The sequence below is a fragment of the Thunnus maccoyii genome, chromosome 24 (genome assembly GCF_910596095.1).
Source record: "Thunnus maccoyii chromosome 24, fThuMac1.1, whole genome shotgun sequence".
NCBI lineage: Eukaryota > Metazoa > Chordata > Actinopteri > Scombriformes > Scombridae > Thunnus > Thunnus maccoyii.
The window spans coordinates 15,011,949-15,138,394 of NC_056556.1; the positions used below are offsets into that span (position 1 = coordinate 15,011,949).

Genomic DNA, 126,446 nt, shown 5'->3' on the forward strand with positions numbered 1-126,446 from the left:
TCTGGGCGTCATGTCACGCCGGCAGAAGGAGCACCAGCGACGCTGGTACTGGGCCATGATGTTTGAATACGCAGACGTCAACATGCTGCGGCTGCTGGAGACTTTCCTGGAGTCTGCACCTCAGCTGGTCCTGCAGCTCTGCATCATGATCCAGGAGAACCGAGCCGAGACGCTGCAGTGTAGGTGGAGCGCCAATTACACTGGCTTCAGTTCCCAAGATCACTGCACAGGGTGTCTGAAAAGCCGGGGAAACCAGTTCCTCATGAACACTACCAACTTCCTGACACACTGACAAACACACCATGATTTCATGTAGAGCACAAAGCACATACAAATCAACAGCTGCATAAACAGTAATTAGCAATTTGCACACATCATGCTCAGTAATTTGTGACTGCAGATGGTGCTGCTTTTGGATTTTCACACAATGGTTTTTTTGTTCACGTTGTCCCAGAGAGCACTATCATAAGTGTCCGGGGGATGTGCTAGCCAAAGTCCATCAGCCTCCTCTTCCTTATTCATCCAGGAAATGTATCATCTAGGAGGCCACCCACTGGTGTTATTCATTCCTATCACGCTGGAGTTTTGTGACACCTTCTACTTTAATGCAAATATGTGACTAGCACAGGGGGTGGATCCACACAGCAGCAGGAACATTAAAAATAACTTTGTAGTTGAGACTCATACTTTTAATTGTCTTTACCAAATGTTTCTTTCCTGTCACACACTACCTCTTACCTAAGGATGTGCTCACATTATTACACAGATCGCCCCCACTGACTCAACATAATTTTGTGCCAACTCAACTTTTGTTTCTGAAACCTTAAAACTCTGATTCAACTTTATTCTGATTGAGTCACTCAAACAAAAAAAAGCATCCATATCAACCACCTCTCTTCTCTTTTTCTCCTCTTGTAACCCTGCTCTGTCTCTCCCTGTAGGCATCTCCTCCCTCGCCTCCCTCCTGTCACTCGCCTGGGTTCTGGCCTCCTACCACAAACTGCTGCGGGACTCGCGTGATGACCAGCGCAGCATGAGTTATCGCGGGGCGCTGCTACACCTCTTTTGGCGCCTCTTCACCATCTCATCCCGCGTCCTCTCACTCGCCCTCTTCGCCTCGCTCTTTCACATCTACTTCGGCATCTTCGTGGTGGTCCACTGGTGCGCCATGGCCTTCTGGGTGGTGCACGGTGGCACCGACTTCTGTATGTCCAAGTGGGAAGAGGTGCTCTTCAATATGGTGGTCGGCATTGTCTACATCTTCTGCTGGTTTAACGTGAAGGAGGGCCGGACGCGCTACAGAATGGTAGCGTACTACATCGTGGTGTTGGCAGAGAACACCATCCTCACTGGACTGTGGTGAGTTAATCCAAGTGGCATTTTCTTACATCTTGAACCTAGATGCAACAAATGCAATATCATGAAGGAAATCTTGACACGTAAAAGATGTCAAATTTATTTGTTGCATGCAATGTACTAAGATAAGGAAGAAAAAACCTCAGTACCTTAGGAATAAAAACAGAAGAAATCCCAAGAGAGGCAATTCAAACAAGGTTCCCCCCTCCTTCGGCGACTTGGTATGCAGCAGAAGCTGTAGATGGGAAAAAGGCATTTACAAAAACAATAACAGAAATACAATCTAACAGTAGAGTTACAGTAAGTTTGATTTAGATATAAGAAGACCAACAAAATGAGCTGTATAAAATAGATCTCAAGAGATGAGTGCCAGGAAGTAAGTCCATGAAAATGTCTAGTAGGGGTTCCTCATATCAAGTCCAAGGAAGGCCAGGAAGGGAATGGGATTTCATGTGGATGGGACAGCTCTAAAAATTTGTGTGGGGAGCATTAACAGAGCAGCAGTAAAACACTCTGATGGCTTTGGTGTTTTACTGTGATTTGTTTAAAACTTTAAAACTGGATTATCAAATGTGTGTAGGTGTGAAGGGCAATCTTTTGTTACACTTTTAAAGCAGGAAGAAGAAACGTAAGAAGTTAGAAGGTAAGTATGAGGAGCAAAGTGATTTACTATTATATTCATAAAACTGCAGGTACGCCTACAGGGACCCAGTTCTGACCGACTCCTACGCTGTCCCAGCACTGTGCAGCGTCTACCTGACGTTCGCCGGTGGGGTCCTGGTCATGCTGCTGTACTATGGCTTTCTGCACCCTGCCATTGCCCACCTCCAGCCAAGCCCCGCCTCGTCTTGTTGCGCCCAGCTGCTATGGGGTCTACCCCTGCCCCCGTCGGCCCCGCCTACAGCCCCGCCCACCCCAGCCCACATGACCAAGTCACTGACAGAGGAGGATGTGGCCGAGACGTGTCTTCCTGTCTTCCAAGTGAGGTCAGTACCTCCCACCGCCAAGCCTGAGGGCCCGCTTATAAAGATCGACATGCCCAGGAAGCGTTATCCGGCGTGGGACGCTCACTACGTAGACAGGCGCCTGCGGAGGACTATAAACATCCTGCAGTACATAACGCCGGCCGCTGTGGGCATCCGCTACCGAGATGGACCCCTGCTGTATGAACTGCTGCAGTATGAGTCCTCACTCTGACACACACACTTGTCAGCTTACACACACATCAGTACGCAAAAGCACATACACACTATAGAAAGACATGTCTGCATACATGTATACTCAGATTCAGAGAAGATTGAGAAACACATTCACACACACAGTGGCGCACTTGATAAAAGCACACAGACACAAAAGCAATCTGTCACACTTTTATGCACCCACACACACACACACACACTTACACACACACATACCTTGTGGGTACCTACGACCTGCAAGTCCCATGGCCATGACTCAACAAGCTGCTTCAGCGCGAGTCCATCTCTTTCTCTCTTTATCCCTCTGTGTCTCTATTTCCGACTCCTTTGATCGCCCCTCATCTGTTATCATTTATTTAGTTTCACGCGTCCGAGCTCCGCTGTGAAGAAAAAACTAAAAAATCAAAAAACAAGCGCAGTTTCACACCGGAGTCTTTGACCACCGCATGCCGTTTACGTTGCGCACACTTTCACGGGTTTCAGAAGAATAAAAAGACGTGACACAAAGAAAGAACAAACGTCACTTTTAATAAAAGGAGTTTCTGAACACATTGTCGTTAGTCTAGTCAAAAGGTAGTGTATATATTTTCTATGTACAGAAGGGATGTTTTTTATGTACCGTTACGTTGTTGTCAACTGGGGATAGAGCAGTTGGACATGTAGGTTTTGAGGGGTGGTTGTTGAGGTTACCAGGGAGAGTAGACGAGCATGATGGGAAAAATGGAGACGTAGAAGGTTTTGGCATCTAATGCGCACTGAAACAAATTTCACTCAACGTTTGAGCTACAGTCTATTAACGGAATAGTTTGATATTTTGGGAAATATGCTAATTCCACATTCTTGCTGAGAGTTAGGTGAGAAGATTAGCTTAGCTTAGCATAAAGAATGAAAGCAGGGGGAAACAGCTAGCCTGGCTCTTTCCAAAGTAAAAAAAAAAAACCCTACCAGAACTTCTTAAGCTCATTAAGTTGTAACTGGTTTGTTCAATCTGTATACAAACAGAAACGTAAAAACGAGTAGTTGTGGTTTTATGGAGTTATGTGCTTTAAATAGTTCACAGTGACTTCCTGGAGTCTTGTCTGACCAAGAAATAGTTACAATAAATAAGTAGGTAGATTTTTAAAGTACAGAGCCAGGCCAGAGGTTTCCCTCTAATTTCAGTATTTCTACTAAGCTATGCTAATCGTCTCCTGGTTCTTGCATCATACTTAACGGAGAGATAAAAGAGTATCTATCTTCTCATCTAACTCTCATCAAGAAAGCAAATAAGCATATTTCTAAAAATGCCAAACTGTTCCTTTAGCAAAACTTTAGCATACACTATGTTAAACAACAGTTAGCAACATTAGCTCTAAAGTGAGAATATGAGAAGTAGTACATGCTCAAAGCAAAACTTAATACTAAAATAATATAATGTTCTTGCTCCTGAATGCCTGGCAATTTGAAAATATTTCAAAAGTCAAAACTTACTGTGGCAAAAATGTCTGCGTAGATAAAGAACAGGTGGTTTACGCCTGAAATCAGCTGGGTTAGCTAGCCGGATATTTAAGTTTTACATTTTATGATTCTACATGCTATGCGCTAAAAAAGAAAACATTTTATTAACAAAAGGTAATTTTACTTACTGATATAGTCTCTGTCTCTCACTCAACACATTGTATGCTAAAGTGTTAGCATGGAGCTTGAGCCAAAGATCTACTGAGGACAGATGATTGATATTAATATTGAAATTATTATTGCTAAACATGTACATTAGTCAGTATGCCAATCTCCCCAAATTTCTGTAATGCTAATTCCTTAACATTTATAAGACCAGTGTAGACAAATCCATGTTTTTTTGAATTGCAAATGCAAGCTCAATTAAAAAATACCATCAAAAGCAGACAAAAGGTGAGGATCTCCAATATTGTTACATTTTAAATTCCGAAAAACAGAGAAAAATCTGAAATCCTTTAAGAATTCTGAAAGAAAATTGAAGGGACAAGTTCTCCATCATTTCCTGTTATGCTTAGAGGGGATTCTGGGTGGTGAAATTTTCTTTAACTATTCCGTCCACAGTTGCCAATGCAAAAAAAAAACCTGGCTGGTTTACCTTGCTAGACAGTGACAAAAATGAGAAATCATTTCCAAATTTTCAACAGAAAGAGCAAATGCATGACTATTAATATTTGATCTATGTCTACTACATTTTTCTGTGTGTGATGTCTTAATCATGTTGGTCCCACGCTAACAGGGTGCTGCCACTGAAGCTGATATAAAACAGTTTTGGACTTCAATCGTCACAACCCTCTCGATGATTTCTCTTCTCCTGTAACACGTCCAATATCAACTCCTACAAAGCCACCCACGGCTGAGCTGTGATGTATGGCTCATTATTTATTTTTTTGTTTGTTTATCCCTGTAATCCAAGCTGTTACATTGGCAGGCGACAACAAATGAGCCAAGATATCAGTCATCAGGCCGTCGACAGGAACGCTGAAACTCCTGAAATCACATGCCGTCAGAAGGCCGCCTTAACACCGTGTGGTGGCCAGTTTTCTGCGGTCCCATGTTAGTGGTAGAGCTGAGCGCAAAAAGCGTGTGAAAAGGGGTACTTTAACATATTTTGGAGTTTTATTCTCGTCTTTTAGTAAGTGCTGAAACGATGAGTCGATTGGCTCGTTAATTGACATCAGTTTTGATAATTAAGTCAGTAATCATGCAAAAATGCCCTGTCTCCAACTTCTCAAATATGAGGATCTGATACTTCTCTCTGTTTTATATCATAATAAATTGAATACTTGTGAATTTTGGACTGTTGCTCGGACAAAACAAGGAATTTGGAGATGTCAACTTGGGCACTAAGAACTTGTAATGCATATTTTTCTCTTTCTCCTGCCATTTTATAGACCCGTGATCTGAAATCTTTTTGGCTTGTGACCCCTTAAAACGAAGCAATGTCTGCTTGTGACCCCTCATCAATGGTTACATAGGTCCACTGGTTGTTACCAGTATAACCAGTGGACATGTCTGAATTATCTTTAGAGGCTTGAAGAAATAAAATTATTCAATAATTCATGTGAGAATAAAGCAAACATTGCAATAAAGTATAAAGAAGTAAACTGAATTTTGTGCAGCAACTTTCCTATCCTGTTCATCATCTTGTAAGATTTATCTTACGACCCTTGAAAGGGTCCCAACCCCCATGTTGGGAACCGTTGTTATAGACTAAACAATTAATTGATTAATCTAAAAAATGCTCAACGGGCGATTGATTATTTTAAGTCCTATCAGTTTTCATCACAATGCGGCAGATAAAAAAAAAGGAGGCTAACACAAAAAATGTTGAAGTATCCCTTTAAGTTTGAACAATGTGAACAAGGAGTGAGCTTACATTACTTTTCCGTGGTGCTACAGTAGTCAAATAAAAAATAAATCAGTTCATTTGCTGCAAAATGACAAGCAGATTTAGTAGATGCGAACGTGCAACAGAAGCAGCAGCATCGGTGTTCATATGGTGCAACACACTCAAGCTACAGAGTCAATTGGCTGCTAATCCCACTTCATATGGTGCAAATATGAAACACACATGTACTTATGGTGCAATAAGGGCAGATTGTCTCTTTGAATTCTATGGTGCAACTTCAGTACTGCCTTCAGTTATCGGCCGAGGCTGTGCCAAAGGCTCCGTCCAAATGGACAACTGCTCTTCCTGTCCTGCAGAAGCTATGCAAGTCTCTGATGCAGGGAGATGTGCTTAGTTCACACACATACACTCACAACACACACACATACATATACACACACACACGCACACACACACAGACAGGGTTTTCCTCCGCAACAGGGAGATGTGCTTAGTACACACATGCAACCACAAAGTGAAAAGTAGTGTAAAAACATGGGATATATCCCTACCTCACCGCTTGAACACATACTTACACACACACTCACACACTAATATCCAATGATCCCTTACCCCTTTATAATTTGGGAACAATATTCATATGGTGCTATTGAGTAAAGCTGGATGGTTTTTGTATAGTCGTGGTTACAGTGATATGATATGAAGAATTTAGCCAAATATGTTTAGAAAATTTGAGTGTTTCACATTCAGATTGATTGAATAGTAGTGTAATTCAATCAATCTCCTCATGTAGAGAGTGTACATAAAAACAGCAACACCTTCTGTCTTTGTGAAACTAGGTGACACATACAGTAAAAAGCTACAATGCCTTATCCACTCAACAGAAGTGGAGGTTTTTTTTTTCCAAGATAACTGAGTTGTGCAAAAAGATGAAAATTAGGAGGGTGGTGCTACTTTTTTTGGTACACTCTGATTTGGACATGCACAGCACATTAATGTCAAAGCACAGCGCTTTAAAGCAAAGGAAAACAGCATACTGTGTTAGCACGTCGTCCGACAAACCGTATATGTGCCATCTAGAGAGCACAGTCAGGCATTTTGTGTTAGTCTCACAGATCGTGCTTGTGAATTTCTTGCATGAATGTTCTAGATTTGAGCTCCCAGGAAAATAATAACGGTCACTGCAGAGGCTTAAAGGTTTGAAGAGTCACAGCTTCGTATGTGCTTCAGGGTTGTTTAAGGGAGACTTATGTTGAGATCCAGAGCAGCTGTCCCACTAGCTTCCCCCCCCCCACCACCCAGCACTGACCTCTGACCTTTTCTGACCCAAACCATAACCCCTCGCACCCTCAACTCCAGCCAATCAGAGATCAGGTGTAACATAGCCAAATCAGGTCTGACACAACCAAAAAAAAACAAAAAAACAAAAAAAAACAGTATTTCTTGTTACGGAAACATTCTTGCTTCTTATGTGCAGCGTTCAGACTCAGTTGTAGCCTCTGTTTTCAATTCAAATCACGCTTCATATCACTCAGCAGTCACAAAATGCCTGGATCCACATTCTGGTCTACAATCGAGTCTGCACCGCTACAAATGAGAAGTTTGTAACCAGAGCCTTAGCCAGGCCTGCTCTGCAGGAAATTGAAATCCAGTGTTTTGTCACTATTGTATGGCTACATATCCACAGCTATGCAAGGTTACAGACAGAAAGGTTCTGGGCTTGGATAATCTTTACAAAAAAAAAAAAAAACCACATCACTGTTCTCATGTATTGCTTGTTTTGTTATTATTTATTTGCCTTTTTTATTAGTTTGCAATGAGGAGGTGAAGGAAGCAGAAACTATAATGTATTAATTAATTTCTAGTATTAATGTGCAACAGTGCAAACGTGACGTACACCGATCTGTACCATCTGTTTACATTTTTTGAGAGTTTTTGCATTTGTTTATAATAATTTGGTGCAAAATCATTTTTATGGACTTCATTAAGAATTTGTCTCTTGATATATAAAAACGGTCGGGAGGGGGGAAAAAAACAGTGTAACGTACCTTTAACTTGAGAACAACTGAGATGGATGCAACCTCCCGACTGAGGAATGTGCATCCGATTGTGAAAATTAAAACCGGAGTTATTTTTGTCCTTTGGATTAACACATAAATGTTCCACTATCAGGGTCTGCAAAGCATATGAGGCCTGTGGTTAGGCTGTGTGTGTGTGTGAGTGTGCGTGCGCGTGTGTGTGTGAATGTGTGTGTGTGTGTCAGTAAAGCTTCATATGCTTTTTTTTAGCCAAAGTTTCACTCGCTTGATCCAGAGCTGTGAAAGTATCATTACTCATCATAGTTTTGTAGAACTCGAGGCCAGACGCTAAGCTGTTTCTGATCTCAGACCAGTTTCTACCAGATCTGAGTACAACTACGATAGAAATCCTCTCCTTTTAGAACTGAAGAGGTTCGGTTGTTTTGGCACAAATACTCACATTCAATCATGGAAAAAGAGCAGGAAGGATTTCAGTGATTTGACTCAGGTCTGGCTACTATAAGCACAGGGCAGGGTCAAACTAAACCTTAATGTGGATGTATCTATATGATGTACAATGAGCTATTATTTTGTTGCCGTCATGCTTTTCTACTGTGTTCTTCAGCTTGGAAAAAAAAAGTAGATTTAGAGATTTCAATGTGCAAAAGTAGCTTTTATTTTCTCGTGGTTGGCATTTTGATTGTAAATACCTTTTTCTGGTAATCCTCCTCAGTTTGATCTATGTTCGATGAGTTTGCTTAGATGGCTCTTTCAAATGTACCGATAGTAAATGTTCTTTATAAATATCCAGAATGTAAGACGAAAGAGAAAAATATGGCTTGACTGGAAACTGTGTTTTCGTAGGAGTCTGTGCCATCGTGTTGTCCTGAGTATAAGCACACTGATATTAGATCTGTAGGCAGGATGAAGTTTTTGGAGATGATTTGCCAGACAGCCGTTAGCAAGATCTGGTTCAGTTAACATCTGACTCACATTGCTGCTAAAGACTAAAGATAGTTTTTAATTATTCAGTGAAGAAAAGCCATCTCAATCTCTGATATTTTGCATTCAAACAAGTGAAAAATAAACCAATTGGATGAGATTTGTTTTCAAAAAATGTTTTAGAAACAAAATATGACATTTTGGGGAATACGCTTATTTGCTTTTTTGCCAAGAGTTAGATGGAAAGATTGATTCAACTCCCATATCTGTACACTAAATATGAAGCACAACAAATGAAATTCCATTACGGATACGGAAAGAAATTTGGGTGAAACAACCCTTTAAGGAAAATTAGGCAACTTAGGAGTCACATATTTGTTCAAATGGACATTTTGGACTCTATATGTGATTAAAAAGCTTGATAAGATGGTTGAATCTGCGATGTGCAGCTCAAAAGTATTATACATAAGCACATATTTCAAACTTTGGGCTGAAAATGGCCACAGAGGAACAAAACCAGCCGTCCTGCAGTTTTATTTTCTACTGAGAGCAGGCAGGGGCTGTCTGGCGAACATCTCACAACTTCACCGTTAAGAATGATGGCTGCTGTCATCAACCGTGTTCAAACCGCTCCTGCGTCAGCTCATAAAACATCATTCAGGAACCTGGTCTTTGGGGGCATTCCCAAATTCACACCGAATGTCTGACCAACCACAAACTAAACGGGAGAGAAACGAGACCACACGTTTGTGTATCTCCGGTTTGTGTTGTGTTCTGTGTCTACGATAGTGTAAAAACATTCTGGGGAAGAGTTGAATGATATTTTCAATGGCTCTAGGTGGCCAACATTAGGAAATGTGTTATTTTTGTTACAATACCTCCTGAAAATAAAGTCTATTTATCTGTGAAGAGACAAAGATTTACAATAATACAGATGACTACATAGAAATTATGACAGATTTTAAAAATATAAAACAGATATAAATGAAAACATGTACAGTTCATTTGGTTTTGAACACGATACAGAAATGTATATGTGTCAGTACTGAGTTTGATTTTATATATTTACCATTTTATTACATTGTAATGTTGTGACTGCGATGGAGAAAAAAAAAATATAAAGGAATATAAATTAATTTTTCCAAATGTGTGTCGCTCTTCCTTTCCATTTAATCACTTGTGATGTGAGGGGATGTCACATGAACCACAATACAAAAGTTTTTCACAATTTCCAAGCAGCTTTATTCATTTTGGAAAATCTCATTAAACCACTGAAATCTCTGGACAGGCCAAGCAGGATTTGCATAGTACCAAAAGGACTTTTTACACTTCTCAAAACTAGAAAAACTAAAAACAGTACCTTTAAGGCTCAAACAGAAATAGAGTGCAAAAAAACGCAGCTTGCATGTAGCATTTTAACATCACAAACACACATAAATATGATAAATATGATCACCATAAAAGTGAGACCATCTTGTCAAGACTATACTACGTTTTTACCCCTGGTCACTGGATCAAATGTGTCACTTAATTTGCTGCAACACCAAACAGCAAACAACAGTGTTTATGGGATATATGGTCTGAATTAGAAAACATACCAGCAATGACATTACTGCTGGAGTGAGTCATTGCAAATTGTCTCATTTGTTTATGGTGATTATATCAAGGCAGCGTAAGTAATTTTACATTTTGATGTTGAAGAAAATGCTACGTGCAGAACAAAGAACAGAACATGGCATGAGTGTGGATGGAAGTTTCCTCGTGATTCGTTTCAGCAGCCAGAGGCACGTTACAAACACAAACACATGAATAAATACATGAACAGTGTATACATGTGCACTGCATTAAAAGATAAGGTGATATTGGTGATATTCTGCAGTTTTACTGTCAACGAATTCCATGAAAATACCAAAATCAACCACTCAACCCCAACGTTTCATTAAAAAAAAAAAAAAAAAAAAAAAAGGCTCAGTCATTACCTAAAGCTGCTTGGCACTTTAGTTTTTAGCAAACATGACTCAAACAGGAGTAAACTGAATTTGTTGGGGACTATCTTCAGCTGCGGATTAGTACATATTTGGGTGTTCTAGTGAATATTTTGCAGCAGGACAGTGCATGTTAACTTGAGTCAGAATAATCTAGTGTATGTGTTTATGGTCATGAAGGAACATGTCATCAAGAGCAGCGGTGTGACAGATCGATGTGTTTTAATGGTTATAAATAGACAACTGAGCTCTATGGCACAGAGGTGTAAGATATTTTCACTACACCGACAATAACTGTTAGTAGATTCTTTCATTGTTAGTTTTGCCTGTTTCATGGGATTCGTTGACAGTAAGAAACATATAGAATATAACCAGACGTATCCTTTACACTCTCACAGTCAACTACTCACTACTTCAGCAGCACATCAACAGACCTGATCCCTGAAAAACACCCGGCTGTCATATCAATATAACCTTGAGCAAAACCTGTAGCATAAAAAAAGCCCAAATTTCAGTGAATAAAAATGGACTCCGAAATGCTTTTTCCAAGTTTGGAACATTAAAAATCACGACCTGAATCTGATCTTGTAATATTTCTAAAATTTAGGTGTTCCAGTGTGTAACTATCCTACCTGATACTGATAATAACTATTATTTTGCTTTAGTTCCCTTTCATTGAGAGACAAAATCCCACTTTAAGAATGTCTCTTTTTCAGATGGTGAATACGTCTTTGGACAAATGAACTGTCTTTGGTATAATTCATATACATACTATGAGAACAGAATGAACACCTGGGACAACTACATTTAGTGAACAATTTGCATAGAAATCTCCAAAACACCATTTCCTCTTACTGTAACATTTATAGTCTTTATTACCTTTTATGATATAATTTAATATTAAAAATGTATAAATTCCAATTTCAAATGTAAATTTTTATGGATGAATATAATATGAATATGAATATGGATAAAATGGGGAAATTAAAGCATTATTTAGATGATGTCAGACTCAGGTATCAGTGCAACAAATAAACCTAAACAGTAACAGTACACAGAGTAGATATAGTAATCTGAACAATAAAGTTCATTAAAGCTAAAAAACATAAAAGCTTTCCTCTTCATGAAACAGGATCTCAGTGAGATGCAATATAAATCTTAAATAAGCTATTGGCGCCCTCTGCTGGCAAAAAGTAACACAACAAATACAAAAAATACAAACACATCTAGAAACAAAATTCCTAAAGCGACATAAAATAAATCTCTTAAATCAGTATATTAAACAAAAGTCTCTTTTTTAATCTCCCAGAATAAAATTATAATCTCAATGTGATCATCTTTTCACCAAAAAAGTCTTCAATATCTCCTCAGAAACTAATTTTATTGTGCAACAAAACTTCACTGGCTTCTTGTTTTATGTTCAAGTCATCTCTGGTAACAGGATTTTTAACAACAGTAACATTATGGAGAGTTAATGAAAACTATAGTATTTACCATTTCTTACATCTGTTTTTTATACCAGTGTACAAATCCACAGCAGAAGAATCATGTGTCAGTAGACCTAAAGGCTTTTAAAACAGCATGTGTGTGTGCACATGAACACACACATACAGACATGCCGGAGTGAAAGCTTGGCCAACGGCCTCAGTGAGTAAAGTGCAATATGTCAAGTACCTATTGGAGTATGAACAGGTGACACAGATTAGTGTGTGATGACCGGCTCTGACTGATTTACTCCAACAAAGGGTCGTCGTCATCGTCGTCATAGTCAACCTGCAGCCTCTGAAAGGGCCGGGGGCCTGACGGGCGGCGCTGGCTCAGGTACCTGAATAGAACTGTAGAAAAACAAGTCTTTCTAGTTTGTTGATGAGCTGGAGACACGCAGTACATTTACGCTGAAACATCAGGGATTAAGGGTTACCTTTCAAAACCTCAAACTCAACCTCAGCCCTGGAGCTTACTGTTGCACTATCACAATCGTGCACCTGCTCGACTGCATTCCCACTTGGTTTTTAAAAGCAGTACTTCAAGAGTTTGTAACTTGCTCTCTGTCTACCAGCATTTTCCCTCCAATTTTAAAAATGCAGTTGTTTATCTTCTTAAAAGTCCTCTCTGGATGCCACTTCCAAGATTTTTGGAAAAAATCCAATCTGGCTTTAATCCTCTTCACAGGATGGAAACTGCTCCGGTATAAGTCACTAATGGCCTACAGCTTGTATCTTAACTCTCCTTGTTCTCAGCTCAGCCTTTGACACAGAAGAACACAATGTCTTCATCAGTGTTGGCATCAGTGATGTAGCTCTAGACTGGTTTCTTTCTTATCTGTCCAACAGATCCTTCTCTGTTGTGGTTGGAAATGCTTCCTCTTCTTTTATGGGGTACCTCAGGGGTCCATCCTAGGTCCCCTTTTATTCTCTATCTACATGCTATCCCTCAAGAATATTATGCATAGACATAACATCGACTTCCATTGTAATGTGCATGATATGCAACTGTATGTCCTGATAAAGTGTGAGGCCACCGATTTACCGATGTTATGTCCTGCCTTGCTGAAGTTTAAAAAACAATTCAAACTTGCAGTTTCACATCTAGTCTATGTGCCTCATCTAATAATGTTAGAAATGAAGCCCACAATCTAAGTTTTTTTGTTTGTTTTTTTAACCGTGAGCTGTCATTCCATGCTTAGGTGACTAAAGGTGACTGGGACATCCAAGCAAGACTGGGTCATTTATCTCTGACTTGATTATTGTGTAGGACTTAATTCTAGTCTCAGCACGCGAAACATCCAAAGATGTTTTACACAAAAAAAAAATGCTGCTGCCAGCTTTTAACATTTGTTCAGAGAAGCAATCACATAACACCAATCCTGGCTGCTCTTCACTGGTCACCTGTCAGTTTAAGAACTGATTTGAGGATTTAACGGCACATTGTTAAAGTCCTACTAGTGGTTGCAAAATCTCACCTTGTCACAAAGGGTGACTGTATTTTTAATGACACTGTGATTACCCATTTTATTATTTCATCTCCTTTTTATAGCTTACTTTTATGTTTCTTGCTCTCATTTCACTGCTTCTGCTCTCGTACTATTCCTTGAGAAGTAATAAACAGTAAGTAATATACTGTTGCAATCATTCGCACTTACCAGTAATTGTAGTGAGTACCAGTAGGACGCCCACCACCAGGCCAACCACCAGTGGGACATCCCAGCAGGTCTCAGCAGCCAGCAGGCATCGAGCCTTGGTAAGGGTACCGTTGTTGGGCTGCTGGGGTACCGACAACAGGTGGCACATTAGCGGGTAAATGTCCACGCTCTGTAAACTGCTCATTCGATAGCCCTGACGGAAGCTGGGCCCCACCGCTGCCAGGAAGGGGTGCATGCTGGGTAAGGAGTTGTCATAGCCGTGATCACCCACTGAGAGAGGGAAGGAAAGAGAGAGAGAGCTGTTTATTTAATAAAACAAAAGCCAGCCTGTGAAGAGTGGAAGAAAAACAAAAATCACAGCTGACTTTTTTATTGAAAAGATTTCCAACTATTCCAGTTTAGGAGCACAACAGACAGAAATGAATTAAGATACGTACATCTCGGCAGCTTGTTTCCTTGCCGCACTATGGTCCAGCCCTCGTCAGCAATCAGAATGATTGGCTGGATGCGCTGGTTGTTCCGGTAGTGCAGCCTATCAGGAATGGCCTTCTTCAAATATGCCGTCATGTGGGCGTGGCACTTTTTCAGCAGGGCAAAGACGGTATCTGGGTCTGTAACAGGAAAAGGCATTACTAAAGAAAGAAGATGCAAATTTGGACTTCTTATACAAATTGTTTCTAATTCACCCTGATAATCATAAATTAATCAAGCTTTATCTATGTTTTTATACAGGAAATAAAAGTTCCACTATTTTTCTTTAGGATAACGACAACAGATGTATGATTAGGTACATCGAAGAAAGCCTGTTTGTATGCTAGCTCATCTCACATTAGCTGATGTGAGCCTGGTTACCTTTCTTTGGGATGAGGGCTGTGACGGGTGAGAGGTCCACCAGTGTGTAGTTGTCGGGGTGGAGGCAGGTGTCCAGCTGTATAAGACGCTCTGCCGAGCACTGAGCCATGCCGTGGTCACTGGTTACCAAGACGTTAATGTGACCCCAGAGGCCTGTCCGCTTCAGCTCAGACACCAGCAGGCCGATGTTGTCATCAACCTGATCACATGCAACCAGACATAGCCATCAATAACTGTTTCCATCAAGCAAATTCTGAGTGAAAGGTGTTATACCCAAATGAGATTAACCTTCAAGTGAGCTGACTCAGTAAATCATGCCAAACCTAAGCTACGTTTCCATTTTTATTACACATTTATCAATATAAACATGTCTGCCAAGCAAAAGCACAGACTTAATTGCACTGAGGAAATGCTACTAAAACCTGCTGCTTTAATTTAGCTTTTCTAATTCAATAATATAATTCATATAAAAATTCACAGATGGAACCTCTGCTGCAGAGAGATACATAAACATCACATGACCAAACAGTCTGACAGGTAATAAGACCAGATCAAGACAAAATTCAAACAAGACAAGGTCAAAACCTTGGAGGACTGTGTATGGTCAATGTGAAACTGTGGCTAATTTGTTACAGGGATAGTCAGCGGTAGTGTCTATAATGTGAATTCCTGGATATTAAAGGTTCATCTGCTATTTTCTGTAGTGGCCCCAGTAATATTTGTTGTTAAAGTGTACTCAAATAGTACATGACATGGCTAAGTAAGTTGAGTAAAAAAAAAGGTTATAAATGCAGTTGCAAGAACAATACTTTCCACTCATATCTTGGGATGTTTGCTTTGAAAGAGAACTTATTTTTAATTCTAATTATAACTATTCTAATTATCTGTTAACTCCCCCTGCTCTTTCATCTGTTTCACTCTACATTTTGGGTGCAAATTCAGAAGGCTTATCTCCGCCCAGTTACCACAATTACAGTCAAATTGAGCGCACCTGCAGAGCAGCCGCCCCACCCTTAACTGACATTATAAGGCTGGTCCAGCCAACGATGCTGAAAGTTACTGCAGAGCATGAAAATTGCATGTGCATAATTTCACAACTTGTTACTCCAGTTTCACTGGCAGAGTGGCAATACCTACCAAAAACACATACGTGTGTGTGTGTGTGTTAATGTAAAATGTGCTAGTATGAATATTTTACTACCAAAAGTCTGATTCCTGTCTGAGCCAAAAATTGCTTAATTTGATTATTTATTAAAAGTTGGAGATTCTATTTTTCAAAAATAACAATCCCTAAAACGTACAATGATTAATTAATACAACAATACTATACAACATCCCAAAGGTATTCTCAGAAAACAAAACCTAACCTTTGGTTAAACTGACTAAAACCATATTTTAACACCTGGACAGATCTTTTTTTTTTTTCCCCCATCTCTGTCTCCCCTCATTCCCTATCTTCATCTACTTTCAGCCATCAATACATAAAATGCCAAAAAATTACTAAAAAACAACAATTGGAGATTTCGAGGTGACCTGAGACTTCTATAAAAAACTCCACTTCACATTGTGAGCTGTTCTTTACCTCAAGCTCCTTACTTCATATAGCAACCCGATGGCTTACTTACATACTATAGTTTCAACTGTGTTTGACAAGTCAGAATGTCCACTGGGAGAAAGATCTCTATTAGAGTTGTGTATGACATATACTTGCAAACTTTTCCTTTAGAACAGTGTCTTTTGGACATTTAGTTTTGTAAACCAGGCTCAAGCAAACTCCTCTGAGGTTCTGAGTTAAAAAAAAAAAAACAAAACTTCCACAGTCTGTACCTCCTTCAGAACTTTGGCCATAGCAGTGGTGTTGTCAGGGCCGAATATGTGACCTGACCGGTCAGGTTCCTCCCAGTAGAGAGCTGCAAACATCACTCCTTGCTCCTGGGGGAATGAGACATAGCATACAGAATGTCAGACAAGAGCTGTTCACCCTTCCAGACTTCAAGCATTGCAATGTCAACCAAAGTCCTGTCAGCTAAGTTTTAGAGCAGCGAACAAAGTAGAAATGGAAACCTTGGAAGACATTAATGGGAAAACAAAAAGGAGTGGAAATACAGTGAAATATATTTGTAACTAATACATTAAATGTAACGGTAAGCTTAGTAAAGTAACTTTTCTACCGTCCCGTTTCCCAACATCCAGCTTGTCACGTTCCCCAATCGTTGCTCGAACGTCACATTCGGGTTGTAGTGAAAGAAGTGTGTCGCCGTGTGGTTGCTGATGGTCACTTCGGAGCCGGGCCACATCATGGCTGCTGTCTTGTAGCCGGAGTCCAGGGCCGAGACCCAGAGGGGCCGCGCCTCGTTCCACCACATCGGGTCGGTGTCGTTGCCAGCGTGGAAGCTCTTGCGGCTGATGGGGTCGTACATGTTACTGGCCAGGATACCATGAGACTCAGCGTACAGCCCTGTCACCTGGAGACCACAACAAACGTTACTGCTTTTCTTATGATAGCTATAACTCATTGTTATGCTAATATTGTGTATTTGAATTTATTCTACCTTTTTATTCAAATGTTAAAACGCCTCATTAACTTCAGATATGACTTATCATTTCTTATTTGCCTTTGTATTATTATCCTCATGGCTTCTATAATCAAAGCTTCTACATTTTATTATAATGGTTGAATTATTAGGGGTCTAAGCACCAGCTGTGTTGGAAACCTATTGTTTTTGTTCAGATTTTTATTAGGGGTTCCCTAGGGAACCTGCTAAATTAAGATAAAAGTATAAAATATATTGCTGATACAAACAGATACATATTTACCACATATGCTAGTATGCATTTTAATCTCTTCACACTATCAGATAAACAGCTGGAAGGAAATGTTTTCAGACAAGCATCTCATCGGCAGTCTATCACGCTAAGAACAGCACATGCTGCTGGTTACCAGGCTGTAGTGGTTAGGGAACGTCTTGGTGATGAAGACGTTTGTGAGCTGCTCCACCAGGACCCCTTGGCTATACAGGAGCTTCAGGTTTGGCATGGGAAACCTCTGCAGGTAGTCGGCTCGGAAACCGTCGAATGATACCAGCAACAGCGGCAGAGGAGCCTGCTCAGCCGTGTTGTTCTCTGTCACCACAGAGTGCACACCACACAGGAAGCCCAGCAGTATTTTAAGTAACATCCTGTAGAGATACAAAGAGAAACACAAGTTAATGCTCATTTCTCTTTCAATTTGAGCCATCTAACTTTAACTATAACATCATGTACATATTTTCAAATAATACCTGAGGAGTTAGTATTGATGAAAGAGTTATATATCTTTGAGGGATTAATGCAGAGAGGTGCAAATTCAATCTAATAATGTACTGCCGTCTAAAGGGAACCAGAGAACAGTGAATCTGAAGTTAACAATCCATATAAGGATCTAACAAAGAACAAAGTGATGACACCAGAAACAGAAAAAAAAAGAAATTCCTCAAGAAAGACTAAAAGCTCTAAAGCTAAATCAGCTCTTTTAAGTAATCGCTAACCTAAACAGTCGAGTTTGAGTTTCACATCGCTAAACTGGATTCTAAACTCTCAGTTTATCTTCAAGCCAAAAGCATTCTTCGGTGTCCAACTTTTGCTTACAAAGAAATGAAACTGAGAACTGTCCCTAAATGCTGGTAACATGTCAGTTTCAACAGCTCTGTTACTACTGATGTGGTTACAACGGCTGCTCATGGTGATACCATCTAGTGTGAGGTGGGGGATGGTGGGTCAATGTTTACTGGTAAAGGCTGTGGTCCTTTTTTTTATTGAAATGGAAAGTTTGTTTTGTTCCTTCACACATTCTGTCATGAAAGAGAATCCTCCGTCCCTCCTCTCCTTCAAAACATTTGCTTTATGTTGTTATCAAAGATGACTTTTTAAATCAAGTGCATTAGAAACACGCCTCAGAAGCATATGCAATCTTAAATTATCTAATAAACTCAATCTGTTCACTGCCTTGATACTGAAATTATTGGATTCCTGCTCATGTTGTATGTCCCACATCAAAGTCCTGTTTCATATGCATCAAATTACAAGACATGAAGACACTACTGCACATTTCAAGCTTGGTTTGACACAGTTAAATGTGCATTTTCATAACAGCTACACAAGACTGTGAGACTGAAAAGAGTTTATTTCACAAACAAACACCCACAGTTTTTTACACAGTGTGATCACTGTCCTAATTGGAGCTTCCTATTCCCCTCGCTTCTATCAAATATCATTTTCTTATTTGCTTTTTAAAATGAGAGAGTTAAGCCGCTCCAAAAGCAAAGATCACAAGCTGTGATCTCCGAGATGCGTGAAATTGGGAGTAAATCTAAAGAAATTAGATTGACTACAAGCACAGCTGGGAAACGAATGGAAGACAGAGAGACATTGAATCCCTCTCTCGCCTCTCGATTTGATTTAATTCGCTTTCAATAAAGTCTTTAAGGCTTTTAGTCTGCCACATCTGCCATAGAAGAACCTCATAAAGTTACCTAAGTAAAATCTAATTTGTGAATATCACAACTAAAGTGGTGCAAGCTTAGGATGACAGAAATTGAATAAGACACCAAAAGTGAACATTTTTCTAAGATCCAACAACACGGCCTTATTCTGAACATTGAATAACCTGCGACATATACACTAAAGCTGCAACGATTAGTTGATTAATTGATTAGTTGTCGACTATTAAATTAATCACCAACTATTTTGATAATCAATTAATCATTTTGAGTCATTTTTTTAAGAAAAAATTTCCAAATTCTGTGATTTTAGCTTCTTAAATGTGAATATTTCCTGGTTTCTTTAGTCTTCTATGACAGTAAACTGAATATCTTTGGGTTTTGGATAGAACAAGACATGTTCTTGGATGTCATCTTGGGCTTTAGGAAACAGTGAACAATATTTTTCACCATTTTCTGACATTTTATGGACAAAATAACTAATCGATTCATGGAGAAATGATGGGCAGATTAATCGATAATAAAAATAATAGTTAGTTGCAGCCCTAATAAATTCATGTTAGAGGCATAAATATTACAATATTAATTCTGCATCTGTCTCAACCACATCACAGTTTTAACACAGTTTCAAAGACATTATTATTACATACATTATGTGTTTTTATATTTCCCTAATTGTTGATTCATTTCTAAGTAAACAAGGCAACTGACTTCCAACTGAAACCTGAAACCTGTTCAACAGCCAACGGACAGGTCAAATAAATAGCAGGAAGCCTCTATTATTTGACGAAGAATAACGAGGAAATGTCATTAATTATTGCATAAATAGCCACTAAAGACAAAGCAGAAGTAAAACGAAAAACGGATGATATCAACTGAGTGAGAAACATGTTATTTTCACTATCAGCAGGGCAGCTTGTTAGCAGCCTGCAAGTAGAAGCAGCGGTTAGCTTGCTAATGACAGCGTCCACATAAAAACTGTCAATTTCGTAATGTTACCTGTAACAGGGCAGGTGTCCTCCAACACAGTAGCGCTCAATAACTTTTCCCTGTAATCTATTTACGCAACAACATCGTAAATGAACTTCCTCAAAATGACGAGAGACGTTGTCGAGCTAGCAAAGATAATTTGTAGCAAATTCCGGTGAGAAATTTCTCAATAAATCCCTCATTGAAATATGACGCACCGTAATACAAAATACGGATGTGTAGTTATCTATAATTTGGTTTTATATATCCACAGATATTCACTGTCTTATTCTCTTTTAAGAGAAACACAGCAATACGCATTAACGGTTTCGTTTATACGTTTAAAAAATATATCATGCTCTAATTTTGACGTCACGTCACCTTTCACTTCCTCTCTTATTGCGTTTACCTTAACGTAGTGACGCCTTGACTAAATTGGCAGTTCAAGCAGCGAATCAGCGTTCAGACTTTCGGGGGCGGGACAAGTATTAGTGGTTCTTTGGTTGCATGGATGTAGTTAAATACAAGAAACACAATAGCTTTTGCACCTTTGTTAAAAATGACGAAATATTCTCATTTTGTACATGATACTAATTTTAGCTTGACATACGAGTAGAATAGCACACTATTGTTAATCCAGTTATTTAGTAAAGTCACTTAAACATACCTCTGTGAGATACTATTGTGGTAAATGAGGCTAGATTAGAAGTGCATGACCAACTCCACCACAATGCCTCTCACTTTTTACATTGCAGCATTGCATTGCAACTCCACACTTGCATGCAACTCTTCATACAAACTGATCTCAAGTTTAAGGTACTACACTACACAAGATAAATCAAAAAGGGCTTTGGCAGAGGCATAAGCCTTCACACACCAGCAGGAAATTTCATGAATCCTCCTCATATGCGATCTTACATGACTCTTAAATTGATTTATCCACAATCTTCAATCACTATCAGCATGATGAGAAAACTACAAGAATATATAGTTATACTGACCTTTGGTGGGTGTTACATTCTGCCATATCCATCTTATGGTCCTCCTACACCGTAGAAGGCTCACAGTTAACCAGCAACTAAGTGATATCAAGGCCTGAGTTTCACTTTCGTATTGCACACAGAATGCACATGGTGCTTCAACATGTGATCTTATGAAGCCTCAAAATGCAGGAAAACTGTACTGTTGGTTTTGCATGTATTAGCCCATCACAAAGCATACCAATTTCAAAAGCCTGTTTTCAAAAGAATCAATCATTACTTTCTGTACACACAGACCTGAAACTTGCATGAGATAATCCATCACAGTTTTTATCTTATGGTGAAGCAGTGTGGTAATAGAGGCAGTGTCTTGAACATGTTATCTTTTTGGTGTAATACTTGTAAAAAAAAAACAAAAAAAAACCCTCAAAAGTTCACTTCAAAACAACAAACTAAATGCAAGAACTTTATGTTGTATTGCTTATTATTTCTCATTCAACAACCTTGCTCATGAGTCTTTTGTTTCCTTAAATGTAGAATTGCATTGTCCCTGCTTTCATGTTCTGTTTTTTGGTAGTTGGTTAAAAATATTGAAGATGGTCCTTTAAAAGATGGCTATGTGCCCATAGCCATTGAGTAATTGACATTTTTGAGCTGCAGTATTGTCTCACTAGACTATCTAAGTTGTACTCTCCTTTAAAGATCACCGCTGTCTTTTCTTGGCATTGCCTTACTGCCTGCCCTGTCCAAAGTCCTGGGTTTCTCCTTGATAAGGTTGGTGCTGTTGGCATCACAGTCACTCTGTTTCACACCTTGACTCGCTCCACTGTCTCGAGACAACCTCCATTTGACCTCTTCACCCAGGATGGATTCTTCTGACGAGCACGTTTACGAGACCCCAGACGACTTCAAGGAGAGGCGAAGCAGTTCCTCTTCCTCCTCATCCTCCTCGTCTTCTTCACATTCTGAAGATGAAGAGAAAGGGGAGATGGAGGACTTGAGTAGGAAGGAGGAGAAAGAGGACGAGAAAGAAGAGAAGACAGAGGTAAAGGTGAACAGCAAAGAGCTGAATATGGGGAGGAGGTCGCCAGAGAAGGAGGAGGAGGAGAACAGCAGGAACTCATCACGCAGATCCTCATCTTCATCATCATCTTCTTCATCAGCCTCTGAGAAAGAGGAGCCAAAGTCTGAAAAGGATGAAATGGAAGTCACACTTTACGTTAAGGTAGGGAAGAAATGCCATGTTAGTTGATTTTAAACTATGTAAGATGATTGATTTCAGTTTAGTTACATTCTGTGGTGTTTCTGTGTGTACGCACATATATTACACACACAAAGACACACACACACACACACACACACACACACACACACAGTTGCATGCTCAAATTACAAACTCTACATCTTTGAACTATCTTGCAGGCCTCATAAAACTCACTCACAATCACTTTCATATCAGTTGATCAAGAACAAGTGTGCAAGGTCAGTGAGTATCTCCTAGTGTGTGTGTGTGTGCGTGTGCGTGTGCGTGTGTGTTTGGAATGTATGATCCATCCAGAGTTGGATTTTATGTCCTATTGTTGCACCCACTATACACTCACTGTGCTGTTCACACACACACGTCTATTTGTAGGTGTACATGTCAAGTTGTGTGTGCGTGTGTGTGTGTGTGTGTGTGTGTGTGAGTGTGTTAGCAGGAGTTACTCTGATTCTAAATATAAGTTGAACTGACAAGAATGTTCTGAGTCAGTGTTGGAATAGTTGGGGATGGTTCCTGTCACATGGACATGTGATTTCCCAGTGAGTGTGTGTGTGCGTGTGTGTGTGTGTGTGTCAGTGCGTATCAGTGTGTGTTTGCATTATACCATGTGTGTTGATTAGTCGACTTCCTGGAAAATCTATCCATCTATTCATCTATCTATCTATCTATCTATCTATAACATTAAACCTCCACACACAAAAACACATTAACTCAATGTATTACATAATCTGCACGTTCCACACTAAAGTCCAGTTGCGCAGGAGTATATAAGGATCATAAATCTGACACTTTGAAACTGCAGCAACATAAATTATATCAATATAACACTGAGGTCATTGGAGAGTGCCCACACACCTCATAAAAGAAATCCCTGAGTTTGTGAAATGTTTTCTTGAAGTAGCAGCCTCTGCCATCGGTGTATGAATAAGTGTTTGAATGGGTGAGTGTTGACATGTATTGTAAAGCGCTTCGAGTGGTTGCAAGACTAGAAAGGCGCTTTATATATGAAGCCCATTCACCATTTACAATAGCATTGCAGTAGCTCACTTTTTCAATATTATTAGCACTAAAATTTCCCCCAGCAAATGTTTCCATCTATCAAAATATGTCAAAGTCTTTTCTACTAAAGAGTAGGCAGATGACTGAAATTGTCATCTGTGACACTATACTGTATATTATTATTAATTTTAACGCTTCCAAATTAATCTAAAGTTGCATTCCACTATATAAGTTGATAAAGGATACATCTGGTGATATTCAAATATTTTTTATTGTTAACATATCCAAATGAAAAGACACTGTGTTAGTCTGTCTCTCTGTACTCTGAGTTCCCCAGCCTGCGTGGCTCACAGCCCCAAGCCCATCTGTGCCTACTGAAGATGTAAAATGCCTATCACTGAAGTGTTTTTAATAGTTTCTAGACAAATTATAAGCATGAAGACTCATGAAATAGAGTACATGAAACAAACTGAGTCTGCACGCCATGACTTATGCTAAAAATATTGTTTAATGCACCTCCTCATTCCTCAGTGGGCTAATTGTCAGACATAAGACCACATGCAGGTGGCGTATAGACATATAGGCTTTAGACTAATCAGTCAACAAGATACACCTGGTGTAACAATCAACAGGACCAGGAACTGCCCCCCAAAAACACATAATAGTAACATAGCAACAATACAAGGTTTACCAGTGAATCTTTAAAAGAAAAATGTCACAAAAAACCTTTACAAGGAACATGCCAAAGAAAAAATCCTCATTATACCATTAGGTGTAAGAGTATGAAAAAAAAAAAAAATTCAAAAAGCTTCTCTCTGGAGAAGCAGTCTGTCTCTATTCCCTCCACGTTTGCCTAGATGACACCCACCTGCGTGTGGGCTTATGTCTGACAATAAGCACGTTGAGGAAGGGCTCGGCACGAAACATCTGCGCATTAATAATATTTTTAGCATAAATCACGGTATGCAGACTTTTTTGTTTGTTTCATGTATTTATGTAGAAGTTCTAGCACCCATGTGTTGTCATAGAAGAAGTAGAGAGTTGAATACATTTTCAGCATTAATCAGGTTGTTTTCAATAGTTATTGGACAACAATGAAGCTTTATGATACAGAGGAATAAGACAGATCAGATCAATCAGATTTATCATTTAACCAGTTGAGGATACAGTATGTACACTACATATAGTATGCTGGACAATTTGTGTTTTACAGTAAAAGTTTTTTTTTAGAAAATATCAAAATTTGTGGTAACCAGAGTAGGGATGCTATAACTGCATAGATGCATAGCAGCAGAGGACTATAAAACTACCTGACTTCAATTTACGGTTCTTTTTATGTTCAAAAACTTTATGTCTCTTTTTCCCTCTTTTATGGGGACTTTAAAAGTTTACTACAGTATGTTTATCCAAGCTGCCAGTAAACTCCATCATATTTGACTCTGACGAGAAGCTGAAGAGTCAGTTGGGAGTCAGTTGGGTGAAGGAGCTAAGTCATAGAGTGAGAATTCCTAAAAAGGGACCCATGGGTGTTGATGAGTCTGAGGAAGAGATGATGACTCTCGATGATTTAAAGTCACCCGGTTGTGTTGTCAATCAGAGCTATAAGAGCTGGGAGGGGCAGGGCACCCTTGTGTGACATGATCTGCCCTTTCCCTCCTCCTTTCCACGGACACCCCCATCCCACCCCACCCAAAGGGGTTATTTTTGACCGACACTGTCACGCCCCGCTGCTGAGGGCATGGGTACAAACTGAACCCCTAACACACAAGCACACACACACACACACACACACACTCTTTCTCTCTCTCTCCCTGGCTTTCGTCCTCAGCTGACACTCTGACAGAGCTGCTATGGGACTAAGCAGACTTCACCGAATGGACCTGGAGTAGAATCTGCCGTAAACTGAGACGGGTCACACACACACAAACATACACACGCACATACATCTACACACTTGTGGAAACAAAAAAACACAAGCAGAGCATTTTTGCTTTCCTTGACCATGACGGATACTACAGCTGAGGAAGACAAGGACCCTGACATCGAGTTGTTTGTCAAGGTGGGGGCGTTTTGTGTGAGCGTGTGTGAACAGGCCTGTGTGTGAACATCACAAGCTGATACTAGATCAGTTTTTTTTTCACTTCTAAGTGACATTTCTCTACAAACTTCACTATTTCACCCTGCAAACTCATCCACACTATAGAATCTGTACTCTATTGAGGGTGTGTGTGTGTTGCGGGATGGCTCCTTTAAGCGTGTGCATGCCATGTTGTTGTTGTTGCGTGCTGATTTTCCGTGTGTGAACCTGACACCCACGTGCATAGACAATCTCTCTCTTTCTCTCTCCTACTGAATTATTACTGGAGTCCTTTCAGTGTTGAGAACAACGGCTTTAAATTAGTCTGAAGTTATGATACAATATGTGTGCAGTAATGCGCACAGTTTTAACATCTTGCTCTCTTATTTTAAGGCCTTTTAATGAATATAGCCAGTAGATATTTGTTTTTAATATGGGAGTGTGACAGTATTGTGCACTCATTAAAATGTGTGTTTACTTATAAGGCAAGTTTCAGACATGTTCATCATGAAAAACATCTGTTCGGTTTTTGAAATGAGACTTTTAAAGGAATAGTTTGATATTGTGGGAGAGTTGTGAGAGTAAAATGAAAAAATCAACACCATTGTCAAGTCTGGATGCTAAATTTGAAGCTACTCTGTTAGCTTAGCCTACCAGCACTTCTAAAACTCACAAATTAACACATGATCTCATTTGTTTCACCCACACAAGAACCAAAGTGTTAAAATATTGTGGTTTCACAGAGAGTTATGTGCCAGACTGTTTCTTGGCAGGATGCAAGAAATAGCTGATTTCCTGGCAACCTCAACTGACGACAGGACTTTGTTATCTTTGGACAGAGTCAAGCTAGTTGTTTCCCACTGTTTCCAGTCTTTATGCTAAGCTAAGCTACCTGGCTTCTGGCTGTATCTTCATATTTCACGTACAGAGTACATATGAGTACATATGAATACATATGAGTACATACGAGTACATATGAGTGTGGTATATCATTTCTCTCATCTAACTCTGTGCAAGAAAGTGTTGAGCTTTAAATAACTTAACCATTAGTTCAACCTTATTTTGTCACGTACGCTGCAGTGATGGTGGAGATTAATGATGCTCAAAGTATGTGTTTGTTTCCTCTTTCTTAAGGACCATATCAGTGTTTTTGCAACGTTTAGCTTAACATTTTTGCTGACCATTTTTGAATGCATGCTACACAATGTGGTTGCATGGTAAAGCAGTTATAGTGCAACTGATCCAAAACGTCTACACATAACAGTAATGGAACACTTACTGCTTTTTTGACTTCATTGACTTTTATATTTTGCTGAAATGAAAGCAGTAATGGCTGCATGGAAAAGTAGAAATGATACCTTCAAATTTCTTAAACACAACAGCATGGTTTACAGAGTGGTTAGCTTGTGGTTATCCATTTATGTGATTTCTAATAAATCGGCTACAAGGCGAGTTAATTTATATAGCACATTTCAGAAACACGGCAATTCAAAGTGCTTCACATAAAACATTAAAAGCATCGAGACAAAGTGCAAAAGAAACACACTATAAAAGGACATTTAAATACAATTAAACATTCATTTAAGAGCTAAAATAAGCTAAAATAGAATAAGACTGGTATAAAATACAAGAATAAAAGTTACAATGTGGTGTAAGAAACGAATAATTACTTGATTTAATAAAAGGCAGCTGCTAACAGAAAAGTCTTCAGCCTTGATTTGAAAGAACTGAGTTGTAGCAGATGTGCTCATGCAAAAAACAAAAAACAAACCATGCAAATTCACACGTATGGTTGTTTAAACTTTTAAAATCTGGGTTTTCTGTGACAAATGCAACAAAAATGCACTCGTTTCTTTATGAATTTTAGAAAATCAGGGTCAGAATCTTAAAACAAAGTGGAGAAAAGCAGCTCATACATAGGTTCCAGGTGCCGTGTCTGTGTGTGTGTGTGTGTGTTTCTTTGGTTTTGCTTATGACAGGAAAGATCTATGATTTCTATATCTGACGCACGCTACCACAGTATGAAGGAACCAGAAGTCCAAACGGGCAGTGAAGCGGCTAATGGAAGCAGTGTGGATTATTCATGTTGGACTCAGCGTCTCATTACAGTGTCATGTTGCAGCTTTGCACACACAAACACACATGCAAACACACACGCAAACAACCTCTTACTGTGTTTGATCAGTTGCCAATTATAAATGTGTGCACACACTCACACACACACAAACATATCACCAGATGCCTCAAACCCACTACTTCTTCTTGTGTAACGTGTGTGATTTAATTGATTGATTGATTGCGCACTTGTTCAGTTGTTTGTCAGGAGTGCGTGCTGTGCGAATCAGTGTATGTCTGTTTTAGTGCGGTTTGTATGGGTGTGTGTGCTCGTATGAGAAGGTCAGCATATGAAGGCTTCCAGAAAGTGTTGCTGCATCACAAACATACACTAGTTCAGTTTTGAACTTAGCTCTGAATTCCATTTCTGTAGCAGTATAAGTGTCTCATCATGTTCATATGTGTGCGTGTGTGTGTGTGTGTGTGTGTGTAGGCTGGGAGTGATGGGGAGAGCATCGGAAACTGTCCGTTCTCTCAGCGCCTCTTCATGATCCTCTGGCTGAAGGGCGTGGTCTTCAATGTCACCACTGTTGACCTCAAGAGGTAATAATGAAATAATATTATAACACTGAAAGACTAGAAGGTAGAGAATAAATAATAGCTCTAGTTTTACACAGTTAAGTGTATAAGTCACATGTTTATTAATGCATTTTTAATCGACTCAGTCTTTACGAGGCTACAAAAACATGAAACATATTTACAAAAGTGCTTGTTTAAGCTGCTATAATTGACAATGAATGCAATGAGTTAAATGATGTAAGTGAAAGTGACAGAATTTTCAGACTTAATGAAAGACATGTTTAGAAATATGCAGTAAGTCAGTGAAGTAATTCAGGAATAGTGGGGTCTTTTGTGTAATTTTATACCCTGGCTCAGTTTGTAGCTTTGCATAGTGGTAAATCCATGCTTATTTCATTATGAAATTTAAAAAAAAAAAAGTCTTTCTTTGCGTGTGTGTTTCATATTTCTCGACCCAACACAAAATCCCATAACTTACTGTTTGATTAATCAGCTAACAGAAAGCTTCAGAGCAGCTTTAATATGTGCATTTAATTAAGGTGGGGATGCTTTGGCTGCAATTGCCGCTTTGAGAAACACATGAAGGTAATGAAAAACCTCCCCGAGGATCACATTTAAAAACACTCCATTTATAAGAGCAGTTGTTATTGAGAAACGAGGCCCATGGTGGTTAGCATTAGCAGCAACAGCCACCATGGCTGGTGATATAGAAAAAAGAACCATTTGTTTAATGACAACTGTATCACTGATATTGAAATAGTAATTCACACCACAGATTTATGGAAGAGGTTGTAAAATGATTCCACTCTGATTAGGAAACCGGCTGACCTTCACAACTTGGCCCCAGGGACGCACCCGCCCTTCCTCACCTTCCAAGGGGAGGTCCTCACTGACGTCAACAAAATCGAGGAGTACCTGGAGGCGACTCTTGCTCCACCGAAGTAGGCCTCACACACAAATCCACACACGCAGATATAATAAATATAACATCCTAATGCCTGCAATGTTAACATCCTGTTCTTCAGGTATGCAAAGCTTGCAGCAAAGAATCGTGAATCCAACACAGCAGGAAACAACATATTTGCCAGGTTCTCAGCTTACGTTAAAAACACCATGCCAGATAAAAATCATGGTAAGCACACTTCATAAATGCATCCAGTAAGCGTTATAATCCAAACAGAGGCACTGGTTTATCAACTTTAATGACCTTTGACCTGTGTGTGTGTTTCAGCATTAGAACAAAGTCTGAACAAGGCATTGGCTAAGCTGGATGAGTATCTGATGAGTCCTCTACCTGAAGAGGTTCAAGCAGGACGCCACAGCGGTGATGGAGAATCCAACCGTAAATACCTGGATGGGGATGAACTTACACTGGCTGACTGCAACCTTCTGCCTAAACTCCATGTTGTCAAGGTAACTTTTGGTTAATTGGTTCATTTTGGTTTGGTTGATCTAATCATATGAGTTTGGCCTTGACAGCCTTACAACAATAACTTGTTTCCGCCAGGTGGTAACGAAGAAATATCGCAACTATGACATCCCATCTGAATTCAGAGGTGTGTGGCGTTATCTTGGCAACGCCTACAGCCGAGACGAGTTCACCAACACGTGCGCAGCTGATGTGGAAATCGAGCTAGCCTATCAGGATGTAGCTAAGAGGCTTGGGAAATGAATCATCACAAAACAGAGTCACTATTGTTCCTGTCTGTCCTTTGGAAAAATCTAATAAATCATACTTCTGACACACATTACATACACTCTACACAAAGGATTTGTAATTTTAAATACAAACATGCTGATTAATCGTTTTTTTTTAAAGGTGCAGTGTTCCATCTCCACTCTGATGCCTCTGTAATAACACTTTATGAAGAGGTTGAAAATAGTTTGTTTATGATGATTATACTGCTGTCATTTCTCAAAAAATAACGTGATTTTTTTTTTTTTGAGACAAAAAGTCTAAAGTTTGCAATTGACCGTTTGCTAAACCCCGCCCTCTAACATTGATTGTCCAATCGTAAGTAAGCACAGCAGGTCTGTCAAGCTCAATACTTGGCATTTAAAGAGTTTGGATGTAGGAGTTGTCAATATTTTCGTCTTTTCAAAACCAAAAACACAAGGGCAAAGTGTAAGGGACGGATTAAACAGTATAACATAACAACACACATTGATTAGTCTTCATCCTAAAAGCCTCTCTTTTAACGCTAAAAGTGAAATCGTACAGTTTGAAGATATGAACAAGTATGCAAGCTAAGCAGCCAAACAGTGTTATGTTAGAAATGAAAAAAGTCTGATCTGATCAACACTTTTTAACGTTAGTGAACAGTTAATTAAAGATGTCAAAAGTTAAGGGAAAGAATAAAAATCTGTTTTCTCCCTGAACTTTACTTTATAGTAAGTAAGTCTTTATAGTTTCCCATCATCATTTTCTTCTACAGATATACTAGAAATAATGGGATGCATAAAGCAGAGTTTGATTACCGTATTTTACATGCCCTCTTTTTCTTCTGTGGATTTATGTGTGATTTGTAGGTTGTATTATCACATTGCAGGGTCAGATTAATAGACAGTGTTGTTGGAAAGAATGTGTTTCAGCCAAAGTAATTTGCCTTGTCAGCTTTGTAGACGAGAGATGTGCTTTCTCCCTCCTTTTTCTTATCGAGGTAATAAACATTTTGTTTTGACCCGTTAAATTTGGGATATGATCTGCTTGAACTGCATACTGGAGATTTACCTTCCCTTTTAAAATACAGTCTCCTTACTTTTTTAGTCTCACACCACAGTTTACAACTCAGTCTTCACTTTCATATACAATACTGTCAATTCTTTCCTGAAAAGGTCACAGTCTCACAGATTAAAACTATACAATTAATCACATAAATCAGCTTGTAATGAACAAAAAAAGCACTAAAATGAAGTTTACCCCTGCTGCTGTGATTTAGTACACATTGATGGTAGTGAAGTCATTTTAATCATGGGTGCCTTAGTGGGAATCAAGCTCTCCTTCGCCTTCAGCTCTTTACGTCTGTACAGTAAATTATATGTTTGAATATAATATGAATATGAATTATTGATGTCATCAAAGGATTTCTACTGCCGCATAGAGCTGTGTGATAATAATATAAACTTAATATGTCTGTAAATGACTGTCGCTCAACTACACATTCTTTCTGATGATTAGAACCATGAAAGCATTGTGTATATGTCGCTTATTTGAATAATAAATCTATTTTCTCAGAGACTGAGCTTGTGAGTTGTGGTTTTTCACTGGAAACTGTCTCACTGATGTATGAATGTGGTGTAACCTTACAAGGGAATGGATATTGACTGCGTCTTTTCCGGTAAATCAAGCTGTTATCATGTTACACTGTGCAAAAGTTCCTAGAAACAGAGAAATATGAGAAAGCTTTGTCACTGATTTGTTTATGGAAATATAAATTCATGCTGTCTCTTAGCTAATCCACTTAACTAACTGAAAGTTCATGCAGAGCCACATCTATTGGGCAATTTAAAAACACATTAATCTTTCATGATCATTAAGCAGAAAAAAACCAAGGGAAACCTTAGATGCAAGGACTTATGGATGAACAATTTTACTGAAGGAGCTGCTGTGTACACACTTTTTCTCCACCTTTTGCTTCCAGTGTTTGTTGGTTATATCTTCTTCCATCACTTCTCTTTCCTGTGGTGGATGAGTAGAAAGTTTATTGTATATCCACCTTGCTGTTGTCTATTTTTCTGCTGATACTGGTATGAATATCAATACTCTGACTTTAGATATAATTTCCACAATAAATAGCAGCTGAGTCAGGAAATGCACAGCTTGCATACCAGGAGGACTGACAAAATATAAAGTACAAAAACAACTATGTCCCTAAATTAAATATAAATATTAGTGCTTGGTATAAATACCTGTGCTTTACTTTCTGCACATTTAACAAATGCAAAACCTCATAATAATTCAGAAATGTAGCTGGATTTCAGTCTCTATATGAAAACACAAGGGGGGGCTATAATGTCTGACAGCCAGCAGATGGCAGTAAACACAAAGCTTTTATTGGCCTGTGACAGCAGAAACAGGTAGTTAGGGATCGACCTCTTTTATGTCTCCTCCATTTGTGTTTAACCACCAAGATGTGGCAATTGTCATTGAATTTGAGTCACCATGGCCCACAGCCACGTATGGAAATGAGACTATTTTTCAGTCGCTTTGTAATCAAAGATTAAATCAAGATTCAAATAAGACAGTGAGTAAAATTATTCATTTATAAAGAATGGATAGTAAAAACAGATTTAAATACAAATTCAGTTACAGCTGTCTAGTCTGGGATTTTTGTTTGTTCTTCACTTTGATGAATTGCAAGTTGTAGAATGTAAATAAATAACTAAGTTACACAATATTTATTTGGAGCCTTGTCGCGTTGCTGTTTATGTGTGACTGATGCTCATAAACTATTTTTTTAAATTAATATTGTAAATATTATAACTATAAGTATGACATGTAAGAGACTTTCATTCTGACTATTGTAATTTTATTGTCAATTTTCAAAGTCAGACAATGTATTTATCTGGGACTAAAAAGTGAAGCCATTGTGGAAGTGCCTTAAACCTGCATTCTTTCTAATGGCCAGCAACAAGGAGTCCAATTGTACAGAAGTCGAGGAGAAAATGACCCTACTTCTGACTTGATTTATTACCTCAGTAAACACTTCCCTAATGAGTTTATGGTCTAAATCGTTAGTTTCAAGTCTTCATCAATACAGCGTGATGTTCATTTTGTAAATTATGGTCCCATTTAGAGTAAAATACACAATAAAGCAGGGTATGCTTTAGAGTGTATTGTAACCCCAAATTAGAATAGGAGTATAGGTGTAGCTGTTGCTATTTAGTGTGTTTTCAGTTCATCAAAGTTAATTGTAACATTTTGGTCACTTAAAAAAGTCTTGTTCAGCGTTTGGTTCTACTAAAAGACCCTCTCATGAGTCAGGAGTTCAGTTTTTTCAGTAAGCACATTTTGTTTTAAGCCTGTTTTTCAGTAGCCAAAATTAGCATTAGCACTAGCATAATTACAGTTAACCAAAGACTGTAAATGCAACATGCTAACCAAGCTAGCAGCTAGAAGCTAATGTTAGGGTCAGCTCTACCCTCTCATCCAAATATTGTCACTTCTGGCTCCAACAATCCAAGATGGCGACAGTCAAAATGCCAAATTTGAGGTTTAAAAATGGTTGGGGCTAGATTGGAGCAGATTGGAGCAACGATTTGCGAAACTCTCACAAGATTTGTATGTTAACTTTAACCTTAACCTAACCTTAGCCTAACTCTAACTGCACTTGTGAGTTCGTCCCTCTGGCTGATCCAGTCTGGCATATACTCTTCAAAACGGGAATCCACAAACCAATGAGTGACGTCACGGTGGCTACATCCACTATTTTTTTTACAGACTCAACATTTTGCCGTTCTTCGTCTTTTGTGGGGCGTGAACACGCAGACGGTCCCTAAACTACCATTCGTTTTCTGCAAGTGGGCAGAGCAAACACACACAGAGGCTCCTGCGCTGTGGCCGGAGTCTCATCTTTGCAGTCTGCTCCATACAGCGACGTCTCCGCTCGCCCTCTGCCTGGATTTTAAGTCTAATTACAACCTTTGGAGTACCAACAGAAACAATAAAAAGGGGTAAGCTATGTCCTTCTATCGCTCTGGAGCTTGTTTTCTGCTCCTTCGTTGAGGAAATAATTCTGTTTTAGCTGTGTGTGTTCTCGGGAGTGGGCGACTTGTCATTGCGGCGGTGTTTTGTTGTGAAATGTGTGGTGGTCGACGGAGGCAGCTAGTCGTCTCAACCTCTTCAAAAAACAAAGCTACTGTAGCCAGAAACGGTGATAGCTGGCATGGTTAGGCGGCTAGCCACCAGCCAACCTGGTGGAGCTGGAGAGCTAACGGCAATGTTAGCTGCTTTTTTTTTTTTTTTTTTTTTTACAGCCAGTTAGGGAATCAGGACGTTAATCGCCGCAGTGAGACGGGGGTCCCATTGTTATTATTACACTAGCTAGCTTATAAAAGAAATGATAGCAACACAGGCTGGCCATGTAGGCATTGTTAGTAACACCTGCAGGGTGTTTCTGATCGGATAGCACCGTTAAATTAGGAAAAATCTCGAACAGGTTGTTCAAGAATAACGTTCAAGTCTAAGTCATTGACAGTTAAGGTGCAAATTTAACAGCTACGGTAGTTAATGTACCTTAAAGCTGATGTCTATAATTTACTGCCTAGGCGGTTATTATTACACTGTATGTACGATGGTGTTCACCAAGTAGACAAGGCAACATTTACAACTGTATTTTTTAAAGATAATTATCTATTATTATCTCTTTATGATTTCCACCATGAGGTTTTGCTTACAATCGCTTGTTAACCAACAGATATAGTAATACATCGATGTATAAGACAGTAAACACTATTCTAGGATGGTGTCAGGCTAACATGATGAATACATTAACATGCACAAGACACGAGACACATGTACATTCAAATTAGGAAGTATTATGATTGTGTCAGTGACAGACGACCCAATCCTCTAACCCTGCAAGCTAGGGAAACATCCAGTATTTGCTCGGGGTTTTTCTCTTTCAGCTTCCAGAGATGATGTTGCGTTTCTGTGACACAGACAGAGATAACAGGCTGTGGAAGTTAATCATATTAATCCATGCCCTGTGGACAAACAGTGTCTTCTTAGGAAATACTGAGCTGGAAAAGTGGTAGGATTGCAAGCGATACTCAAAATAACACCTGTCTCCAAACAAATCAAAACTGAAAGCAAATTCAGTTTAGCTCAAAAATCATTTAGTCATCACTCAAGGGGCAATTTGAGACAAGATATTCACACAAATTTAAAAATTTTATTTAAAAAACCCAAGAAAATAACCATATTAGAAAGAGTTAAAAAATCACAAGGATTAATGGCAGTGGCCGGTCTACAGCTGGCCAACAATATCTAACATCACAAAGGCACAAATGAGTCAGTGCATGAATTTATCAGTCAGTACTGCAGGCGTAGAGACACAGTCAGCATTTTGATATCAGCTTTACATACTTTTTCCTGTACAAACACAGTCTTACACCACTTTAGATTGAAGTATAAGCAGACACCGACTCCTTTCTGCTTACCGGTGTTACACCGTATTCGGTGACCAGTCAGATTCTGTGACGTACCTTGATATTCTTCCCCTGACATATCAATCCTCATGCCTAAACCTATCCAACACTGCAGGGCACAGAAGGTCACCAATTATGCTGTATCGGTGTGCCAAAGCCTTCACACATGCCTGGTGAACATGTCATTAGTTATATGGGGGAGTTGCAAACCAGGATTTTTATGTGCTTCATGTGTTACAACAGGTTGTTGAGGGCCAGAAAGATCAGTAAAACCTGAAAAGTGACACCAGGAAATGGGGAGAATGAGCTTGATTTTCTGCTTTGGTGAGTGTTGCTTAAGCACTAATTTACAGTTTGCACCACGAGAAGTCTGATGTAATTTGGTTATGGCGTGTTCATTTGATTATATGAGATGTATCTTGTGTCATTACCATGCAGGCTGCAAATGTGATCCTTCATTTGTTTGTATCTTTCAAGATGCTTGTTGCTTATCAGACAGTTTTGGTAGGTGTTTAGGGCAAATTTCTGCACTAGGACAGTCAAATATATCTATATCTTATTCTATGTGACCCTACAAAAACTTCCCTCCCCCCTGCCTATGATCCTGGACTGTAGGCTGGGAGCTAATGCTGAGTGTAGTGACCATCCAGAGGTGAGCCACCGACTGCCCCTGGCTTTATAAAGAGCTCTTTCAGCTGCCTTTTTGCCGGAGCCCGTGGGATTATAAATCCTGAGGAAAAGGAGCTTTGCCTCGGTGGCATGCTTCACTGGCAAGAAATCGTTGGGAGGGTGTGTGTATGTGGGGTGGGAGGATGGGAGAGGGGCGGGGGGCGAGGGGGGGGGTTGTTGGTGGGCTCGGGTGGAGAGCCAGAAGGAGAGGCAGCAGTGGAGGGATGAGGAAGGAGGGATTGAAGATGGAGGGAACGTGGAAGAACTGGACTGTGGTGATGGATGCCACGCAGAGAAGTGGAACACTTGGCCTTTCTGTGATTAAAGGGCTCCTGTTCTCGCTGCTTTTGACCAAGCACACACACATGCACGCACACACACAGTCAAACACACACCTGTCTTCTCTTATTTGTGTGCTCTATCTGGTTACTGATCACTGTGCTAGAAACCGCTGCGACTCCGAAGTCAGCGATCCCTCAAAGGGATTTAATTTCCGATGTTACTTAACGTCACGGTCTGTATAAAGTATATAGCTAGACTGAGGTATGAAATCAGCTTTTTTGGGGGGGGCGGCGGGGGGGGAGGATTGTGCCACGTTTGCTCGTCAGAAAACCTCACTCCACCTTGGCACTGGGCTCTGATGAGGCTCTTTCCCATCGTGCAACACACACGTTTGCTTCTGTACAGTCGGTCTACTGTTTCGAGCCCAGCACATGCAAAGCACTGGTTTATTTGTGCTGCGCATTTGAGCTGTAGGTAGAGCAAGTCACAAGAAATCCTCTTAAAAAAAAAGTGTTTTGACACGCAGGGCAATCATTAACAAACTGAAGAGGTAATAAAAGGAAGATTTTGGGCCTTTACTGTAACCTCAAACACTCATCACGTCCTCGTCTCGGACTCTTCAAAACAATTTCATGCCTGTGTTTGTCACACATGCTATTAAAAGATTTCATGCATATGTAGAATATTGAACCCAACACTATTTGCATTTTAGCTGCTTCTTTCAGTAACTCATCAAAACTGGAATAACGGGATACCAAGCTCATGAATACCACAAGCTCTCGCCACCATAAACTACTGTCACTGTCTTAGTCATAATTTGGGTTGTTTGGGTTGTATGTTTGTACGGATCGCGTTTGCTCTCATTGAGTCATTTCTGGCGTCTGACTCCGACTTGTAATACTGAAACGTTGCAGCTTCACCCACAGAAAAGGAGAAGGAAATGTGTCTGGCCGGAGTTTGTTTGGTTGTGTTTTCATGTCACGAGAACAGAAAGTGCAGACATTTTGCCACTCTTGCTCATCTTTAAGAGGTTTTAGAGGATTTGTATGTGCACTTAGAGAGAAGACCTGAATTAGGATTAGTTTTATATTCAGAGAAAGCGATATGAGTTTGGCATAAAGGGGAGAGGGTTAGGGATTTAATATAGTCAGCATGGTGATATCAGTGTGTGTTTGCTTACATTCAGGGCTGCAGCTAATTATCTTTTTCATTATCGATCAGTCGTTCGGTTTATAAAATGTCATAAAATGTTGCAATTTCCCCGAAGCCAGGATGTGGTGTCTTCAGATGTTTTGTTTTTTCAGTCCAAGACTTAAAGATATTTAGTTTGCAATCTTAGAAGACTGAAAACTTGAAACTAAACCAGAGAATTTTGCTATTTTTTCTTAAATAAATGCCTTAAAACACTTTAATCTGTTTGCATAACAGTTCAGCGTTCTGCACTTAATCCACAGAATAGCTGTGTTACCTTCACTGTACTGTAAATACTCTGCTATTACTGTCAAGAGCATATAAAGGTAAGTTCTGTGTGTGATTACATCTTTTTATCACCTGAATTGTTGTTCTACTACATATTGGGTTGGGTTAAGGCCAGCTCGTGTTAGCATAACAACAAAGCTTGTGTGCGGTGGTGACAGGAAGGAGGAAGTAGCGCGGTGAAATCATGGCCGTTAGCGCCTCATCTGCTCTTCCTACCCGCAATTCTCACCAGGCGTGTTTTGGACATGCACGCCACGCTCAGATGGCCCTTTCTTCTTCCTCTCATGGTATGTGTGTATCAGGTTAAACCTGTCAGTTTTCTGCCTGGGAAAGAAAGTGATGCCTCGATGGTGTTGGTTTGGTTTTATAGACAACTTTAAATGGTACTTTCATTTCTCTATGCAGGGAAGGAAGTACCACCTCTCTGGGTGAAAAATCTTTTGTGTTGAAGATTTAATGAAAAGGGCATTTCCTGCGAAGTCAGTGTTACAGTTCCTGGATATTCACTGGGTGGTATATCAGCGTCTCCCAGAAACGATGACTTCCCCTTTTAAAGTGTATAGAGCAGAATCTGTTTAGGCCTGTAAGGCCTACAGTGAACTGTCCTATCTGTTCCTTACTTTCGATTTTGGCTTTACTTTGTGTTTGTTGTAAATAAGGAATCAGTTTACTCTATATTGTGTCTCCAAGCTACAGCTACAGAATAATACAATACACAGTACAATTAAAAGGAATTAAGATTTTTTTTGGTCACTTCCTACTCAGCTTCCTTTTCCACGACGATAGTGTGTGAAATTCAGCATGTCGTGTTTCTCCTGGCTCCAAAAGTGCTGAGTGTGACTCCTTCTGTGGACGGTCAAGAGTTGAATGTTTCTCAACAGTGTGTGGGGGTGAAAAAAACACCAGTCTTTGCAGGCACTCAGGGTGTTAGAGTTGTCTGCTGCATCACAGCGACCTGCTGTCGACAGGTGTGTGTCCCCCCCTCACCGCCCCCCCGGCAGTCACAATTGATTGGATTTTTAGGCTTCTGCTGTGGAGCTGGACTTCTTCTGGTGGAGGTCAAGGTTGTCAGTTGCTGGGCTTTAAACTCACAGCGTGTTACTGAGCGATGGAGTCCAGCGGTGAGGGTGACGAGGTGTTACTGCCGTGATGACATGCATAATAGAAATACGATGTAGGTTGGATAGCATTTTATATTTATATGATCATACTTTTCATTCATTATTACCCAAATATGCATTAAATGTTCACAGAGCTAATTTACAAAACTTTTCTGTGAGACTCTATGAGATTTAAATACTACATAGAGCAAACACAGACTACTTAAGTCATGTTTGTCAGTATGTTTTAAGGGAATAGAAGAGTTTCAAGTAGAAATCCAGTCAGATGAATGGATTTGGGGAGTCAATTTGAAGAGGTTTAAAAAGGACATAACTAGATAATAGCTGCAAGATGCTGAAACCCTGATAGTCTTAATTAATGTTGACTGGAAACAAAGGAGTTATTATCTGTGTGGAAAAAAAAACAAAACAATAGACATCAGCACATCAGTTTTTATACAAAGCTTTCAAACTGACTGAATTAGCGAGGATGACTTCCCGACAAGCGAGGCGAGATTGTTAACATACGAATATGTCAGACACGCTTCCCAGCAGGAATGATTCACCGAAACGAGGGTTAAACACCACGTTTCCTGTTTTAAATTTCAATCATTTTCATTCCCAGTGGCGCTTCAGACTGTCTGATAGAAATGAGACAAAGTCCACGTGACTAGATTTGGCTAGATTTGAATACAGCACACCAGCTTTTGCCGGCCCATTCGGCCTCATGTGTTTATTTAGAGAAGACATTGTTTACCGGTGTCTCATGTAAATGAAAGTCAGTTTGCGCTCATGGTAATGAAGGTCTTATTTCCTTTAGTGGTTTTGCAGCTCAGTTGCTGGAGTGTGTCACCTTCCTGCCTGATCTTATCACTCAACTTACCGGAAGGCTGACCAATGAAAAAGAAAAATCTTTCTTTATCTTGTAGTTTTAGTGCATCCTCTCCATCACCACTGGCTGCTGAGACTGATATTTGTGTATTTATGAAGGATTACAGAAAGCTTATGTAGTCTGTTGTTCTCCTCAGCATGAATGTGTGTTCATTTATATGAAATTGGTATGCTTGAAGAAGTGCTTGAGCCCAGCGGTGACTCCATAAAGAGCACATTGACATTGATCCGGGTGCCTCTCACATTTTAGATAAACTTCCTGAACGTTTTTTTTTTCTCCCGGGAAAACGCCTGTTCTCAAACTGCGCCGTTAGCTCTCGATACCTGGTTCCCCGCTGGATTCACACCAGTAAGGTGGGGAAGCTGCAGCAGTGCCTGTTTCTCTGGAGGGCCCTAATGAATAATTAAGAGGCGGGGTGGGGGGGGGGGACGTATGTGAAGAAGTCCATTAAGATGCAGAGTCACACTGGTCTCCATGGTAGCGGGGCCCATATTATCAGTATCACGTCTCCTTAGCCAGGCAACAGGCGAGCTAGCACTCCACTGCTACACTGCCAAAAACTAGTCTGGAGAGGATGGACGCTGAATTTCACGGATGAGTTTTTGAAATGATTACTTGAAAATAATCCTAAGAGCTGAGCCTGTCACATGTCACCGCTTTCAAACGGAGGGTCGTCAGTAAGAGGAAAAAGGTGCAACTACTTTGAATCGCTCAATTGTTTATTTTTTTTTAAGCAAAAATTTGAAATGTAAATATTGTGTGTGCTTTATGATTGCAAAATTAATATCCTTGGACAAGCCAAGACAGTTAAAGTGCTTTCACACCTAAGCTGTTAGCTGTCAGTCAAACTCTGGTGTGGACTAAACAACCGCACCAAGACCACTTAACAAAGAGGGTCTTGGTTTGGTTCCAAGTAGACTGTGGTGCAGTTTATTTGTGGTGTGACAGCAAAGTAGGATTTGAATTTAAAAGCTAAACTACTGTTAAATCCATCTGTTGGTCATGAAGGAAGCAAGATAGGAATCTTAGAAACGACTTGTATAAACAGTGAATTTTTATGCAAATCGTCGGGCGACCGTGGTTACATTTATGGACACGAGTGAAGGGACTCTCCCTGATCAGTCAGAAAGTGAGAGGGAGTTCAGACAGAGTTGTGTTGTATTTGTGCATAGTGGCCACATTGTAATTATACCTCTTAATATTATGGTAAATTTTCATTTTCATTAGAGCTGCACTGATTAGACAGTTACCTGATTCAATTAATCAGTAATTATTTTGATAATGGTATAATCATTTTTTAAGTAAAAATACTAAATGTTAGCTGGTTTCAGCTTCTCAGATGTGATGATGTAATGCTTAACGTTGTCATATGATAGTAAACTGAATATCTTTGTGTTTTGAACCATCGGTTGAACAAAACAAGACATTTAAAGACTCCTTTGACTCTGGGAATTTATAACGGGCATTTTTCACATTTTTTGACAAACAATTAATCGTGAAAACAATCATTAGTCACAGCCCTAATTCTCATAATCAGTTATTTCTCTCTTTGTGACACCAGAGAAGATGGATAAACACATCAGCTGACTCACTGTCAGTCAGCAGACTTGTGATTTCCCCTCGTGGATCCATGTAGCACTCATGATCATGGATGAAAGTCGCCAAAAATCACCAACCAGTTCATCTAAAAAACTGAAAAATACATTAATTAATAATGAAAGTGATCGTCAGTTGCAGCTCTAGACTACAATGTGGGTTCTTTCTGCATGAGCACAAACAAACATTACCCGACCTCTGAACAGTAAGGCTGCCGGCTGTCACCACCGGAGAACTCTGAAGTTACTTGGGTGTGAGAAGTCAAACTCCATGACAGCCTATTTATATTCAGGAGAAAAATGGATACTTTTTCAAAGTTGATCCATAATTGATGTCCAAGGCTACATCTAGAGCACATTTCACTACTTTCTGTGGTTATGCAACGAGCTCTTAGTGTATGTTATTTCAGTTCAGTAGCATGCGCTCACTTTTAGACCTGGAGTAATGCACTGGAATTAATCCAGACCTCCATCGGCCTGCATCACCTTTATGGTCGAGTCCCTAAACTACACTTTGAGTAAGTTATTTTCAGCTCCAAGATGTGGCGGAAATGGACAGAGTCTTTACCTCGCACAGCCATCTGGCCTGGACTTAACGATTCAGCACATGAGAGAACAAGCGCAACGGCTTTGTGATTAGGATTCTGCCGAAAAGATATTAAAGCCTGAGATGATTATTTTGACAGTGATGTGATATTGTTGACTCTAAATCCCTCTGACGTCATCATAGACCACTGTATGTGGTCTGTTTATGCAGATGTACTGCATACACAGGAAGAGTTCTTGTGTTTGCTGCAAGATAGACGGATATCGCTTGTTATCAACATTGGTATTGGTTATTGAATGCTGAACGGGTATTTCTAAAAGCTGGAGACCGCAAAAGCAAGGCTGTACTTTGTTTTGTTAGTCAGAGGTTGCTCTGTTGCAATTTAATCAGAAATTGACTCAACTCTTTCTGGAACTTTCAGCGAAATAACGAACTGAGTTTTGTTCTTGGGTAATAAGTGTCTTCCACTTTGCAGAGTTACTGATTTTCTTCTATTCTTCCCTTGGTTTGTGTTTCTGATGTGAATATGAATGTGAATTATGAATGTTTGCATTCATAATGTAGTTCAGCACAGAATATTGACCCACCATGATGTTGTACCATCCAGATACACATGTACAGTGAATTCAGGAAGTGTTCAGACGCCTTCACTTTTTCACATTTTGTTGCAGTCTTATGCTAAAATTGTTTAACTTCATTTTTTCCTCTCCTCACTCTACACTCATTACCCCATAATGACAAAGCAAAAACAACATTTTAGAAATGTTTGCAAATGTATTAAAAAGATAAAACTGAAATATGACATTGACATAAATATTCAGACCCTTTGCTGTGAAATGTAGCTCAGGTGTCTGCTATTCCTCTTGATTATCTTTGAGATGTTTCTACAGCCACCTGTGATAAATTCAATTGTTTGGACATGATATGAAAAGGCACACACCTATCTTTATAAGGGCTCACAGCTGACAATGCATATCAGAGCAAAAACCAAGCCATGAGGTCGAAGGAACTGCCTTCAGAGCTCAGAGACAGGATTGTGTTGAGGCACAGATCTGGGGAAGAGCACAGTGGCCTCCATAATTCTTAAATGGAAGAAGTCTGGAACCAGCAGGACTCCTCCTAGAGCTGGCCGCCCAGCCAGCCAGAGCAACTGGAGGAAAAGAGCCATGGTAAGAGAGGTGACCAAGAACCCGATGGTTACTCTGGCTGAGCTCCACAGATCCTTTGTGGAGACGGGAGAAACTTCCAGAAGAACAACCATGACTGCAACACTCCATCAGTCTGGGCTTTATGGCAGAATAGCCAGACGGAAACCTGTCGTCAGTGAAAGGAAAAAAAACAGGAAAAGCCTGCTTTGAGTTTGCCAAAATGCACCTAAAGGACTCTCAGACTGTGAGAAACAAGATTTTCTGGTCTAATGAAACCAAGGTTGAACTGTTTGGCCTCAACTCTTAAGTGTCATGTCTGGAGGAAACCAGGCAGCGCTCGTCACCTGCCCAGTACCATCCCAGCGGTGAAGCATGGTGGTGGCAGCATCATGCTGTGGGGGTGTTTTCAGTGGTAGGGATGGGTCAGGGTTAAGGGAAAGCTGAACGGAGCAAAGTACAGAGATATCCTTACAGGACAATGACCCCAAGCACCCACCCAAGACAACACAAGAGTGGCTTAGGGCCAACCCTGTGAATGTCCTTGAGCCGCCCAGCCAGAGTCCTGACTTGAACCCTATCAAACGTCTGTCCGCATGATGACGGTCCCCATCCAACCTGACAGAGCTTCAGAGGATCTGCAGAGAAGAATGGCAGAAAATCCCCAAATCCAGGTGTGCAAAGCTTGTCGCGTCATACCCAAGAAGCCTCGAGGCTGTAATCACTGCCAGAGGTGCTTCCACTAAGTACTGAGCAAAGGCTCTGAATACTTATGTCAATGTGATATTTCAGTTTTTCCTTTTTAATAAATAATAAAAAAAATTCTAAAATCCTGTTTGTCATTATGGGGTATTGAGTATAGATTGATGAGGGGAAAAAATGAATTTAAACAATTGTAGCATAAGGCTGCGACATAACAAAATGTGATAAAAGTGAAGGGGTCTGAATACTTTCTGAATGCACCGTATTTAACTTTGAATCACATGTCATATATATAATATTGATAAGTATGTTTTAATAAGTGTATAATCACCTGAAAATAAGAATGGTTGTGTTACCTTACCTTGTCGTTACCTTAGAATGAGCTCTTTGTATCTACATAGGGAGTGGCTCCTCTTCTACAGAGCCCACCAGGTTGGACTGCCGAGTTTCTACAGTAGCCCAGAACAGACAAACCAAACACTGACTCTAGAGAGGGTCTTTCTCGTTTTTCGTGAGTTTTGCAGGGTCTCCTACACACTCAGAAGAGGAGGGTGAGGGCGAGGGTATTCAGTCGATTGCAATCTGCAACCCCGCTGCTTTAAGTGTGTCAAAATACAGTATTAGTTTTTCATTGTTCTGTTGATCAGTTGTTTACCACATATTTTCACTCTGCTCTGCTAGTGTAGGCTTTCTGCTGTGCTTAAATATACAGGTCATAAGTGCATCAATTAAAATATAAAATAGACTTGTATTGTTTTCATCAGGAGCGCAGTGTGAAAGCTGTGAAACGGGACCTAGGGAAGCTTTTAAAACCTAATGTGTAATTTCAGGATGACTATTAGGATGTCACATAGAAAATAAGCATAATTTAGCTTGTTGCTGCTTTTTGTCAGTGCTACATTGTAGTAGATACTATAAACTGAACAACAAATGCAGTTTTAAAGTTTAAATTTCAGCCCTGATGTCCCTAACAGGAAGAACATTCCTTTGTAACAGATTTGAGAGGACAGTGATTTCTCCCAGGCTTGAATGATTCAATTGTTTCTGTCTTCAGCGCCTCTTAAACCTCCAGGGTTTTTGTGCGCCGCTACTTCTCCCCAACAATGAAAAAACTATTCAGCAGGTCGTTACGTTATCATCTCAAATTGCAAAGTATCATATATTCTGCAACCTTAGCTGGCTGTCAACCCACAGGGTTTCACTGGGCTGTTGCTGCTGAGAGCCAGAGGGCTCCCAGCCAGACAAATTAAGATCCTGAATTAGAAACTAGAAGGTAACTGAGAGGAGAGATGTATGCACTGCTGGGGAGGAAGAAGGAGAGGAGGAGGAGAAGGGGGGGTGAATTGCTGCATCGCCCCTTTCTCTACAGATTACAGGACACAGCCTGTGATTGGAAAGCTTCCTAACAAAGCAGTGCTGGTGCACGATCAGTTTCAGTTCTTAAATAAGACGGATGGACGCAGGAAAACAGGCCAGACAACGGAGCCAGCTCCGACTGAGAATGTGTGTTTTCAGAAGCGGTTCAGTCTAGTGTTGTGTGTAGGTTTTGGCTTCTTGCAGTGATGTACCATGGGGCAGTCTGAGCGGCGTTCCTCTCTGATAAACAGCCCCAAAGCCTCCCATCCTTGTCGGCGCTCAACCAGCGAGCGCTGCCAGCCTTTTCCCTGCCCTCCTCCAACACAGTCCCGAGCAATGAGAGACATCCAATGTTATCAGCACTGCAGATTGCACAGCGCTACTGTCAAGGGCTTGTCTCATGAATTCACAGTGCAGTGCAGAGATTTTTTTTTTTTTTCTCTCTTTACCCTACGGAAAGGCTTGTTTTGCACACATCACAAAGCAGATCAGTCAGTTAAATGTCAGAAAAAAAAAAAGATACAGGAGTTTCCATTTTTTACAAGTGTCTTCACTCCAGACAACACGGCGTTCGTCACCGCTTTGTTATAAAAAGATCTCTGTGCGCACAGAAAGCAAACATGAGCCTTTGTCTTAAATGACTGAACAATTATGATGTGTCATAACCTGCTGTGAGACTCCAACCCCGTTGGAAGCGGCTCGCAGCTGTTTCTGACCTATTTATGAAGCTTGATGGATGTAAGGTGAAAAGAGCCTTTTGTGTGTGGCTATCTTTTGTGTTTCTGGGGGAAGGTGATATAACCATCTCTGTCTTGTCTTATTCTGAGTGCCGACCGCCTTAGATACAAGAAAAATATTCTTAGTAAAAGATCAATAAACACTAGAGTCGGGACCGATCCCAGCCAGTATCGGTATCGGGTGCCGATACTGAGGCTTTCATGTTGGCTTTTGAACTGTTGAACGTGAGGAGGCGGCACAGGTCCATACAGTAAATTGATACAAGCTATAGACTGAATATAAAACAGTCCGTCCTTTGTGATTGTTATCTCCTTCTCCTTTTTGTTTGATACATTTGATTATTTGCATGTTGCGATGTTTTATTTCTTCTAAGAGACTTTAGACTTTTAACCTGTTTTAATCTGTTCTTAACTTGTGTTTTTAGCATATAATACATTCATTTATTTTTAACCTCAGTTTCTGTCTGCATGCTGTTTTGGGTCAGCACAACTCCTCAATAGAAATTATTCGTTTTTTCTTTTAAGTCACACTCCACACCCACGGCAAATTTAGCTTTGGAATACATTTAAATTTAATGCATTTTTGTATATTTTTTACTCTTAATAAGAAGTTCTGTGTGGTTTACTGCAGCCTCATGTAACCTTACACATAATACCAACAATAATAATAATATTCCTGATAAATAATCAAATTCAGGTATCAGAATCGGATCAGAACTGAAGAATAGGGGATCGGTGCATCTTTAACAATAACATTTTAGTTGTGAGAGTCAAGCAGATATTGGTTTTCTCGCAGTGCTGCATCCATGCAGGCGGCTGTGGTCTTGACCTGGATAGAGCTGCTTTGAAAGAGAACGAGAGAGACGCAGTTGAAAAGCAAGGCTGAAGAAATCCCCTCCCCACACTTAGCCTCATTTACAGCCACAGCAGTCGAATGCAGATGAGAGAACATCTACAACATCTTTTTTTTTTTTTTTTTTCTTTTGGCTTGATTGCACGCTAGAAAGATTTTATTTTATTTTTTTTTGTATTGCTTAATGCAAAGCCAGAGGCATTTATTTAGCTGTGCTCAGATTGCCTTGAGGTTGTCAGTAAGGAGTGTTGAACTATTTAACAGCTTCACAAGTGCTGCGGGGCGGTCTCGTTCTGCATTGTGTGCAAAAGTTTGATGGTTTTGGCCAAACGTGTTGTCATTGGCATGGTCGCAGTCAGCAATAAAGATAGCAAGCATGAAACTAGACTATAACTGTTAAATGTTTACAGGAATTGGCTTTTTCTCACAGGTCTGCGAAGCCGTTCACATAGTGGAGGAAATGTTTTTTCTTCAATGAATTCATAAAAGTGGCTTTTAACCTTTTCCTGACCTGCTGAAATCAAGCTGTTTGTAGTAATTAGGGCTGAAACTAACAATTATTTTAATTATTGATGAATCTGTTGATTGTTTTCTCAATTATTCAGTTAGTTGTTTGGTCTTTAAAATGTCAGAAAATTGTGAAAAATGATCATTTTCCAGAACCCAAGATGCCACTTACTCACTTGTCATAGAGGACTAAATAAACCCTAAAATATCCACATTTAAGAAGATGGAACCAGAGAATCGTTGGTGATTAATATTCTGTCGATCGACAAATCAATGAATTGACTAATCGTTGCAGCCCTGCTGGTGATTTTCCACCCTGAGCAGCAAACGTCCTTCACAGATATCAACTGCTGTTTAACAGATTACATGAAACTTAGTTTGACTAACCTTTCCCTTGACATTTTCCCTCTTACATTTTTCTTTTGCTATAGTGGGAGTGAATAAATAAACCTTTGACCTTTTCTATTTCAGACATACGTACACATGCTCAACTACACATATGCAGTGTGTGGTAGAGCCTCCATCATTTGTCTAGCAGAAAATCCTGCTTAAATCGAGCAAAACATATTAAAAAAAAAAGGCAATGTATTTAGAATTCCGTTGGTGTTCTCGCTTGTCAGTGAGGAAGACGGATTGTAGGCTATCCAAATGTTTAGATTTTGAGGGAACTATAAGCCTTTTTGCATAAATTCCACACAGGCCTATCAATCATGAAACATCATACTGTCTGGGCCAGACAAGCCGGTTCTGTGTAGCCTCTCTCTCAGTGTCACACAGGCATTAAACTCAATTTTTAAATAACTTTAGAGGACTTTATTGTGTTTTTTTTGCCAGCAGTATCAAGTACTCCTGTTTATTTATCACGTGTAAATAAATCAAGATTGATACGTTATTGACATTACAAGGTGAAAAGAAGTTTTCCCGGCAGGCTACAGGGAAGGGTTTGGTGTGTCACCGTTCTGTCTGCATATTGCAGGAGCTTACACACACACACACACACACACACAGTGACGTACAGTTGGGATACAGTGCGTCTCTGTGCTGTGCTGCTCTGCTGAAAGTAACAGACAGAAGGTCTGTACTCAACTCAGGTCTAATACCTCCTGGCTACTTCATCTTACTCTAAAACCTATTCAGATGAACTTTATGAAGCCTTCCTGCTGTTTTTCAGAAGCTTATATATCAGGATTTAAGGCTTTGTGATGTTTCTGCTGGAAAGAAATGTTTTAATTTGACAGACAGATTACGGACTGCAGTTTACTCTGAATTATAGCTGACACTGCGGACTTGCCGTCCAATTTTCTGTGTTTTTATAATAATAACGTACAGGTGGGGTTGGGATTGGGAGAAGAATTCCCTCAATATCTGTGTTTATCTAACCAGCCACCTGTCTGTTCTCTCTCTCTGTGTGTTCTCTGCAGCAGGATGCAGCAAGTCGGACTCAGTCCACTGAGATGTTAGTGAGAGATGAGGATGGGTCAGAGAAGGAAATCACGCCGGTGAGGCAAACAAGCCACCGCCCCTGAAAATCCAACACAGCTACACCGACTGACGCAGCCATGCCCCGCCTGCCCTCCTGATTCTCCCCCCCCCCCCCCCCCGTCCTCCTGCATTCTCCCCTCCTGTCAAACCAGAGTCACAACCCTCCCGACTTCCCATCAAGTCAGCATGGCTACACCGTTCTTATGGAAACTGTCATCCCAGAAGCTGGGCTTCTTCCTGGTCAGCTTCGGCTTCATCTGGGGCATGATGCTGTTGCATTTCACCATCCAGCAGCGAGCCAGCCATGAGAACAGCGCTGTGCTACGGCAGCAGATCCTGGACCTCAGCAAGCGCTACATCAAGGCGCTGGCTGAGGAGAACCAAAGCGTCATGGATGGGCCTTATGTGGGAACCATGACAGCTTACGGTGAGTAACCAGCTCTCTAGCTGCTGTTCATGTCACCTAAATGGAATCAGACTGATCTTTTTTGTTTTTCCTGTAGTTTTGTTATGAAATACACTTTTAGCAACTGTCTTAATCTTTTAACAAAAGGTTAAGACAGCAGTAGCATCGCTCAGTAATGAGTCAAGCAATAGGCACAATTTGGCTAATCGGAGATGATTGGAGAGGTTTAGGGACACCAGTGACACCACAAACTAAAAACTCCCTAGCTCCTATAAGGTTAGACCAGGAACAGGTCTGGAATATTATACAGGTGGACAAGATGTAGAAGGTTTATTGTGTTCTGCGTAGTTCTGGCATAAAGCATGTCCTAATTATTGTTATTCAAATATGACTCATTATAGACGAGGACCAAAAACACTTTTTTGAGCCTTATTTGAACCGATGTAGTTTTGTTTGTGTTTTAGCCACATGCTAAACAAGCACATTTCCAGAAACTAGAAGATGTCACTTGTCAAATGATAATACATGCATCATGGCCTTACAGTTCTTCTATCATAAGCTTTTTGCATTTGCCAAATGCCAAAAAAAAATCTATAAAAAAGGGTGGATGTTAAGGGGTTAAAGTTGCAACTGTCATGTGTCACCGTAGGTATGGAAGCTCATCAATAGGCCTTATGTTAAAAGAATAGAATAAGAGATGCCAAACATATCTGAAAGCAGCTCAGACCTGCTGAACGTGGAACGTACAGGTGTCCTTCTAAGTGTTTGATGTAGAGGAATCAGCAGGATGAGCCTGCAATTCTTTCATTTGCATAAGATCATTACCAGGTAGAAACAGAATAATAGAAACACCTTAAACCAAGTTACTACTGCATCATGATGTAGGCTTCTTTTTACATCTTCTTTAAATTGGATGGAATGGTTCCACACCGCCTATATTCAAGAAAAACTCGTCCAGGAGATGTAAAAACGCTGACACAGCTGCATCAGGGCATCATACTGTAATAGCACATGTCCACAAGACCCATCAATAAGTTATTCATGCCATTAATAGACCTGTATGGGTCGACAGGAGGCTTCATTAGAAACCTGAGATTGGAATTGATTGTTCTCTAATGCCCAGAGAAACAACAGGATACAGTAAAGCTCCTGGAGATTAAATCGGCTCCCAGGGAACATAAAGAAGAGATTGGAGTACACAAAGAAACCAATAGAGTGTGCGAGCGTTGTCATTTTTGAGACATACCGGCCGGTAATGACGGCGGCACATGTAGCTGTGTTGTCTTATCTCTCATATTTTGACCTTTTTCATATCATACAGCGTCTTTAATCTCTTTGCGTGCCGTAAAAAGCCGGATTAAATAACTGATTAAATAAAAAAAAAAAAGCAAAACACAAATACTTTCTTATATTAGGATTTGAAGCTAGGTCTCTCTTTTGTTGGATTTAAATAACATTAATGTCGAATATTACAATCAGCTAGGCTACAGGCTATATTTAGAAGTAAGTGATTTACCTTATTTTCAGCAGCCTTTAGTAGTATTTAAGGCTTGCAGGGGTTCAACAGAGAGGTGAGCAGGTAAAACTTGTTTTAGCAGGCCCTAGAAAATCAAACCTCACTGTCTCACAGATTGAATCAAGAGCAACAGTATGACTTGGTATCTTCCTCTACCGAAGGTTTCCTCTCTCTCCCTACAAGGCAAGTAACTATATAATACATTTACTTGCTGTAGAGTGGGAGCTATCCCACTGTGATTAATTTGGGGTTCATGTAATCTAAGCCCATCTCATAGATTTTAGTCTCCAGGGAAGAGCGTCCTGTCCAGTTTGTTTTGTTCCCTTTTATGATGGATTGATATTCATAGTGGCCGTCGGAGCTGCAGAACAGCCTGCTGACCGCCGTCCAATATCACATCAAAATCCATTTCATGTCCTTGATTAGATAGCGAGGCAGCAGGATACTTTGTGCTTCCTGCGCTCGCTCTCTCGGTCGATGATTTGTCCTGATCCAATCTGTAATGAGTTTAAGGGGAACCAGGGTTTCCTCCTTTGCTACCCCTAAATGACCCATAAAATCTTAATGCATGTGAATTTAATATGGAAGCCCATTTGGAGCGCGGTTGGAACATCGGTTTATTGGTCAGGCTCACTGGAAGAAACACACCTGTTGAACGGAGTGGAAGCAAAGTGCGCCCGTGTGAAGATTTCTGTAATGCAGCTTTCACATTTGCCTAAATGAGTGGTTTTCAAATCGGGGAGGGCAAGGGTAAACGGTGGATCATGTCAGCTGAGATAGCCTACTTGACATGGTGCTTTAAAGTTCTTTTTAGTGGAAATATAGTGTAAAATACATAAAAATGATGGACCTACAGTCTGTGTTGGACGAGGTGTTCATTTCCATTTCTTTATTGTGCAATCTTATTAATATTTCACCACATTAAAAAAAAGGCATTTACATGAACCATGTACCAAAATATGCAACAAACTCACCTTCAAAACTCTGTAAAATATGCAGTTATTCCATTTCCTTTTGGGCTTTTGATTTTTTTTTCAGGTACACGGTAGTCAGAAGTAGTGACTGTCTGAGGAAGAGAAGGAACGACGTGTCACTGTTCGTAGAGCTCAAACGCTGATAGCCTGTATCTCAGCCCTCCATACAGAGTGAGACGACTCCACCTGAAACTGAACTCAAATCAGACTGCACAGAGAGGGGGGAAAAACTTTAGGGAAAGCTTGAATTAAATTCTAGATGTGTCTGTTTTGTGGGTGAGAAATGAATCCAGCTCTAAAGGTCTATAATCTAAGAGAACAGCAACACTATACCTAGCTATTATAACACCTCCTAGATTCCTGCAGTCATCCCATCAAAACCACAGTCATGCTATCCCCTCCCTTTCACAACAAGTCAGATGTGACAAGGATATGATCTTTCCTTTTTCCAGCCCCCCTCAACCCCCGCCCCCTCTTGAAACCGAGCCGCGCAGCCCCCTCGCGACAAGCCACAAGACACCGTCTCCTGTTACCGCACAACTCGGCAGCTATTGTAGGCTTCTTTTGTGGCGCAGGACACACATCACACTTCGCCTCGTCCCGCTCCGTAGGGCCGGTATCAGAGTTCAGGAGGATCCAGCTGCCCCCACAGCGAGCACTGGGTGTGGTGTCAGCTTGTATCGCTGGTCTAATCCCGTCTGTCCTCTGGAAGGTCATTGCGTGCTCCTTCTGCTTCCGCCTGCTCTTTGTTATTGAACACTAGTAAGACATGGAGACCACTACCAGGCCAGGGGTCAAGGTTTGCCTTGCGGATGACAGTAAACAATAGGGATCACTGATGAATGCCTCGGGCTTATGTTTACTTATAATCACTTCTTTTCAATGCCCATAGGCTTAATGAAAGATCCCTAGTCATTGCTCATCCAGATTATTATCTTAGTTCAGTATGTTTAACGCTCCAGGATTTGTTTTGCAACTGTATCACCTTGCTAAGAAATATTGAGACAGGCAGAAATGTGTCCCTAGGTGTGCTATTAGTCATCTGGTTACCTGGCAGCAGTGTTGGTGTACAGAAGGACACGCTAGAGTGTTGTTCACAGCACCATGGATGCTTTTCTAACTCAATGACTAATGAAGGTCTCTGAGCCTCACATTTAATTATTGTGAAACTTATGCTCTCAGTATCACAACGTATGCTTTTTAACATTTAGTGTCTCGAACATCCAATGTCTGCATCTTTGTCACCTTATTCAAGGCTTATGTTTAAAGCAAACTTTTCTAGAACATCCTGTATTTTTTAGCATTGAACCCACCACATGCTCTCTGGATGCAAATCGCAGGATATTAGGTCTTTCTCACTGCAGAGTACAGCATGTTTGTAGTCGTGTCCTTGGGAGTTCCATCTCGCCAAGTTCAAGCGGAGGATGCGGTAGACCCCATTTGCAACTGGGACAGCAGCATTCTTGCTGACATCACCAGCTGAGCTCCGGTGGTTACATTTCAACACGACCGTCTACACCTGTTGTGAGAGAAAATATTCTCAATTCAAAGGCTCAAAAACAGGACAAACATGCCAGATGTTTCAGAGCTTTTCAACCATGTTGAAACACCACATGCTGCTGTTTGTTTTCCAATTATTACATATATTTTAGATTTTAGAGATGTGCTAAAGGACTGTACATAGAAGGAGCCAAAAGAGGAAAAAAAGCATAACAGATCCCCTTCAACTTTACCTTCAGTTTATCTGACAAAAAGAGATATATCTTATGATATAAAACAGAATCTAAATGGTTACTTCCTTGACTGAAAGAAAAATCTAAAAACTTCTCTGCCATTGCTGCTGGTTGATGCAAAACACATGTTGGGATATTTGTCTACCCAAAATCCACAAAAGTCAGCTCTCAGAGCAAAATTGCCGTGCTTGTCAAAACATATGGAGTGAACAACACAACATACTGTCGAGTAAGGCTATATTTTTTGTATTATGTGTTATTACAAACATCTTATTTCTGGAACGGAACCTGGAAGTTGTGGTTTCACATTGGCTTCCTATGAGCGGCTTACCTTACCTATCTTTTTTTCTTTCCTATTGTACAGCATGTTGAAGTCAGCTAAAGTACAAGCTGAAATATTAAACAAGCTGTTAGATTCTCTCTGATGCTCAGCCTGATGCTAGTGGGCACAGGCCTGTGTGCCAGAGGTGAACAGAGGGGGGCATTAACTCCAGGCTCCCCTCCCTTTTTTTTTCCTCCCCTAATTATGTACAGCCCGATAGCTTGGCAAAGCCGCCGCTCCAAATCTTTCCATTTGGTTTCTTCCTGGTCTCACTGTGCTACGAGCTCTGTGCATCAGCTCCTCCCAGCGCGCAGAGCTCGTCCAAATCAGACAAATGCTCTGGCGTTTTCTCTTCACACCAATCAGGCTGGTGCGCTCTGCCAGGACTCGTCGCGCCCCTTGCCAATCTCTCTGACGTGATGAAAACTGGCGTGTCAAATGCATCACTGTGAGGGAAAATGTGGCGCTTGTATGTGATAGACAAGCTGCAATTATCATCATCTCAGGAAACCAAAGCATGATGCACTCCGAATCTGTTCTGTACGCACAGAAGCCAATGCATACATAATATAATACACTGTCGGTCTGTTGATTATGGCAGAGCTCTTTGCTGATGACAAATAGCATGTTGATGATAACATAATTGTTGTTATGGTGTATGTACCAGTTACAGCGACTTGACTTAACATTTCTGTATAAATGTCACCGCAATCGCTGCAGGTTACAGCATCAGAAACAAGATCTAGAAATGCCACGTCTTAAAATCACGACTGCCATTTTCAATGTATGGCCTATCCGTCTCGTTACTGGTCAGCATCCCTCCTGCTTGTTATGCCGTTAGCTGTGTCCTATGCGGATAAATGCTCATGGAAAAAAAAAAAAAAAAAGACGCCCACAGAAATGCAAAGACCCAAATTAAACAGCAAGGTCACTCGCAATGGCGCGGCGGCTCCGGTTTTACATTTAAATGAGCCTCAAGCTGGCTGCCTGAAATCCAACGACTGGTTGTAAAGGGAGATGAAGTGTCCCCGTTCATATATTTCCAGACATACTTGAGAAACGCTTCCCAGACTACAGGCGGCAGCAAAAATTACACGTACTCACTGTAACCGTAACCCTGGTGATAATGAAAGAATTGGACGTTTTCTCTTATTGTTCAGTTAATCAGATACAGATCGAGCCTGTTAGTCCAGACATCTATTTAATGACTTTCATATGCTCTCTTCAACAGCCTTTCATTCATGGTCACTCTGATGAGGTCTTATCTAAAGACTAAAACCTGATTGTGTATATATTCTATCCCACATACTTGGCATTTTATATATTTATCAGGAACTGTTGTTGCTATTAAAGCTAGTTTTAGCTATGCTAGCTGTGTAGTTATATGGATAGCTATGTTCTTGATCCAAGCTGAAATATCTCAACAGCTACTGGATGGATTGCCTTGAAATTTTTACAGACATTCATGGACCACAGAGGTTCCTAATCCTGCTTCGGTTTGGTTTGCTTGACATTTGTGGTCTTGTGTGAAATGTCTGATCAAGTATCAGGCAGATTGCTAAGACATTTGGTGATATTTTAGGATATTGGTGGAGAAATAAAGAACATTTCACAATAAAACCCAATAATATGATGCACATTCTCACTTTTAGACCTGAAGAAGACCCTCGCAGTGCTGCTGGATAACATCATGCTGAGGCTGGGCAAGCTGGAGTCCAAAGTGGAGAACATCTACAACGGCACTGGGGGAAACCTGACCAACGGCACCAGCACCGCCACACCAAGCTCCACGAATTCAGAGAAAGTTAACGTGGCAGGTATGTCTTGGGTTTTATTGTATTTTTGTGTGCTTGTGACAGTGAGGTGGCAAGGGAAGGGAAGCTGTGCCTTACTTTCTGAAGTTGGCTTCAGAAAGTCAATAGTCACATACACCATGACTCATGTTTGGGTCAGTTTCCCACAGTTTATTTTTCTAGAAGAACCCCCGGTGTATTAAAACGCACAGTAAACATATAGTAGCTGAGCCCAATTAAAAGCTGATTGTTTGTGCTTTCTATGAGCTTACATGACCCCTGTTTTATTTCAAAATTCTCGCAGTGAAAAGCTTTCCCCAGGCATACGCCCAACTAAATCCTCACAGTATTGCACAGTGCACACCAGGCACTTTATAGGACCAGACCGCATCCTTGGACATAATTCAAATAAGGGCTTCGTTCACGCTGCATGACCCTTTTATTAGTTTTCATTGATTTTCCTGCCAGCTTTCAGATGATGAATTCAGCCCAGTTGAGAGAGTTGAAGTGTTGGTTTTTCTGGGATCTTGGGACTTGCTCTCAGTTGTTTGCGCAGTATTAAACAGTAAGAATGTGGCGTCTGTGCTCTGAAGCAATATATGCAGAATTGGATGAGGCTGATTGAGTTGCACAAAGTCACATTTGAATGGTTTGAATCCTAATGACAGCTGCTGCACTGGCATCTTTTAGCAAATATCTATTCCGCCTTTTTTTTCTTTTAAAGCCACGAGTTGAGTTGCGGTAAGTGAACATAAGCATCATATGAAAGTGACGGAACATCATCAATGTGTCATGAGACAGTATGCAGCTCTCTGACTTTCGTGATGACTCAACACCTGATTTCCTTTTTTAAACCGCCAGCCACTAATGCCACATGCTTTTACATTTAAAAGTGAAAGTGTTAAGTACGTCTGTCTGACTCTAAAACAATCATCTAGTCTTTGGACGGGTGCTTAGTGTAGTGCTGTATAATCCTCAAAGAGCTTTTCTCTTATCCTGATATAAATGTTTCTGCACTGAGATGAATTAAAGACAATGTAATCATAATAAAATGTACTTGGTTCCTTTTTAAAAGCATCAATTGCCAGTAGATGTGGTGGTCAGTATTAGCTGATGAATAGAAAATTAGCTGACAGCAATTTCGATTAATCAGAGATTAATTACTTGTTATTTTTTTAAATGGCAAAAATCCATTGGGTCAAGCTGCTCAAATATGAATATTTGCTGGTTTTCTTCAATAATATGATATAAACAATGATAGTAAACTGAATATCTTTTGGTTTTGGATTGTTGGTTGGGCAAAGCAAGACATTTGAAGAAGTCATTTTTTACTATTTTCTTACAAGCAATTAATTGTGAAAATAACCAGCAGATTAACTGATAATGAAAATCATCATTACTGTCAACAGATTATGTAAGCACTAGGTATTGTAAAATTAGGTTAAAGAAAATGCAAAAAATGATACAACTGCATATGCAGACTAGTTATGTAAAATCGTATCTAAAAATAACTGTGATTTTTGGCAGCCGAGGCGTCTCAGCCAGTGTGTGCAAGAGTTAGTTGTCTGACTATAAATGTCTGTTTTCAATCTCACCATTGTGGACACTAGAGATATGACACTAATCTCATCCACTATTGTCGAGGCACTCTTGGCTTGAGCTCCTGTGTTTTGGACCGATAGTAGCTGGACCTGTGACACATGTCAATAAACCCGCAGCACCCTTCAGAGACAACGTTTGGATCCTCAGTGCAGGTCAAGCTGACAAAGCGGCACCCACATCTCTCTTGGCAATGAACTAAAAGCCCCCACCAATCCAGAGTCCTCATCGGTGCATGTCTCCTGTCTTGGAGTGGGTGGCAGGGAGCGCTATTGCCAACTTCACTAGTGCTCCTCCCTGACTGGAAGGCAATTACAGAGATAAGAATCTGGACAGTGAAGGGAACACGCCTGCCTTTCAGAGAGGCTGCTATCAAGATGGAGTCGAGCAGCAGCCCTGGGACTGCACTGTTTCCGCCTCAGTTGTATACATTTTCTTTGCCAAGGACTCGGCATGTCAGGGACCAAACCTGGCTCTGTCTTACTCGGAGCAGAGGATGGGTTGAACTTTACCACATCACACAGAACAGTGACTTTTTTGGAGGTTTACACCATCACATCTCTGCTTGACAGAGCTGAATCTCCTCTTTCATCCTGGGGAAAAAAAGAAGCTGTTCAGCTCAGTAACTGCTCCCAGAAATAAATGTCTGTCAATTCACTTGGATACCTTTTTGAATTAGACGTTTTATATGACAGAGAGTGAAAAAGAAATCACATCATCAGCACTGTCGGGGGATGATCCAGGGTATTTTGTTTGTTGCTCGTGTTTTATTTCCTCCTGTGCTAGCTCTCTGAAATCCCACATCGCACAGATATGATTGAGGCTATTTTGAAAGAAAAACATGAAAAAATGCCCCAAATGTTCAGGGACTCTTCCCAAGGCCTCTGAGGATTTGCTTAGGATGCCGAAAATGGTAGTGTGCAAAAATCTGAATTTCATTTTAACTAAAAAAAAAAAAAAATACATTAGATATTCTCAGACTTCATCAGAAACTTCCCAACTGAGCCTGGCGTCGACATGTAAGCAGTATAACAACAGTAAGTCCAAATTGTCTCGAGCTACTTACTGCTGCTGTCGTGAGCTAACAGCTGTGCACACATTGTTTCTTGTGATTGCTCATCTCACAAGAATGTGGCCCTGTAGTGCCGCCACCCCATATAAAGGGCAGAAGATGGTATTTGGGCGCCGGGAACCTTTAAAGGGATGTTGCAAAAAAAGCAGGTCTGCAGGCCAGAGTATGTGCACAAAAAGTGATACTTATTAACAAAAACCCCAGAACCCCAAAACCCCAGAACCCCAAAATCCCAGAACCCCAGAAAATTCAACAAAAATAACTTGAGCCATAGCAACAAATACAATCTGCAGCTTCACAGCAAGCTGCCACCCACTCTCTTCCCTACTTCATTCAATAGACCCGTGACCGGCCTTTTACCTTCACAGCCTCATCTAACTGGAACGTACCAGTTGTTACCGCTGACGGTCACAATTCGCCATGGTTACACACACAGCTATTAATGCACCAAATAATACAGAATGTCATTTACTACAAAACATTCTCATCCTTCCTACGTCAACTTGACAGAGCCTAGTGACTCACCGCTGAGTGCTGCTAATGATGCACACCTGTTGTCACTATCACTGATTAACTCAACTCAAAAAAAAAAAAAAAGCAACAAAATACTCATACATTTGTGCAGCATGACTGAAATGAACAGAAACATCAGACTGAAATTAGCGATTTCACACAAAAACGCCAGTAATGTTGGGAAGCAGGGTTTAGTGAAAAGGGAGAGGAGCAACCTTTTCACAGGCCCGCTCTCATTGCTTTACTGTCACACTCCATTGTTTGCGCTATAAAAACAGCACTTTGAAGAAGATGCCTCTGTTGCAGCAACACTTGTTCTGTTTATGCACAGGAATAGTTTAGGCATTTGGCCTTGTGCGCTGTTGCATTTAGCAACAAGGACAAGAGGCACAGAAGCCCCTTATAGTATCAAAACAAGTCCATCTACCAGTAGAGGCATGCTTCGGGTCTTCCTACAATGTGTGAATGAATGAATTATGTTTCTGTTTGTGTACTGCTGCATTTTCTTCAACTGTTTAAAAAAAAAAAAACCAAGTCAATCTGGCCTTGGTTGCTGCCTAGCAGGAGGCAGATGGGACTCGGTCCAACAGCGGTCTGTGAAGCCTTGTCTTGCCATGGCTCGCTGATGTGGCTAATCAACCTCCCCAGCAGTGTTTCATCCGTGAGCCGGGGCCTGTGGAAATGTAATCTCGTTCTACACACACACGCACACAAACACCCCGGCGTAGAAACAGATGTAATGAATGTTAAGGTGGTGATTTGCAGCCATCTAACTAGCCCTCACCCCTTTCTTTCTTCATCTCTTCCTCCTCTGCGATATATCTCCCCACCCCCCTTGCGAGTGTTATCAACGTCCCTTCCGTCTCGCTGCCGGTGATTTTTTTCAGGTGATTCGTAGCTTTCTGTCACTCTGACATTGTCTGCTTTTTTTTTCTTTTTTCTGGTAAACAAAGACCCGTGCGTTCTCCGCTCAGGGCGTCTTCAATCCTTTGTCTCTTGCGTCTGCTTGCATCTCCATTCACAGTGAAAGATGAGATCCACGGTGTCAGCGTCAACAAAGGAAAAGGGACAAGGACAGAATTCCTGCCCTGCTTTCTGCAAGATTTCATTGGCCAAAAATGACGTCTGTGACACTGCGCTTTAGCTGATGCTTTTATTTATGCAGAGCAACTTAGAGGAGGGAGAATATCAGTTTTCAGAAAAAATCTAATCCTCGCAACATCATCATATTATTAGCATTTTAATACTGGAAACATCTTGCGGGCCTCTCGTGGATTCAGAGCAGAGTGTGTGGTCTCCATTATGTTCTGGAAGGCCTGTTTTCTTCTTCAGCGTGCGGATCAATACTAATAAAGTACACACATACACACACTCAGTGCTAATATGTTGCTGAGAGATGCTGTCTGCACCAACACACAAGCGAATACTCGCACGAACGCTGACACTCATCAACACACAGTCTTCTGTAAATGGCATAGCAGCGTTGGCGTAACTGAAAACTTCTAAAATCATTAGTTTTGTAGGTGTTATGATTCATACTTAACAGTGTTTTAGTTGGTTTTTGTTTCAATACTGTAAATAGACAAAATTTCCATAATGAAAAAGTTAATTATATGTTTTTTTGTTCTTCCTGCAGCTGCTAATTTGCTTTAGTGGCTTTGTGGTAAATTACAGCACTGTGATGCAATGAGATGATACAAAAAAAAATCCAGCATCTTATCGACAACCAGTCAGATTCGAGCCTGCAGTCGGAGCGTCCGGACCTGAATCTCGACACCTTTTAATGTAACAATCTGGAGACGAAGTGTTTCTCTACATCTTGTGCTCACCTGCACATATGAGAGCTTGACACAGCATGGAGTTCTAGCCTCCCCAGGACTTTCCCTTCACAAACCAGCAGGAAACAAGCACAGACAGGCTCTTTCACTGTCAGTGTGTGTGCGCGCATATTTCCATTTGCGTATGGAATCCATCACAGAAAAAGCTCACACACTGTATGTATCAGGTCCCTAGAGATCCCACCCATACGGAGTGCATCAGATCCTCTTATAGCGCCGTCGTAAACAAACAGCAAACAGCAAGAAAGTGCAGACAGTTTTGCTTTCATTAAGTTCGTTGCCTGGCAAAGCGTAGAGCCAAGGAATGCCTCCTCGGGCGCTGTCGACAGGGCTTGTGGAATCATCGCTCCGTTAGCTTGAAATATGTGCACGCTATCTTTTACACAATAATCATTACATCACAGATATTCAACCACTCCTGGAAATAGATTTCAACAGAAAAAAATTTTGAACATGTACAACATCCTCCACGACCATATCGTTTGTCATGGAGACAGAAACCGAGAATGCAAACATTCATACAATTCATACCAGAGATAACAGTATCATAGCAGCCGTTTGAGTACAGTCACTTAGATTTAAAGTGTCACTCACTCTCTGTTAAATTTAAACCTTTATTTAACCACATAAAGAACAATGTACTGTATGTGTGGGTTGCCACAACAGACAGCACGGATAAAAAGGTGCTGTGTGATGGATAAATACAGCACAAAAGGACAAAACAAGCTGGTAAAACTATCAAAAATAAACACACTTGTATATAGAATTTCCAATCAGCGACTGTAAGTTTTTTTGATGTCAAGCCAATGTTGTCCTTGTGGTTAGAAGCAAAAAAAAACCCCCACTTAATTGCACCCTGAAGGGCTCCATTTCCTGTTTAATCATATTTAATGTATCTAAATAGCAGAAGCAAAAATCCCTTGACCCATTGTTACAGGGGCCAGGGCTCTTTAATAAAGACCAAATGTTGAAAAGAGATGAACCAAAAATTCACTAGAACATGTTTTTTTTGTTTTTTTTTTCAACACAATAGCACACATACTGCATTATAAGCTGCTTACTCACAGTTTATTCAATTTCCAGCGTGCGTCATTAAAAGAGGACTCAACAGATTTAGCAATGCGCTCCCGTAATACTGCCGACGGACAGTTTAAAAAACGATCGGAACGGCAGATATTATTTATTTTATTACACGCATTCTTCAACGCGCTTTTTCTAATCAGATATGCCTCTCATAACGCCATATATCAAATTTCGAAAGGAATTTGTTTCCCTAGAATTCATTATTCAATAGCTGAAACGCATTAAAGTCTGTGAAAAGTGTCACTGACTTTAGAGTCATGTTACCCGCTCTCTATTAAAAGGTGATGATTTTGCAAGGTGTCTGTTTTGTCAATCAGCCGCCTGAAACTCCACATTTATTCCTCTGTTTCTGAAATATAGATCATCAGCACTGATGCTGCGGTGTAACGATGCTTTTGGAGTTAGCTGCAACCTCATAAGAATTAAAAATAGCTTTCTGCTAATCGACTGTGCATACAACTCTATTGAGTTTAGAGCGTTTTAAGGAAAATATACAGTATATTCACATGCCGGGCCCCTTCGTCCCCACACCCACACACACACATGCACACGCACACATGCACACACACTGTCTCTCTGTCCTCTGTTTTTCCCACAAGCAGGCTCGTCCCTCTTGAGGTTGTGGCTGATTGAGAAGGCAGGGGTGGGACGGGAAGAACATCTGGGGCTAATGCACCATTGGCTGAGACACGTGTACCCCACTTTTTCACCGTCTCCTTCTCTCTTAACTCTCGCTCTTCCTTCCATCCTTATTTCAATTCAGTGACTGCAAAGTAAACATACAAATATACAGCATTCTTTCCCCCCCCCCCCCCACATGTACTCTTTTTTTTTTTTTTTTTTTCCCAGTGTCCTCTGCAACTCCCTTCTTTCTCCTCTCTCTCTTGTTTTCTTTATATGCTGCAATCAGTCTGCCTCTGCTTGCATCCCCCTTTTTCCTCCACTGTGTCTCTCTCCTCTCTCTCTCTCTCTCCGTGCCAGGATTGTTGTTGTGCTGGTTAAAGCCACAGCCCTGCAGGAATATAATCTGCGCTGCCTCCTTCTACTAAATATCAGCCGTTTCTCCGGGCGAATCACATGCAGTAATATACACAAACATCCACAGCTCATCTTACATTCACTGCAGATCACACTCGAACCGAGAGGAGACTGCAAAAAGATGCATTTTGCGCACAGCGTCTGACAAGCGGATAATCTCCCACATTTGTTATAGGCTCGCACACGCGTTCACACCTTTCTTACAGAGAGATAAAAAGTGATGGTGAGATCATCTTTTTGGTCCTGCATCACGTCGCTCTGTGACTCTCTCGCCGCTTGTTTAATAACAACACATAATATCTGCAGCTCCTCTGCCGAGCCTGTGATTTAAACTTAAGCAGACAGAGTATGTTTACAGGAAATGCTCTATATACACGGCAGGTGATCGAAGATGTTTCCTCAAATTAAGCCTTCGGGAGGATGTGGAAAGTTGCTAAGGGAAATCTGCATGTAGCGTGTGTTTTGTTTAGAAACGCTGTTGACAGTTGTCGGTTCAAAAGTCTCTCATCACCACTGCAAAGTTCTTTGGCGACGCGACACTAAAAGCCCAGCGAGCCTCACAGCCTAAACCCACAGCTTTCCACCATTTGTTTGGATCAACAGCGGAACATTAGTCATGGCTCTGCAATGATGAGACCTAATCAAGGTTTTTTTTTTTTTTCTGGCTGCCTTGTGTCCCTGCGCCGCTCTCAGTGCAAAATCCTCCTCTTGGATGTTTTCGGAGAGAACAGCGGGCCGATCAGATTGCTGGAGCACAAAAGAGGGATTGATTACAGCCAGACGCTGTGCTCTGTACAGCAGAGGAAAGGGAGAGAGTGAGGATTGGATTTGGGTTGTTGTTTTTTTTTTTTTTTTTTTTTTTTTTTTTTACCTCCAGGACTTCACTGTGGAACACTTGTGTGGATCATAGGCAGCACGAGACATGTGTTTTGACCAGCTCCAAACACGTGCCCCTCACACTGGGAAGCCCCTCTGGTCTGTGTTACCCCGCTATGCGCCTTCAGGTGGCAGGCTGGCCTAGACGAGCTGTTTCCAGTGGGTTTCAGGGTAATAATGGTAATAATGAGGTTCAGAGGTTTTCAGCTGATGTGTATGGAGAAACCTCATCATTTACACTCCGAAAAGAAAGACAGAAAAACCAGTGTGGTGAGAAAGGAGCAGTATATTGTGGCTGAGTTCAGCACATGACCTATGTCACATTTCATCTTATCTCTTGTTTCTGTCAGATATGCTGTCATACCAGTTTCTCCTCTCTTCATGTTTTCATGTTCTTTCTTTCTTTGCTCCCCCCCCTCAGACCAAAAATAAAACTGACCAGAAACTAATTTAGAATCATTTTCAAAGAGGCATGGGGGAAATAAAAAAAGAGCCCAATCAAAACAAACTAAGTTAACTATCTGCGTGCCTGACTGTCTGTCTGGTATGACAAAGTGAAGTGAAGGTATCGCCTTTAAGGTCACCATGGTAACCTATACTGAATGGTTAAACCTGCTCCAGGGCAGGTTTGAGTTCAGAGGATCAGATCAACATGTGACAACAGCCTGACTAATGTCTAATTAGATCACTGGAAAAAAAATGATTATTCCTACAAGATCCTTACAGGGACAAAAGTTATGAGTAAAGAGCAATAGAGACATTTTTATACATCATACATACAATACCATGATAATTATGTCAGATTAGAAGGTATAGTTTATCACACTAAAATACTAATGACTAGGGATTATAGCTGTAAATTAATTCCACTTTCTCTTGTTTTTTCCTCAGGATTCCTGAAACTGTAGATATCTTTTACACTCTTATTCCATTGAATATTAGCACAGGAAGTTATAAATACAATATTTCAGCCATATATGTCTTATCAGGCGGTCTTCATTCTTTTATTTAGGCTGTTTTATCTCATCATATGAAGTACTTCACTCAGGGTTCTGTTGGTGTTGCAGTTTGATTGGTTTATAATTAAGAACGCCACCTGTTTCACATGAGCTCATGGGAAGGCTGGAAGTCTCAGTTTTAATGGAGCTAGCTTCGTGATACCAGTTAGACAGGATCACCAGTTCCCAGAAACCGAGACTAAGTTGAACTTGCGTCATGAAACAGACCAACTTCTCTCCACCTGCACAGATATTCTGAAACTGAGAGGACATCCTCCATCATCCGGCCTGCTTTCTGTCTAAAGCTTTATTCAGACTGCAGGTAAATCAGATTTGTTTCTCAAATCAGATCTTTAAGACTGATTGTCCGCACTGTTATTTACAAATGGTCAGATGAGATTTGTGTGTCCAGACATCACCAACCTATCTGCATGGGTTGATGTGGTAAAGTTGCAGGCATCAGTAACTATGTACGCTGGTCACGTGGCTTTCCAACGTGGAAGCATGAGAAATGGAGATCCATCATCTTGCCCTATGAACAATCGCACTGTCGGTGCCGTTGTCATTGTGTTGCATTATGAGTGATGCAAAGGACACTTTGAAATCTGATTTGAGCGGCCAGAGCATCCGGACTGAGACGCATCTGTAGAAATCCGATCGGAATCGCACTTCAAACCACCTCCAAATGTGGCTTAAATCCAATTTGCAAAAGTCGCATTTCATGTGTTTTTTTGTTTTTTTTGGCTGTCTAGACTTTATAAAATCAATCTGGATACAATCTGGATATGCCAAATAATGGATTTAGGCTGGCAGTCTGAACAAGGCTTAATTGATGAGCTGCTGCTGAGATATACACACACACAAACACACCGGACTGATACCTTGGGTTCCTCTTGCAAAGTGCATCTAAAATTAGCGTTGGCGCTGCGGATCAGAGGACACGTTATTTATATATTTTTTTCAAGGTTTCGCCTCAGCAGAACCACTATAGGGACACTTTACACATAATTAACTTCAAATCACGTCCTTTCATTGCTAAATCGTCTTTGTGTCGTCGAGAACTACTGTAGTAATCTTGTGAAGAACTCCCATAACGCTCCTCTTGTACGCCAGTGTCACTTATTTGGTTTCCACCGACCGGATCGTGTCGTCGAAGCCGGGTATTGGCATGTAACTTGAATGAAGGATTTGTGTTAGTTTAATGTGCTTGAGAGTAAAATTAACAAGACTGAGAGGGATGAGGGAGAAATGAGTAAAAATACACAAGAAAGAGAATAACATAAACCAGATGTAATCTAAACCAGATGTCCTCAATCCAATTCTGGACTTGTCAAATGTCAGATTACCTCATGGACTTGGACTAACACACACGAGGAGAGAGAGGAAAAATAACCCAGCGTGTCATACCACTTATTGTTCAGTGATGCTATTTAAGGGCTATCAGATGGCCGACACTGTGCTAGGAACTGGCTAATAGTGACCTCAGTACTGTGAGAGGCTCTCGGACGTCTTACGCAAGTTTGAATGATCTCATCTCTCCTCTGCCTCTGGTTCTCTGTTCTCTGTGCATTTAAAGTCACTTGTTATTTTCACTCCTATACGTTGTTCACTCTTTATTTACATCATTTTACCTTGTGGTACTGTCTCTCTGTTTCAAATTAAACTCTATGACGTGTGTATTGTTGTTAGAATACCATTCAAATAAGGTTTGTCATTTTAGTTCCTTGTTCTCTGCTTTGTTTTTATTCCTTTGTGTACTAGACAGAGGTGTTGTTTGGTGCTTGACTTATCACCTTGCATCATCGCTTCTGTGTGTCAGTCACACCTCACATCACCTTATTCATTCGCATATCAGATAGCAGGTGTGCAGCTGCCTGTTTGCTTCTGTTTGCATGCAAATGTTCTTGGACAGTTAAGACTCTAGTAAATCTCCTTCACGCTCTGCCGTGCCGTAGGAGTTGTGAGGTGAAAAAGGCAGGTAAAGGGTCTGGCTGGATTGATATTGTTGTTGATATTTTGAACAGTGAGGAGTCTTTGAAACAGCACCATCTCTTCTGTGTTTGATTATGAAGGCAGCTATATTTAGCTGCTCCTTGGCAGCAGCTCCTTCTGCTTGATTAAAGCTAAGAGAAGATTTGCCTGGTGGCTTTGGCACTCCGTGGCTGACTGGCTGAATGACAGGCCGGAGTGAATGACAGGCTGGCTGTGTGTTTGTTTGGTTGGTTGGTCGGTTGGTTGGTTGGTTGGCGGACTGACTGGATGGCTGGGTGTCTGAAGGATGGGATAACAGCATCTCTCTCTGCGCTTGTGGTTCTTGTACGCTGCACAAGACAAGCCACTTCACCAAATGACAAATCACAAGTCAGGTTTCTTTAGGTAGCACCTTCAGTAAACAGAATTGCTACACTGTGATTTACAAAAAACCACAGAACGCTAAAGGCAGTAAAAACAAGATGGGACGATGCGCCCCAGTAGCCGATTGGTTAAGATGCATGCCATATAACCTCTGCCATCACTCGCTCTTTCAATTCCTGTCAACTTGCCGCTGTTCCTGTAATAAAGGAACCTGTGGTTCTTGCAGCATACAATAACTACAAGTGCAGTGTGAAAGCATGCATGTTTACAGCTCAGCTCAGTGTTTCACTTCTCTTTAACCTCCACGCTTAGGAAAAAACTTAAATCCTCCTGCTTGTTGCTCAAACCCCGCTGCCTTTAGAAACAATAAGAAGCCCTTATTGTGTATTGTGTTCGTCTTGTGACTGGCTGACTCCATCAGGAATGGATTTCTGACCTCCCACTTCTTCTCTCTGTTTTACCACATAGCATACTAATCATGTTAATCACCAAGGGGTGGGTTAGGTCTCCTACTTAAAAATGATAGAAAAATAGCACATTCCTTGTTACTCATTTCAAAATTGCTGTTATTAGTTAGCTTGTTAAGGCTCTGTGCTGAAAGCTGTAATTCACTCTACAATGGAAGAAGCATTAGAGGCCCAAACCTGGTGATTGGGTCCACCCAGGAATGAGGAAAATTCATATCCCTTTTCTGTGGACGGTAACGAAAACCAAACAAGTCCACTGTGTTCGTCATGTGTTTGTTTGATAAAACCGAAGAAGTGGGAGTACTTCCACGTTTCTTTCTTCTTGCAGATGGGAATGATCATATTTTCTGGATAATGAAACCTGAGTCTGATATTTCTACAGAGCAATAACAAAGCTCACTGTTTTGGTTGTGTTTATGACTACAGAAAGAGAGAGTCAGGGCTGAATGATTAATCATTTTTTCATGTTGAAATCGCAAATTGAAAGAGTACAATTTTCAATTTGCCAGAGCTGCAATTTAAATGATAACTTAGATTATTAACAGCGTCTCACGCAGCTGCAGCATGTTAAAGTTAAAACTCGGGCGACAGTTATTTCAGCTGAAATAACTGTCGCCAATAAACTACTCAGCTGTAGCTAATTTATGCTAATTATCTGAGTAGGCCCAGCAGTAAAACGAAACCTTGGCTGTTACCCTTTAAATATGCTCTGTGCGGTTAAAGATGGTTGTGTGGAAGAAGAAATATCACTCATTCACACGTCTGTTCACAAAAGACCGAGCCTCTTTCTCTCTCAGACAGGAAACTAACAGGTACTTTGTTAGTCATCAAGTGAAAAGACGAGACGCCCGGTGAACAAAGCTGTCAGAATATCATAGTAAAACTTTTACGCACATGATAGTAATTTGAAGCTTATCATTTTAAAAGCTCTGAAACAGTGAAGCAGCTTGTTCTGTCAGTCTATGAAGCTAACGTTAGCTTAAGCAGCTACAGTGCAGAACTTTCAACTGTATCATTAGTAGTCCGATATCAAAACATTGTTGTACGTTTGCCATTATAACCATAACTAGCCAACTATGCTGCTGTTTTTAATAGATATTACTATGTATATATATTTGAATATTATTGAGTAATGTTAAGTGTTCACTCTCTGGCTCACTCAACCACCGCTGCTCTCTCTCTCTCTGTCTGGTGTGTTTACAAACAGCAACTGACAAATCCTGCATAGTGTGCCTTTAAATTGCAATGTTGGCCAATACAGAGAGTATTCAAAGATCAACAGACATTATTGATTTTATATTATACACCTACTATAATACAGTAGCATACAACCACATGAAGACTTAATACTCTTCTTCTCTAAATGGTGACTAAACCAGTGGGAACTTGTTGGTTGCTTTCCATCTAACGGGATGTTTTTAGTTGTAGTAGTCAGTAGCATGTCATCACCTCTCTTTTATCTCTCTTTCCTCCCTGATACACACTGCTTAGTGAGCGAGCCAGAGAGTGTCGGTGAAACATGTTTTTCACACTAGTTCAGGTGATGGAGCAGTACAGAAAGGGAAAAGAGGGAGACGTAGGGGGAAAAAAAAAAAAGTTCACCAGTAGAATATCTGTTATATCTGTTTACTGCAGCAGCTTGTCGGCACAAATAAACTGAATCAACGATGATGGCCAGCCTCTGCTCCACCCTCCACCCACCACCGACAGAAGTCTGACCCAGCGCCGGAGCTGCTGATTAGCTTCACACATACTCACCTCCATAAACACACACCCTCCGTCCTCCCAAAACACCACCCACAAACTCATTACATCAGTCTAGTGTTTGCCTCTAAGCTTTTATCTATTCACCGCACAGCTTACCGTTATGCATTATTTATATTCTGGCTATAAAGGTCAGTGGTGATGACGTTAACGTCTCTGAATGGGGATATCAAAAAGGTGATTATATTGAAGGGAAGCCTGCGTGCAAGCCATGAATGTTAATCCTACGGTGATATTGGCTTCCAGGGATATTGAAAGCAATGTGGAAAATACATCAGAGAGATTTCCCTCCCCCCCACTGCAGCTATGTGAATTTCGTTTGTTGTAGAGAAAAAACAATTCAGACAGCGTCAGAGTTTGCATCATTGCGAACTGGATACGGCCCCGGCTCTCAGCTCTTTGTGGAGTTGTGTGTTATGGAGTTCAGGTTACCGAGCCAAAGGTGATGCTGCTGGCTGACAGTCATCCATGACCGCAGAGTAATGGCCAGTCTGCCGCTGTCGTTCCAATGACTTACAAAGACGATTCGGCTGACCTTAAGTGCTGCACAGCCTGTAGAAAAACACGCATGTAGCATCTGTGATCTCACCCACAAATGTTAAAGCTTCAATTAGAGTCTTGGGAGATAAGGGAGACTATTAAATCACAGCAACAAGAAAGAAAACGTTAAGTCTTTAAGTATATACCCACAAGTTTGCTTTATAAAAACAGCTTTGAAATGCCCCGTCACCTATGTGTCTGTCTGTCGAGTCGGACGGGAAATTGACGCCACCAACCAGCCAAATGACCCTCTGCGGTATCTTGGCAAGGAGGTGGCTATTTTTCCTCCGAGCTGCTTATGTACAAGCTACTTTGGCAGGACGCCACCCTTTATTTGGAGGTTCCTTTCAATTCTAAAGAAGCTAGTAAGCTCTTTCCAGCGGATCAGCCATTTCACTGCCGTTCAGTCCAAGCAAGGTGTTAACAATTCATTTTAAATAGGTTATTAGTTAGTTAGCTTGAAACAATTATGGTTAGGATGTCAGGCAGTTGACTTTTGCTCTGGAATGTCTTTTCTTTGTTATGGGAAACACATTCACTTTTGAAAAAGAAGCTAGGGAGAAACATCTGGAAGAAGATGGGAATCACTCATTATGTTTATTGCCCAGCTGCAATAAACATAGTGATGCTTGACACTGTGTCTATCTAGAAAACAACAATTTGAATCAACTGTTTAAGGAACCTCCATACAATCTCTGACTAAGATCCTGCTGTCATGCCTGTCAGCGTTAACCTCCAGGGTCTGACATAACTGATGGCCCAATGACCTGGGGCTAATCCTGGTTCTGGGCCATCCTGCCATCAGTTATGCCCTAAACTGTTTACTAAACGTAATGGGTATACAGTCATGGGTGTCCTAAACTGTACTGACAGATGTCCTTGTGACCAAAACATTGACACGTTTTAATAAATCAATGCAGAGGTGATAAGTGTGTGCGGGAATTGACTTTTTTTCCCTTGGGGGAAATCGATTCCCTGCACCACAGGAGACTAAGCAAGTGCTGTACATGTTCCCTTCTACTCTTATCCTAAACTGTACACCCATGACTCCATACAGTCACTATAGCAAGAGATTTGACAGCAGTTACATTCTAAAGCACAAATAAATAACCATCAAACAGACGCTCTTAGTTTCGTTTTCTTACTCTGCATTCCTGCTTTTCATTCATTCATTAGAGTTCAACTCTGTGTCTGTAGAGCACAGGTGGCTCACGGAAGCAGACAGAAGGAGCTCAGAGAGAACACGCACGCAAACAAATATCATTATGTTCTTCCTCTCACTGTTCTGTCTTAACAAGTACATCTCTGCACATCTCTCAGCATCGTCTCAGTTTTTGACACAAGAGTTTTATCATCAAGATCATCCAAACTCGCTGAAATGTTATTAATTAATGTTAAATTATGTTGTCTCTATGTATTCCATACTCTCTGGCTTAACACAAAATATTACATATCCATGACTAAAGGAAAAGAACCACATCTAAAGGGAACTTCACTGTTATACATATTATGTATACAATGAATAAATCACCAAAATTATAGAAAATAAAAGAGTTATGTTCCTATTTGGCTGTCGGGCCAGTGAAAATATACAAGGGGGCCAGTAAAACTACCGGCCATGTGGGCCTGTGGGGGAAATATGTTAGGTAGGACACTAACCTCAGTGACAAATTCATCGCATTTCTTGTCACGGCTTCACAATGAAAGCCTGTGTTTGTCCAGTTGAATACAGCTCTGATACGGCTGTAGGAGAGTGAACAGTAAACAAGCTGATATCAATCAGTGACATTAAATTACTAACAGTAACGCTTGATTACATACTGCATCATTTCCCTGTGAATCCCTTGTTTGTATGACGGCGGTTTGAATCCCACATGGGAACGACGGACTCCACCACTAACATTTAAACCTACTATATAGAGAGGTAATCACTGAATGTACTGTATTCAATGAAATATTTACTTAACTAGGAAACAGTGAATTAGTCAACAAAGGGAATAAAGAAATGTTTGCCATATGGACGGTGCTGGGAGGGTAAATGTATGACACAGCTGTTAGTGGCTACAGTCCAGTCCAGTGCATTTTCATCTGCTGTGAATGATTTTCCCACACACACACACACACACACACACACACACACACACACGCACACAGGTTCATTCAACAGACATTAGCCTTTCTTTTCCTATGTTCTATTTTCAGTCAGTGATCACAGTTAAGCTAAATCACCTTTGTAAACAGTCATACTCCTGTGTGGATTGACAGACTGTGATTGACAGCTAAAGCATGCAAGCAATCAGCGACGGGTCGGACTGAACCAACTGAAAGGGTGGTCCGAAAATGTGTTTTTTTTGTTTTTTTTTACTGCTTGTTTTTGTCAGTTGCTGAAAACAGTAAAATGATTGATATAGGCTGCTTAAATATAATCAGCTGATTGCAGGGGCTGTATCATGATAAGTTTATCTTTAAAAAGACAAAAAATGGAGTAGCAAAACCATAACTTTGCTTCCTATAATTGAATAATGGAGATGCATTTGCTCCACTTGCTCCATTTCTCAGGCGCCTATGAACCTACAGACAAAGAAAGAATTTTGGAGCCGACTCTCTTGACCTTATCGATTTTCTCTCCTTGTCTCTCTCTCTCTCTCTCTCTCTCTCTGTTTGTCTTTCTCCAGACCTCCTAAATGGAGCCCAGGAAAAGTGTGAGCTGCCGCCTTTGGATGGTTTCCCTCACTGCGAGGGCAAACTCAAGGTGAATCACACACATACACACACACACACACACACACAGTAAACACACATAAACCCTCTCCATCTCACTCCGCGTGTGTTTGTCTTCCACACTGTTGTTATTACCATGAATAGCTCGTTCGAAATAAATAAAAGAAGAACAAGGTCGGTAGCTTGAGGAAGAAAAACAGCGCTGCCTACAGAAATTCAAACTAACATAAGCAGAACATCCAGAGACAAAGATTACCCCATACCCGCACGCCCACACCGTTTGACTGACAAATGTTCCTCGCCGAAGCACAGAGCAAAAACACCACGAGCATAAACAGGAATCTTGTGTGTTATCGCTGTAATGTTTTTTTTCGCCAGAAAAAGAGCATCAGGAGCGTAAACAGGTAACATATTGTGTTGATGTGATATGCAGTAGTTTGCAAGGCAGTGGTGCGGACTGTTGACTAGCAAAGTATGCTACAGCATGATGTTTATCAAGGCAGAAAGCAGTCTGGATGCACCTGTTAACAAACTGGTACATCCAGACTTTTAAGCATATTGCAGAATTGCAGGTGTTTGGAATAAATTTAAGAAAGTGACTAGTTGTAACAATTAAATTGAAAGCTGTAATAAACATCTGGGGGGGGGGGGCACAGTAAAATAACAGTAAAAATATATCTGAATGAAGTTTTCTCCTTTTAAAGCTTTGTTTCTCTACTAATATCAACATCCCTTTTTATAGCTCATTTGTTTTACTTTGCCCCGACCAATCAGTAGCGAGCAATGTACCCATCCTGCCAAGACACTGAAGAGTAATCCTAAAAAAAAACAAAAAAAACATGAGTAAAATTAAGCTAAAAAACTAAAAACAGGCATGTTAAATAAGTTGATTGGGGAAAAAAAGTAGTAGATTTGATATTACATGCATTTATCCTTATATACATATATGAATTATACATATACTGTACATACAAAACATATAGCTGCATCATTTATATAGACACAGATGAATTAAAGGTCATATACATGCAGAGAATGGACAGATTTTTCTTTATGCGTTATATAATTGTATTTTTATGTCATCCAGAATCCATCTTTTTTTCAAAGATCAAAGAAAATGTGTTAAAACGAGAGTTATTGTACAGTATTCTAATTTTTTCCTACTAAGCTCCAATTGGTCACTTCTTTCTGTAACCGAGGGGGAAAACGGCGGTCAATGAGAACAACAGACTTATATGAATCATAGAACAAAATCAGAGCTTTGAGTGGTGATTCACAGGTCTGGAACCCATCTGACCGATCTAAGACCACTATTCATTTCCCTTTCAGCTCTAGTTTTGATCCAACTACTCCCGAGTACAGTTAAAACTCAAAACTCATACATTCCCCTAGAACCACGCGGTCCACGTGCAAGCTGGAAGACCAAACGTCATGCAGGTTTAATTTCACTTTTACTGGCAACGGGGACTCTTAACTGGCCCACACACACACAGACACAGGTGCATACTCACAAATAAGATCCACACACAGATGTACACACAATTCCAGTCCAATGTGTTTCCTTGCATGTGTATGTGTGTGTGTGTGTGCGGGTCTCCCTGGAGCTGATAGGACCCTATCACACACACCATCTGCTCAGCCAGTCCCAATCCTCTACAGATACTGTCAGCATTTCCAACTGGGCGCCGGGCGATGCCAAAGCCTGCCTTACACATGCACTCACACATATACACACACGCACACATAAACACACAGAAAATGAGGCTGCTTTTTGCTTGCAACATTTCAAAAAAAAAGACATCAAAATCGGTATTCCACAGCGGTTTTATTATCACACATCCAGCACACAATTTGTAACATCCGACAAATCAGTTTTCCCTCTTTACAGAGTTCTCAGGTTGTTATCTAAGCAAAAAAATAGTACAATCTTCATGGCTTCACCATCAAAGCCCATCTGCCAAGTTTTCCCCCCTCTATGAACAGCTTTGTAAACTCCATTTTTTACATTTCCCTGTGTGCTGCTCCCTTAGGTTACTGTAAGTCAGCATGCATGTACTCCAGCCTATAAACTAAGCAGGAGAGCTGTCAGTCCACGTCAACAGCCCTTCCACTCTGCACATAACCAGACACAGAAATCTGCCCGCCAGGATCATATCACAAGAGAGCAGATAGAGGAGCATAAACTCTACTGCACCTTTCCCCACTTGTTTGAACTCTTGTTTACCTTAGAAATTTTTTATTGAAGATGCAAATTCTTCTGTCTCAAGTCAGCTATGCCATTTGCACATTGATTTATCTCCACACATGGGAGCTACCCCAGAACATCCTCAGTCGTTTCCTGTTGGCCGCCGAGCGGTTCCTCTGGATGACTTGCACATGTTGATAAAAGGGAAATTGTCTCTCTTTTATATATAAAACCCCAGATTTGCCCTTTGGTTCCAGGGATTGAAGCCAATGACTTCTAAAGTCACAATCTTACTTCTCCCTCCGAGCCAAACAAACAAACTGGACTATTTCCATGAGGATGGTGAAAAGTACAGCAGATGGGTGGTTAGTACTATAGATTTTGCAGCTATGCATCATGTATTTTCACTCTTCCCACATACTATAGTCACTGCCGGTAAATTGCGACATCAACCTGACCTTTTCTCTACTCAACCAATACATACAACTATTATTAGGATGAAAAAAAGCCCCTAAATGACAGCTGTTTGACTGTTAGTGTGAATACAAGATACTGATAAAATACATTTGGCTCCTATTTTTTTCTGAGATCCAAACTGATATCAATGTTTGGGTGAGTAAGCATGTTGGGCTCTGATTTTAATCCCATCGTCTCCTCCTTTTCCTCAGTGGATGAAGGAGATGTGGCGCTCAGACTCCTGCTATTCCAACTACGGCGTGGACGGATCCACCTGTTCCTTCTTCATCTACCTCAGCGAGGTGAGCCCTGTGTGTTAATTGTAAATGTATATTTAAGGTTAATGAAGTGTTTGTGCCCAGCAAAAATAGTATATTTCAAATGATGGACATTTTCCACTAAATAAGGAAATGCAGACTGGTCACAGCATGACTAAGCACTCCTTACATGGACAAAATCATCAATATTGTATATGTGTTCTAACAGTAACACTGGTGTTTTCTGAGTTTGACTATATATTATTGGATGGCTAGTGAGCTTGTTAAATTGGCTTTGCTATATCAAGATAGAGACTGATAAAAATTTGGGAAACCACAAGTAGTTTCAGTAGCATAGCAAACAAAACACTGTGTTGAAATGAGAAGCACCAAAATAAAGCACCAAAATGTTTCAGGTTATAAATTAAATTATTAGGAAAACTGGAAAAAAATAATTCTGGCATAAAAAGTATCAGCTTTAAGGAGAACTTGAAGGAGAAAGCTGGTGATATTCTCTATTATTGTTACTTAAAGTAAAACCCATGAAAAGAATAGTCTGTCTCTTAGCAATTTTCAAATTTCCTACCTTATCTGTGGCTCTTAGCCTCAAGCCCATTCTTCTTACTGAAGATGTAAATCTTTAAAAACAAGCCAGGAATATAATTTCATAAAAAAAAGGCTCATTCAGTCCATAAAACAGGAGAGCACTGTATTTTTTAGTAAACAACTCAAACTCAGACAAGAGTAATGTTTGTGCATTTGCTGGGGACTATTTTCAGCTGCAGATTAATACTGGTTGGTACATTTTCACTCTAAAATCTCTGCACCAACCTTCAAGAATGACATATCAGTGGAACATTTGCATTTTAACATTTTGGATTTTAGTCATTTAGCTCCTAATATTAAAAGCGATTTACAGCGAGTGCGAGAGTATAGAAAGCTGAGATTGCTGCATCACGGCAGCACAGACAGCCCATTATGGAAAAAAAAAGGGAGGTTCAGAGGCCCTGACAACATCCCTGTAACCTGAGAATGATCACATAAGAATGAAGCGCTAAAAATACGAGCAAAGGAGAGAGATAGAGGGGATTTCATTTTTAATGAGAGCAAATTAGAGTGTGTTGAAGAGGATGGTGTGGGATAAAGGGGAGATGATTCAGTGGGGAGGGAGGGAGAGAGAGAGAGAGGAGGGGCGGAGTGAGGTACTTCTTAAAGAGATGAGTTTTCAGCCTACAAGGGAAGATGTGGAATGACTTTGCCACTCTGCCTCACTCTCTACATATCCTTGGCAAAAAGGAGAAAGCAGCTAGACCAGCATGTAGGACTCCTATACATTATTAACAAGCCTCCCCCCACCTCCGGACTTTTCCACATTTCTTCTTCTTACAACCGCAAATTAAAATGGATTTTATTGGGCTGTATGTAATGGACCAACACAAAATAGTCCATAATGTTGAGTGTTGAGTGCATATATATTCACCCCCTCTTCTGTGAAACCTCTAACTAAGATCAGGTTGCAACCAGTCGCCTTCAGAAGTAACATAATTAGTTAAATAGAGTCCACCTGTGTGCAATTTAATCTCAATATAAATACACCTGTTCCGTGAAGTCCTCAGAGATTGTTAGAGAACATTATTAAACATCATGAAGACGAAGGAGCAGGTCAGGAATAAACTTGTGTAGAAGTACAAAGCAGGGTTAGGTCATAAAAAAAAATATCCCAAGCTTTGAATATCTCATGGAGCATCATTAGAAAATGGAAAGAATATGTTATAACAGCAAATCTACCAAGAGAACACCTAAAGTGACAGACTGGGCAAGGAGAGCCTTATTCAGAGAAGCAACCAAGAGGCCAGTGGAAACTCTGAAGGAGCTGGAAAGATCCACAGCTCAGGTGGGAGAATCTGTTCACTGGACAACTCCTCAAATCTGGCCTTTATGGAAGAGTAGCCTGAAAGAAAGCCGTTGCTGAAAGAACGCCATAAGAAACCTTTGTTTGCAGTTTTCCACAAGCCATGTGGGAGACACAGCCAACATGTGGAAGAAGGTAGTCTGGTCAGATGAGACCAAAATTGAACTTTTTGGGCCTTGCGGCGCAGAAACCCAATGCTACACATCACCCTGAGCTCACCATCTGCACAGTGAAACACGATGGTGGCAGCATCATCCTGTGTGGATGCTTTTCATCAGCAGTTACTGGGAAACTGGCCAGGACTGAGGGCAAGATGGATGGAGCCAAGTACAGGGCAATACTTGAAGAAAACCTGTTTCAGTCTGCAAGAGACTTTGAAATGGGGCAGAGTTTCACCTCCCAGCAGGACAATGACCCTACAGCCAGAACTGCACTGGAATGGTTTAAGGCAAAGAATGTTAATGTCTTAGAAAAACCGAGACCTCAATCCAAATGAGAATCTGTGGCTTGAAAGACTTGAAAATCACTGTTCACAGATGGTCTCCATCCAATTTGACTGAGCTTGAGCTATTTTGCCAAGAAGAATGGGCAAAAATTGCAATCTCTAGATGTCCAAAGCTGGTAGAGACATACCCCAAAAGACTTGTAATTGCAGAGAAAGGTGGTCCTACCAAGTATTGCCTCAGCGGGGGGTGAATTTCTGCATCCAGTAGATGTATGCTTCTTTGTCTTAATTATTGTTTGTCTCACAATAAAAAGTATTTTGCACCTTCAGTGTGCTATGCATGTTGTGTTAACCAAATGGTAAAAAGCCCAATAAAATCAATTTGAACTCCAGGTTGCAACACTGCAAAATGTGGAAAAGTTCAAGGGGGGTGAACACTTACACAAGGCTCTGTAAAAGCCTGTGTTTCTTCAAGAAACACTTCGAGACTTCTAATTTAGCTTGATTTGTCTTTGCCAGACCAGTCAACAACGGCCAGATATTCATTTCTAGTGACTCACATAATCTCGCTGTTAATTCTAGTTAAACTAAACTAAAATTCAATCTGATGATAAATGCTTTTGCACACTTTAAACACTCGTGTTCTCAGATCCTGAAAACAGCTCTGCTTCCCATAAGACTCGACTGCGATTCATCATTTCAAAGATCCTTTTGTAGATCATAGCCGTGATTATTATTCTATTTGATTCTTCAGTGTGCCACGCGTTCACTCTCTCCTCCAAACGAAAAATGTCCGTCTCAATAACTTCTTCCATCATGCGTTAGTTGTCTTTTTTGTTTGTTGTAAACATAGCTAATAATGGCAGAATATTTTTAAAAGAAAAGTAAGATTTCAGTGCTAACTTTTTTCTGGAAAGGTCACCAACCTGTTATGAATATTGTATATGTGCTGAAAGCATTGCAGTGAACTAAGAAAGAACACAGAGAGCCTGGCCTGTTCTATATAGAAATAGAAAGTGAGATGGACAACAGCAAAATCCATTAGGAGGAGAAATACCTCGTCTCTCTTGCTCTCCGTTCGTCTCTATTCAGTGCTTATGAAACAGAAAGACTTTACAGGAAACAAACAGTAAAGAGTAACAGCCCTCAGCCTCCACTCACGGTCATGTGATCTCACGGTTGCCATGGCAGTATGCATGCATTTCCATGTAGAAAGAGCTGAATCCATCACGGCTCGCACACAGACGCTCATATACGAACCCTACGCCATGTATAATTAATACTTGTCAACCAGCGCATTAACCTTGCAAAGGGGCAAACCAGAGAGGGCAGCATATCATGATGGATGTCAGCGGTAGAAGGTCAGGGCTCCGCTAGCATGGTGTGTGCGCATATATGAGAGTTGCGGTAAACACACACCCCTTCCTCCTCCTTGTCTCGTCTCTCTTTGTGAGATAGGCAACAAATCACATATGCACCCACACTTCCCCATAATCTTTGCTATGCCACTCATGCTTGATACAAGAGGAAGGAAATGCTGAGACAGAGAAGTGGAAGTTGAGGAAGAGAGGCGTACAATTTACATCAGATGTAATCGCAGAGAGATGGGCCAGTCATCAAACGAATGATACAATTAATGACCTCTCCTCTGTGTATTAGTGCGTCACACCTTTTCAGCTCGTTCACAGTTTGGGGCGAATAAACGAAGACTGCGCACACTGTCCATTGGTCAAATTCACATAGATAACTTGAGACGAAACACATCTTTTATAAATAAGTTACTTGAAAGTAGCTGCTCCGCACCACAGCACAAGACAAAAGAGCAGCAGTGTGACAGTTATTGTTAGCTTCCTGTTTCCCTCAGGTTCCTCCTGCTTAAATATGTTTTGTATTTTTACTGACTTAATAGTTTATAGCATCTCCAGTCCAGTGATTCTAGTGTTATAGTATTTTATTTTATGTTTACTGGAATAATCTAGAAAGAGGTTTACCAAAAATCTCTTTAAAGTGATTTTTCATACAAACATCAGACTATTTCTTTCCTCAGCTTTTTCTTGCAGGATGAATACACGCTTGCACTCCCATAAGCGTCTTCTCTTCATGTTATTTTTCAAGTTCTTCCGAGTTAAACAGCGTCAAAACAGTCCTGCATTAGATCTTATTTAGCTGCACTTTATGCAAATCAGATAGCTGCAGCTGGGTTCATTTACATCTTTAGTCTCAGTAAATAACCCGCCTAATTCAAAAATTACAGTCAAATTTCACCCTCCGGGCTATAATTCTAACAAAGCCTCACTTTGAACCATGCATTAGCTGATATTTGTTTGTGTGTGTTTGCCCATTTGTTGTGCTTGTATGTGAGTGCTGCTTAAGAGTTAATAAAAGGTAATAATATCAGTCTCTAGTGCTCTAAATCTGTGTTTTTGTTTGGTTCAATAGGTGGAGAACTGGTGTCCTCGTCTGCCCTGGAGGTTAAAGACCATAAATGAGGAAATAGACAGGAGGGGACAGGTAAGGAAAAAAAAAAAAAAAACACACTACAACTACTTTAACTGCTCTTTCAAGATGAGCCGTTTGAGGGCTCTCATCACAAGACAGCTAATGGTCTCTTCGCACTGCTGCACTGCACAAACACATATCTGTATTGTTACAAAAGCGGGCTTGTTCGGATCTCCTTGCAGTCGCTTGCAGGGGGGGAAAAAAAACGGTCACTGGTATGTATTTGGGGTGTCAGATTACTCTCCCCAAAGTGTCATGGCTGTGGTCCAAGTGGCTTGAATGTATTAATATCAAAGAAGCTTGCATATGTGTGTGTGTGTGTGTGTGTGACAACTTCAGACTTTATGACAGAGAGTTTTCCATTAGCATACATTTTTAAACCAAGTCCCTCTTGACGTTAATTCCCACTCCATCATCATCTTCTGTAATGTTGTGACACCCTCAAAGCCATTTTATGGAATATTACATTTCAAGCAAGTATATGAGTTGGTAGCATATAATTGTTTGAAAGGGCTAGTTGTATCGAAATGGGAGTAAAGCATAAGAGGTAATTTCCACCGCCGTTTAAAAAGGGAGGCAGCAAATGAACAAGCGGGCCTGATCCGAAGTGTCAACATGCCTCGACAGCATAAAAGAGCGGAGCAGCTCTCATAGACCCAAAGCTGGAGTGATGGGATCTTGAGACAAATCTGGAATAATGATCTTCTATCCCTGCCAATGCGGCAGCTCACTCAAATCCCACTAAGAGCGCTTCTCTGGGCCTACAGGCTTGTGCATAGTCCACAGTATCAGCGCTTGAAAACACACCCCCACCACCACCACCACCACCACCCCACTCACCCCTCTATCCCTCTGCTGCGGGTGAATCAATATTAAGCACTCTTCATCCCCTCTCTGGATGCATCAACTGCACTGAGCCCTCTGCGGTGGGGGAGATGCCATTTGACAGGCTTTGGAGATTTTAATTCAGGCCCAGATTTTAATAGGTTCAGTCCGCTGAAGTGATTTCCTGTCGCGATGAGGGATGCTAATGCCCTGCAACAGCCTTGTTTCAGCCACCTTAGCAGCTGGTAATGACACTGTGGTTTCTCTGCCTCTTTCTCACTCACCGCTCTTCTTTCTTTCACTTCAGTCCGTCCGCAAGTCCTTGAAAAGTCTAAGAACATTAACAGCAATGAGAAGTCTTAATATGTTCACCTTATAAGTCAGATGAGGCAGTTTTATTATACCGCAGTGTGTTTTATTGATTAATCAAATTCTGTGAATGTGGCCGGCTGTGACCTCAGTTTTATTTCCATATTCCGTATTACATGACTTTCACTCGCAGTCAGACGCCTCTCTTACAACACAGGAAGGGCAGGGTTTTGTTTTCATCCACATCTCAGTTCATAAATATAGAGACATCATCTCTTCTTTCTCCTTTCCCTTTTCTTCTCCTCTCTCCTCTCTTTCTTCTCATAAATCAGCTATTAAAGGTTGGACCGAAGCATTCACTCCTTTTTTTTGCTCGTAAACAACGGAGGTCTTGGCACTCAGACGGCTTCAGTATTTGTTGTTCCTGTCACCATAAATACAGTCTGAATTCAGGATATTTCTTTCACAGTTTTCACTCTAAAGATTTATACTAAGGTTTCTTTGAGATCTTGCTCTCAGGAGAGTAGTGAGTCATACATTGTCGCTACAATGGCAGATTTTTTTTCTGTAAATATCTCTCACAGTTTATGATGGTTATTGTCACTTCAACAGAATCACTTGAATTCCAAGAAGAATGATTATAGAGAGATTTCCCGGACAAATAAGACACATTACAGCCTACATTCATCCATTTAAAATATAAGAATATAAGATTTAGGCAGTTTGGATTCTCCCTTAAGCATTTGTTGTTTGGCTTTGACTTAGCTTCAGAAGCTCAGCTCTTATTGAAGGGTTTCCCTCCAAGAAAACAGCAATTTGGAAATCGCTGTAGTAAATATTGAAATTTTGAATCAGATCACATAAAATTTTAAAGATCTCCTCGGGATTACGTTACGACAGCAACAGAAAAAACCAATAAAAGAGCTTGAAACAAACACAAGTAGGTAAGACGATACAACAGGCAAAGAGATCAACTGAACATAATGTTGTCTCTTTCGTGTGTGTGTGTGTGTGTGTGTGTGTGTGTTTGCTCGCAGGCGGAGATCCGCACCAGTTTCGAGGAGCTCTACCGAGTGATGTCACAGCGGGAGGAGTTCCGTTGGATGATGCTGAGGATCAAACGCATGGCTGAGCCGTGGGTCAGCGCCATCCGCTCGCTGGCTGCCAAGCAGAATCTGGCCAAGCGTCGCAGGAAGAAGGTCAGGGGAAGGAATATTCTACTGTATTAGATGCTTTGGGGTGGCGTTTTGTTTACATTTTTGGCGGTCAACACAATTAATGCGTCTAGAGTTGTTTTTCTCTTTTTTTGGGGGGGTTTTGTGTTGATAAAGTGTGTGTTGCTCTTTTGGCGTAACACAGTTACACAGCTGGCTAAAACATTAAATGTGTCACTTCCTCTACGCCCAAGCTTTTTTTTTTCAGTAAATTCCTCCCAGACACAGTGTTCAGAGCAATGAATTATAAGCTTTTGTGAACAGGATCTAAGCGAAGTAGGAACCAGTTAATATATCACACACACTAACAGGTGCAAGCAGGCAGAATGAGTTCAAAAACGGATAACTTATTTTGAAAAATGCAACTCCTGTGATTTTTTGCCATTTGTCGTCCTAAAAATGACAAGAAAGAACTTCTTAGAATAACTTTCTGAAAACCACACAAACCACTCTGTACACACACACACTTCACACTTGTGGACCGCCCCACTTTAGCTCAGGGAAAAGATGGTGTTGGGGAAGGACTGAGGGGACTTAGGAATTTCATTGTGTCCCAAGCTGGTAGCAGCTCCCAGCACTGAATAATGTACTCCACACTTTCCACTGGCCTTGTGAATAATTCACATCACATTCCCATGATACTTTGGTGCTGATGCAAAGCAGCATCCCCTCTCAGTTGAATCTATTCAATCTATAATTAAACAAAGAGCATTTTTCTCTCTCATTTCACTCTCTTAGCACAGATACTTTCAAAGCCAGTTCTTTATTTCAGCCACTAATCTCTTTTGGATATTAATCCGCACATATTAATCCTTGAATAGTGTGCTCTGGGACTGGGGCTGGCTGTCAACGATGAAAAATGCGTCGGTCACTTCTAACAAAGCCCGCTATTACTTTCTACCCCTGCTGTGGAACACCGCGTTCCCCCCCGGCGACCGAAAACCACCCCGAAGCGTGCGTGTGTTTGTGTGTTCATACTTGACTTTAGTCGCATGTGTTTTTCTCAGCATGTGCACCATGCACCTGTCAGCATACATGAAACTGCCTTCACAGTCCCCTGCTAGGATAAAAAAGGCTTTTTACCCTCCCTATTTAAATCTTTTCAAATGGGAACCAGCAGGGTGTTATTTTTCCACTTCTATTCTATAGACGTTTTTCACATTCTACCTCTTTTTCTACATCAATCTGACTAGAAAAGTAAAGCCAACCCTCTGATTTCACTGATGTCTTTCAGCTTTCAAATGGGTGACTTGTAAGTGTCACTGATTTTTATTCCCTACTTTTTCGCCCCCTTCCATCAGATCCTGGTGCACTTGGGCCTGCTGACCAAGGAGTCGGGTTTCAAGATAGCAGAAAACGCCTTCAGCGGGGGCCCACTGGGCGAGCTGGTCCAGTGGAGTGATCTCATTACCACCTTGTACCTGCTGGGCCACGACGTCCGCATCTCGGCCTCCCTGGCTGAGCTCAAAGAGTTAGTACCATACATATTAAGTATCATATCATGTCTAAAATTCACCCTAAATGGACAACTTGTACTGGGTTTTTTCAGTCACTGGTTCTGTATTAGCCAAATGCAACCCTACTTTAGTGCCAGAAGTGAAAGAAGCAGCTTTTGTTTCCCACCATTGTTCCAACTCTGTAGGTAAACCAACAACTTCCCCGGTATTTGCTTAAGGTTATTTGACTAAGGGTTAAACAAATGTAACTCACATGCCATATGTCTATGATATTTGTCAGTGGCTTTCCAAGGTAACATAAACCCATGGTCCATTGTAGACTGTTTCCTAAAAACTCAAACTGATGCACTGACTCATGCTGACAATTTCACCTTCCGCTGAACCCTTTTCTCAGTAAGGCAGGCTGTTTTTACATTCTTAATGTTCAGTTCTCATGGCTGGGGTTTAGTTTTAACATCAACACAAATTATATAAAAGCCTCTTAAACTTAAACTTGAACTTGGGAATTTTTTGCTGTGAGGTTTTGGCTGTAAGTATTTATCATCCAAAAGTGTAAAGGTTTCATGCACTATTACAGTAAACAGAATAACCTCCCCAAAGCTCATCTTCCTGCTCTTTTAACAGAAGGAGAGATTTACCAAAAGTTACTCTCAGCAAGATGATATTTTCACCATTATGTCGACAATATGAGTCATGTCGAGCCAATATCCAACAGCTACTGCTCTGTAGAGCTTGAACCACTGGCTTTTTAATAGGAAACAAATAGCTAACAGTGACAAACATGGCGAATGCCTTTCTGACATATCATATCATAGATTTAATTGATTTAAAAATTATTTTAATTCCAATTAATTTCTCTCCAGGATCATGCGCAAGGTAATGGGCAACAAGTCCAGTTGCCCCACTCAGGGTGACAAGGTGGTTGAGCTCATCTACATTGACATCGTGGGTCTTACCCAGTTTAAGAAGACGTTGGGACCTTCCTGGGTCCACTACCAGTAAGTACATATATATTTTATATATTTTACATTTAAAGGCCCTGAAAACCAATTGTCTTACTATTATCAATGTGATCCTACATGAACACACAACTTTCTGCCAAAGTTAGAACAGTTTTGGTTGTGTTCCGTGACAGATTTGTGTTTTTGTTTGTGTTCTCACTGGTTTGAAGTGGGCGAGATGTTAACTCATGTTGCTCAGACACTGTCACTCATATCTGATCAATGCACACCCACACAGTCCCGATGAAGCAGATTAGCTCAGTTATTAACTGTTCAACTTTTTCCTAACTTTAACTTTGTTGCATGAATATTTAATATGAATGAAAAATACTTTAAATTTGAAAGTTTTTAATACATTTATATAGAACAATCTTCAATTGCAAAATAGTTGGCAAGCAGCATATCGCTCCTTCAATGCCAAAACAAGAACAGAGATGTTTAAGTTAAATTGTCTCAAGGATGTGATTTGATTAGGAACAAAAGCACTTGCTGCTAGACAGTTGAAGACTTTGAAGAATCAACACAATGTGCGATTAATGGCTGCTGTAATTTAATTTAGTTTCTTCTTTAGCTGAGCGTGCACAATCTCTTTCAAAAAAAAAAAAAAACCCTGCTGCACGTTTGTTCAGTTACACATTTTCACACTGGGCAGCTTCCCAGTTTTATACAAGCGACTATTTCACAGCTCAGCTTGAGCTGTTGGTTGTTAACAGTCATGCTCAAAAGAATTGTAACTTCTTGTTTGAGTTTCTTCATATCATCAGTCAGTGGATTCAGTAATTTGTATAGTTCTCTATCATCGTGCAGTGGCTGCTAACTGGTTTTAACAGCTTCTCTCATGTGCAAAGGGCATCGAGTTGAGTCTCGCTGTTGTCTGGCACTTGGTGGGACAATGAGTCTATTTACTGCTCATACATTACCGCAATTTCCTAAAAGACTGAAGTAGCGTCTGTCGTTCGTGATGTTTTTGACCCACCGAGTCTTTTCTGGCTCACCAATTGCTCCGCTGAGAACCGTAGATGAGGCCTTCCCGGTTTGGTTTGAAAAAAGCTCTCATCTGCTCTGACTGACAGGAAAAGAAAAGGAACAATAAGTCTGGGGGCACTAATGGCCCTCGTGGTTCCTCCTGCTTGTCACCAGGTTTTGTTTGTCTGCGACATAACACCTTAAACTGTATCCGCTCCCTTTGTGTCCTGAGGAAATTGATTCAGCCTCAGGCGTATTGTAAGGTCCAGATGCTGTTTTCTGCATTATTTCTTCCAAGCATTATGGAGCACTTATGCCAGATCACTTAAAGTCACTGTTCACTTTCAAGGTGCTTTGTGAAAGAACACCTACACCCTAAAAAAAATTTTGCACACTAAACACTAAACTGAGTCATTTTTGTTCCCTTTTTGTCTGGTTTATTTTTTTGTGTTTAAGGAAAAACACCTAAAACTCTGTGAAGTTTCTGTTTATGATGAATGTGGGGTTTTTTTTTTATTGCCCCAGTCTCTCAGTACTGTATCACTGTGTTTCATTCTATTCCAGAAGGATGTGGGTATACTCTATTGTTTCCAGGCTATAAACTGGAGCCAATGTTGCCCTGTTGTTCCATTTCATTTCATCCTTTCATCCAAAACTTAATTGATGATGATTGTTTAATGCAGAAATGAAAACAGACAAATGAAGAGTTAGTCATCAGTTGCATGATGTACCATAAGATTGAGTTCATCATTTTGCCTCTTCCTCCTCCCAGTATCTCTCTCTCTCTCTGGCTCTCTCTCTTTATCTCTCCTGGCTTTTATTTCCATTTGTCACTTCCTCACTTTGTTTTGACACAGCACTGTCTCTATGCTTTGCAAGCGAAGTGTGAATTTCAGATCATAAAAGGTTCAAATCTAAAAGATCACACAGTTTTGGCAGGAAATTGTTATAATAAGCATGTTAGTCACCGCTGCTATGCCCGGTAAGCTTCCTGATCAAGCACGGCACATTTTATAGTCATTACAGCGGCAGAGTCACCACTTAAAATCTGTGGTCATTTTTGAAACAGTCATTTCAGACACAAGAGGCCAAAAGAAGATTCAGTCAGATTCTCTGAGCTCTAGCTTGCTGGCTAACTAACATTAGCTCACTAGAAAATGAAACACTTGCAAAAGGCTCTTAAATACGCGCTTACATATATGATATCTTTTTAACTCAGTGCTGTGCGAATGTGCAGTGTAGAGTTAGTTAGTACAATATTCTAAGGAAAAAATGATTTCTCTAATGCAACATTTAGATTTTTACTATAGACAGAAGTTCCAAGTAATTAGTTAATTGAACAAAAACACTAAAGGTTAAATTTAAGGAGAGAAAAGGAGTCATTTCACATAATCTTCAAATCATTACAAGGCAGGACAGAGCGGCTAACACGGCGCATGCGTCCATCCTAAACAGCACTTCTTACATAACCTGAACACTACAGAATAATGTAGTTATGACATGCCATCTCTTAGCCTTTGGATAATGCTGGGTCACCACTGTAGCTAACTAGTTAGACAGCCGTGCTCATTTCTGCAGCGTTTGCTTGAAAGCAGACAAACACATGGTTAATCATTCCTCCTCGACTCCTGCTCTTGGACTTTTCTCCTTTTTTAGAAAGAAGACGCTCACCTCCAAACCTCTTAAATGCTGTTTATCATTCCTAGAGCCCCGTTCACATGCTAAGAAACTCAACGCTTGACAGACCTGCTGTGCCTAATTGTGGCCTAGTCGCTCAGTTGACTATATTAACATGTTTAAACAGGAGAAGGATGCAGATTGTGAGCTCGTCAATTGTTTTATAGGTGTTCATTTATTGCTTGATAATAGTTTCGCAGGTTAAAGTCTGCAGAGTAGAACACATTGTCAATAAAAGGGGAATATTTATAGTCCCCGATGAAGCGATGTAATCTAAAAGTAAGTGAAAATAGCCAGATGTTATTAGCTGGATGGCAGCTCCAGTAAAGTAATTCATAACATATTTCATTATATCTTTCCCAGCTCCATAATGTCCTTGTGAAGCTTTTTTATAACCGAAGCCTGATGTTGGGCAGTAATTTAGTCATTTAGGCAGTCATTTATAAATACTTTTATAAGACAGACTCATATGTCATCATCGAGCTGTTATGTTTAGCCTCGGGGGTTTGAAAACATGAAACAGATCCTCAGGTAGATTCATATGAGATAAAAAAAATATTCCCTTCTGATATTACTGTTTCTGAATGATCCTTACGGGACCGTTTTATATTTTCTGATAGCGCGTCGGGAGATAATCGAGGCGAGAGAGAGGAAGCTATTATTTACAACGGTCATTATCCATTTGGGATCACTTCACAGGTAGATTACATTACAGCCGAATGAAACTGTTACTCTGAAAAACAACTCATCTTCACTCAGCCCGGCGTGTTTGTTATATTGCAGTAAGTGCATACTTGTTGAGCTACACTCCTGCCACATTATGACGCCCAACTGTCAACTCGCCGCACTCGCTATATATATACCGAAAGCCTCGCCCGCAGCTTACATCACGTCACGGCTCCGGCAGCACTTCCCCTCCTCTTGAGGATATTTACCGGGGACAGACGAGGGTTGTTTTTCTCCGACGCGAGCGGAGCTGGCATGTGGGCACGCCGTCGATGTTGTTGTTGTTGTTCTCGTTTCAGTCTAAAGTTTCCTCTTGGTGAATGTGTTTCCCAGCTCTTTCGCTCTCCAAGGGCCTTTCACAGTTCACACAGCCAGCTGCGCAGCATCTGCCTGAACGGAGAGACAATCGCTAAGAGAGAGGGACTTGTGTGTGTGTGTGTGTGTGTGCGTACAGCTGTATGTGTATATACTTGGCATCCATGTCTGTTTACACCTGGCTTCTTCTTATCACAATGATTAACGCCTTGACCCAAGCTGGGAATCGCATAAGTTTATTTACCTGGAAGAAAGTTCTGTTATCAGGCACAAGATGGCCAATAAAGCAGGCTCATTATTTTATGATTTTTGTTGCAATCGAAACAAGTGAGAAACAAGGAGACAGACTATGTTTGTAGGAGAAAGAAGGAGGAAAAAAATGTGAATAATAGCATGAGAGGAGAAGACAGATTTAGCGGTTTATAGCCAACTCAACAGCCTCAGTGCTTTAGTTAGAAAGAGTTGAGACAGCTCTTTCCTTTCTTTCATCAGCCCTTTGCAACATCCACAGTTGCTAGATATTTCACTCCTTAAGCTGAAAAATGTCAGTGCCTAACATGGAAAAAAAAATATATATATATATAGAGATGGCAAGGGACAGAAAATCACACCAGCATCTGAGAGAAAAGAAGTGAGTAACGGCGAGCGAGTTAGTGAAATGCAGAGCGTGGAGTTAAAGGTCATAAGGAAGTGATTCTCAGCATATACCACCCCCTCTTCTGGTTGTGCTCTAATTAATCCTGCACAGTGACCTTTGAGTCAGCCATGATGTTCATTCACAGTCTCACACCTCCACAGGACGGGCTTTTCACTACGTCTCAGTCTGAAGATGGAGGCTTTCTGTTGGCGGTTTCATGTTCCTGAATGGAGCGTTCTGAAGACTCTAATAAAAGACATTCATTTTTTATACGCCACTGCATATGAAATGTTAGCATTAGCATATGAATGAATGATTAAAAGAAAAAAAAAAAAAAGGTACATCCCACATGGGATCACATGGCAGTAATACAACATAAAATACAGACTGCAGGCAGTTGACATTCATGTTCCAATTAAAAACAAATAATTGCTGCATAACACAGACTGTACATGATTCTGAACCAAAAGAAAAGAAAGTAAAACATGTTTTACACAGAAACACAACAGAATAGAAACACAGTTGCATTGTCCAACAACAGTAAAAGTCCATCTTTTTTAGCTTTACTGCATTATGTCTTAAATCATGATATAAAGGACCATAGAACACAAAAAAATGGATTTCACTTTCTATTTCCTGTAACTTGCATCACTGACAAAGTATATCTTGTTCATCAATACCAACATAACATCCTGTTTCTCAGTTGAGCAAATGAACACAAATAACACGCAAATCTTCAAAATCACTCATCATATGAGTCTATGTTAGATAACTTTCCTACAGTATTAGCTATCTCGGTTAGTTCATTTTCTAGGTCTTGTGGGTAACTAGTGTGGTTTAGATTAAAATGATGTAACCATTGGCTTATTTCTTGTTTTTACTGTGTGTAGTGGTTTATACTCTATATGTATGGAGTTGACTTGTCATGATGTTAATGTTAAGCAACTTATCAGATATGCGTCTGGCATGGCAGCAGTCATTAAAACATGTCTTTGTGTGACATCACAGGTGCATGTTACGGGTGCTGGATTCGTTCGGGACGGAACCAGAGTTCAACCACGCCCACTACGCCCAGTCCAAGGGTCACAAGACGCCCTGGGGGAAGTGGAACCTCAACCCGCAGCAGTTCAACACCATGTTCCGTAAGTCGGCAAAACGCCAACACGCTGTAAAGCCGCTTCTCTCAACTATCACTATAGGACCAGTAAGCTTTAGCTCTGAGTAGTTTTTTTAAAAAAAAAGAGCATTTGGCTTAATTATAGTGTGCGTGCAGGATTTCAAAAGCCCCGTTTATGTAATAAAAAAAGCACAGAGAAATCCGCTGGTTGATTTAAGTCAACAGACTGTCATGACAAATATACAAAGTTCTTCAAGCATCTCGTGCAGGACGGTTAAGCATGACACCGAGCTTCTTCACCACATCATTCTCGCAGATTTCATCACCTCACCAAGTTCCCCACACTGTTATTTAAATGAAGTGATGGTGCCACACAAAGCTACTTTCAGTATAAATCATGTTCATTGCACCACAGGCTATTTCCTACGTCCACAGTTCCAATCCAATTTTTTTCCTATGAATGGGATGTTTTGGTTGGAAACGAGGCACATAAGACGCTGTGAAAATCAGCACAGTGCGAACTAATGGAATGTCATCAAGCAGATTAAAGCAGAGTACGAGGTTGGAACTCAGCTCTCCATTTTTACTACTTATTACGAATGTGGGACGGCTTTATTGCTCTGCATGTGCGTGCATCACTCCTGCTGAGAGATCACTCTGTAACTACTGTGGTGGATGAGTCGCCGTGGAGCAGCAGAGGAGAGAAGGGAGCCGGTCCCCCAGGGGTACTGACCTTTTCCCCATGGCTAAGAGAAAGTGAAATGTTACCCCTGCAGTCCCCCGTTTGCGAGGTGAGGCCCGGAGCTCTCCAGAATACCATGGCACCTGAATAGGCCCTTTGTGAGCTGAATAGGGTACGTCTTTCTCATAACACACTGAGGCCTTTACACGAAATCCAGTTAAGAGTCGCTAGGTTAGATGATATCGCTGGTGAAACAAGTGCACAGTGGTTTGGCAGCGTGTTAAAACCACAGAATGGCATCACTTCCAAGCACGAGAGACGAGAAAGAGTTTGAGGTTGTTTTTTTTTCCCTTTCTGCTTTGTGTTGCATGACACCTTGCCCTGAGGCTAAAGAGAAGTATACGTACCATGCAAACTAAACAGTATTTCACATTTACTCCTCCATGGATGATAAACTTGCTTTGACAAATGTCTTGCTATCAAACCATGATCAAATAATATTTGCACATTGAACAAGTATGTAGTTTTTAGCAGGTGTATCTGTTAGCTTAGTTTCACAACGGGTGGAGTTTGCTTTTTTAGGACATATTTAGTGATGGTTGAACTCTACAATGATCTGGAGGCATGTTAACCCCACCTGTGTGGTCCTGCAAGCATGAAGAAATATATAGTGTTTTAATACTATTCGCAAATATTGTCGCCAAGGTGTGGCAGACATAGATTTGTTTTAGACAGAGAGTTCACACAACAGAAACGCTCCTATATGAAATATAATATTTGGACCCTTCGGTCTTTAAATTGCATTTCTAATCACTTATTGAATATAGACGTAACAATGGACAAATCAGATCGTAGCAGGTAATTTATTCTAGATTTGGATTGGTCCATTTGTTACGATTAGGCAGTGCTCCATAAATCATTGGTTGGGGGGAACTGGGTGTCTGTGGCCTGTGGCCAATAAGACAAGACAAGGCCAAATTGACCTCATTAATCTCATTCATTCAGGCCACAGTCGGGCTAGCAGGGAGTGTTTTCTGGTGTGCAATTTGTGTTTGAATGGGCTGCGTGACTTTGTTTAGTTGGCTCTCTTTCATAGCACAAGTCATTTATAATCAGGAGAGCTGAACACTTACAAATATAACATAGTTAACCTTTACTGTAGGACAGAGTGACATGTAGGGATTCAACTCCTGTAATTCATTTACTACACACTTCATCAGCTTAAAAACGAGTTTGTTACAGAGGCCTTTTCGCTATGTTACATAAACCTGAAGTGAACTAAACCGACTCCAGACTTTTTATCCAATTATTTTGGAAACAAGGATGACTATGAATAATGATCCTTTTAATCCATCTGCAATGCCGTCACACAGAAACTTTCCCGAACTGAGGTCTTTGACATGCACTTTCTCTCTTTCAGAAACCCATTTAGAAACCAAGTGAAGTATATACATGGCAGGAAATCAGCTTTGTTTACCAGGTTTCTCTTGTCATAATTAATCAGGCCGTTGTACTGCTTCACAGGAAGAAATAAGAAGAAAAGGTTACTGCAGAAAGCCGATAATAAGCATTTTACTTGTAAATGCACTGAAAGGTGTTAAGGAAATAGTGGCTTCCTTGTGCAGTCTGTTAGGTTGATCATTTAACATATACCATAGCGTCTGCCTCTGTATGTTTCTCCGTTGTGTATCCCTGCCGCTGAGTAGCAGCAGATAGTATTTATCTTTGAGACATTGCCAAATACGTAATTGACCCTGAGACCCGCCAGGCAGATCGAGCCTGTAAAGCTTTGATTGATAATGTCACTGGAACACCCACTTACTTAAGTTTTTCTCCATCTGTGTGGGATCAATAGACCGACGTTGTTATTCTCTGACTTTGTCTCTCCAACACGCCTTCTGTACATGCCGTCCAAAGCACAAACAAACTTTTCAGAACACTTGGAAACACATAAAATGTATTCTTGTTAGCTAATATCTTCAGAACTACAAGACCGAAAGCAAGAATCTGTTGAAAATAAGATAAACACTTCTCTGGAAAGTAAATAAAATGCTGAGGAATGTGGAGAAACAGCCTTTCTTTATATCTCTGTTTCGTTAGAAACCCTTTTTTAAACACTTGCTCTGATTGATTGCAGTGAATCAGCATAATGGAAGTGGTGCAGAAAACTCTAATAGTGAAGTCGGAAATTCTGTAGAGACAGATACTATGACATTATTCTGATCTATCTGCATGTTTTTTTAATAATTATTCACAAGGCTTGGGCAGTGTAGTGACCTAAACTAATATTGAGGTTGTTTGTTACATAGTAGGCAATTAGCATCACTGAGATCTTAAATCCTAACATATAGTCATATAGTTAGACTCATGATGAGCAGTTTAAAGTATAAAAAGTTACGCAACAGAACCTTAGATAACATCTTTTTTTTTATCCCACACATTCTTCCTCCTTGTCAAAACATGTTGCCTGCATTACCCACAATGCAACTCAACCACTTTGATGCGTAAAATCAGTAGAAGTCCCCTTTAATATCTCAGTTTCCATCTTAATATTCTGTCGCAATAGATTTTTCATGTTTGAATAATTTTTTTTTCTGAATAAATAAATGACTTCCTAAAAAATTAAGTGATCATTAGCTGGTGCATTTCTTGGTTTTGTCCCCAGACTGTATGAAATATAGCTGACATTAGCTATCAATCATCAATAACCAATACTAATCATTTCAGTTATTAATTTTCCTTGTGGATATGTTTTCAGATTTGTGTTGCGGTTCTGTATTTCACACATCTAATTAATCAAACATCAGTTCATTATTTGACATTTCAAACATTTATATTAATTCTGAATAGAAAGCTCAGCGTGCTGATAGAAAAGACCCTCAATCATCAGGTCTGTGGCAGATTATAATGTTTATATTAAAGAAATAATAACTACTGATTATAGAGAATTACTTTGAGATTAAATGCATTGAATTTTCTGATTAACGGGTCAACTCTCAGTTCAGCTCATGCTCAAATCTTTCCGCATCTTTCATGTTCTCATCAGTTCTAATCTCAAAGGTGCTTTTCTGAAAACATTTCAGGTGGAGATGCTTATTTGCATGCTTCAGGCTCAGATAAGTTGCAGGACCACAAAGTCTTTGATGTAGAGTTTTCAAAGCACTGGAGATTTTACTGTGCTTACTGCTGATGCTGCATCTTTGCAGTTTGAAATGTTTTTGTTTTTTTCTTTCTGTCTGGCCAGCAGTAAAGAAGTTAGCTCCTTGTGAAATGTGTCTTCATGCTCAAGTGTTAGGCCAGCATTAATCACATAATCCTCAGTCTGTGACTCGGGATTGCATTTGTCTTATGTGCTTCTGCAAGTATCATTGTGTGATGATGTAGTGGAGTCTCTACCAATGATTCAGAGAGTTTTCTCCTGCTTGAAAGGAAAGCCCTCAACAGTCCCTCTCACCCTGGCAGAGAAGATAACCCACCCTCGACAGAATCGCCGACATTTCTTCACCCCTCTCCACCATTCAGCTCGACCAGGTTGTGCCAATATTGACTCCCAATCTGACAGAGTGAATCCAGGCTTCCTTACAAAGCAAATTTGTCCCCCACGCTCACAAATTTGTCAAGAGCAACAAAGCAGCTGCTTTCCCGGCAACGCTGTCCTCCCAGGCTGTTTGTTAGCTAATAGCGAATGAAGCTGTGGCAAGTTGAGTGACATTTTGAGTGGCGGCTCTAGTGGGAGAGGAGGCATCTGTTGCCAAATGCATCAAGAGGGCCGAACACTAATTAACAGCCTGTCCTGTTTACACAGTTAGTTTGGTACATGAGTGTTAATGTTGCCTCCTCCCAGTGCCGAGGACCATCTCCGTCTCTTTGCCATTTAAGTTATTTGTAATCATCTGAGACGTTGTACTGGCACATCTGTATTTGTCAAATAATGTGCAGGAAATATGTTAATTATTTGTTTTGTTTTTTTATCCATAATTAATTCACATCATCTTTAATTGGCAATATGTAACAGTTAGTAATGTCATGTCAAAGTGTGTAACTTCATGTGCATGCTCTCTAATTAACATCTGTTAGCATTAGTAGTATTGCAAGGATTCAGTAACGGCTATTTAATAGACATAATGCAGGTTGATTATACAAATTTCATAAGCAGTGATACACATCAGAATACATGCTATTTCTCTTACATGTTTATTTTTTAGAATTAGTCATGTACCTTAATAGAACCAAGAATTAATTTATTATATTAAATAATTTAAATGTTCTTGTCATACAGTAAATCAGCCGTCACTCCCCACTTTCATTTTGTTATCATCCCACCTCTCTTACTTCTTTTCCATACAAGCGCATGATTGGCTGACGGAAGAAGATTAAAGGTGTACTTCCTCGATTTAGTATTTCACTTCCATAAAGTCGGGTGACTCATATTAGGCAGATTAAAAACAGAATCGAAACTGCAGAGATATTCTCGCATTTAGTGCCCTGATATGGGTCAAGCTCCAAAAAACATCGGAGCCTACAATTCCCATAATGCAACTCAATATGCAATTTCATTAGACGCTAGTTTGTAGTACATCAAAAAGTTGAAATGTCAAACCAAAGCTGGCATAACCCTGATGACATCACTATGACATCATCAGGGTTCATTTCGACGATGACTAGTAAACATGTAAAATCAGTGGAGTGCTCCTTTAATATTAACCAGCAGTGCTATTGATCTCTGGTTAATGTTATTGTTTTATCAGCCAGCATTAGACAGAGACTACAGGTGTTTCAGGGAGCGCCTCACACACAGCTGGTGATGTCTTCGTATTATTCCTGTGCTCTCTGTCACACACACACACACACAACACACAGTAAAATAACAGCATAACAGAGCAGGTAAAAGGTACCTCTGTGCATCATAATGCAGGGACGTATAGAACAGGAACAACACTTGAATACAATAGACTTGAATTTACACAAAATCTGCAGCCCAGAGACACGCCATCACATGCGGTGTGAGGAAGAGCTTTCAGCATAATAACGTAACACTTTCACCGGCTGGCACGCCGCCTAGAGAAAGTACTGCACACTATATCAGCATATATCTCACTAAACATGTCCGGTCAGGACACTGAGTGGGGAGTGTGTCAGTTTGATGTATTAAATATGATGTGCTTTATACTTGTCATAAGTATCCAAAAAGGACATTCCACTACTACCATTTATGTGAATGTGATATGAATTATGATAAGTAGAAGATATAAAAGACTTCTGCTCATTCCCGTTTCAAATCATTTATGAAAAATGAGACTTTTTTTTTTTCTTTGTTTAATAATTGCTCAGTCTGGTGGTGCGCTCATTAAATCTACATAACACATTTCCTGCTCTCTGCTCCTTTTTTTTTTTTTTTAATGTTTGCCTAAAGATATTTAGCCAGAGCCAGTAAATGAACTGCCTGGAGAGATGAAGAGAGAGTGAACAAACATTGGCTTATTTTGTCGAGTGGGAGAAAATGTCACATTCCAGCCAACACCCGTACGAAACACACACATTCAAACAGAAAACATGTCAACCTGGCTTGTGAAACTACCGCAGCGTAGTTGAACTTTAACACTCCGTCATTATTTCTGCTTTTATCTACTGCATGATAACTGTCGAACGTTTGGATTCGTCCCCTCTTATTACGTAAGGTGTTGTTAGTCAAGAGGATATTCACGACAGTTGAATCTGACTTGCTTAAATGCTTGCAGACATCTGAATATGAACACGCAGGGTCGAGATTCTTTGCTGAATTGTTCTCAGTAGACCTCGTGTTATTTACTACGCTGAAGTGAATTCCTCCACTTCTCCATTGACTGACTGACCTTAATTTGCCTCTGTGGTTAAAAAAAAAAAAAACACTCTGACCAAAGCAGCTCCTCGGGGCTTTGACACAAACCACAAATGTGCCCTAAAACACCTCCCTCGCAGATGTTTCATTCACCGCTTGCTTTCACAGAGCAGATGAAGGGGTCTGCCTTTCACTCTTCTTCTACTAGTCATTTTTAAATTTTTAAATCATCAGCCTCAGTCATTCCTGGCTGCTCTGCTCCATATCTCTGTCTTCACGTTTGTTTCGGAAGGCAGATGGCAGCGAGGTAAAGCGCCACCAACGTCGGGCTCCATACTTGACCCGTTCATCTCGTGGTTCCCATAGTAACCAATCATCACTGGGCAAGTAAGGAGTGGAGGGAACAAAAAAAAAAAAAAAACCCAGAGTGCTTGCGGAGCTGTGTTGCGCAACTGTTCCCGTCTCTCTCTGGAATTATGATCTGTGCTAAACACTGAGGTTGAAATGTGCTTTATCTGAGTGAAGCGCATGTACTCTGAAAAGCAGACATGTGTGTAAGATGTGTTCGAGGCGTTTTTGTTTTTGCCTCAGTGATGCATATATTAAGATGAGGAAAACGGCTAACTATGTCTGAGGTCATTTGTCATCCCCTCTTTCTTTCTTTCTTTCTTTTTATCCCATTCTTTCTCTCCTTTTGTCTTGCTGTAAAGAACATTGAATGCATCATATAAAAGGTGAAATGAGGCCTTTGAAAGCCTGTAACCCAGCCTGTTTAATCTCTCAGAGGCAAGCGCTGACATTCATTTGTGTTTTGTGTGTGTGTGTGTGTGTGTGTGTTTTTGCATGTATGTAAATCATTTCTTCTTCTTCTTCCTCTTGCCGCAGCTCACACACCAGACAACAGTTTCCTGGGCTTTGTCGTGGAGCAGCACCTCAACGCTAGCGACATCAAGCACATTGATGACATCAAGAGGCAGAACCAGTCGCTAGTCTACGGCAAGGTTGACAACTTCTGGAAGGTACTATGATCCTTTATGCACACACACACACACACACACACAGACATTACTCAAACACACTGTACAAACATGTAAATTTGACACTTAAATGCAGCATGATCAGACTTTTTGCTCCCAGTAGGCAGACTTATCGGATCATTAAACATGACTATATTTAGTTATTGACATTTTTGAAAAAGGTAAATTTACTTTCACTGCACATTCACTACACTTTATGATCTAGTTCTGACTTCTGAAAGCAGAAAAACCTGCAAACATACCCTTGAATGTACACATTCACCTACAGACACATTCACACAGACTTGTACCTTTACATTCTGACATACACAAATGCACACATAGATATATACATATATATATTCCTTCTGAAGATGAAAGTGACAGACTTCACTAGGCTTGCCAAAGAACACCAGCACACCAAGGATAACCCATTTTCAGCCCTCCGAGAGCTCCGCAGTGAAACTCTTTGAACAACCTTGGGTAAAACCTTGGGTTTTAACAGGAAACTTAATAACAGTCTGGTTTAGGAGCACAAATTCAGCTTATCGCCGTCTCCGTGGAGTTTTTAATATATTCAAATGCATGCTCGCACTGCGGCACCAAGACCAAGGAATTACTGTATCCTAGACAAAAAACGACTCGGAGACTTGGAGAGATTTGCACATTGTTTGGCACGCCATGGATGGTTGGATTACCGCCCCGCGCCTTGATGAGCTTTCAGCCGACACCATGTATGTTTCAGAACGGGTCGCTCCAGATCCAACTGACTCTTTAGATGTCTGACAGAGTAACTTTGCGAAAAGATAAAAGAAGCAACAAGAGAGAATTGTCTTCATGTAACATGCCTGTAGTGCAAATTTCTTCTCACATCAAGACGATGTGTGATGAAGATGTGTAGAATTGAATAATAAGCCTAAACGAAAAGACTAAAGAGCTCATACAAAACTATTCTATACAAACTTTCCCATTTGGCTTTTACCTAACTTTATCAAACTAATTGACTTTCTGAACGTCCATACAGCTAAACGGCTCATGATTTTTGGCCGTATTTGCAAAGGGTAGGTTTGCCGAGCATGAATGCTCTTTTTTTCAGCAACGCCCTTCCTCAGTCTCACACGCAAACAGTCACACCCAGGAGCTGCCCAAGACGAGGACAGCTGCTGAGTTCCACTCGAGCAGATGGGAAATGAGTGTCTAGAACAAGACGTAAACAGTATGATTCAGAGTGTTTATTTGCTCGCTCGCTGCCCATTTTTTCCTGGCCGGTGCGAGGTTCAAACAGGTGATCCTATGAACCATATGTATATTTTTCTTTATACCAAGATGACCATCACCACATCTTCTCTACTTTGAAATGAGATGATTGTAACTACCAGACCTTAATCCAGACAGATTAGTTCCTTGCAAAGAGCTAAGAAAAAAAAACAGTTTGTCTTAAACCAACTATATTTATTCCATCCTTATCATGCTGCTCCTGAAGATCCTTATCCTTAAGTGTAGGGTTAATTTGACATCTAATGTAATCTGAATGGAAATCTCCATAATTGTGCCATTTAAACGATAACCCACATTCATTAAGACTGATTTTTGCCATTGTCATATAGTTTCTGTAGGTAGTTAAATACGCATTATCTTTCTATCTTTAAATGACCCATCAAATTTCTCCAATTCGCCATATGATGTAATTCCAGTTTGCTATGTTTCTGTTGAGAGAATAATACGATCAAACTCCATCCACTGACCACTGACGCCAGTATTTTAGCGTCTGGATACTCAAATAAGGCCAATATTAACAGAACCAGAAATGAACAGAATCTCAAACATATCCAGTAACACTTCTGCTGTTTGAATTTCAAAGCCGTACTACAAGGCTCTAAATCCCAAGGTGTTAGTTTTTTGTTTTTTTTTCATCCAGAGGTAGCTGGTGCGCTGCTGCGGTTTGTGGCTTCTTGTAGTGCACCATTCAGTTTAGCTTTAAAAGGGCAGACGGGAGAGCCCATCAGTACACAGCAAGGGGCATTAGCTGCTAATCAGACTCCCAAGCGTGTTCATTACCTCCTGCTTTTAATTAAAGGGCCATTTTGGGGCCGACTGATAACGAGCTGGCTTTACTCCATTTCCCTCCCTCTTTCTTTTTTTTTTTTAATCGCGCCGTCCTTCGATCTTTCTCCGTATTTGAGAGGTTCCCGTTTCAAAATGACACATCCATTATTTAAAATAGAAAGCGTGACCTACTGTAAGAAAACGATTTCTCGCATGAAGGTAAAACTCACAATGGAATTACACTCGGGTTGTGAAATGAATGATCTGAAGACATCTCGAGAAGGGTTAATACACAGAATTACATTTTCAGCTCTGTTAACACTGCAAAAGCTAAATCCACTTGTGTTAATCAGCTAGTGCAACAACATTCCTAGTCACAAGGAGGCTTTTTAAAAAACAAATAAAACTAAACTTTAACTTAGATAAGGAAAGCTGAACATTGTGTTCATAACAAATGGAGAACGAATGCAAGTTGTCCAGCTTATCACATTTCTTACTTTATTGGGCTATAAAACAATAACAGTGTGGAGAAATTACAGACATTTAAACCGGCAATGCGTGGTCCAAACAGTGCCTGAGCCAGAAGAGCCACAGACGTTTCATTAAACTAAATGTTGTCTCCTTCAGCACCCATACTTTGGAGGGGTTAATATGGGTTAGACAAGTAATAGTCTTCACATATAATACAGCCTATTGAAAAGCTCTCTCTACTGCCTCATCAGTATGCAGGAGTGCTCAGGTCACGCTCATCCCACAGGTGTATGAAGTGAACCGGTGTGTGAAGCAGACTGAGTAATCACCCAGACACACACTCGCGCTCTCATTCACACACAATTTTCACACTGGTGCAACAGCCTTCACCGCACATTTTATGGAGATGCACGCCAGATGCTTTGTAGTGCAAATGAGTTTCTCGTGAGCACAAAGCAGTTTCCTTCGCCCCCGTGACAAAATTAGCTCATCAGTTTAGGAGCTTTTTTTTACATGAAAGCGGTGGAGATTCTCAGGGAAAGTAAACTTCTGGCAGGACATTGAACCTCTAACCTCTTAGTATCAGGGGAGGGTTTCTAGTCTGTGTACCTTTTGTTCACCGGATTTCCTTTTTTTAAAAATCAGCAAACGTTGTAGTGTTTTTCCTCAATAAGCACTTTTTTTTATTGCCCGACGCACTCATAAGTCCAATCTCCAACTGAAAAAAAAACTGCTAAATTTGGGCTATTTTCAAATATTTTGAAAAGCGGATGGATTAATCAGTATTTGTGTGTGAGCTTTTATGCTTATGTAGCTTATTGGCACTAGAAATCAGGAATCTGGCAGCAGGACAGGACAAATGTGGCCTCCGGAGATTTAATTGAAGAGATGATAGCAAAAAAATTGCACTCGCTGACAGCGTACAGAGGCGGGTGTTCTGAAAATGTATCCACTGATCATAACCTTTTCAGACATGTCTCTCGTGTCTGATACTCATTTTAGACGTTTTCTTCTTCAGCGCTACGCTGTATCATGACAAAAAATGAATGCCTGATGAGGTCTATTTGGCTGAAATGTTACCATTATAAATGACTGTGAGCTAATTAACAGTGTGCAGATGTTTGGGAAGCACAGGGGAGATTTTCACCGCTCCAGGGCTGAAGTCGTACCTAATTTTGTGATTAAATGCCTTAGCTTCACTTAGAATTTGGCAAACAAAACTTGGGAACATGGATCGGTTGTTGAGAAACAGCAGCATTTATTCACTGATGAAGTGTGTAGTCATTCCTGCTTTCACAATTTATGCTAACCTGACTGCTCCGATCACCAACACATCTGCCTGCACTGAGTTATTCCTTAATAGGATGAGGATACTGATATAACACCAGATTACTAAAGCAAAAGTGTGAAGAACTGGAACTGTGTATAAAAATACAGAAATTTGAGCCACATTCCTACATCGAGCACCATTTTTTTTGTCTCAGAAAATACCCTCACATCCTGAAATCTGCGGCGATTAAACCTGTGATTACTTGTTTCGGTTTTATTTCCAGTAAAATAAAAGCTCATTTTGCCGGGCACTCCTCAGAACCTCCGGAGGCCTAGTAGAGATCTCGGGGATTAAACAACCCGGGATGGCAAGTAATCATTTTGTTGTTGAAGAGGCAGTGTCGATGGTAAGAGCCCAAATAAAATGGCCAGACCACCTCGAAGGGAGCCGTTTCCATGGCAACCCAGTTGGAGGAATAGAAAGGCAAAGCGAGGGAGCTGAGAGTGACTGCTTGTCTCTCCTTTCTCTCTTTTTCCATACATACACACATCATACAAAGCAGCTGGTCATTGTTAAGAACGCAGCACTGCATCATCATTTCACGCCAAGAGCACTGAGATATCTACATTTCTTTTCTAACTGGTACGATGTAATAAAAGTTATTGATTCTCACCAGATTCTTATACTATGTTAAACGGGTCACTGTCCTTATTTCTACCGCGTTCAGTGAATAAGAAAGCATTTGATGAGGCAGAAGGGAACACGAAGAAAGGTGAGAATGAGTAGGATGAACGGAGAGGCAGAGCTGCAGGCCCTTGGCAGCACATCAGAGGACATGGTGGAGAAAGACAAATTACACCAAACTGACAGGGACACACACACACACACACACACACACACACAGAGCTGGCATATGCAGAGTAGGAAGGGCAACCATCCCATACTCACACAGGCTCATAAACAGACAACAGTGTGTTTCATCCCCCTCTCTTCACGAGTCAGGTCGAACATTAAACCTTCCTTCGTTTTTTTTTTTACTGCGCTCGTCTGATCCGATGTTGCAATCCCTCGTGCCATTAAACAGGCGTGAGTGCCAGTGTAGAAACCTAAATTTGACGTTTGAGGAAAGAAGTGGGTTGGAGTGGGAAATGTTATTGCGGTTATTAAATCGACTCCTTCTGTCTCGGATGTTTCATTGAATTAGGCCCGAGACGTTTCCAAAAGATTTTATTTGTTACTGCGGTGTTTTTTAACTCAGCAATTTGTAGAGTTAAATATTGTGCTTCCAGTTTATCTACAGTATATTACAACTAGAAGAGGGTGCATTCTCTAAAGGAAATGTACATGTGCTCCCTGCTGGAAATATATGAGATAATGAAAGAAGTTGAAGTGGCAGTTAAGATGCAAAGGCTGAAAAAAGCTGAAGTGTCAATTTAAGTGTTAACTGCTGAAGATTCAGTTGAACTTCAAGCACTAAAAGGATGTGAATTGTCATTTGTGTGAGGAGTAAACTGAGCTTGGTGGGTCAGTTGTTGTTGAGTCGGTTCTGAAAGTAATTCAGATGTATAAACCGAAAGAAGATGCCAGTTGAAGTGTCGGCTGAAGTGTTGACACTGAAGGCAGCTCAGGAATAAAATGTGTATCAACAGTGGAAGTTATGGGACAAAGAAGTCTTTTGTTTGAGTGTCAGTTGGAGTGCATTAAAAGCAGATGAAGTCTATTATAGAATAAGAAATGAAAGCAGTGAAAGTGTTGGTTGATGTAGAGTATAAGCACCAAAAGCAGTTGAATTCTCATTCGAAGAATACAGTTAAAACATCAGTTGACAATTCGAAAGCAGCAAAAAAGAAGTTGAATATTTTTTTAAAAAGTATGAACAATTTTAAAGAATCTGACTAGAAGAGTCAGACTTGATGGTTGTAATTTACTTTGTTCCATTAGCTTTGATTTTATCGAGCAAAAGGAGGACAAAAGCTTTGAACATCAACACTGTTTGCTTCTGTGATCATTCACAGCAGCGGTAATTGGCTTTACGAGGGGAAGAGAGGATGCATCTGCCAAATGTGAGGATGTAACAGAAAAGTAATACAATAAACAGTGAGATCATTTATATTAGTTACAGTGGGGTTACAATAGTTAGAATAATAACATTACAGTGAAAATAGGAAATTAGGATTTTAATTGAGCAAGAAGCCCGACTCTGCTTATGCCACATTGACCTCATTGATTCTCAGCCAAAAGCACATTTTGTGATAATTAGCCTTAAAATAATATAGACTATTCTCAATGGCACCTGTTTTGTTTTGCTCCACTGAAAGCAGTAGGAATGTATGGAAACGTGTTAAGATCCCCCCCCCCCTCCGGTGCCATTAGCTTCTTTATACGAGGTGTGAAGCATTTAATTGCACCCAATGAAGCATGTGACGTTACAGGTGTTTCCATCGCTACAGGACAGACTAGAATATCATAGCTGCTGCTTGCTTATGTTTTTTTTTTTATTTTTATTTTTCTCGCACCGGGCTTACAAGTGGAGGCTTCCTCACATATGTGCTCAGTCTGTTACACTCGGATGATTATGGAGCCCTCGTAGACACACAGCAGGGACTGACTTGTCAGCAATCACATACCATTTCCGCCTGTATCTACAGACAAATACATGCTCTGGCCAGCTACCAAACTCCAATAGGTTATACCCCGTTATGTGTAATGGGGCGTAGCGGGGCATTGAAGTAAATAACAACACCTGACTGCACTCCAAACACTTCTGGATACCATTTTACCACTCATGTTCCACTGGGTACTTCTAAAGTATCTGTCAAAGCTGCTATTGGCTTTTATAGTACATCTATCTGTTAAGCTGCTTATTTATAACTACATCTGCCAGTCCGGTTATCTTTTTATCTTTATGAGTCATATAGTAGTTGTAATAGTATACGCTGGTAAAGAGGCAGCTGAAAACTAAACCTCCATGTAGCAGCTGAGTTATATTTACAATAGGAGTGAATGGATACTTTAAAACTAGAAAACAAAGTATTAAACGCTAGCTATGTTGATAGAAATACCACTAATTACCATGACATTGTATTATATTCAAAAGAACTTCATATGTTTGCATAAACCAGGTTCGTCATGATGCTTTCCATTACACCCTTCATGTTTAGTTAATCAGTAAAGATGTCCTCACTGTATCATTAGGCAGACGTCAACCATCGGGACAAAAGGTCACGCTCTGCAGGAGCAGCAAGAGCAGCTTACAGTCATCACTAAAGTGTCCTTACAGTGAACTGTATTTGACTGACTCGACACTATGGTATCACTGCAGAGATATGTGTATAATGAGCTTTGCATATGAGACCGGAAAAGGTTTTTTTTTTTTTTTCCCCTCCTTCTTTGAAGAACAGCCGAAGTAAATTTTTTTGTCCCTACCGACAAGCTTCCAGTTTTCGGGCCCCAGAGTGCGTCAGTCGGGAAATAATTTCAGATAGGAAGACGATCTGAGGTGCGTTTGATGTTTGATATTGAAGGCAGTTTTGAGGGTCGAGTAAGTCGAACCAAGTGCACCCTTCTGCAGTCTAATGAGGCAAAAGCTCTTCTCTCCTCTTGAGGTTACTGGAGTTATATATTTATATACTATTGCACATATGATGCTTTGTTTGTAAGAATCCTGTGCAGGAAATCACTTAAAGAATAACAACATATGCATCAATATACAATAAAATTCCTATGAAAGAAAGATCAAAAAGAATGATTACAAAGAAGAAGTGTTTGTATCAAATATAGTTTCTCAAGCAGAGGAAGAAGTTGACGGTTTCAGTTGAAATGAGCTATAAAAAAAGATTAATCGTTTCCATCCCCCCAGTGTCTTGACACCGCTACCTGTCAAGATTAAGCTCCGAAACATCAAAAATCTGCTCTCAGCCCCGGAGCTCTGCCGCTACACGAACATATAGAGAAGTTTAATAATAAGAGAGGAGCAGTCTGTACAGACACGTATCAAGCTTGTTGATCCCCCTTCTAAACCACAGACAAGGGAGAGAGAGAGCTGATAGTAACTGTAACCCGACTCATAAACACACACCTTCCATCCGTCAACAGTGGATTTGAACATGTCTTAACATATTAACAGGAAATAATGGCTGATATCTGCTTCCTTATCCCACTTAGCTTTAACAAATAAGGTTTCTGGTAAGACTGTATACACAAGAACATCCTGTTTTTTTAATTCATTCATGCCACTTGTTCAGGTTCGTCTGCCTCTGATACTTTTGGTTCTTTTGGTAACATTGGTCTAGTTTTTCTTTAACAATCAGTAACATTTTAGCCTTGCTTTTGGCATGACGCTATGGATACTGAGATTGAAATATCAACTGTAACAACTATGGGATGGATTGCAGTGAAATTATGTACATACGTTAACGGTTCCCAAAACATGAATCTCACTGACTTTGGTGATCAGGTGACTTTTCATCCAGCAAGTCTAACTATTAATTTGACCAATGCATCCCCATCAACCTCAATTGTTCCTTGCGTTTTGTGCTAATTAGCAAATGTTAGCATTTAGCTCAAAGCACCGCTAGCATGGCAATTGACTCCTACTCTTGTTTTGGATAATAGAGGCTTTTTATTGCTAAACATGTAAAAGCTTTCATGAGCTGCATATAAAGCGTATTGAATTGCCGTTCTGGTATATCAGCAGGTAACACGTAGTAAACCTGACATTTATTTGTAGGAAAATGTTGCAACTTATTACTTTTCTTTGCCTTTACTGCCTCAGAGGCTGCGTCTCAGCCAGTACATCTTCCTTCCCCAGACGCTCATCCCTCAACCCGTCCCTCCGCCGACAGAAAGCAGCCGCCGCCTCTCCTGTTTCCTCTCCCAGCCAGGGTTTACAAATTCCCTCTGATTTACAAGGTCATAAAACTCTCCTCCTCCTCCTCTTTCTCTCCTGCTTCAATCAACCTCTCCAGCTAAAGCAGTTATTTTATAACTCCCCAAGCATGTGCTCCTGTACAAGGCTGCCTCCATCGATCCGCTCCCTGGTTCCAGATTGCATATTGCATGCGCCCTGAGACGTATACAGCCACGTACGGCACAGATGTATGCAGACGCTCGGCTTGCTGAATCGCACAAGGACACGGAGGGAAAACTTTCATGTCATCTTATCAGTCTGTCTTTGCTCCTGTTAGCGTTATAAACTTCCTACTTCACAGTCTGCTGACAATAGAAAGAGCCTTATAAATTAAAGTTGACATTATATCATTACGAGAAGGAAAGGAAAAAGAAAAATCCGCAATAAATGGTGAGTTGTGGTTCAACAGGGATCTAAAAACGCACCTTGTAAACACTTCTGAATCTCTTTGCCAAGAACGCAATTTATTATTTTTTTTCTTTCAACCTGTTTGTAGGGTGTTCTTTTTAAACACACTAACCCTTTTATACTAACTCGAGTGGGTCTGTATGTGAGAGAGAATCCATCCATGCTCCGGAGAGCATCTGGCGAGCGATGTCCTCTGACCGTGAAGCTTTGTGTGGCGACTGCCTTGAAGGGTCGTGGCGGTCTTATGTTCTTCTTATGCACACACACACACACACACACACACACACACACATACACAGCCACTCAAGCGGTCACAATAAACACACATCACACACATCCTGCTGCCTTTGGAGACTTTTTGATGTCTTTCCTTTAGTCGTGTTTTTTTTCTTCCTTCCTCTCCAGGCAGTTATAGTCATGTCATATATTGCGCTCTTACGGATGATTTCACCACAACCACCTCCCCTTAAAGTGTTCACAGAATTTGTATGTACATATACATATTTTAAATATTGTTTTGAATGCCACCAAACCATTCAGAGCGTGAATCATGAGATAGCTTTTGTGCCTAAAGCTCAATCAGGCAGTTTAAAAGTACAACAAATATCTTAAATTATTCAAAAAATGTACGTGAATCACCAGCCTGCATTGGAATTATTGTGTTTTTAAGCCTCACTTTTAGACAGACTTTAAAGTCTGAATGCCTCAACGCTTCTTTTTCATCAGCTTCCTCTGATCTCATGCACAACCTACTATAGCTTTTTAAAAGTGTGTGTGTGTGTGTGTGTGTGTTTGTGCGCCTCTTCAGATACCTACAGGTAACCTTCATTTATAAAGCCCTCCACACATACAAACCTTAGCTCAGCTCTCCTGAGTGAAAAGATTACAGGGTAGTGATTTCACCTTCTAATTAGGACTTCATCTCACAAACACACACACACACACACTTACACTCACACTAACACACACTTACACTAACACACACACCAACCTGCTTTAGTTACAGCAGGCTGGCTGGAGGCATCTGATAGCCAGGCCTCTAGGGATCCTGACGAGCGGCTACCTGAAACTTAAGCTCCGAAAGGAAGCACTGAGGTAGACACACATATACACACTTATACGCACGCACACACACAGTGTGAGTAGGGAAATGTCCTGGAGGCAGAGCTGATTTCAAAGGCAGGCTCGTGCGTCGGAGTCTTAGGTTTGTGTGTAAATTTGAAACAGGTAGCTTTTAACAACAACGAGGCCTTGCTGCCCCGTGAGTGTTGACGGTATTGGTAATCAATAGTATTCCAGCATATATGAGCGTGTGTGTGCGCACATCAGTGAATGCGCCTTTGAGGCGTTCTGTCAATATGGAGAAAATGGCCCAGCTTTCATCTATACAGCCTTCCTGAGGGGGCTCGGCTTTAAGAGCAGTCAACTTTACTTCACGTTGCTCCCGTATGGCTCGGGCTTTAGCGGGAACAGGACAAACTGAAAAAGACAAATGTTGCGCGGCAGTTCAGCGAGAGGTACCAGGGGGATATTTTGTGTGCAAATTTGGCTGGGTTATACAGTAGTCACGTCCTGGTTTTTAAAAATCAAAGACCCGCTACAACAATCGCTGTGTGGAGACGATCAAAGGACTTTATTATCGAAGTAATGTTTCCATCCAAACTGATTAACATGACTTATTTTTAAAAAGAAGCTCTTATTGGGCTTCTGTGAGCAGTCTGACAGGGATTACTAAAAAGATGAACAATAAAGAATAATGTAGAGTAAATGTAGAGTGTGTAGAGTAAACACATTATCTGCCAATCAGTCAGTCCAGGAAACTGTTGACCAACAATATTTCAGCTAAGAGACTTTTTTTTTCTCCTTGCTACATCTTCTGCTGAACCACACTTGCCCATGAGTCACTTTCACTATTTTGCAACATCTTGTAATCATCAGTTGTAATCCTTTGTCAGTACACGCTGTACACTAAATCACTTGGACTAAAATCACAGTCCTCCAAACACACAAAAGAACACAGTAAGTCCAGGAAACCTTTAGGTGTCCTTGAAGATGAAAACTGTTCATTGACAAGAAGAATTCTTCAAGCATTCCTAGGCAGAGAGTAGGCAGCTTTTATTCATTTACACAGGTTTAACAAATAATCAGTTGTTAAAGAGGAACTTACAAATTTGGGGGATACACAAGAGTTGTATTAAAAGAAGAATGGTCAGCATTGATGCAGCAGAGGCAGAGATATCTGTTTAGTTCTTCATTTTTTGGCGTCAAGCTCCAAAAACACTGGATCCTACATTTCCCATAATGCAAATCGACAGCTTCATTTTTTAAAATCCTGTTTTCCGGGTAAATACCCACATCTTTCAAACTTCTGCCCCCTGTTTGTAATGTAGGCTTGTTAAAAATGACAAGTCTCAAGCTCAAGCAGAGATAACCCTGATGACGTCATAGTGATGTCATCAGGGTTATTTTTTTCAGTATTTGGACAGCTCCACCTGGCCACAGAAGACATTAAACATCTGTTTTTACAGGCATAACAAGTAAACTTATCTGGATGTGTAAAATTGGTGGAGTGATTAAAATTTCTCCCTTTCCTGCTGTCACCTTCGAACGTGACCACTTCAGATCACGTGGGCAGCATTCCTGTGTGGTGGCAGTAGGCTGGTCAGGAATTTCAGTATAAAGGAAACTGGTTTTACTGGCATCCGTTGAATGCTTTATTGTCTTTTGGATCAAGGACATCATGGATCAAGTAGACTTCTATAACAATAACAGGGTATTGTGTGCACTGATGCTCCTCATACAAAGCTATTTTTAGCCATTGAAGCCAGATGGTCAGTCAGGTAGCTTGAACAAAAGTTCAGCGGGCCACGTAACAAAGTAATGATACTGATCCGCTGTCACAAAGAAAAAAAAAAAAAACAAAATGGTTAAATCCAGGATGCTACAGTCTGTGTTTCCACTTTCTGGATTAACCTAAATAATCTTTTTTTCCTCAAAATTAATTTCAGTTCATGTCAGTATTATCACCCTGGTAATACAACTAGTCCTGTCTGAAATGAAGGGAATCAAGGCTGTGGTTTCCAGGAGGATTTTGGCTTGTTGCCCTCTCTTATTAAAGTATTTTCTTTCCATGTTTGTCACAGGACAAGAAGAAATACCTGGACATCATCCACAGCTACATGGAGGTTCACGGCACCGTGCACGGCACCAGCACCGTGCATCTCCCGAGCTACGTGAAGAACCACGGCATCCTGAGCGGCCGAGACCTGCAGTTCCTCCTCCGAGAAACCAAGGTGAGTCCGCCTGCTTGTAAACTGTCTCACACGAAAAAAAATCTGACCCTGCAGGAAACAAGTGTGAGAGTACGGTGCTTATTAGATGCCGATGAAAGCCACAAACCAACTTCAGCATTTTTCCCTTTGACATTTTTTTTAAATGACCAAGAGACTGCGGCCCTGCTAACCTGCAGAATATTAAGGACACGTGATATCTTTTTCACAAACCATGGCCTTTTTTAATGTGCTAAGGCTATGAAACATTCCAGTAATAGTAGATGGATGAGACATGCACTTTGAATAGCGTTTTTAAAATGAATAGTTTCCTAAAAGAAAATGAAAAAGTGGGATTGCTCAGATATTCCAAATTTATAAGCCTGACCCACTGTGAAGGTAATCTCCTGAATTCAAATGTGTCTCAGTTGCAGCCATAACTTTTAAGCACATTTCGCTGCTAAAAATGTAACTGAGAATATATGATAGAGATGTAGAAATGTGTTTTTTTGAAAGAGCAGAAGAAGTAGAAGTAAATAGAGAGATGTTTGGATGGCAAAAGAGAGTGCACTCTTCTGAAAGAGCCTTGAGCCGAGTGGCTGTCGTTTCCGAGCCTGTCCTCGGTCCGGCCGTCCACCGAAGCACTTCTCCATTCACGTCATGACTTGTCCATTCCTCTCACTACTCAAACCACTTTCAGTCACAAAGACAAGGACACAGCTACAGAGACTATGCCCAGACCGGGTTGTGCTGTGTGGAGCGGGCACAGAGGTGGTGATGTATGAACACGTGTTAGCAGCTAAACACACACTTAACATGTTCACAGAATGTGTGTTCAGCTGTTCAACAAAAACAGGCTTTGTTTTGTGGGCATGATAAGCGTAATGATATCTCAAACTGCCTTTTAGATTTACCATCTATTATAATCCCTGCACTTCAAATTTCAATTTTACAAACAAAAGTAAACAGTAAACATTGATAACAGTGACAGATTTACCACTTGAAACAATGGGTCCCTGATTTCAGACATGGTAGACAAGCAGCTTCTCATTTCCAGTCAACAACCTCTGATTTTGCCTTCTCAAATGACAAATGATACTAGCACACTTTATCAGCTAGCTAGCTAGCTAATTGAGCCAACTTTTGCTGCATAAGTTGATCAAAAACTCTGTCTTCAGTTGACTTTTTAATGTTTCCACCTGACTCGATTTAAACCAAGAATTCAAACATGCACAGTTAATGATCCATGTAGAAGAGATGGAAATAAAAAGAATGTATTCTTGTATTGCATGTGTGTAGAGCTACTTAGTCCTATTTTCTTTTAAGTATGATCAGGAAAAATGTAGGCGGTTAGGCTGCTTAGCTTACATCCTTTTTTATATTTTTCAAATCCTATGTTTCCTAGAAAAAGGCTTTTAGGATCAGAATTAACTCTATATCTGGTAACATTAGAGGGAGTTGCTGGAGTGTAAACTTTGCCAAATCCATTAACGAGCAGGACAGAGCCGCTAACGCTAGCTTCAACTGTGTTAGCATCCAGGACCAGCTTCCCCACACAACGGGGAAATGTTACACAGTGGATGTGCTTGTCATGAACTGGACTTTTTGTCAGTGTAACCCAGCTTACATTAGAGCAGATAAACACACTCTTTGATCCGTTCATTATCCGATTTGTTCTTGTGTGTTTGGCTTTGGAGGACACAAGCCTCAAAACTCTTGACAGAAATTCAAAGATTGGTTATTGTTGCGGAGTTATGATTGATGAATCACTGTTCAGGGAAGGGATTTAGCAAAAGTCAAGGGACCTACTTTTCTTCCATGCTCACAACATAGGGAAAAACAATTTTCTTTTCTTTTGGACCTGTCCATTACCACAAGTATTACATAAGGGAATGGAATTAAAATTAAATGCTCCTCAGACACCTGACAGAAATGTCTGCTGAGGGTAAAATCCATCATTAGAGCTGGCATTGACAGACAGAGTCTAGTCCTTTGGCTCCAGTTTTCATACTTTTCAGGAGAATAAGGTAGAGGAGAGCTTCGATTTCTTTAGCCTCTGAAACCTGATGCTTTCCCATCAGACCAGGGAGGGAGGAGAGGCAGACGGAGAGAGGAGAAAGACATCAGACAAGAGCTGGGGCAGGGATAGAAAGTGTATAGATCATGATTCAGTTATAGAAGAAAGATGGATTGAAATTTAAACCCCTTCTCCTCTAAAAAGATTCTGTGTATTTCGTTAGCCAAAAAAAAAAAAAAAAAGATTCATAGACTGCAAATCCAGCTCTGTACTGAGCACCTCAAACCTGCTGTGAACATCAAGGAACCAGTTATGTTGAAGGTATTGACAGAGAAAAGGTATATTCTGCTATGGAGATCATTAAAGTGTTGGGGGAAAAATAGTCTAAAGGAAACAACACTCAAAAATTGATGCCAAACAGCTCTGTACAAAGAATGGAAGGAATTTTGAGTTGCTGGATTCAGTGGTAGATTGATGGCCTGGCAGGTTAACTCACATCAGAGTTTTGTGATATATACATTTCCATATCTTCTCATTACTGTACATGTGGTTCTGCATGGAGAACCCATCGGGGAAACGGCCAATTAAATCCCACAAAACCTGAACATTTTAGCCGCAGTGTTGTTTAAGTGCTTACAAGGAAACAGGAGGTGTTTTAGGCACAGTTTTCCTCGTGCTGCGTACACAACACACTTACTGTACCTGCAAACAGACTGCCTGAGCTAATTGGCCTCGTGGGGTTTAACTATCAACTGAGTGTACTGTAAAAATACTTTTCGTGCGGAGGCGCTTCTGTGAAAAACGAGTATGTTGCCATTGACGTCTAGTGCTTGATCTCCTGGTCAGGTGAATAATGTGACAAACTCGTGTCAAGTTGCAGACTGACCAAGGCCAAATTAAATTCTGATTTTCTGACTTCTTTTCTATCTCCTATGTCTGTCTAACTAAGAGTTTAATTGCCTAACTAACGCCTAACTGTCTGTTTCTGGTTTGTCTTCCATGTGTTTCTCATTTTCTTTCTCTTTCTCACTCCTCCACACACCCACTCCACTTATATATCAACCACAGACTTGTATGTAAAACGAGGAAGTGCGTGTTTAAAAATTATCACACCAACTTGAGCTCTTTCATTTGTCTCGTATGTTAATATTGTCACCACAATCTGCATAGAGGAAAACACACACATCACATGGCAGGTGGTGGAATTAGAAATACTGAGAACAAACTGTCCAATTAACTCACAGGGTCATTAAACCCAGCGAGCGCCGTGTTTGAGGTGCAACACACGGGGTTGATGCAGAGCCACAAGACTCCTTTCGTTGGAGCACAAGAGCGAGCTAGTTCTTTGTTATTTTATCATGATTTACATCACTCTCCTCCATGCACCAGCTCACAAATGTAAATACATTTACATGTGAGACGGAGGTATAGACAGCAGGGGTTTTTCTTCGCATGTAATCCTCTGGTTGTAAACTCAACACCTTTTTTTCGTGGGTTTTCTGTTGCTAAAGCGTCTTTGTCTGAACGACAGCTGCCAGAGATATAAATGCAAAAACTTTTGGGAGCAACTGTATCTGAATTGAAACATTAACATATGAGATGGTTTTAAGGAAATGATATGAAAAACACTGTACGATCACACAAGGATCATATTCATAACCAGGACATTTGAGATCCATTGCTGTCATTGAGTTTCCACCAAAAAAAAAAGCTTTAATTCTGCAGCATGTTACATGTAAGTGTCGTATATTCATGTACATTAATTCAAGCACATGTATCTCAGGTTGTGGGCTTAATTTTGCATGTGCTATACAGACTTGCTTTAATTTAGGGGAAAGATTTGATTGTACAATTTAAGGTAGAAAGATTTTAATCCCCTCTCTTGATTAGATCTGGTACTTACATTTTATATGTGGCATATTTATCTCCACGCACTGCTAGCAAGAGGAAATTGGTGTGTCCCAATAGCCACACTTGAACATTTAAGTGCACGTTCATGAGGTAGTAGACCATAAAAAATGCTATCAAGCAATTCTTTTAACTCACACTTGATGCATGCTTATCTTACTTTACCACAGTCCACTGCACAACACCGGTCCAATTCTTGGTGGTAATGTGCCTTTAAGCTGTTTGTTGTCAGGTAATAACTAACAGACATGAAGAAATTAACTGTGTGACCTGCTGGATTCAGCCTGAAGATTATTATTCACATCCAAACCCTATGCAGTTACAGCAGCGTCCAATAATATTACATTTATGATATTTTAAAAAGATCGTATCTTTATATCAGTGGTTTTCAGAATAAGTTTCTCCCCTAAAAATACATGTGAGGCAGGCACCTTGTTTTCTCTCTTCACACACACTTAGCTGATTGAGTCAATAGACTTTATATAGAGATGGATGTAGCAAGGCGTGATGTCACCCCTTGGTTTGGGGGAGGGGGGGGGAGCAAACTGTCAATCACAGCTGTCAGTCAACACCCACACAGCAGACATCAAAGCTACTATTCATCTTTATATCTTATTAACGGAGCAATCATTTCCAAAACGACCACCAGCACACTTATAAGAGGGCCCAAATTTAGAGATTAAAAGCATAACGACTCGTTGGAAATAAAGTATTTCATAAGAGAAGTTGACACTTTTCGAATGAGAGTCTATTGGAGCCAGGCTTTTTTTTTTTTTTTTTTGGGTGGTATTGCACTTTAAGAGACTCCCGCATTGGCTCCAACTTCAAGCTGTGGTTGATGGAGACTACCTGGCCCTAGCATGCATAAGGGTTGCGAGTTTGGCTCATTCATGCTTCGTGCGCCCCGAGGCAGAGCGATGCTTCTCTGTGAGATGTGTTGATGCAATAAAATTTATTAAAGGAATCAAGTTACCGTCCTGAACTGTTTGTACTTTCAGTCAGAACTTCTGTACCAGGGTTTGTAATAAGATTGAAGAGGAATTCTATTTATGTTTGTGACATTTATTCATCCTGATCTTTAATAATCTATTCCGGTCACATAGGAGATGCGGGCATCGTTTATTCATTTCTACTTTTAAGTCCTTAAGTCTGTGTGGATTCTTTCTCTCTCAGCCACAGCAGCTCTCTCTCTCTCTCTCTCTCTCTGTGTCTCTGTCTTGGTGTCTCTTCATCCCCCCTCCCCTCCTCGCTCCCTATAAATAGTGGTTGACTGTTTCTCAGCATTGAGGACCTTTTGCATGCACACACACACTACACAGCACAACATACACACAGAGAAGAAGAAGAAGTGAGCTCTGCTGCCACCTGTTGGAAGAAGTCTGTCATTAACCAGGCATTTAAATACTCTAGGTGTTAAATTCACATAGTATGAACTCACAGCCCTGCTCTGATTCTATTTAAGTGTACAAAGACATATAACATGATAAAGAACGACATTGTGTGTGAAAGAAAGCGCGTGTGAGCGTCATCAGTCCGGCAGGGAGATGAGGACTTGAAGACTCTTTCTCTTCTGTTCTTATGAGCACAAACACACACACTCACACTGACCAATACAAACACACACAGACTAGCCATTGTAGCCCTCCACTAGATGAGCCACTAGCCCAGATCGACCCCACCACCACCACCACCACCACCACACCTCCCCTCTCTGTTTCTAGATAACTGCCTCACACTCTTGTGAACAAGCTGCTTCTGGTTGCGGCATGCTGCAACCGCCTCGCAAATATTTGCTCTTTCCATCTGGAGGAGTAAACTTGTTATTAGAGACCCCTCTATGCATGCACTTTAACTACCTTTTAAAAGAGGTTACCAACATTTTTCTCCACCTTTGACTGAACTTAAAACATTCCTCATTTCACCTTGCAGTTAAAACTTGACCCGTTTTGTATTTATTTCTCTGTTTTGTCATATAAATTTGTTCTTGAATGGTTTCTAATTTCAGTGTTTTATGCTTTATTTCCTTTTTAACATTTTAATATGTGCTCTGCAACTAAACTTAAATGAACCAGTGCTGCAGTACAGACAGTTGTTCAACACACTAGTGAGTAGTTTCCAACATGGGGGTCATGACCCTTGCAAGAGCTCACAAAATGATTTCAAGGGGAGAAAAGCAGCATTTCACTGTTCTTTTTACACAAAGTTAGTCTCATTTTTTCACTTTCCTCTAATTTCTTTCTTTCTTTTGTTGGAATTATCGGATAATTTTACTTCAAGGATTCTAAAAATGATTCAAGTAACACACACTTGTTTGAGCTGCTCACAAGTGGAGGACATGCAACTGATGACGAGGGTTTGACATTGCTTAGTTTTACAGGGTCACAAGCCAAAAAGAAGGTAGAAACATTAGTAACAGTTGCTAAAATGGGTGAGGTTTTGTAATTTAGTGATATATGGTGTTAGAGTTGTTGTCTTATCCAGCTTAAGTTAGCTTAGCTTTAGTTGCAGTATACTGTTACTGTTTTTCAAGGTCTCATCGGGCTGCTGAGGTACACTGTTCCCATTTCCAAAATACTTGAGGCACTCCCTCTTCACCAAACTACTTCTGGCCTGTGGGAGGACTAAACATAACAGCGATGGCTTCATATCATCTAGCTTGTTTATCCCTCCTTGTTCGGAAAGAAAAAGTGCTGTCTCGGCTGGATTTTGTGCTGATAACAGGGGAGGTTTGAAACTCCTCAACACGACTGGTGAACTTTTCTACCCCTGCCGGCTTCTTTGTTATTCTGGTTGCTTCAGTAGCTGCAAACGGTGGGATCCCACATGACACCTCCTTCCTGCCTGCTGGCTGTTATAAAACAAGTGTGACAACACACACTGAGGTGGTGTTGGATTCTGTCTTGATTGGGCAGCACACAAAGAATCAAGGTTATACTGTCATTTATGATTATTCTCATCTTTAGTTCAAGCTGTATCTTCATCTTGATTTTTAAATGTCAAGTCATATTTTGCAGTAATTTCTGTTCTCGGCTTCTAGTCTTTGTTACTTTAGTACCTTAACCCATGAAGAAACTAACAAAGAGAGAGTCTGTCAATTAGGGGCCAAAGCACAGTTGACATTTTTCCATTCAAACTAAAAATTGTGAAGAAAATCTCTTGGAAAAGCAGTGAAAGGAGAAGGAGGGCAGTAGAGGGCGTTTTAACAGACTGAATGAAGGTGAAAGATCCAGAGTGTGTCTTCTAGCTTACAGTGATTTTGCAGGTTAAAACCAGCATGTGGATGTTAATTGATTCAGTTGCTCTTGATATTTTCTCTCCACTGCAGTTGTTCGTGGGTCTGTCCTTCCCTTACGAGGGTCCTGCCCCCCTGGAGGCCATCGCCAACGGCTGCGCCTTCCTCAACCCCAAATTCAACCCGCCAAAGAGCAGCAAGAACACCGACTTCTTCAAGGGCAAACCCACCCTGAGAGAGGTGAGAGGAGGGCGGATACGCGGAGACTAACTGATGTTTTGGCTCCAGATATGATGTTTAAAAGGTGTGTTTATGTGTCTGCAGCTGACTTCTCAGCATCCGTATGCTGAGGTTTACATCGGTCAACCCCACGTGTGGACGGTGGATATCGAGAACTCCGCAGAGGTGGAGAGAGCCATCCGCTCCATCCTCAGCCAGAAGGTAACAGCGGCAAAGACACAGCACATGATCTATGGGGAATTTTGATAGAAATGTCCATAACAAAATATCCTTGTTTATATGTTAAAAATCCCATCTTTTCTTTCTGAAGAGATTAGATTGATCAGCCAACTAAGAAAGTGTAAAAAAAAAATTGTATCAGACGTTGCCATTTCTCTTCTAATCTCTAATATTATGTATTTTATATATCTTTTGGTCTATAAAACCATCACAATATTTCAATGTTTCAATAATTTGTCTATAAAATGTCAGAAACCAGCACTGAAACCAAAAGATATTCAGTTTACTATCACATAAGACAAAAAAAACCCAGCAAATCCTCACATTTAAGAAGCTGGCACTCTGCAGGAAAATATGATGTGAACAATGAATCGATTATCTAAACTGGTTATCCTCACTGACAGCTCAAATGAAAACCGATCCAGACACAGAGGATGAGAGAAAGCTCAAAGAAAAGAAAGAGAGATCCTATTGCGTCTTGATGTCCGGGGCCCATGCATATTTAAAGGCCGGGTCCTGGACCTCGTGTTGCGTTGTGCTCCGCCAAGCGGGTCGGAACAATGGCTTTGTTTATGGGACAAGCCTTGCGGAGCCTCATATGCTTTGTGATCCGTGGCGAGCCGCAGCCTACCAGTCTCCGGCTTGGCTCGCGCACCCTCCCTCTCCTCCTCCTCCTCCTCCTCCTCATCTTCCTCCCCGTACACAAAGACATGAAGCGAGCAGCGAATGACTTATCGCAACAACAAAGGCTTCAGTTGTTGGTCCGCCCTGTTTGAAGTCTTCAGCTGGAAATGAGAGCCTGTGGAAGTCGACAGGAGGCGAAAGACAGTGGTACAAAGAGCAGAGAGCGGGCTAAAATTTCACCAGGGCGCTGCATGCACACACACACTCACACACACACTGGCTTTGTAGGTGTGTGACTTCACCAGCAACATCACTAGAGTAACCACTTGTTTGTGTTTGTGTGTTCAGATTGAGCCCTACCTGCCCTATGAGTTCACCTGTGAGGGGATGCTGCAGAGAGTCAACGCCTTCATTGAGAACCAGGTACTTCCTCTAGATAATCATCATCATCATCACCATCATCGAGCAGTTAAAAACCACAAGAGTAGTAGAAATGACATCATCTTGAACGTCTGTTATGATCATTTTCTGCTATGTGATTATAAAGATGTTCAGTTTTTGTCAGGTTTTACTTTGTAGTAGCAGATTAATAAGTCGTTGTAGTAGTGTTGTTTTTCAGTTGTGTGACGTTGTGTCATGTCATTTTGCGTCGTCAGGATTTCTGCCACGGCCAGGTGATGTGGCCCCCCCTCAACGCCCTGCAGGTGAAAATGGCCGAGCCCGGACGTTCCTGTAAGCAGGTGTGTCAGGAGGAGCAGCTCATCTGCGAACCGTCCTTCTTCCAACACCTCAACAAGGACAAAGACCTGGCCAGGTTGGACTCATATACACACACACACACACACACACACACACACACACACACACACACACACACACCCAGCTCTTGTTATTTTAAAAGCGGCCATCAGATGGCAGCACAACACAGATTTGAATTCATGTGCTCAGTTGGTGGTGAATTTAGATGAAGTGCCAGGAAGTGCAGTGTCAGGTTATTACCACTAGAGGGCCCAGTTTGTTTACTGGAATAAATGGGTCAAAGCTCATGACTGTGTCCAGCTTCTTCTCTGTCTTTCTTCTTTTATGGACAGAGAAAGAATATGATCACATGAAAGTAATATCTGTCTCTGTGTGTGTGTGTGTGTGTGTGTGTGTTTCAGGTTTGGTGTGGACTGTCAGACGGTGGAGTCGAGTGCCGACACGGTGGTCCCGGCCTACAGCGAGACCCGCCGCCACTGCATCTTCCAGTCCGACCTGCTGCTGTTCAGCTGCGCGGGCGCCCACCAGTCGCTGCGACGCATCTGCCCCTGCCGCGACTACATGAAGGGCCAGGTGGCGCTCTGCAAAAACTGCCTATAGCACCAACCGCACAGGCAGATAACAGGAGCAAGGGAGGGAGGGAGGGGGGGGAGGCTTGACAGAGGTTTGGGTTCGGGCGTGGCTGGATGGAGTTTAAATGAAGTCGGAGCAATGAGTGTGTGTATGTGTGTGTGTGTTTAAGAGACATAGACGAAACACTCCATGCAGTCAAACACACACCAGACTCCTTTGTCGGAAGCTTTTGGGACAGAAAAAAACGTTCACAGGACTGCGTGTGTTCATCGTATTTATTGTTTTCCCCCAGCTGCTGGAGCTGAAGCACTCCCGCAGCCAACCCGAGCATCCGTCGACCCTCATTCACCAGCGGTGGCGCTTGGAGTCCTGGAATTGATGTAAAATTACTTGAATCAACAAAGGGAGTGGTCTTAGACTTTTATAAATGGCAGCCAGTGGTACCGCAGCACATATGAGTGACTGCCTGCCTGTCTGTCTCCATGTTCACCGGGGGCAACAAGGGACCAAGGAGACTCAAATGACCCTCGTGCCAGCCGCCCCACCCCGTCCACCCCCTGCCCTGCCCTGCCCTCTCCACTCCAACCCCTCCATCCACCTCCCCTGATCAAATCTGAAACTGTTTATTCTTTAGGTAGGTTTGCACTGGACTGGCATGCCTGAAGGCCCACATCCCGACAACACACACATATATACACACACACACACACACACATACACATACGCACACACACACAGGGGGTTGTCCCCAGCCTAACAGACGGCGGCTAAAGACAAAACCAGTTTTACACTGTAACCAACTCGTTCCTCTCTTCTGGACGAAAGAGACGAGAGCGGACATGTAACGTAGATATATAGATTTCTATTCTGGAAGTTTTATCATTTCCTGACACAAACTCCAGACGTAAAAGCGGGCATCATTCCCCCTTAAAAAGGTCATGGAAGCTAAATAACAGTCACAAGACTCTTGATTTTTAATTTGTTTAAGTTGCACACTTGTTTCAAATGAGGGACAGTTTATGTGAAGTTGTAAAGAGAGGTTGAGTGTGTGTGTGTCTAGACTAAAGGCCAGTAAAGAATCGTTTTTTTTTTGTCCGACTGTTTCAGCACACCATCCGGTACTACGCACACACCGAGAGGTGAGGATCAGGGAGGGTGAGGGTCGTTCTCTGTAGCTAAAGCTGTCGTGTACGGAGTCGCCATGTCGTAGGATGTCGTGACGTTGCGTCGTAGATGATAGACCGTCGTCGGTAGCGGTGATAACATCTAGATACATCGCAGCCCGGGCTAGCAAGGCCTAAAATAACATGTTTTCCAAAGACTCCACAGCCTGCAGAGAAACATGAAAACCTTACCGAGATGTTTGTCTGTGTTTTTATGTACACAAAGTAAACCATGAAACAAAAAAAAATACAAAAACACAGGTCCACACACATGTCCCGTCTCCAAGACAACAGCAATACATCCTTACAAACAAACTGTACGCAACAAAACATGCCAACAAAGCGTTCCTACAACGCAAAAACCTCGCATCTCCTCGTTCTGTTTGGATAATTGTTAGGAACTTCATTTGCCTGCAGGTTTGCAAAGAAAAAAAATTAAGGTAAAAATAAAATTCGTAGTTCTTGTGGTGAATGGAAAAAAAATGCACTACGTTAATCTATTTGCAGAGGTTTAACAAGATATTAGTAACACTGTATATTGTCCATATGGGGTTTAAAAGTTTTTCTTTTTTATTTATTTTGTATACAGATCTTTATCTCTGTGTTTTTGCTGGAAATCTTTGTTTTTTATTTATAGGAGGGGTGTCTTTCTGTTATTTTTTTTCCTTTTATAGATTTTTATTTATGGAGAGTAATTTTGAAAAAAAAAAACATTTTAAAAAAATGAGCGTGTTTATCTTCAAGTCTTTGACCGAGAGGAGGAGGCTTTGTCTGCCTCTGTTCAGCTGAAAGCAGTGATGTGAAGGAAAAACAACTTTCCAAAGAGAACAAAAAACTAAAGATGTTTTGAACAATATTCCCAGTTATTCCCTAATATGGAATCATATTTGTGCCTCAATTCTGAGCACGCATTGGAGCATTTTGAGCAGAGAAAAAGATTTTTTGCAAGCAATAATCATCATCAAACAAAGGATTATTTAGTTTGAGCGAGTGTGTAAATGTTTTAGAGCGCACCAAGTAGGGAATTTTAGAGGACAAATGAATAAAATCAGGTGAAAGAGGTTATTATTGGGCACTTTTGTGGATAATAGCACTCAAATAAATAAAGTAAACACAGGATTGATTTTTCTTTACTCAAACTAAATTATTCTTTGCATGATACTAATTTCTATCTTTGCAAAAAATCTTTTTCTATTCTCAAATTGTGCCGTCACATGACAGAATTTAGCCACAAAAATGGCTCCGTACTCTTAACTGGCTCTGATATATAAGCTGATTATTTTGTGACTGCGTTTTTAAAGAAAATGTTTTTAAACCATTACTATGTGATTCATTATTTTATTCCTTAAAATGCTAAACTTATGCATGAGGATTGTTTTTAAACTGATTTTTTAGTCCTGAATGGTCTTATTTACAGGTTTTAACTGCAGAAGAGGAAATGTAAAAATTGTGTTTTTCATTTATCTGTTCTTCCTCTCATCACTGTCTCTTTAAGATGAACAGTAGTGGATAAATGTGCCTCATGAAAGCCAGCAGGAGCCTCATACACAGTGCTTTTATTTCCAAGCTCCCATGTTTTTTTTTTTCTGTTTGCACACATGTAAATTCAGACCGAATGGCATCGCTCAGCTACACCACCGCCACCTTCTCACTGTGTCAGCTCTGACTGTTTTTATGTCGTCTTTTTTTTGTTGTTGTTTTTTTTAAACTTTTTTAAAAACAGGTCAGTCATCTGCCGCCAAGTGAGTGTTTCAAAGAACATGATGTGCCTTTTCATGGTTAAGTTTGGTTCTGTCTCTGCTGTGGTGTCAGGGTTCAGATCAAGGTCAGACTGGTGATAACAGCCTTCAGTTCCCAAATTATGCCCACAGATCAGGAAAAAAAAAATCAGTTCTTCTGATTTTATTGTTCAGTCGAATTGAGATCAGATTATTTATTTTTTAAAAATATTTTAATTTAATATAGTTTAAATCAGTTAAAATTCTGTTGAGTTCAGATTTGGGTTCAAACTATTCACTGTTAACTATCTAACAGTGAATCAGTGATCTCGGCCTCACATGAAAGGATAATACCAGTGTTAGTTAGTCAGTGCAGCATGTGTTTGCACACCAGAAGTCTATCAGTGGAATTACATGTTCTATAGTAATGGGATTATCAGCCATTTCCAACAGTAATTCAATTTCTATAACATCAATGTAAACACAAAACCTGGTTTCTTTTTTCCAGTTAAAGGAAACGTGTATAAACTGGTGTTTTGGAGTTATCAGAACAACTCGACATGTTTTTTTTGTTGTTGTTTTTTTGTTTTTTTCTTGCCTTAAACTGATTAGTTACAGCAATTTGTGTCCTTAATTTTCTGCATGTGACTTCCTGCAGTTGAGAGAAAAAAAAACTGCTCCAGAATAGTTGAGTCATGAGTGTGTTCAGACTCTTCAGAGGCTTTAGCAGTGATAGAGTAAGAAAGACATGACTGTGATATTATCCTTTCATTTAAAGCATAAAGCTGGTGATAGACTGCATTTTTATTACGTCAATAAAAAACATAAAAAAGACTAAAACCAACAATGTGACTTTCAGACACTCAGCTCCAAGCTCATATATTTCTACTGAAGATGTTTAACTTTAAAAACAGGTCACAAATATATCGTTTCTTTTTTTTAAGGCTTATTAATTTCCTAAAGCAGCTGGGCACTGTAGTTTTTCGTAAACGTCACTCAAACAGGAGAGAATAAGGCATTTTTTAGGGACTATTTCCGGCTGCGGATCAATACACATATGAGTATTTACAGCCGCAGGACAGTGTATGTGGGATTGACAACAATGATGTCTTTTTAATAGTTCATTGTTGGTTTTAGTCTTTTCACACGATATGTTATAACAATAAGAAAAAATGTAGACTAATCACCAGAGTTGTGCTTTAAAGCTTGTCTTCACATCGAATGGTTCATTTAAGCTCAAATTAAAAATCTAAACCTACAGTCAGACTTCATTTATTTTTCCAGTAAATAGCGAGAAACCTTTTGAAACCTCCAAACTCTCATCATAATAGAACAGAGACCAGAGTCAGTTTGGTTCCTTCCCTGTGAGCAGCCGTTCAGAAGAGAAGTCGGTCAAACCTGTTTTGTTGCAGTAAAAGCCTTATTTAATTTCTGTTAGTCAAGCTTATTCCAAGCATGCTGTCGTTCAGATTACCAAATGTTTTGCTTTCAAGAGAAATCAGCTCTGTTGGTTCCTTTCGCCAGGAACGCCGAGCCGTCACCATATCTGTCTTCGTTAACCTCAGCATCGAATGTCTCCGTTGTAAAATAAAGACAAAAAAACAAGTTATACCAACATGTATCAATCTTTGTTTTTCCAATCTCGACCTTGTTTGACGCTGTCAGTTAGCATCCAGTGTCTGAAACACCAGAGCGGTGATGATTGTGGTCCAAGCAGCTAGAGGTGAATAACGCAATGACAAACGTTTTGTTTTTTTTTTGTTTTCACAGTCCTTGACGAGTAAGAGGGATATAACTTTATTTTTAAATAAACCTTTTTTCTGTGACAAAAAGGCTCCGACTCTGGTTTAACATTTGTTTTACATCACAGCAATACAGATTCAGTATTTACACCGGCACAGAAAAGTACAGTCTGCACGGCCAAGGAGCAGCTCGAGTCCTGCAGTGTGTGTGTGTGTGTGTGTGTGTGTATACATGTATCCAATAGTCATACAAAACTGAGTTTATATGGAATTATATTTGTGAATTTGTGTCCAAGGCTTCCCCCCCCCAAAAAAAATCATATTCTGAGCTCAAAATGTGACAGATTTGAGGCACAAATATAATTCCATAAACTGATGGTTCTCACAACCTAAAGATAGCATGATTTGAATTAAACTCCTTAAAAGTGTGAAAACCAAAACATCACAGTAACACATTTTATGCGCCGTTAACTCGTCTCACAGCACAGTGTGTACATTCAGTTACAGTCACTGCAGCAAGCACAGACTTGAGGAAAACATATGAACACTCTGCAAGATGAGCACATCCTCCCGCACCTGTAATCTATGACAATCAAACCCCTGCCAGCTGAAACTCCACCTGATAATTACATTCACCAAACACTGAGCAGTAAGATTAAGGCTTTGGAGTTAAGAAAAAATGGAAAGAAACACTGTGGCAGTTTGATGAGTGATGAGTTTTTAGGATTGATCTACTTTAGTAAACCATAGCTTCCTTCTCAAGACAATGTGAGCGCTTTAGTAGCTGCTGTGCTTCAGTAACCGCTCGCTTTTGTGCTTTTACACATATTCAAATCTAAGCAAACGCTTTAACAAAGGAAAATGAGCCTGCATGCCAGGTATTTAAAAAAGAAATCTCAAAAGCAAACAGCAGCTCCAGATAAGAGAGCACATATATTGACTTATGCTCCAATATTTAAAAGATAAATATTGACTTGATTGTTGTCCAAAACCATCACAGCAGTCTGTGTGATGAGGCCAGTTTCACCGATGTGGAGCCAAGAATGTGATCCGTAGTAACGGGGATCAGGCATTGTGTAAGCGATGGACATTTCAACAGTTAAATGTTCGTCCCATTTCAGTGTAAACCTCAGAACAGTTTGGTCTCACTCTTAAGTGAGCTATGAATGGACAGTCCTGGATTCATGCCAGATTACTTACCTCTGTCACGTCTAACCTGTCCACTGAAATATCTGGAAAGTGGAATCCTTCACAGTAAATATTGAAATATTTCATCAAATGTATTGGCAAACAGGTGCAAAAGAAAAGGAGACAATGCAAAAGAAAATTACATTTCCTCACACTGTCATGTCTGGCATCAAATTAATACAAACAACAACGTCTTTATACCAGAGCCACAGGCTGCAATAACCAATCAAAAGAGGTGCCAAATCTCACATCTCGGACAATCAATATATGTCAAGATCAATAGAATACAGTAGAGTTGTGAAGGAAAAGTCCAATTCATTCTTCCCAAAGACAGTGATGAGTGTCTCACAGTTGAAGTATTTCTACAGCTTTGATCAGAATGATGGATCTCTCCTGACTGAAACATTACTACGAAAGATTAACAACTGTGTTTAAAAAAAAAAAATCGAAAAAGTTGAAATTACAAGACTGTGTATATAAAAACTTAAAGGGAGAAGTTAACTATGACTTCCAAGTGGTATTTTGGCAAGAAACATCCAATCAGTGAGCTTAAAACTGTGTTACATGTGCAGCTAATGGCAGGCAGAAGCTACAGATTAGAGTGTTAAGAAGCTGAAAACGAAATCTGCAGCTCAAATCATTTCACTTTTGGATTCTGGGTCAATTTTGGAAATGCTAACACTCTGATTCCTGCCCCAGACTGGCTTCTGTTCCCTAACAACGGTGGCCAATGCCTGTGGGTATTGTAGTATTTTAGAGCTATCTGCCGTCCCGAAATGATGGACCAAACATGATTTCTCAGAAACAAATTTGAGATAATTAAAACTGGTGTTCA

The 126,446-nt window shown here is 40.6% G+C and overlaps 4 protein-coding genes across 9 annotated transcripts in view; 3 read left to right on the plus strand and 1 right to left on the minus strand.

Annotated features, from left to right (window-relative positions):
* LOC121892309 (XK-related protein 6) overlaps positions 1 to 2,557 on the plus strand; it is a 7,670-nt gene extending 5,113 nt beyond the window's left edge. The window contains exons 2-4 of the mRNA XM_042405288.1: positions 1 to 179; positions 942 to 1,359; positions 2,049 to 2,557. The exon at positions 1 to 179 is cut by the window's left edge and continues 18 nt beyond it. Of these exons, the coding sequence (XP_042261222.1) occupies positions 1 to 179; positions 942 to 1,359; positions 2,049 to 2,553 (1,102 nt within the window). The 3' untranslated portion in view covers positions 2,554 to 2,557. The remainder of the gene's footprint in view (positions 180 to 941; positions 1,360 to 2,048) is intronic.
* An 8,244-nt stretch (positions 2,558 to 10,801) lies between these two features.
* Positions 10,802 to 21,378, minus strand: enpp4 (ectonucleotide pyrophosphatase/phosphodiesterase 4). 2 transcript variants are annotated; one of them, XM_042405301.1, is made up of 8 exons: positions 21,289 to 21,378; positions 17,782 to 18,019; positions 17,012 to 17,305; positions 16,668 to 16,772; positions 14,841 to 15,039; positions 14,426 to 14,599; positions 13,989 to 14,258; positions 10,802 to 12,681 (listed from the first exon to the last, which is right to left on the minus strand). In XM_042405301.1, the coding sequence occupies exons 1-8, from the start codon at positions 21,318 to 21,320 to the stop codon at positions 12,578 to 12,580; spliced, it is 1,416 nt and encodes a 471-aa protein (XP_042261235.1). In that variant the 5' UTR covers positions 21,321 to 21,378; the 3' UTR covers positions 10,802 to 12,577. The 2 variants fall into 2 exon arrangements, with proteins under 2 accessions (XP_042261235.1, XP_042261237.1); XM_042405303.1 differs by lacking the exon at positions 21,289 to 21,378 and adding an exon at positions 20,318 to 20,657.
* A 943-nt stretch (positions 21,379 to 22,321) lies between these two features.
* On the plus strand, positions 22,322 to 31,480 carry clic5a (chloride intracellular channel 5a). 2 transcript variants are annotated; one of them, XM_042404742.1, is made up of 6 exons: positions 22,322 to 22,492; positions 28,153 to 28,262; positions 29,054 to 29,179; positions 29,264 to 29,370; positions 29,470 to 29,651; positions 29,746 to 31,480. In XM_042404742.1, exons 1-6 carry the CDS (start codon positions 22,340 to 22,342, stop codon positions 29,908 to 29,910), a joined length of 843 nt encoding a protein of 280 aa, XP_042260676.1. In that variant the 5' UTR covers positions 22,322 to 22,339; the 3' UTR covers positions 29,911 to 31,480. The 2 variants fall into 2 exon arrangements, with proteins under 2 accessions (XP_042260676.1, XP_042260675.1); XM_042404741.1 differs by lacking the exon at positions 22,322 to 22,492 and adding an exon at positions 25,313 to 25,586.
* Positions 31,481 to 33,736: 2,256 nt separating this feature from the next.
* mgat5 (alpha-1,6-mannosylglycoprotein 6-beta-N-acetylglucosaminyltransferase) lies at positions 33,737 to 121,437 on the plus strand. 4 transcript variants are annotated; one of them, XM_042404737.1, is made up of 18 exons: positions 33,737 to 33,911; positions 35,631 to 35,711; positions 48,673 to 49,160; positions 55,337 to 55,501; positions 72,296 to 72,372; positions 75,195 to 75,284; positions 80,036 to 80,107; positions 82,267 to 82,428; positions 83,745 to 83,914; positions 84,764 to 84,898; positions 90,231 to 90,364; positions 97,725 to 97,858; positions 110,103 to 110,252; positions 117,479 to 117,625; positions 117,710 to 117,826; positions 118,817 to 118,891; positions 119,125 to 119,282; positions 119,629 to 121,437. In XM_042404737.1, exons 3-18 carry the CDS (start codon positions 48,920 to 48,922, stop codon positions 119,825 to 119,827), a joined length of 2,226 nt encoding a protein of 741 aa, XP_042260671.1. In that variant the 5' UTR covers positions 33,737 to 33,911; positions 35,631 to 35,711; positions 48,673 to 48,919; the 3' UTR covers positions 119,828 to 121,437. The 4 variants fall into 4 exon arrangements, with proteins under 4 accessions (XP_042260671.1, XP_042260672.1, XP_042260673.1 ...); XM_042404738.1 differs by having other exon boundaries at positions 48,676 to 49,160; XM_042404739.1 differs by lacking the exon at positions 35,631 to 35,711.
* The last annotated feature ends 5,009 nt before the right edge of the window (positions 121,438 to 126,446 follow it).

Excerpts from the sequence above, each read along its gene's own strand:
- enpp4 (XM_042405301.1), bottom strand. The coding sequence starts at position 21,320 with ATGGATATGGCAGAATGTAACACCCACCAAAG. Across the intron at positions 18,020-21,288 it reads GAATGTAACACCCACCAAAG|GATGTTACTTAAAATACTGC; the intron begins GTCAGTATAACT and ends GTATCTCTACAG. Across the intron at positions 14,600-14,840 it reads AGCCCTCATCCCAAAGAAAG|ACCCAGATACCGTCTTTGCC; the intron begins GTAACCAGGCTC and ends TTCCTGTTACAG.
- mgat5 (XM_042404737.1), top strand. The coding sequence starts at position 48,920 with ATGGCTACACCGTTCTTATGGAAACTGTCATCCCAGAAGCTGGGCTTC. Across the intron at positions 83,915-84,763 it reads TCCCTGGCTGAGCTCAAAGA|GATCATGCGCAAGGTAATGG; the intron begins GTTAGTACCATA and ends ATTTCTCTCCAG. Across the intron at positions 97,859-110,102 it reads AGGTTGACAACTTCTGGAAG|GACAAGAAGAAATACCTGGA; the intron begins GTACTATGATCC and ends TGTTTGTCACAG.
- clic5a (XM_042404742.1), top strand. The coding sequence starts at position 22,340 with ATGGGGAGGAGGTCGCCAGAGAAGGAGGAGGAGGAGAACAGCAGGAAC. Across the intron at positions 28,263-29,053 it reads ACCACTGTTGACCTCAAGAG|GAAACCGGCTGACCTTCACA; the intron begins GTAATAATGAAA and ends CACTCTGATTAG. Across the intron at positions 29,371-29,469 it reads CATGCCAGATAAAAATCATG|CATTAGAACAAAGTCTGAAC; the intron begins GTAAGCACACTT and ends TGTGTGTTTCAG.